General features: G+C 39.7%; 1 protein-coding gene across 11 annotated transcripts; it reads right to left on the bottom strand.

The window, feature by feature from the left end:
- Positions 1–7,950: 7,950 nt before the first annotated feature.
- On the bottom strand, positions 7,951–102,570 carry GAB1 (GRB2 associated binding protein 1). 11 transcript variants are annotated; one of them, XM_082281698.1, is made up of 13 exons: positions 102,162–102,570; positions 89,742–90,053; positions 46,133–46,427; positions 35,396–35,609; positions 32,221–32,301; positions 29,557–30,158; positions 27,641–27,726; positions 27,131–27,434; positions 15,445–15,534; positions 13,583–13,676; positions 13,105–13,228; positions 10,031–10,153; positions 7,951–9,836 (listed from the first exon to the last, which is right to left on the bottom strand). In XM_082281698.1, the coding sequence occupies exons 3-13, from the start codon at positions 46,188–46,190 to the stop codon at positions 9,678–9,680; spliced, it is 1,935 nt and encodes a 644-aa protein (XP_082137824.1). In that variant the 5' UTR covers positions 46,191–46,427; positions 89,742–90,053; positions 102,162–102,570; the 3' UTR covers positions 7,951–9,677. The 11 variants fall into 11 exon arrangements, with proteins under 11 accessions (XP_082137824.1, XP_082137815.1, XP_082137816.1 ...); XM_082281689.1 differs by lacking the exon at positions 102,162–102,570 and adding an exon at positions 100,465–100,506; XM_082281690.1 differs by lacking the exon at positions 102,162–102,570 and adding an exon at positions 93,094–93,185.
- Positions 102,571–105,996: the final 3,426 nt, after the last annotated feature.

Here is a 105,996-nt window from a genome sequence, read left to right as displayed (position 1 = left end):
GGTTACTGAAGCACTGAACATCAACATATGGTCAAACACACAATACAGCTAGAAAACCCCCCTCAGCCAGTACAAACTGGTAGAGACAACTAATTATTAACATGCTTATGAAGTTAGTAAATAACAGTTTAATTACAGATTTTTGTCAAATCTCTCATGCGACACGTCTTTCAATTTTGTTGCTTAGTCGTGCAACCATAACTTTAATTAATATTCTTTAGATGGTTAAACAAGAAATTGAAACACCACAAGTAATAGCAACTCTAAATGTTACTATTAGCTGTACAGCAATTATGCTAATAAGCATTGCTGCACATGTATCAACACTGTAATCCTTCCCAAAATTTGGGAAACAAAAGGAATGAAATAGAGTTGTTTGTGGTTACTCATCAGACATATGACAGTCATTTGGGTTCAAGAAGGTAAGAGAGGGGTGAGAGCTTGGTTTATGTTCAGATCCTAGGGGGCTTTTGCCTTTTTTTTTTAGTCTGCAATGCCAAAGCAAGATACTACCCCTGTGAGATGAAATACTGCCAGTTTTTCTAGTTCCTCACAAGGCTGATGTTGAGCTGGACTATCCCATCAAGAGTAAACACAATTAGACTTACTTCAAAGCCATCACTTCTGTCACTGTAACTTTTCTTCCAGCCTCAGATTAACAGTGCTGCAGGCAAGAGGTGGTGTGTACGCACACACGGAGGATCGAGAGTCAAAGAAACCATCAAAATCATGCTACATCTGTTAAAAAACAAAACAAAACAAAACAAAAAAACCCAAAACCCTCTGCCCCATCAGCAAAGGTCACTGTCATCATCTTCATCATAAATCGCAATGCATTGATTTTCATTATTAACAAAACTCATCCCCTACAAAAAAAACCAACACATGCAAATGATACCACACATTAATTTCAGTAGATTCCTTAATGCAATGGGAACGTTCTAGAGTTTACCACATGTAGGTGTATAAATTTCATCCATGTGCTCTTTACATTTTTGAGTACTGTGAAGTTGATATTGAGATGATGTTCAAATTACAGTGTAACCATCCTGGTAAAATTAACCTTTCATAGAAAATACATCTGCTGTGCTTAAACAAACTGTAATGAACATTTGTAAGCCTGCTGCATGTCTACCTTCAAAAAGTAGACTACAGTCTTTCAAAGACCAACAGTCTTTCAAATTGTGCCCAACCATAACCTAGTGAACATTTGGTAACAGCAACATGGCATGCACATAGCATATCAGACTCTGCTTGTGTCCATTTTAAAACAAGCCCTTTCATCAATAAAATTTACCCATGAAAAAAAAAAAAAAAAGACCCCATGTGGAGTCAGCTGCTGATACTCATTACAGACATCCGCGAAGAACGGAGATTCTGTAACAATCAGCACTCTCACAGAAAAATCCCAGAATGAATAAAATGCTTTTAGATTTTATTTTTTTGCTGCTATGACTGAAAAGGCTCAACCAAAAGGCAAAAGTATGTATTTTTTCAATATGTAAAATACATTTTTATATAAAAAATAACACACAAACACTTTATTACACACACACAGATCCTTCCCTTTTCAAAATTCCAGATTCTTCTCCCTCTGAGGAACCAGGTTCCCTGTTTCATTTCATGAAGTTCACTCCTCACTTTACAGCATTGCAACCAGAGGGAGACAGGGCAAGGCTCTTTTGGAAAACTCACTTCCTCCATCTATTGGCACAGCAGTTAAGCCACCTGACTTAGAGAGTCACAGAATTAACTAGGTTGGAAAAGACCTTTGAGATCATCAAGACTTCCTCCTGCTGCTGTTATTCTTAGAGCAAAAAGGGATTTTAAGAAGTTGTATATAAACTTCCAGTGAAAGATAGGGATAAATCTGAAAAAGAGTTTTTTTAAGCAAGACGTAGCACTTTAACTTTTTTACTTTTCTGCTTTTCACTACATGGGCAGTTTTATCCTTTAAAAAATGTTTCTAGTTGGATTCCACATATCTATCTATCTGCCTCTACACCCAAATTTCATACATCGATGCCGCTGCCATAGCATCTTAATCTGATTTTTATGGTTTTCTTGCCTCCTATGCTGCTTTGTTTCTCCTCAGTTGTGATCTAGGCCAATTTTCCCCCTAGTGTTTAGATACTCATGAAAGACTTTGAAAAACACTTTGACACTTAGCATTGACAAATATCTACTTTCCTGTAACTATAGTATCAAAACAGATACGACATACAGGGGCTTCCAAACAGTTTTTGTTGCAAAAATGATGGGCTCTCATGTGCTGCAGACTGTGGTTGTTTTGTGCCACATGTATTTCCTAAGCCCTTGGTTTTAGACATGAATATGCCTTTTGTATTTGCCTATACTCACTGCTTTGGAGTTACTGCTTTGTATACATCATCTAAATTCCTTTCTGCAGTTGTGATTATTCTGAATAACAACAGAGACTTGCTACATTAAAAAAAAACCCTCCTGCTCACTCACAAAAACCAGAGCGGCTATTATAAAAGTAATTGGTTTTCAACCCTCCTTTAATTAAAGAGAATAGTTGGGGCAAAAATCATGTCAGAAAGACACAGGAAATCAAAATAAGACTTCACCAAAGAACTAAGTGTCCTGGAGAAAATGTAACAGCATTTATTCAAATCATTATGATGAGGGGAGATAAAAACTACTAAGAGAAAAGTCTGACATTGTGTGCGCAGAGCAGATAATTTTAAATAATTTTAATTTTTTTGGTTTTGTTTTGGGTTTTTTTAAAGCAGAATAACATCCCTTTTACAGAACAATAACTGCTTGCTTAATTTCACGTTTCCATCCTTATACACAATGCACCTACTAAAGGAAAATCTTAAGATCCTGGAACTATGCATTGGAAATTTATCCCTAAACTTAAAATGTTGGTGGGAACCAACATTTTCTGATCCTTGATCCCACACTTTAAAGACGGCCCTTCTGGTACACCAAATGCTCTACACAAAATACAGACCACAGATACCATTACAAAAAACTGGGAGTGAACAATAGAATTCACAGTGAGATGCAGCACAGCTCATAAGGGTAGTACTGGGTATACTTGCATCACAATCCTAAATTTTGTCCTATCTCTTTTGCACAGAGGAAATAAACCCACCAACCCTCTCCAAAACGAAACTTTTACTTCAACTCTTGATATTGTTTTTAAGTAAACCACTTTCTCAGAGCTTGTTGGTGCTTCCCTGGTACTGGCCACAGGATTTGTGTCCCAACTTCTAAGCTGAGCACTGGAATTGTGGGCAGCTGCACCCCATGGTGTATGAGGGGATCAGAGGCTAAATCCTGGTCCTGGGTGGCTCCTTTACTTTTTTCTTATTTTTAAAAACTTCAAGGGCCGAGTCTGTTTTGTGCTTCCTCATATTGGGCTGTCAGTGAGTAGAGCTAAAGGTAAAAATCTCTTGAGGATCATCACTTCTTTAATTTATGAAGGAAAAAATATAGCTAAGACATAAGAAGTATTTTTTAGAATTTGGTTCCTAAACTTCTATTTACGTAATTGAGTAGAAATTAAATTTCGAAAAAGTTCTTGAAACTTTCACTTACTTAAAGAGGACAGTGGTGCCTTGAATATTAAATTCTGCTGCTCAGAAGATCCTAAATGGACTTGTGTGCCTGGGGAATTTGAACCCTGTTACACATAATGCCATTTCAAATGCTGCTCTACGCCTAACTGGAGATTAGGGAGCTTAACTCTAAACACCATTTGTTTCCAACATTTGTGTTTCAAATATGATTAATTTAAAAAAATAATTAAATATGCACACCATGATTTATAGTTATTACTATGAAGATTACCTCAGCAAAGGGTTGAATCACTACTTTGATGCAATTAACTCCAGACTCCAATTGAGGTACACCAGTAGGCCAGTCTGAGGCATCTCCAAAACTCCCAGGCCTGCATCCTTCACCCCTAACACATAACGGAAAGAAAAAAACCCTAAACATTTCAGCTAGTCTGCATAGTTTACAGGTGTGCAAAAACCAGCACAAGTGCACAGAAGCAAGTAGTGATTCTTCCCTCTAAAGTATGTTCCCTGATAAGTGCATAAAAATATGAAAATTTACATGTTTTGAAGTCTGGTAGGAATTCAGGGAAAATAAGGCATATTTCTATTTTCCTCCTCTTCTGGCCTTCTGATTAAAACAATCACGCTACCTTGTGCAAGCCCCACATACACACATTAAACCTAGGACCTCAAACAGCATTTATTAAAATCTTACTAGGATTGGTCTTTCTGAAAGTAAATGCGATGCATATTTTCTTTTTATTTTACTGCAGATACAACTTACCAGGAAAAGGCTTGGCAATGAGAGATCCTGGGAGAATTTTCAAGAGCGAATCATGATGATTACTACAAGTGGTAGCTTTATAACTGCAGGAAAACTTTGAGAGTCCCCATTGTTATAAACATATATTATAGTATTGGCTTCTCGCAAAGTATTAAAGTAGATATTATATAATGTTAGAAATGCTTTTTGCTGTGTGGATGTAGTTTTCTCTCGTTTTAGCAAGAATGTTAGCAAGTGTGAGCAAGTAAGATAACCTCCAAGCGAACAGAGGATGAGGCCCAAGGAGCTGCTAATCAACACTTTGTCCGGAGAACAAAAGGGCCCAAAGGCTGCTCCGCCCGGAGAACGGGCGGCCAGGAGGGTCCGAGAGCCGCTGTCACCGCTCTGCCCGGGGGACAAAGAGGCCCAAAGCTGCAATCAGCCCTGACTGTCTGGAGAATTAAGAGATCCACCCTACCACCGACTCTTACCTAGCGGGCCCAACCCCAAGAATCAAAAGAAATAAAACCACAAGGCCGAAGACTACGCATGCTCTAAAAAGGCGGACCCAAGGAGTGGCCATGCAGATCAATTCCTGGAAAAGTTTTAATATGAATAGAGAACAGACAGTAAAAATGGTATAAAAAGGACTCACCTCGAGCATCAGGTGTGCTCTTGGCAGAGCGCCAAGGCACCCGGCTGTTATCCCTTTGCTTTATTTTATGTGTCTCTTATTGTTTTTATATTAAACTCTTTAAATTCTAACAAGAGAGTGAACCTCGTTTTTCACACCATTTTACCAACTTGGTGTTTTATGTTCTCCACTGTACAGGTTTTTTTCTATTCCGTTTTAGCATATTAAAGTTAAATATTTTGTGTGTGTGCACAGCAGATTACAGAGCTGTACACTTCAGCTAACCTGCTTCTTAAAAAAAAGCAGAAGCACAGATCATCCCTTTCAAATAAAACATGGAAATTTTCTTTTAAAGACCATCTAGAAAGAACACCACTGGCATCAGAACAGTCTAGCTCTGTTTACCTAACGACGAGAAGTCAAAAACCTTTCAACTGGTCATGCATCCAATACCTGCTCTCCTCCCACTTTTGGTACTGAAAATTAACATCAGGGCTGCTGAACCATAAACATATACTGGAAAACTTAAAATGTCAAAGATGCTGTTCATAACCCTCTCAACACCTTTTATTTTTATCCCACTCTCCACCTTGTCAGGTTGAGAGCTGAACTCAAAATATTTGTTCAGTTAAGGCAAAAAGCCAGAAATCTCATTGCTTGGGATTTGGTTCATCTACACCCAATCAACACAATGTTTTTGTGGAACACTTATTACACTACTTGCTAGACAAGTACCTTTTTTTTGTGGTCCCAGGCCATATTAGTACCCCAAGTAATAAAACAACAAGAAATGAACCTTTGAGAACCAGTTTGGCGCAATACACAGAGACCCAGAGCAGATGTAGGAAATATGAAGGATAATCTCCAAATTTAAGTTCACCTGTGGACAGTGCTGAGCTTCTTAAGAACTACAGGTGTGAAATATTTCAACAGATGAAGTGACACTATTGCTGTCCAAATTGCATGCTGATATTGTATGGCAATACCTTCTCCTTGAGCAAATAAACATCCATTCACTTTTCACGACACAGACCTCTAAAGCTAAGGAGGGAATGGAAGTTCGATCCAGGGCTGCTAAGTTTCCAAAGTACTTTTGCAAGACTGTTGGGATCTCCTCTCCCCGCTGTGTAGCCCTGGCAGAGGGGGCCTGAGGGCACAGACACGGGGTTTCCCTGCCCCTGCTCAGCCTCGTTCCCATGGGTTGGTTTGTGTTCCCTGCGCGGGCAGAAGGACCCTCGGTCCCGTGACTGGAACAGTTCCTGGGCAGAGCCCCGGCCATGCGGCTGGAGAAATAAACATCTCTGAAACAGCTATCAAGAATCTGCCTGTCCATATATATTTCCTTTCCACGGGACTCCTGGTTTGATATATGCATGTTGCAGTATCCCCACTGCAACACAAGACTACTACATATACACGTGTATATATATACATATATATATATATATATATATACACACACACACACACATAAAAATTTACTGCTGCAGTAATAGCTAAACTTAAATTTCACTGTGATAAAAATCTTGCTTGGCTCTTGGTGCACTGTGAAAGCTACAGAGGTGCCCATCACTCCCTAATTAGCTACAAGGAGCGATGAATTCTAAATTACTTAATCAAAACAGCCATAATGTAATTTGTCTGTACTCCCTAAGTGTGGCACTAAGTTACAACTGTCATACATGAATGGATTGTTACTATTTTTTGCATAAATACAAATCTCAGTAAAGAAAAAAGACTAATGATCACATTTTCACCTTTTTCAATGTCTCATTACAAAGTTTTAGTGGAACAGAGCAGCCGTGTTTGCACCTGTACTTCATGAGGTAATAGTGATTGTGTCACAGTGTGTAAAAGTGTGGCCATTGGAACTTATCAGATAATGAAATGTTCAGATCACACCATGGAGTGATACCAAATCACTTCTCAAGTCAATCTTAGTGCACAAGGCACCAAGTTTTCTTTTGATTTTTAAGAGCAAGATGTTGTGTATTTGTAAGACATATTGCACATATATATTTGCAATTTATAATGACACATACAGCAATGAAAACTGTCTCTGCGACTGGTAACATATAGTTACCATACATATAGTTCGAGTGAAACCAGAAAAAACTCACCTATTTGAAAAAAGAACCCTTGACAAGCAACACTGACAAACGATTTCTGCACCAGTATCTATTAGAATTTCCACCAGCTTCCCTCCAAGTAGAGTGCTATCACAAAGCTAGTAACTGGAAGTGACACAGGGCTAATATCAATTTTGCTTGCTTTCTACCACCTCCAACTTTAGTAGTCACATTTTCAATTTTATATTCACATCCTCGGACCATCCAAGAGCTCAGACAGATCTGCACAGTGAAGCCCCTGTAGCTTCACTGGTGAAAATGAGATGTATCATCAAAAGTTAATATCATGCCTCTGATTCTGAACGTAAAGTGGACAGCATGTAAGTACAGAAAATGTATTACTGGAGTATGGGGGAGAAAACTGCTTAGAAATCTAATTAAAGAGGAATTGTAGACTGCTGCTTAGAAAATGTTTCACTGTCTATACAGTGTGGAAACTCTTGTTTTCCTTAACAAAAGAAAGGGAAGAAGCCTAGAAATTAAGAGTGGATTCTCAATCATAATAACAATTAATGTTGTGAATCCTGCCAAATTTTAAATGAAGAAACAGTAAGTGTAATCTGTAAACCAAGGACTAATATCAGCAAACTTAGAGTAAACTCACCTTCTATCACTAGCTCAGCAAGAGAGGCCAGACTAGGAGACTGATTCTTTCAGGCACATCACTGCTCCTGGCTCCCAGAAGACTGGGAATTCACATGATTTGGCTTTTTGGTGCAGGGTTTTAAATGAGAGATTCATGTTGAAAATTATTCTAGCCATACCATTTGCTTTTTGAGAGGTACTAGGAGGTAATCCACAATTCTGACAAAGTGTGGTTGGTATCCAGGCGCCTTCCCAGACACACTGGCATCCGTTTGCTGCTTGACAGGACAGAGTTTACACATCAAAACTGAACAACTTGATTTATTTAAAATTCACCTCAAAATGCATTGTGTTTAGTTTCTTTTTTAAAATGAACATCCAAAGCATCAAAATATTACTAATTTAAAAAGAACCTTTGTTAAGAATAAGATAATTTACATACTGTAGATTGTGGCTGTGAGGGGAGAGAAACAACCGATGGTAGATTAGGCACAGTACGAAGGCCAACATGCCAGAAAACAATACAGCTTTATGCTCAACTTTTAAATGATCTGGACAAAATAAGACAATGGGGCAGGAAAATGAAACCAACCACTTACTTGAGGGCGTTCGTATAAAATAAAAGTGTTAGTAAGTTTTCTATCTTGACCTAGCTCATTCATGTATTTAAAGAACTCTATCTTCTTCCAAATAACAAAAAATGTTTCTAAACCAAGGCAGATTATTATTTAGAACTGGCATAGTAAAATAAAGGATCACAGTATACAGAGCTTAAAATCCTGTACCAGGAAAGAGCAACAAGTGGTTTACAAGGGGATCACTTAGGTATATTATCTAATTTTTAAAAACAGAGATATAAAATATCAGTTGCATAGGGATTTAAATATAAGGCCAAGCAGGAGATTAAAGTAAAATAGAGCTTATAAGAAGGGCACTATGGTGTCAAAACATAGTATTTTCATTTGAATTAATGTCTAATTCAAAATCACAGTATTTTGCTAGTACTACAAAAAGTGAATGTCAAACTGTCCCATTAATGTTGAACTGAAAACTGACATTAGAACTTCTAAACAGTACAAAACTAAAGCTCATTGTCTAAACCTGATCAGTGTATTAGCACAACAGTGCTTGGTACGTACCTGATTTATATACTCAACCTTCTGTAAATAATATAAAGGTTATTTTTTGTTAATAAGTGTGAGATCACAATATTACTGCATGCCATCAGTGGTTTGCAGGCTTACTTGACATTTAATTATTCAGTCTTTGAAAGTGTAAGATCCCACCCTGCAGAATCTTCACCCATTGAACACAGAACACTGTCATTAATAAAATACAATAGAAGTTCCATCACTAACAACTAACATATAAGCCAGGATTTTAGGTCTAAACCCAGTACAGTTCATTATTATTAACTCACAGCAATTTTTTGTTAGGAAGGTAACCTGTAGACTTCCAAATAATCTTGTGTCTATTAAATATAAACAAGTATGTAACTAACGGTCGTCTCTTGGCATTTCAAGTAGATTATTCAATTGTGAAAGTATTTCTGCAAAATCAATTTTGAGTTGGTAAAATTAAGTTCAAATATTAATTTCCATATCTACATGTAGCTTAATTAACCTAACATTGTAAGGAATAGTAGTGTAAGGAAAAAAGAATTCTCCAGATGAATTAGGCATTAAGGTACATTAACTGGGAATACCTGAACCAACATTGTAACTGAAAAAGTGCATAAACATAGTAATACTACAAATGTGTTAACTACAGAACAAAAGGTTTTCTGAAAGCTAAGTGATATTATTTTACATGTTATTTACAGGCGGTGATTTTTCCAGACACCACAGAGCCAATTCATGATCTTAAAGTTCCTTTGATATATTCAAAGTGTCCTTTGGCTTCCATCCTATTCGTGAAGAACTGATTCCCACCCTGGGGAATCAGGTACTGTACAGCCAAACAACACTGCCATTGTGGTTCTGTGATTCTTCAAAATTCGCTTCTTTCCGTTTTTTGAAGACAAGGCAGTGTTTTCACTTCACACTTTTCGTGGACGTCTCGGACTCCGTAGACTGTCTGCCATCAGTCCACGCCTCCCGCGTGCTCTTCAGGGCCAGCGTTTTCTGCTGGTCCACCACAACGTAATCAACCCTCTCGTCTGCCACGCTGCTGCCCGATCCACTGCTCTTTTTCTGGGAACAGTGAGAAACAAGTTCAAATAAACTAACAACAAAAGAGCAAGTAGGTGTCCCCAACAGGTACAGAACAAGCACAGGTTTCTCTGAAAGGTCCAACACCCATTTGAGAAATGACCATTAAGATGATCTTGCTGAAGACAATTTTGACCTCCTGATGGCAGCACTGCAAGAGCTGAACACCTGCTTACCTTACGAGGTGGGGTAGACTTTCCTGAATCTAGGTCCAGATCTAAATATTCCACTTGTTTATCTCCTTTAGGTTTTACCATAGGGCTGCTTCCTCCATCAAGGCTGTTGCTTCCAAACAAATTCTGCAATCATAATATAAACAACCTCAGCTACAAATGTGCAACTAGTGGTCCTCATTATCAAATATCCTTACTATAAACTGCCAAAATGTAAAACGTTAAGGAAATGACTGAGACTCTTGCAATCACTTAAATCATGCAAATTTCATTGACCCTGTATGGCAATAGGATACATTCTATGTCAAAACTGGGACAGAGTCAAAAGCCAGTGGGAAGAAAAAACCCAAAGACCACCCCCCAGATTTAAGGTTGCCACCAAACCCATCTGTGCCTTCCACTTAATGTCCCCTTCGTATCAAGAAATAAGAACAGAGCATGTTTCGTTCTTTCTAAATGTAGTTGTCATATCTCAAATTTAGCATTACTTAAGCACAAACATTTTTATTTTGTTAAATTGTTGTTAAATACCTAAAATAATTTCAGCTTTACAGTAGCGGCAAAGCTTCAAATGAAACTTTCACATTTCATTCAAAAGTCATTATAAGCTGAAAATCAGAGTATTGTTCAATTGACAAGACCAAAATATTTAAACTTTGGAAAATATGTGTGGTGCTGCCTGAACTGAAGTTGCATTGTATGTACCTAAATTTCAATTAGCCCAGACTTTTACAACCTCACCTCCTCTGTCCTCTCCCAGCCTGATCCCTCCCTCTTAACAGGTGTTATAGGAACAGTACAATAGAAGGACTCTTCTCTAAAAGATAAAGAAAAAACAGGAAGACAGAGGGCAGCAGTCAGCAAAAAATGAAGAGGAAGGCAGAAGGAAAGACAGAAGCGTAAGGCTGAGAGCAACTTGAAAGAAAAAGCAGAATATTGCTGATTTTATTAAATAAAACAGAAGTATGACACGTCCAAACAAGATGCTTCATAGCTGATGACAGAAAAAGATGAAGAAATACGGACTCCTTACTAAGATTAGAGTTTGAACAAATACAAGTTCTCAGAAAGTCTATTTAATTGTCAGATTTTAAAACAAAGGCTGTGAGATATCTGGAAATGTTCTGGTTCTTTAGGAAATAAAATATTTAATGGGTTAAAGCTCAGTGAGCTGGGCTTTTTAAATTGAAGTTATCCATTATATCTGTATTGTCCAACTCATTTAATATGAAGTGGTAACAAGGACAAACACAAACAACTGATATGAAGTTCATTTTTGTTGCTCAAATTCACTGAACAAATTTCTGCATATTAAACACACAAAAATCAGATTCCATATCAATGTTTCCAACATAAATTTAAAACGCTGTTACTCTTTAAACAAAAAATAATCTGTTATTTCAAACAAACTAGGCAGGCAGAACATATGCATTAGGAAACAGAAACTTTAAATAAAAGCAAATGAAACCAAAAGGAAATCTGTAGAACGACCTTAAAGAAGGAGCAGTGTAAGCAAACAGAAGATATTTATGAGCTGGGGTATTAATTGTACCACCTTGGCATGGAAGTTAAGCCCCTGGAACAGCCGTAAGAATCAACAGAAACCTGTGGGTTGAACTGTGCAGGGAGAACCGTGGGCACGGGTGGGGCTAATCCCTGGTGTAAAATGGGATGTTTCTTGCACCTGTGGAACAGGACACCACCCATTACTTACCAATGGCCCTTGCAAGATAAGATTTAGCATCAGCAGCTCCCCCATGCCTGGTGCCTTTCCCCTGGGAAGCACAACTGCACTGTCAGGGACGGCACAAGGCACAGCTCGGGGCGCTCTGCAGGCTCCGGAGCCTGCACCCCACCAGAGCTCCCGCAGGGAACGGCACAAGAGGGACCTGGGATGCGGCATCCAGAGGCAGCAGTGGTGAGCTGGGGGGCAGGGACACTGAAAGAGACTGGGAGGGGATCCAGAGCAGCAGGGGACAGGGAAGCGAACAGCAGTGTGAGAGGGGAGCTCAGGGGCAGTGAGATGGGCCAGCACATGCCATATAAGAAGGCAGACACACAAACAGAACAAAAAAGGTGCTAGACAGGCCCTCCCCAAAGAAGGTCTTACATAAACGATTTAAAGATGAAAAATGCTGCTGTATTCCCTACAAAGAACCCAAACATGTGAATGCACTGAACAGGCTGGATGGGGCTTTGAACAACCCAGTCTAGTAGAAGGTGACCCTGCCCATGGCATGGGAGGCTGGAACAAGATGATTTTTAAGGTCCCTTCCAATCCAAACCATTCTATGATTCTATACTGGACAAAAAGCTGAGCTCAAGACACAGGTTTTCCTCCAGTGTTTTATGCATATTCTAAACCACATTTTAGTTTAGGCCTAGGTCTACTGCTGTTGTCTTCCTTAAAACTACTGCTATGGGGTCTTCTTTTTCTCTCTCTCCTTCCCCTCACCAGAGAAAAACCACAGTGTGCATCATTAACTTTTCTTAACTAGCTGCACTCCATGCTGAGTATCTGAAGCTCCATTATCTGAGAAAATTCTTCCCCAAAGGGGAAAAAATACAGTCAATACACAAAGACTCCTTCTATCCTCTTCTTTGAAAGAAGCCTAATAAAATACACATGGTTCAGTTTTTGTAGAATGTATACAACAAGCATCAGTCCTTTTTTCCCCCTGTTCCTTCTACATTTCTTGGAAGATGTCCTTTTAATATAGCCTTTTTAAGCATGTCTCAGAGGTCCTAGGACAGTTTATTTCCCTTTATGTCATAATACTGAACTGGTGCACGGCCCAAGGACAAGGAATTACAAAGAAGGGACAAATTCTAGGAAAGAGGTGGAAAAAAAGTCATGTCCTGAACTGTTTTATACAATAGATATGTATATCAACCATTCTCTTTATGCTCTTCAGTGAAATCCTACCAAAATTACAGCTTTGCTATGGAGATTTTTTTACCATTCTGTTGATCTAGAAGTATAAAGGGAGTGATGTTGAGTGAAGGATCTGTGTTTGCATGATTTTAAAGTAAGGACTGCACAGGAAGAGAATAGTTAAGACGTAGATTTTACATACTGGGTCTTCAGTGGACTGATTTGGGTTCATGGATACATAATTCTCTTCACTGTCGTGCGAGTCACTGCTGGAAGTTGTGCTATGAACTGAATCCGGTCTGGGAGACACGGGAAACCTGGAGGAGCTAATTACCAGGAATTATTTTACAAACAATACATCTCGAATATCTTAAACCTCCTGGTAAACAACAAAAATAAGCATATTAGAGCTGAAATTCTCATTCAAGTTTACTAAAGTGTCACAGTTTTTGGTTATAAACAGTCCCTTATATTTAATATCACAAAATAAAAATTCACATGGACACACTTTATTTCAATATACAGATACACACACACACACACACACACACACACACACATATGCACACATTTCCAAAGGAAACTTCAAGCTAAAAATATGATACAGATGTACACACATTTAGTAACACTCTAGTCAACAAAAATGATTAATCTGAATGAGGAAAAGCCAAGAAACTTACTCTCGTGCAAAGCTTCTGGTGATAGGAGATCTAACTGGGGCTTGTAATTCTTCCCATTCAGGCAGAGGTTTTATTTCTAGTGGAGCTGGTTTTGCTATGTAAGAAACAGACAATCTTAAAGCACAGAACATTCCTAAACAAACTTAAATTTAATAGCTTTTCACAGCCTAAGTACAGAAAAACCTCTATCTTTCAAATAGTAAATAGTAGTAAGGAAAAGGAGTAAGGAAAAGGAGACACTGTTCCATTTTCAGAAAGACATGATATATTAACTTATGCTTTTAATCTTTCAAGGTAATGAAAAGACACATCAATTAAAAAAATTAAGATATAATATTAAAAAAACCCACTGCAGTTTCTGAATTTGCTGCGTATACTGGTACATAGTAATTCTGTTTTGAAAAGAGATTCTGAAAGTGGCAGCGTCGTGTTCTGTCCTCGTTCTGCTGGGATGACTTGTTGAGTGGCAAGGCCAGGGCAGAGCTGATGGGCTGTTTCAGCAGAGCCAGCTCTGAGGACTTTTCTTGGCTCAGCGCCAGTTGTTATAATGCTAACTCTGTCCTCGCTGTGTACATGTGCCCTCACTGGTGAGGTTTCACAGCTCCAAGTGTGGGCAGAACCTGCAGCTAAGCCTAAGTCTGCAAAAGTGAGAAATAAGCCAACAGCAGGAAGAGCCTGGCTCACTTCAGTGCTCATCCACAGCCGAGCAGAGCAATGTGCCACTCATGACAGCTAACACTGCTCTCAAAAAAAGGGCCATTTTTAAATTCCATTTTCAGAACAGAACCACAAATAGACTATTAGCAAGAAACACATTATCCCTCCCTCCAGCTTATATGTCTCACCCCTATTAAACATTAGGAAAAAAAAAAAAGAAAGACTTGTGGAAAAAAATATCACGGAGTCAAACTTCTGTCAACTTTATCCTCCCTAAAACCGTTTTTAGAAAGCAAAATGTAATGTCATCATAAAAACAGCCCTTTCTCTCCTTCTGCCCCTTGCCACCATGAGTTTTCTGCCTCTTGGCAGGTTCACTAAGATCAAGAGTCAGGCATGTAGTGACAGAACTGAATGTGACATAGGCAAGATGATAAAGCATGACTGACACAAAAATTGATCAGCTTGGCTCAAGTCCTCTGTAAAGGTCTGAGACTACCTGGCAGGGATAAACAGTGGGCAAGGTACTGCTGCAGCAGAGACAGAGCCAGGACTTTGTCCAAAGCTCACCAAAATCAGCAGAAATATTTCATCCAGTTGCAGTGGGCTTTAAAACCAAAGGTAAGGATCAGTGATATTTCTGAGAGATTTTTAACATTGTTCATAATCTTCTCTACTTCTTGTAACTATATAAGGCACCAAATCAGCACCTTCAATAAAGCCCATCAAATTAATTGCAATCCTTGTTAACATACATAAATAGATGTCTGTACTAGTATATGATCAGAGGATCAATATTTTGCTTCATTTCAGGAGACCTAAGTGAACTCTGATTTCAGATTATTGCCGAACAAAAGTTATTTCAAGTAACTTAAGAGTTATTATGTACAATTTACAAGTTATTATATACTTGCTTCTAAATCAACAGACAAAAGTCAATCCAAAATGTGAACAACTACAACTTAAGAGATCAGAACACCCATGTTAATATCAAAGAAAAGTTTCCATGCACTGTTCAAGCCAGAAGGTTTTTAATTCCTTATATAGGAAGCTGGTTGCTTGGCACGGAAAATGCATCCATGACCTTAGACTATAACAGAAAAGAATATGCCAGAATTAAAGTTACTCTAAAATAACAGTTCTCTTAATTTTTGCATCACTTATTTTTATAAAGCTCCATATACATACAGTGCTAAAGTACATACCCTTTCTTCTTGTAGTAAAGTCACCTATGGTTTGTGAATCAGTTCGCTCTAAACCATGTGGTTTAGGTCTTAAAATTTTAGGACTTTGACCTAATTGGCAAAAAGAAGACTCTCTTAATAATATTCTATTTATAAGTGGAAAACTGGAATTTTGTAAATAAACATCACAACCCCCTGCAGAAAGGTTAATGCCACAAGCATAAGCAAGCTGCTGAAGGAGATTTTACAGTCTAGCTGGGGCTCACACTAAGGGCTTAAGCACCAAACCAGAAACAAAGAAAACACTGCATGCAAGTAATAAATATATTGGAGGCAAGTGTAAAAGGTGTACAAAAAGGCTAAAAAGTGCATCAACAAATATTGTAACTGATTGTTACTACTAACTGGTTTCATTTAAAAAAATTAAAAATGCATATTTGAGGAATACCTAGCATGAAAGGAGAACAGTCATGTTTCAGATACAAGCTGAAGTACCCTCAGAGAAATTAAACCCTCCTTAGCACAAAATTACTTTGGAAATAATGACTCTTGGGAGTCTCTACTCCCATGGTACTCTTGGTAGGTCTTTTATCCACTGTGCATCTCCCACTTGAGATGCCCCAGGAATCTTTTTCCACAGTGCATTTGTTAAACTTGTTCCCCAGAGGTCTCCATCTGTTTGTACCAAACCCCACCACTCTGATCCTGCAGATACAGTGGGATTTTCTTCCTGAGTTTCCAGCCTGCCCCCCTACCAAGGCACAACCCAACCTCCACCAGAAATGACCCTGGCATAAAAATACCAATCACCCCCCTACAGACAGCAATGCAAATCCCCTCTCAACAAGGATGTTCTTTAGCCAGCTTGACCAAACACTGCAAGGTCACACCATCTATTTCAAATAAACGTGATCAATAATGTCTAATAGCCCTAAGCTTTCATTAAAGGCTACCTGATGAAGTGTTAGCATTAAAAAAGGCAAGTGCCTTCAAGTGGTACACCAAGAAGCTATATGAATAAACCAAATGAAAAGTTTAAGTCTGATTATGTTAGAAAGCTGCCCTACAGCACAAAATGGAAAAGGACTGGTACAGACTCAGGTGTGGGCTGGTACTCCCAGCAATGGGTGAGAATACTTTGTAAAAAATAAACTTGGCAACAAACACCAGAAGTTTGCAAATCTCTACCCCAAGGGCTTTGCATATGAAATGCTCTATTACTGTTATCACTGAAGTATTGGAAATAATCAAGTAACAACAAGAAAGGTAAATACAGAGGTTTTGTTCTGTATCTTAACTTCTACATAGTGCTTCTGAGAGACCATGCAGGTAAGATAAAATTTATTTATTCATTAGTAGTGCTGCATAGCAACTTCCTTAAAAAGAAAAGGACATGAAATTATTTTTACATAGACAGTTCTTTTCCAATTTCAAAATCAGATGCTCCTTTAAATGGCTCAATGTGCTGATGAAGAGTGAGCAGTTGGGCAATGCTGACCAAAGACACAGATTGTGAAGTGGAACACAAAGTATTTCTCACTGGAGCCAAGTCAAAAGCACGAGCCAGCATGTTGGTGTACTCAGTTCTGAGCTGATCCAATATTCTTAAGTCCCTTGCCTATAACTCTCTGATAAAAGCCTGCCTATTTAAAAAGACCAGGATCTTAAAATGGATTGAACAAATGTAGAAGTTCAAATTCAAACACTTTTTATTAAGGACAATTTGATTTGAATATCATTACCTGATCATAGTAATTTTGTATTTCACAGTTTTATAATCTAATTTAAAAGAAATCTGGCCCAATACAACTCAAATTAATATGCACTGATGTAAAAGCACAGATCGTAAGCACAGTGAGAAAACTAGCAGAGGTAACAGTTAATGAAATTATTTATTTATTAATAACCTCTGCTCTTATAACCAAACAGACTGAAGTGCCTGAAACCCATAATACAGAGATAAACTCAAGGAACTCAGGGCTGTGACTCATTATTTCTCCTTCTGTTAATGATGCTACATGGTCTAGTGCAGCCAACCTTCCCGAACTGGGATTAGCCCCATTTGTAAAACGTGGATATTATGTAACTGCCTGCTTCACACTTAATTTAGTACTTACCAGCTACTTTGAGATTTTCAGAAGAGCGATATAAATAAATACAAGTCCCTTTAAAACTTCTGCATCAGACAAGAACATACAAAACTCACTGAGCTTTCATCTCTTGCTGCTGGAAGACTGTTCAACCTCAATAAATTCGGTGGCAAAACAGCTTGCTGTTACCAACCAGCCCGGATAATGTAATATCTCGAGTTTAATGCGTCACAGAGAATTAAAATATTTGTGCAGGGTGTTTTCTTTTTTCTCCCTACAAAACAAAAAACCAAAAGGCCTAATCTCTGTTGAGGAGCTTATACTGTGCAACAGGAAAGACCTGGCACCAGTCAAAGGAAAAGAGGAGGGGGGGATCAAAATCACAAATCTGAGGTTATGTATTTGTGTAAGTGCAGAATTCTTTCACCCTGTTTTTTCCCATTTAAGAAGATAAAGTGACATGAGCCAGGGCACTGGAAGTCCTTAATAATATCCCTTGCTGACTTCAAAAGACAATTTTCCCCAAGGGCACAGCCCTGTGTCTCTGAAAAGCAACAAACTAAATAAAATACGGAGGGGAAAGTGCTTCCCACCTGCACAGCACACTGGTCTCCCACATCTGTTCTATCCACAAATACTCACTAAAGGTAACGTGTCACAGGGCTGTTCTTCAAATCAGTGTAGTGACAGTAGGGCTCTATGGAGAGCTGGCTCCATACAGCATTCCAACGCCAGCAATACTGAGGAACACATTTCCTGTGGTTCCCACAGGCCCAGATTTACCTCATCTCACAAAATATAATACTTTTAACTTACACACCTATTCTGGGAAGGATAAATCTGGGTAAAGGAAAAAAAAAAAAAAGGTGTCATTTATGCAATTTTTTTTTTTCTAACTGAAAAGGAAATAAATGTTGTGGCACCACTGGATGCAAACCTACACAGGAAAAAAAACCGAAATAAATTATGTCAAGTGAAACCAACCAAACAAGAAGTGAAAATTAGATGTTTTCACTGTTCAGTCCAGTCACCACCTGTGAAATGCAAAATGCTACAGCCATGAGAGAGAAGCTCAGCTTCTGCACATTCTATCAGATTGTACAAGGGCACTCTGAGCTGAAAAATCACTAATGAAGTCTATTTTTCTAACAAATGGCTGTTTGTACAAACTGCCAGGCACTGCAGGCGATCATGGCTGTGGCACTGGAGTGCACTCAGATGCATGAATTCTGCTCCTGACATTTGGGGCATGTAAATGCTGCCTTTGTCTGCGAAGTCACCGGGAGAAGGGTCCATTTCACGTGTTGGAGTTTGTTTCAAACAACACTTTAAACTGTAAAACCTTTTTGGTTTCTGCATCGGCTCTTGTTGTTTTCCATAAAACACTTGGAATATAATATTGGGGGGGGGGAGAAAAGTTGTCCCACTGCAGTAAATTCCTGCATCAGTGTAGGTGGGTCCTAATGTTTTTGGTTTTGAGGACATAATGCTGAAGAGATTCATTTGTTCTCGGGCTACTGCTTTGAAACACCAGAACTAAACATGATTTCTGTTAAGGACACTTCTTTCCTGACTGGATGCTTGCTCCATGGCTTGCTGGCACAGGATTTCACGTCAGGAAATTGCAAACATCCTCACAAAAGAGGCCAACTCTTCTGTTTAAATACCAGCTATTTAGGGCTTACAGTTTTAAGGTAAATATACTAACGTGTCATAAAATTTGAGAAATGCATGATCTGCTAATGCTGCTTCCTGGCCAACAGGACTAATCCTCATGAGACAAGGAAATCAGATGTAGGAATGCTAAAGCAGTGCTGTGCTTGGGATAGGAGGAGGAGAGCAAAAGGAAAAACAAGCCACATAAATGCCCTGCATCCACACAAAAGTGCTTTCGGTGAGAAATAACTAACAGCAGTTTCTTGTTTCCATTAACAAAATACACATCTTGCTCCCTTTTCTTCGTAATTAGACGGAACTGAATTTTGCACTGAGGTCCAAGAATTCCCATACTCAGAATCACTGTAGATTTTTCCTTGAAAAACAAGGCTGAAACTCACTGGTTTACTCCCACAGGGTTTACTATTTGCTTTTCAATTCTGCAGAATAAACTCCTGCTTTCCTTCTCTTCCTCACCCCAGTGAACCCTGATTCCCAAGTACATGGTCTTCAACACAGAGCTCTACAAATATCCTGAATTTGCTTTTTCATCTCTGTTTTTGTAAGACTGTTTCCTGCCAAGGTACTTCTAATTAGAAACATATATTTAGTTATACAACATTCAATTGGATTTCCATACTAATATCCACCAACAAATAGGAATATCAATAATGTGCTTTGTTCTGGTTGGTGATAAGACATGGATGCTGATAACTATAGTCTCTTCAGAACAATAAAAACAAACTGAAATCAACTTATTCTTCAATGTTATGAAATATAAAAAGCAGTCACATAAAGAGAGGCTCTCCAGTCTTCTTAGACATCTTTATCGCCTCAAAATAACTTTTTACAGAGAACTGGTACTTTGAATGCTCCAGAAATTAAGAATGAATTTGGAAAAAATACCTGATTATGAAGAAGCCCAACTGGATCTGACAGCTAAGGTTCACTGGTATTCCTAAAATATTTGGCAAATGCCATAAAACTACTCAGAGAATACCAAAGCTATTAATCATCAAAATACTATTGACTGCTCTAATTTGTGAGTAACTCTAGATGTCTGTATTTTAAAAGTAACTCTAGATGTCTGTATTTTAAATATTTAAAAATATTTAAAAGTTCATCAAAGCATGATGAACTGAAAGCATTCAATAACAAAGACTGTTTTAAAACCAAAGTACAGTGTTCTGGAGTGTTTATTGATTAGCAGTTTAATGCTGCACTAAGATTCGTGAAGTCCAACAGACTTCAAAAACAAAACACAGAAAAAATAACTGAATTTAAATTATTCACCAGAAAAGTAAAACTTAACATTAAGCCTGTTAAAAACCAATGGATAAGGATGATAATACGGGCATCAAAAACTATGTCTTCTTGAAAAAACTGATGACACAGCAAAGAAAAGAAAAAATTTATGAAGAGAAATAAAAATAGAGCATTATTACCCATGTTCTCTTGTTCCTGCTCTACCTCATATCTTTGGAGTTTAAAGTTACTTAAAAAAAAAATCCCTAGCCCTAATCCCTAACCCTAATCATCCCTAGTACTAGTATAGAAGTATTGCAGTTTGTCTTCAGAAAACTGGTATGTTTAATTTTGTTACAATCATTGTGTCCAGCAAAGCGCAGCTTCCTCTGCAGCTGTGATACAGCCATCCAAATGAAATCTTTATTGAAATTATTTGTTGTTTCAAAGTTTTGGAAGACAAATCACAGCTGCAAGTTTAGGACTGGTGCATCACAGCAAGGAGTTATGTAAACTTCATTTAAAGCCATTAAGTAAAAACTAGACTTGTACAAGTAATTTAGTACAGGCATGGAGGAAGCATAATTTTCAGCTAAATGGGAGCTTGTGGAGGATCAAAGAAGAAAAAAAAAATCAATAATTTTGTACTCAACTTGCATTAGGAACTCTGAGGAAGCACCTAAACAGTCCCCAAAAGCTTAATTTTTTAAAATTCGTAAATGGAATGAACAAGGGGTGCAGCTTCCAAGACAGAATAGAAGATTAAATGCATGGATTTCTTAAAAGCAAAATGAACAATACTTCTATTCAGAAAAGTCATCACAAAAATTACAATTTCTTTTTCAACAGATCTTTAGTTCAGTTCTTGCTGCAGATTGAAATCACCATTCTCATATTTTCAATGTCTACTTGTCCTAAAGCCTCAGGACATAAGTGAACCTTTATTAAAGAATATGCAAGACAATGATGATAGTGTAGAACACTGCAGTGTTGCCAGCTTCTAATTATTATTGTTTTAAAAGAACTGGCAGCTCCCGCTGTCACAAATGCTCCAAGTGTTTCTCTGAAGTTTTATTTAAGGATGGCGTGCTGCTCCTGCTGTATCAGGACATGCAATATATTCACGGTGTCCAACTTAAATATTTACATGTTTGAGTGCCTAACAAGGAAACTGTTCATCAGGCTATTTATAGCTACCTTCATGATTAATGAGGGTTCTTAATTTCCTTAACAACTACCTACTTTGCCTGGGATTTGTAGAGCACCATGCTACACTGCAACAATGGGAGATTATTCCAGTCATCCAGAAGCATCACAGTGGGTCCTATGGGGACCAGAATGTGGCAGGTGCTTCCTGCCATGGGAAGGCTCTGTACACAATTACCTTTTCAAAGTGGGCCTGGGCTCTTTTATAAAGAAAGCTGGAATTCTCTGTGAAGTTAATCCATTTGGGAGATGCTCATGAGGAGTGGTGGCAAAGATACAGCCACATTTTTAGAAGCAGTCCACGTATTTGTTGTTTATCCACACAAATTACGTCTTTTAACATATTAAATGAGAAAAAAAACTATGAGAGAAACAACCAGATAAGATTTTTAACATTTTTAAAAACAATCACGATTTCCAACTCCATGAGAATTTTCTTCCTCTCCCTTGGTTTCTTTTGTTTGTTTGCTTTCTTGTTTTCAAGCTGCAACTGGGTATTTTCTTGGCATGAAAAGAAATGTGTGCATCACTCACTGCCTCTAAATCCAAGTTTACCACATGCTGGGCTGAAAATTACCAAGGGCCAAGCAGCAGCGGTCTCTTTTAAAGGCGATCATGTGGACTTAAGTTTTAGGAAGCCTCTCAGATTAGATGCTGATATACTTTTGTTGAAACATAAGCCTTAAAAAAAAAAAAAAAGTTCAAATGCACTACACTAACTATTGGTTATTTTTTCTATCAGCAAAATAATCTGTGCTGCCCCACCCAAAACTAGGACTGAAAATATTGTTCAAAATAATCTTGAATGCAATTAAACCCTAACAATATTTGGACAAATAGAGTTGCTATTCAAGACAAACAGAGCAAAGTACAGTACCATGCTGTCAGCTGGGAATCCTAAATTCTGTACTGCCTCTGTCAGCAACCTGCTGAGTGATCCTGAGGGCATCGTTCTATCTCAGCTCCCCATGACCCGTAACTAGGACCTGTGCTAAACAGAACTCTCCCAGAAAGTGCTTTTAAGTATTATTGATCAAAAAATTTACAAAAATGACATTTATATTCATTCATTCATTCATTCCATTCATATATTCAAATGAATGAGATTTAACTTTTGATTTTTATTCCATCATGGCCATGAATTGTTAATTCAGCCATATGCCCACTGTTCATGTATTTCTTTTCAGAACCTTAAAAAACCCACTTTGGTAGAAACGTGCTATGACATGGAAGAAAGAAGTTACTGATTAAATGTAAGTTGGGCATCAAACTGAGATTCTGAGGAAGTAAACTCCCCCATCACCAATTCCATTGTTGACTTTACACTTTGGTTCAGATATTGAAAAACTGTATTTTATCAGTCAAGATGACAAGCACATGTTTCTTAAGAGATTTCAACCTTACAGATGGGATGGTGTTATATAGCTATAAGGACTTGTTCTGGATGGCTCCTAAACAGTTATTTAAAAAACCCCAACAAACTGGTTTTGTAGTTGTTTGGTCTTAAAGTCTTGTTTTAAGATGAGATACCCCTCTGCCCTAGCCATGAAAACAAATCCTGGGGCAGGAGGGGGTCACTGTCACACCCAGAGGTTCACAGACACACCCATCTCTCAAATGCTGCATCATTGAAATGCTTCCTCCTGGCCGGTAAAAAACAATTCACACCTTTTTAGTTTTATTTTTGACCACGAACTTTTCCCTTGAAAAGAGAACCTGGTTGTTCTTTGCTGCCTTGTCTGTCTAGGGAGTCTCCCTTCACCTGGCTGCATTTGGGCACCTTTAATTGTACTGCTCCTTCTTGGACAAACAGTATTTTGAGGAAGGCGTGTCACCATCACAACAAAAGTCACTTTTGTTCTGTGTCAGAACCAGTCACTGTCTTTGAACAATTCAGGGAGTAAGACCCAGCTGCATGGGTGGATGCAATATTTTTTTCTGCTTGAAGCCTTTTACCAGCAAACACACTTCCAATTTAGCATCCATGCAACTGTGGCAAGCTAAAGCAGCCCAAAAGCAGAAATACAAAAATTAATATAGCCAATGGTCCTATGTAACTAAAGAAACAGCACCCTGAAAAAAACCAAACTAAAAAAGAGATTTTTTTTTTCATTCAATTACAGGTGAATGCAGAAAAGCATCTGCCAAACACTCTCTGTTTTGTCCCAAGCAATACATCACTTACCTTTTGGTATGCTTCTCTAAAGAAAAAAGAAAGTGCTTTGATTCAAGTTATTGGGGCAGGAGGCCAACACTATGTTTTGAAATTACTTTCAAGACTTCCAGAAAGTACTGGAAGCTCCCCATATTTACAGAAGCAGCTGTGAGCTAGAGAAATGAAACTACACAAATCTGTATTGTAATCTCAAGGCTGTAGATATTTTTACTCATTATTACTTTTTAACCCATTTTCTGAAACCAAGCTCTCCTAGAGACCAGTGGAAAAAGAAACAGACTAGGGAGCCTAAGGCTCTCACAGCTGGGCTGCACAAGTCCTCAGAAGAATGTCCACATACTTCAGGGAATTTTAGACCTATAACCTACATTTAGTTTACCTATGTCACAATCACGACTTCTCTATACTTCTGCATAGTTGTAACTATTCTGAACAATTTGGAGAGTATTTATGATTTGATAAACTATCCTGAGTGTCAGTTGCTTATATCAGAACTGTGAAGAGCTTACATGGTACAGTCACTACTGCTGATGGACAGACTGCCAGATCCTTGCTGCCTGACACGTTATTCTTCAAAGACAGCACAACCAGAAGGGAGTGAGTCTCAGTTTCATCTCAGGTTGGCAAACTGAACAGTAAAGGGAGAACAGAGACGCTGCCATCACTGAGCCTTCCATTTTCTACCCTTGTCGAACTATACTGCCTGTAAGCAGCAAGCCCTTAAACAAAAGGAAAATAGAGGAGGTGCTAAACACATATATTTGACAACAAAAAGCAGTGTATCCTTTCTTTATGTGCTGCCTTCACTGCATTATTTCTTTGTCAAATGCATTTTTAGCACTGGATGGGACAAACCTCCCTGGCCCACAAGAACATGACTGAGCTAAAGCTAATGCTCATGTGAAAGGTGGTGGTGGTATTTCTAATAGCTTCCAAAAAGCTTGGAGGCAGTGCAAACACTGTTTTTTCAGCAATCTGTAACCAATAAAAAATAGATAGAGGAGCTTCTTCTGGTAGAACATGAGATGTGCCCTCGTAACACCTTACTCCCAACACATCTGATCTCTGCAGTACTTTAGAGAAATCTTCGGGAGAAGCACTGGTGGTCTTCAACAGAAGTTCTTGAACCAATGGCATATTAAACGCCCTCAACATTTAAAGGAGCAATAGCCAGAAGGTAAATATTTTATGTTCCATTTCCTCCCCTTCTGTGTCTGCCAAAGGTTTATTGAACACACAGGCCTTTCTGACGCTTTCTGTGCACTAATTTGTAGCAGAAGAGCATTGCAGTACATTTACATAAGCAGAAACAAACTGGTAATAGAAGCTGCTACAAGAACTTGAAAGCTGAAAAAGCAATGCAGAAGAATATAAAGCACACACTTATTTTAGTTAAGTAAAGGTCCACTTAAACAAAGGCTTTATCTAATTGAATCCAAAGGAACCTGCAGTTTTATTTTCCCAAAGGTATATCTGGAAGGAGTTATTTGTGTGGAGATCTCAACTACTGAAATGGGAATATATCACCATTCTGATGTGTCATCAGCTCTGCTCTTCACAACAATGGAAAACTCACAGTGGTGCATTTGATAAAATTAGAGTGAGGCGGGGGGGTGTGTGTGTGTTACTAAGACCAAACCCTCAGTGATAAATCAGAATCATTATCATTCTTGGCAGCTCAAGATATTCACAAAACTTTTTTTTTCAGCCCCTAAGCATCTACTGTACAGTATTTACTTTTAGGGACAGTTTTATTTTAAAATCACTTTCTCTTGTAAATTATATTAAACAATTCTATTATTTTACAGTGATAACATCTTCCAAAATTCTACAGGCAAAGATTTCACCCAGTAACTCTACACTCATTAGAAGGTATGTTAGCACATCTAAAAGTCCTTCCCCTGGTATTAGATACGTCTTTCTAGCTGTAAAGCATTTGAGGATGGGAGCAAAACAGGAGCCTTACATGCCACTTTCTGAATGTGAAACACTAATTCAGTTCCAAAAAGAAAGATGCAAGAGCAACGATGCTGCCCCAGCAGACATCTGTGCGGTGGCTTTGCGCTGCCAACAGCAAAAGTGAGATGCTTTTCAACACATACATTTATTACTTTTGAAGGTCAAACATTTTATCAGTAAAATACACAGACTAGCCAGTCTGGGAAAATATTTTAAATCAGTTCAGTTCAGTTTATTCTGAGAATGTTTTCCAGTATCAACTTCCATCAATCTGTTCCTGTCCAGTATTTCTTAAGAACTAAGCAAAACTGCTGTCTGGTAACACAGAAACAATTAAACACAAGCAGAGAGCCAAAAGTCTTAAAAAAAGGCCATGCCTCACTTTTTGAAGATGGACAGGCAGAATGAGACTTGGTACTTTCCATTTCACACTGCTCGTCTATCACAGTGATACTCTATTTTCCTTAATTACAGGCTGTTTTCACTTAGTGGTAAAAATACTAATTTAAAGGTTTAGTTAGCAAATATTTTGGATCATCTGGATATTTGCCATCACACTTTGCCACAATGAAGTCAGTCATTCTCAATGTAAATACTAATTTTTTCAAGTACATAAGATTAAACATAGGACTTACTCAAATGCAAAACAGGGCAGACATTTGACCTAATGTTCTTTAGTTCCCTCTTCTACAAGAAATTAAGTTATCTTGTCTCAATAACTTAGTAGGGAAACAAGTTCTTTAAGCATTTGCCTGTATTTCTAGTAAGATGGCTGATAAAACATTTTATAGAAACTGGAAAATCCAATCTATTTATTAGAGATTCTCTATACAAGTACCTCTCATAGATACATTACAACCCAATTGTCTTGGTTCCTTAAGAAGTCTGGTGACCCAAATAACCCTTATTTTAAGGAAAAATAAACACATTATGCACCGGATCCAAGAGATTACTTTTTTAGAATAGATTTGAAGGGGCCCTCTAAAATGAGTGTGTGTACCTGATCCTGTACCAAGCATTGTTATGGCCATAAATTTGTGTTCTACCCAATGCTTTGTATTCTCTCTCTGCATCATGAGTGTCTTCTATATACAAGGAGACACTTCTGAATCTTAGGAATTCAGTGACATTTTTTCATTAGTAACTACATCAATAAAATCTAACCTTATGCCTTTATTTGGCATTGTTATTGTGATGTTTTAATAATGTTAAAAATACTCCTAGGGCTCCCCTGTGATTTGGTTATCTCATGGGATAAAAATCATTTGCCAAATAATTTCTAAAAACATGATCATTTACCACTAATCAGAAGTTGAGAGAGCTATGTTATTTTCTTAGATGATAAAAATTAGCTTCTCTTGGACATTTTCCTCACCTTTTCTGTCTGGTTTGAGGTTCCGATCCACGGGCGGTGGCTCACATTCTGCAGCAGGTACCGACCGTCTGGGAGGGGTTTTTGGGCTGGACCTGAAACCCATGTGAGCAGGAGGAGGGACTTGCTTTCCAAATAATGGAAAATCAAACGTGCCTGGTATCATTGGTACATAGTTTGTTTCCTGGATGGGTTCAGTGAAGCTGCTGGAATGCTGTCGTGGAGGAGAGTTGGGATTCATTGGGACATAATTTTCATCTAGTTCTTCACTTGAAACACTTCCCACTGTCAACATGCTTCTGTTTTTCTAGAATTAACATATATTTCCTTTAACAAAATAAGTTATGCAATCAGCTGTGAATCATATGAATCTTTTAACCTAATCTACTCAGATTAATATATTCTATTGAAACGGAAAAATCACAAACACTGCACAGCTTGCTTTGTTACTCAGGAACAAAGAGCATTCAAGCACTGTCACTGCTGCCTCTCATCAGATCAAGTCATACTTACAAAGTGGTTATGGAAGCCCTCCAATGAATTAGATCTGTCATTCGGAAACGTTCGTGGAATATCATAACAGTCTTGAGAACTAATTTCTAAAGAAACAAGAAGAGAAAGTGGCTATTTATCACCCCTGTTCCTGTCACTTGGCACAGGTATCCAGAGACTGTTGTTATTTACTGTCTCCTTCTGAGAGCACACAAACACACCTCCTGAAACTGTGGCCCTATCTATATTTGAGAGGACTGTGTTCACAAACAACCTTAGCGCTCATCAGTCACAACTTGAAGCTCTTACAGTGGTGTTTTTCCATGGCAAGAAAAAAGAAATGAATTTTTGCTTTTAAAGAAGCAGCAGAGTCTATCTTTCAATTGAGCAGGTGTACTAACTTAGTGTAAGAGTGAGAATCTGGGCCCTCATGAAAAACCTATTCTAAAATAAACAAACAGCAGATGCAGTTTAAGGTCTGGAGAAAGGTTTTCTGACTGATGCCCTTTGCTTGGAAAGTGCTGATTCAACAGGATCCCATCTGTTGCAGGAACAGGTGAATCCCTTCTCAGCTCCCCAGTGTGGTCTCCAGGGGCTTTCAGTTGGAGTGAACTGCTGCAGAACCGAAGATCTCTCCCTTTTCGGAGTCCTGGATCTTGGCAGTCCCCATTAAGCAGGTCCTCAGCTCCATGGCTGGTTCTTTGTTGGACAGGGGTCTTTGTGAGACTCCTGGCTCCCAGGTGCTGCTCATCCGTGCAGGCAGCAGGCTGCCTTACCCTGTGGCAGGGACGCCCCTCTTCATGATGCCAGCATAGAAACTGGGCAAACTCTGGGGTTTATCCCCACCTTGCCTTGAAAAATACCTCTGAAGTTTTTTTGGGATTTTCACCACAGAGGAAAGATAAACAACTCTGTCCTTAAGTACCAAATTTAAACAGTGTTTTCAGAAAGACTACTTTCCTGAGGCAGATAATCTCAGCTTTGAGAAAATAAGCAAAATAAATAAGCAAAAGAATAAGCAAAATAAGGATCTTTCATAGTGTTACTTTGTAATTTTAAAACACTAACAACCACCAATATTTTACACTCAGTCTACAAAATGAATGACAAATAGAACAATACTATCTGAGCATCTCTATGATCACACCTATTCTGTATACTCCCTCCTCTAAAATCCTTGAATTCATCCCTCATTTCAAACAATTCTCCTTTAAAATCACCTCTAACATTAGTATCAACTTTAACCAGCATAAAATTTCACTTTAAAAACAACACTGTAATACCCACCTGCTTCAGAAATCTGAAAGAAAATGAAACCCTTAGCCCAAGAGTGGTTAACAAGACAATACACAACGCAGCATATCTGGAGTACCAACGTTTAGGTGGCCACAAGGAACAACCTTAATTTTACTTAAAAACTGCAGTAAGCAAATCTATCACAAGGACAGAAAGAAAGGCTGGTGGCAATGATCATCAAATCAGGGTTGATCTCAAAGCTCTGGGTATACACCATATCCCACTGAGCTTCATGAAACACTTTCAGCTCCTGCAGACTGGACCACCCTTCACTAACCTCACTTTGGTCTTTCTGAAAGACTGATAATGGTAGTATTGAATTCAGTTATATGAGCTCATTACCAAATAAATATGTCTAGATCTTCAAATATTTTTAGCCAAGGCTGAATGCCACAGTGCAATGTGCATCCCTTACCGATGTTCTGTGCTTTGCTGTTCTGATGGTTTCCTTTAAAAATATCCTTTCCTCTTTCTTACGTATTTTAAACACTGTGAACACAGATCACTTTGTGAGGGGTTACACACTTGTTCCTACAGGCTAGAAATGCCCCTCACATCATTCAGCCCATTTGTATCCGTCATATCACATAATTCAACACAAAAATTCTGTAGGACCACACATGGAATAATGGAATACTGACCTTTCCGGAAGACATTCAAATCTCCCGTTGAAATGGTGTTGCTGCGCGAGGGTGGCGCTCCTGCGGCGGGGATGCAGTAGCTGCTGTCAGTGTCGGAAGCAGTGCGACTGATGCTGCAGGTTTCCACAGGAGAGCGATCCGCCGCCTGGTGAGGTTTGGGTGGCCGAGGTGGAGGGATGTCTGGAATAGTGTCCAGTTTTGAAGTCTGAGACAATGTTCCCTCTGGGAAAGTTCGCGGGATCTGATAAGTACCTCCAGGTGTGGGGGGAATGTCATAGCTAATGGAGATGTGCCTCATCTGTGCATCTAATGACATTGCTGACGGGGTATTGAAAACATGCTGCTCTCCTTCTGCATCGGTCCCAGATGGAGATGCTGCCTTGGGCAAAACATCCTGGGAGTAACTCCTAGGCAGGTTGTAAAGGCTGGAGTCTGCCAGCGTCAGCACGGGGCGGGAAGGCGGGGAGTCGTAGACGCCCTGCTGCGGGAAGAAGCCATTCACAACGTGCTTGCTCCCTGATGGAGCAGGGTTTTTGTGGGAGGGCAGGTTATCATTGCAGTCTGTTTCTGAAGAGCTGGATTTTGCAGAGTCACCATGAGATCTACATGTGAGATTGCGAGATTAGAATGTTGATGAACAAATAGAGAAAAATAAACATTGCAAATCATAAACACAACATTTATCATGTAACCAACTAAAAAGTCAACCAGTGTCTTCCAATTTTTTATTTTTATTTTTTTAAAATGAGGTGCAGAACTTAATTATTAAACAAACAGTAGTACCTAAGGATCCTAAGTAGCTATATCCATACAAATCCATGCATGTGAAATACATAGCACAGTTGTGGAGCTTTACCAACAGCTCCACAACAGGTTGATGTTTCATAAAGCAAGTGATTTTCATGATGCCAGTTTGAAGCTGAGTTTGTTTGGGGGCCGGAGGTTTTTTTAATTCTTATTTTTTTAACCCATGCTGCAAACTAGCAGCACTTTATTGGCTTTGTTAAAGGTAAAAATAAGATGTTCAATACTTGGATTTGCAGTACTTGCTAGTTCTAATCCTTATGAACAAAATGTTAAGAGGAAAAAATATGACTGCTTGTAACCCCCCTAAATGCATGCCTGAAGTTATACTGACCATATAAGACTCATTTGAAATACATAAGGAAAAGAGAAATAAGAGATAAGATCATAAATAGGAGGCAAATAGTATGTTCTTTGAGGGGAAAAAATCCATAGGTTGCATGTGCAACAGAGAGCTTTTGTCTTGAATGCAAATGAAGGCAGTGTTGTTAGATAAAGTTGCAGAGAAATTTATTTTTGATTTCTCAGGAAATTCTTTTATGAGAACAGCACTCATTAGTACAGGTACTAACCACTACCAGTAAACTTACATGGAAAGTAACCATCTTATAATAATTTTATTTCCTTTGTAAACCCCCCCATTTACCGTGCTCTAGGCAGACAAATTCTGTTATCAGTCTGGCTCCTTGCTTAAATGAAAGTCAAGACAGTGGCAAAATACTAACACTGGAGATGTTAGTGGTGTAGTTAAGGAAGTCCATACACTTTTTGATCAAACATACCATGATATTTCCTATTTTCATTACCTCAATACCATACCATTGTGTTAAGTTATACATGCATATGAAGACAGGAAATTCAGCCTCTGAATTTTAACTATTTTCAAAAGTCAGCATTAACCACTAATCACGATAAGAACACCATGTATAATTCTGAAAACACACAGTGCATAGTTGACAGGAACAGACTACTCCCGGTTTGGGGTTTTTTTCAATGACTTCTGTACTTCAGGAATTTTAATTTTTCCCTTTAGTACAGCTCAATAAAAAAATCAATTGGCTTAAACATTCCATTAACCATTGGTTATTACGATAAGTATTAAAGCATTTTTACACCTCAGTTTAAAATAATGGCAAAGCTGGATGTAGCACAATGATAACTCCTCACTTTATAAGCAGAGGATGACTATGACATGAATTCAGTGTTATCACACATGGGCATCACATATGTGCAAATTATGGTAAGTGGCCAAACTATCCCTTATCCAGTGCTAGGACTGGACATCTCTTTCCGCATACCAGAAAAAGAAAACTGTCCAGCCTGTTGATCCACAAGGACTGCGCATTAAGGTGCACAGAGAGGAGGTGGGGCAGTGAGGCAAGGGGAGCCCAGTAAAAAGCCAGCCTCCACATACTAAAAACCACTTGTTAACAGAGACCCAGGAAAAAGGTTTATAAAGTGTTTTAGTCTGAGGGGTAATCATCTCATTTTTGCAAATAACGTGTTCAGGCTGGCTTGACCACTCATCCTTTTCAGCTGATTCTTTTCCCATCTGCAGGAATCAATATAACTGATTAAACAGAATATTATGAACAAAATGGCAGCAAAACTGCTTTTGTGTGCCAGCAATCTGGGACAGCAACAGAGAAGAAAGCATAGAAAAAACAGGATAGACATAAAAATAAATAACAACCAGCTCTCTCTTTTCAGAAAATGGAAGCCAAAGTTACATAGTTTTTCTGTTAAAACTCACAGAACACCATGCAAGACGAGTCTCAAACAAACAATAATTTCAGGCAAGTTAATGGCTCTGTGATTAATTTCTCACACGTGTTCCAAGAATGGCTACTGTTGACTCACTGCAGTGGAATCTTTTTACTTTCAAAGTCTTCTAATAGCAGGTATTCCTGCCCTTCTTCTGAGAGAAAGGGTGACCCTTGGCTGGTTCATACACATAGGAAAGATGAGGAAGACAGCATTTAGTATTTCAATACACCTCTCGAATGAGCCAGAACAATAAGGGATTTGGAAGTAGTGTTTGGCTGCATTTTCTTATCTAGGATTCAAATACAAACCTTAAAAATCTCACTAAATGCTACAGTGAAACAATGTTCTTTCTCAAGTCAGCAGCGATTAGAGCATAAAACTATTTTAGATGAAATACTGCATGATTGTTACAGCTGCAATTGCTGCATCCAAGGCATTCTCACAACAGCATGTGGTGCACTCTGTGACACTGTAATGAATGCTGTCTGAAACACTACAATCCTCAGAAATCCCGAAGAGGCAACTCAGATACTTCTATGTTTCACAGTTACTCCTCTCACCCAGAAAAAAACCTCAAAGCCTTGAAATAAAATTCAGTGGTTCCCAGATTACCTGTAAAGTAACATGCAGAATCAGAATAGAAAATGTTCCCTCTGCATATTGGACACTTTTAAGTCTAAAGGGAAAACATCATAGAAATCACCATTTAAGTAACAGTAGCTGCCTGTTTAAATACAGCTATTAAGCCTTGCACTTTACACCAAGTCTGTATGAAATACACAGATAAATTGTTACAAGCCTGGAAATTTATAGGAAAATGATGCAGCCATTTGGTTTTCTTTCTTTGCCTGTCAGGATGTGGACTGGGGTAGTGTCCACTCTTACAAATCACCTTAGTAATGTGCTACACAGATACCCGAAGCTCTCATTCTATAGGAAAATGTCTATATGCTCTATGCTGTGGTCCAAATCCAGCAGCTTACCCACTTTATCAGACATAAAACATAGGCAGTCCTTATAGGTGGAAACAAAAGTCCAGTAAGGCTGTTATTCTGAATGTTCATTGCTACAGCCTTTTTAATGAAAGGACACAGCTATTTAGTTACATAAAATAAACTAAGCCCATATAATATCCAAGTGATCGCAATGCCAATGTCTTCAAATATTCCTACAAAACCATCACTTATTTAAACAATCTCTAAACTCCCAAAGATTTTGTTCAGTTCTTTCAGTTCACTAGGCATTGTATCTCCATTGGACTTTTTGCCTTGCCCTGTACCTTCTTCCTTGTGTCACCAGTGACTTCCTTGAGAAATTGTGCAGGCTAATCAGGGACTCTGTACTTTGCCATATTTTGTGCCCCCTTCTATGGTCTCCTCAGTCTCTACTTAACCCACACATCACATAACTGTGGAAGTCAGGTCAGAAAGTCAATTACACATCCCAACCTTCATAATTCCTAAAAACACCTTCATGCTGTGGTGGTAAAACTCTGCTGAGCCTGTCCCTCTCAGAAGGAAACGGGCACTCAGACACATTTCTGATGGGGCAGGGCACTGAAATCCAAGTCAATTCCTCTGCCAAGCTGCTCTGGAAGTGAAACCAAACTTAAAAGCTTTTGGCAGGAACACTGACGTACCTCCTGGGCCCTATCAGCCTCTCAACATCACTAAACACTGAAACCTTTAACACTGGGTTTCCCCTTCTCCTGCAGGAGGTCCTGGGGCACACCATGCTGCCTGTAACCTGCACATTCCATACTCTGGGGGAACTGTAGGCGCATTCCCTTGTTTTAGAAGGAAGACTGTAAAGGGTGGATACTTTTCTACCACATAATCATCAGTAAATGGAGCCGGAAACTCCTCAGGCACAACAGAGCAAGATAAAAATGCCAAGGGAGCGCAGAACACATGGCACAGGAAAACTGGCAGAGCATCAAGGTGTTGATGCAGGAGGCACTGCCACTAAAAGGCATGGCCTAAGGAAGCATGCGAAATACTCATGAAAACACTCTCAAAGGAAGCTTTCCTCAGCCTTCCACGTACTTTCCGTAATCACAAAAAGAGTATGTTTTGTTTATTTTTCTGGAAGTACCCCAGCAGATTTTATTTGAAATTACTGCAGAAAAGAAGCTTGCCAGAGGGATTTATAAGGTTCTCCTACAGAATGCTCAAGGCTGGAAGGGACCTCTGGACACTATCTGCTGAGCTTTTCCAATACCTCTAAGCAAACCCTTCAAAATCAGGTAAGGCTCCTCAGGAGCTTGTCCAGTCAAGTTAATTTGTGGTTCTTTTAAACCATTTTTTTTAAAGAGGACAGATTCCAGTATGTCCCTAGGCAGCCTGCTCTAGCAATGGCCACCAAGTTCCATTCTGGCAAACCACAGTGATATTTCCCAGGCAGCTTCTATGAATATCATATCCTCCTATGCAGGAGGTGCTGTACATTTATTTAAGTTAGAAGTAGCAGTTGGAGAAATAAATAGAGATTCAATTCGGTAGAAGTTCTAAATTTTTCCTTCAAATTTCCTATTGCACACTTCTTTAAAGAACTGACTGTGTAGGTACTCTTTATTCAGTAAAAAATAAAGCTTATTTGAGCTTCCTTTTATATATCTGTTATTTGTAAAAAGCTGAAATGGATATGGAAGCTGAGTGGTTTCAGCCTCTGCATTCTTAGTTATCATAAAATAATTGGCTTTTTTCTTGTTTAAGAGTCTGACCCATGCTAGTAATAGTAAACAAATACCACTTGAAGATGACGGTACTCAGTGATGTGGTAACCTTGCAGGTGATAATAAAATCAGCATGTTTTTAAAACCCCTTCCATGAAAGCCTTAACCGGCAAAACTGGGGCACCAAATGCCAGGAGGGAGAAAGGCTAAATTCATCCAGCTTTTTCTAGTCCTAGACTAGACTAAGCACACCAGATTGTGGCTAAAGAAAGGGTACTTCTCTGCTCTGTGCCATGCACCACTCCAAGCTACAATGAAATGCTTGGATTGCTGCATTACTGTGATACTTCTGGTGGCAATTGCTGTCCACACTTTTGGAGAATGCAATATGGATCTAGCACTGATCAAAAACTTACTATTGCAGGAAAAGGTTTAATGCATGGAAAGAAAAGAAGGAAAAGTTACAGGCAGCTTCCCCAAGTAGATCATGTGCATCCAAATGCTCAATGGCTCGGCAATAAAAAAATGCTTTTAGCACAAACATTCTTGGTCTGTACTACAAACAAGTGTTATTAAGAAACAAAAGTCACCGACCTCATAGGTTCAGGTTTTTTACTTTGACAGTTTATTAGCAGTAAGTAGTCTTGAGGATCTTCTTGACCAGAGGAAGACTCCAGAGGGGGGACGTTAATAAGCCGATACGGAGAAGGAAGGGAAGATTCTGCTTGCATGGAAGGCGGTGAAGTGTTGATGGGCAAGGGTAACTCAGCAGATGGTTGTAAAGAACTAACTGGTGGCTTCACAGCATCTGCAAACACATAAGCAAAGAATTCTTTATACTATGAAGAAGTAGTTTTTCAACATTAAGAGAATTATTAAGAGAGGATGTGAAAAATCTCGGGTTTTAGTTCAAATTTGTGAAATTGATGGATGTGAGAACATCTGGATGCTAACATTTGTTTCAGGGTATTTATATTCATATTTTAATCTTTGTATTTTCAAACTGCAATCAATTTCTTAAGTAAGCCTTGGAAACGGAGGTTCTGCCTTATTTAATGACTTATTTAACCCGCTTTCTGGCCACAGAAAGAACAAAGATGCTGACAGCTGCAGTAATACAGCTAAAACCACAAATCTATTGTCTTAATCAAGAGCAGACAAAGGCCCATAAGTTATTACTTGAATATGGCAACCTGAGTCAGCAGTTACAAGTATTCTTTCCTTTTTGACCAAGGTCACTTCAGCGTTTGAGATCAGTCACCAGGTAAGACCTGGCCACTCTCAATATCTGAAAATCAACAGGAAAAGTGCTGCTTTTGCAATGGAACAGGAACATCCCTTACAACTACAAAAATATTGCAAAGGTACAACAGGTAACAAGTTCCACTAAGCCCCCTGATTACAACCCTAAGTATTTATTGTTGTGCAATAATTGAAGCAGTTGTGGCTGGGTTTGGTTTTGGTTTTCTCTTCTTGTTTTGTTTTGGCTTAGTTTGGCTTTCTTTTGGACTGGGGGAGAAGAGGTGTACTGTGAGTTTTTTTTAAAATAACCATATCTTTCTAATTCTTATCTACTTCCAATCCATGTATATTCTAAAGTAACTTTTTTCCTTCCAAATACATGTATCCAGACTATTAAATTATCTGGGAGACTAGAAAATATCAACACCACACAACATTAAATAATCATTTGACTTTTTCATTGTTTTAATGACACATTGACGAAGAACAACATAATTAAGCAAACCATTTCCCAATTATCAAGGCTCCCTTGTACTTGCAACTCATTGTACATTCCAATTTGCTCATCCCAAGAATGGATGCTGATTATTAGCATTGTTTAAATGAACATATTATTATCCAATGCTCCTGCTCCTCCCAGGCTTACAGGCCAGCTATGCACTACAAAGTAGCTTCATTCAGCTTCTGCTTCCCAGCACTACCCTGGGAAAAACCAGATGAGCAGCCCAGAACACAGCCCTCCTGCTTCCAGTTCTGTGTATGCCAGGTTCAAGTGATTTAGACGTGGAAATAGAAATAGCAGCAGTTGCTTTGAACTCCCATGGTACCTAAACAGGCTCAGAAATTAAATCCCACCACGCCCATGTGGGTGGAAGAGTCTAGGTGTATGAAAATTCCTCAACTCAACCTACCTGAAAAGGTAGGATAGCCTAAAAAAAGTTATTATGAAGGGTTGTGACTGACCTATTCATCAAACTAGTTAGCAGAAGAAAGGAAAAACCAGACTGTATCCAGGGATCACACACATAAAAATAAATGGATGCACCCAGGTCAGATAAATAATAGTATAGAGATGTTTATACTTCATAAAATCTTTACACATTACATTTCTTGAAACATATATTCCTGAAAATTCCTGACCATGTCCTATGGTTTAGAAAAATGGAGGAAAAATATAAAATTCATTACATTAATTGTTCCCTGAGAAGTGTTACTTAAAATAGTCAATGTTTACTTAAATACCCTTGTCTTTATAATTCCTATGCTCTTCCTATTTATGTATATTCTAGAGTCACTTCTTTCTTCCTTTCAAATACAACAGTATTTGGATGCAAAAGCTACTAAAAAAGCAGTTTATTTTCTACAGTCTGAAATACAAAACATGAACAGCTTTCTATCATTTAGGAAATTCAGAGCTTGAAGGAGCCTTTTTGAGGCACCTACTAATGTTTCTTGATTTCCCTGTTGCTGGGGCTCAACAGCAGGAAAAGGGAAGTGCCTGAGTAGATCTACCAGGAATGTACTTCTTGTTCCTGGAAAAGTGGTAGTGGGAGAAAAGACAAGCAGCTCTCTGCCCTGTCCCCTGCCTAACTGAGGAACACAAGTAAGTTTATGCACCAGTAAGAGTGTGGAAGAAAGGGTTCCTGCCAAATATGTCATTCTTTGACCACACTTAGAGATGAGATCCTCAAGAGCTTCCCTGTGACACAGTCCCCACCCCATTCCTGGTCCCTGGCTACACCAACCTTCATGTCATTGGAACTGCTCGGTGCCAAGTTCACACGAGGGGAAAAAAGAAATCAAACAGGATATCCCTGGGGCTTCCAGGGAAGATGGGTGTGTCAGTCAGCCCTCATGCAGTCAGGAGAGCCCAACAGGTACACAGTAAGATGCCTACGTGACCTGATGCAATTAAACAGACCATGCACTAGCATTCCCAGGAAGAGCAGCAAGACTCAAGGGTAACTTTCCAGGGAAAAATCAAATCAAGAACTTTGAAAGAGGACCAATGTATCCACCAAGTCTGATGTACTGCTCCAGCTTCTGGGGCACCCCAAGGCAGAGGCTGCTTCCACAGCCTCTGCTGACCAGCCTCTGACACACTGTTCTCTGAATTTCTCCTATTTCTTTGAGTGTCTTTATAATTTTTACCTTTACTACCATCCTGTGGCAGTGAGGTTCACACCTTATTACACACAACATGAAAACCCACTTCCTTTTAGACCTGCTGCCCCATAGCTTCACTTGATATATTTCAGCTCCCATCTTCAGAGAAACAGTGAACAATTGCCTCCGACTCATAATTCCCATTCCCAACTTTACACAACTTTGTGGTAGTTTTTACTGAGTTGGTGCTGCTTAAATTTTTCCTGGTGCAGAAGCCATTTCATTGCACCTCAGGTTTCCCTTTACCCTCACCTTTCCTAGCTCTGCTACTTTTTTTTTTCCTGAGAAGGGAAACTAACTACTGCACACAAAGCACAAAAAAAAAATGTCTGGGGCACACTTTCTGATTTACAAAGACATAACAATGATTCATTCTGTTCCTATCCTAACCTTTCCCTTTCAATTGTTACTGAATATTAAAGGTGATCCTGTCCAGCTGTCTGGAAGGTTTATGATCTGTTCTCTGAGCAAGGATTTGGAGCCCATTAATGTTAATGGATCATTAGGGACACTTTCCTTCTGATGAGTTGCCTCATTTATTTTGACACAGATTATGCTTGATAAAATCCCTGATCCTCCTACAGATCTGTGTGGGGTTTGTTTGAGTCTGGGGTTTGTGTGGTTTGGTTGAGTATTGGGGCTTTTTCAGTGTATAGACCATTAACTATTAAAATACCAACTTTCTGATGTGAAACTAATCTTCATACAGGCATTTTCTATGTGTTAAATAGTGTGGGCTAATGCCTGATTTAAAGAGAAACTGAACTTGGTCTAAAGCACTTCAGATTATCTTTATGCATTGATGCATTTTCAAATTTGCCTACAAGGGAAGCAGTAATGTTAAAGCTTTCATCACCGAGCAAATGAAGGCTGTTTGCCTATCTGCACCCTCTCAAATAATCTCTTCAGCCACGTACTCTGAAGCTGATATGAAGGAAAATTTCTCTCCCAGCAGCCTATTATGATTTCAAAGAGTACAATCGTCAACTTGCTCCACTTTGGACTAGCACATTTTTAGGGAAGGGGTCATCTGCACACCAAAGAGCATTGTAAGTAATTTGGTTTGTTCCCAGAACTCAGACACTCGGACTGCTTTGAAATAACTGGGAGCTGGAAAAACAGCCAGAATATTTAACATGCAAATGAGTCTAACAAGAATCCTATTTTGTTTTTATAATTCCTGCATTCAGTACAGCTAGAACAAGCAGCTTTCTCAAAACAGGGCAAGAGTTTTATCTTTTCTCAGTTGGCTTCTTAAGAGCAGTTATAGGCTTCATGTTCACTAGAATTTATACTTTTTTCCTCATAACTATTTTCGTATCATATAAAATTAATGAGATAAAAGGAGCATTTTCTGAACAAGAATAATAAAAGGCTTCTCTTTCTTCCTTCTTAACTATATAAAGTTTCTTTATTCCACCAGTTCCTATATATCTGTGCTTTGCGTGCAACCTAGAAAAATATCTGAGTGTGGGAGTTTCCATTTAGGATTGGGTTTGTATTTTGGTTTGGATTTTTTTGGTATTTTTTTTAATGAAAGCAAAAATTAAATTGTTTTCTACACTATGATATACAGTCACTTAATATCTAATTATGCAAAAACTGGCAATGTTCTCATACTGAACAAACACAGAGGCCTCATTACAGCAAGCATTTCTTTAAATGTCAAAATTGCAATCAAAGTAAGAAAATGCATTCTTTGCACATTGTAGGTAGAAATATGAGAACAGAAATGGGATTTTCCCATTGCAACAGTGAATCAGCAACAGATGTGCAATGGCATGATTCTTCTATTCTTCTGAGATGTTTCATTCAATCCACTTACTATAATGCAGGTATTATAAGCAGTGGCCAACAAAATACCAGAGCAATAACTTTGTGCAAAAATTTACAGATACAATAGTAAGAGCCATAATTTTAAAAAACCAAACTTCATAACTTCAGCTGAAACCTTAAAAGAACTTCTTTGTTTGAGAGATCCTGGAATCAAAGGGCCACGTGTGCATGCACAGAGCACAAGGACATGTATGCTGGTGGGTTCTTTCTCTTTTCACACATTACCTCAACAGATGAGAGCCAGATCCAGCCCAGAAGGGGCACAGACACACGAGCCTGGGTTTGGGTTTTGGCATTAAGTGATCAGCTTGGCATCAATATGAAATCTATGCAGTAAAGCTCAATACTGAACCTTTCTGCTACACCCAGAGAAAGTCCTTTATAATGCTCTGATAAAAAGTTCCTGTGCATTTCATAGGTTTGTTTTCTTAGTTTAATATAATCTCACAGTATCTCTCTCTTTCTGAAGATGAACATGATACCCTATTTAAGGAATGAGGAACTCAGCACTGTACATTATGCCCAGGACAACCCTGCCTCCTCCACCTGAACCAGAAACACAACCAACTGTTCCAGGTTCCATCACACACTGAAGTTTCCAGCTTTCAGAGTTAACATCTGAAATTTAGTACTTACTATCTGCAGTTCATATGTAATTTTAAGCTGCACTTTTGGTTACCCATTTAAAATTTGAAAATACCAAAAGCGTTTGCACTCAGAATTGACTCCCCCTCTCCACCTGTAATTTTCTTTTGAAGACTATTCATTTAAAAGGAGAAATAAGAGAAACATCTGTAGCCTGTTCTCCCCATCTTCAGATGGTACACAGGCTGGGTGACACAGGAAAAATAATCAAGGAGTCCTGTTATAGACTAACTTCTGTAAGTACTCGTGAAGAGAAACAGTGCAGCCCACCACATTAAAAAGCTTGGGAATTCTTTTTCTTCACTGAAAAGGCCCAGAGCTTTCCTAGGCAGAGCCTGGTGCTCTGACCACATGGTGACTTTTCCCAGCTGGGGCTCCAGCTTGGTGCCTGGGCTGTAGGAATCTCTGTGTTCCAGAGGCTTCCATCAATCCATGTGCTGCCTCCCAGCACCTCACGGCTTGAGCGACAGCAACCTGCAAAACACCTTTCCAACCCTTCTCCCAGTGACTCAAGTAATGTTAACAGTACAAGAGGTGTCCAGCAGGAACCAGAGAAAATTAATTACCTAGGCATAATAGATTCAGTCTATTTTTCAAGGAAGAGCAGAATCACCTTCCATGTGAACTTCTGTAACATGCAGCTGTCAGCTTAAGAGAATGACCTCAAAAGCTCAAGATTAAGATTCTGATCATACCCCGATAGTAAATTATTTTTAAATTATATGTATTTTTTCCTCACATCTCACAAGGGAAGACCTACTCTTGCAGATTTTGTGCTCTATTCATCATCATCATCTCACTTAACCATCTGTACTTTTAGCACATCATCTGAAGCAGAACACATCCTAGTCCTGTCTGCTGTCTTCTTTTTCTCCTTTGGATAACAGGCAATGATCATCTCAGCTTTGCCTCCTTTTACTCAGCTCAAGCCACCAGCTACCAGCTCTATCAAACCCTTGATTACTCCTATTAAATTTTGCCAGAAATCTCTAACATGTATTCATTCTTCACAGTCTATCATCACCTTCCTCTCAGTAATTTCACCCTTAAAGAAAATCATATTTGTATGTCTCAGTAGCCATTATCCCCCAAATGTCACTTACTCAAAGTAAGCAATCAAAAAAGCCCTCACAAAAGAGATGCCTTTATGCCCTTGTTCCTTCTAAACCTACTGCCTCACTTCTGTGACAACAGACCCACAACCCATCTCTGGAGCATTTCTCTTATATGCTTAACTCAGTTTTTTTGTGTTCTTTTTTACTGCACTCCAGGTCATCAGTCACACATACTTCTGGCATGTCACCTTTGAGCCAACAATTCTTTCTAGTTAATCGTATCAGAGAGATACAAAACCACCTCAACTCTTCATTAAGTACATCATCTCCATAGTGCAAACTTGTTGCAAATATTTTTTAAGCTTATTACTCAGTCATTGCACTTCTCTTTATAGTACTCCAGAGCCTCCCTGCCTTCATCTAAAAGGTCAGCTATTTCTCCTCACTTTTGAACCTTTTAATGACCAAGGTCTTGAATATTCAACATATGCTATTGGGATGGCAATTTTGATTTGCCAAGTGTGCCAGCCCCTGTCAGCCACTTGTTAAAGCTGTCAAAGAAGAACATTTTTTATTTCTTACAGGCAGACCCTTCATGCAGGAAGGGCACCCTAAACACCTACAACAACCTCTATTTATTTATCAAAGACAAGGAATCAGGATGGGAAGGTGAAATTATGTTCATCCTGTCAGTCTCTGGTACCGCATCCAAGCTGTGATCAACCTGCAGTGCACAGATTATCAGAACATCATTTTAAAAAAGCATGGTTACCCAAAAATACTCGTATTGTTTCAAAGGCAGAAAGGTATGAGGGCATACACCAGATAGCAGCAGCCTGAACAGAAACTTTGAAAGCATCGCGTGTGAAGCAAGCTGCAGCGCCTTCAAAGTATGGTCCTTAGGATGACAGAAACTTTTTTCACCACATTTAATTATTTGTGTAAATGTAATTGTAGATTTCAACGTCTTGTTCTTCCCTTTTTCCCTCTTCTGCTCTACCTTGTTATTTCTTCTGGTTTATTTTGCTATTTCTATATTTATTCAAATGAATTCATGCAAGTAACATGCTTGCATATAGGAAGATCATTTCCTCTTTCCCCTGCTCTGCCAAGCACACAATTCACTAAATTACAGAAACATGGAGTTGGATCACATATAAAATATTCATCCACTAAATTCTGGGGAAGGGCTTTCACAGCCTAGATATCCTTAGAAAGATTTTCTTTATCATTACATCACTCACTGAGAGAAAAACAAGTTACTTCTCTCTTCAGATAACAACTAATCATGTCTTGCTTATCACTGCTTTTTTTGAAAGTCAGTTCTTCCCTCAGTATTTTCTTCTCAGGAGAAAAAAAAAGCCTTCAACTTTTCTTCTCATCAATCACTTTTAGAAAGCCACTTCCTCTATTTCTACCTTTCTTTAAACATTTATCCTCATCCTTCTGAAAGTTCAGGCCACAGTATTTCAGAGGACGTCTCCACAGCAGCAGGCGCAGAATAGTCATTACCCAGGTCCATTCAGTCTCTCCATCCCAGATTGTCTCTCACTAGAGTTCAAAGCACACAAAACACTGGTGACACATTTTTGCCTTATAGTTCCATTTTAACCTCTAGATGATCTATTATATCATGATCTTACAGAGAAAATATGAATGATATAAGTGCAGTATGAAACTCTATGCAAACCCAAACTCAATGCTCATGTATCGCTCCCCTCAACTTTGCATATGTGTTTTAAACAGAAGATGCTACACAAAGAAATGTTTTACAGCTTCCATTTGAAAACAAGAAGCATTAGCTAAGAAAACATAAAAAGTACCCAGAAATTTATTTCTAAAAGATTCATTGACCTTATTTAAAATAAAAATTTCTTCCTGTTTCTGTCTTAAGTTTAAAATAACTAAATCACTGTGAACCCTTTCATAAAAGAAAGTCCCTATAAAAAGCCAAATATTGCATATATTGTAATTGTAATGCAATCATTACAAATTACCCTACACTATGATGCAACCAGAAATGTGAAGACTCAATGCTTGTAATTATGACTGAAGAACATAAATTTATCTACTCTACCCAAATACAAATGTAACATTGCAGATCTCCACAATGAACAGATTTCACATGTATAGATCAATTTCTAGTTGGAAGGTCAAAATAAAGCATTAGGTAAAAATGAGTACTCAAAATAATTTCCAATGAAATAAAAAAAACCCCAAACTTTACAGCACAGGAATCTCTGAATCTTCGCTATGCATGAAAGGAGCAGCTTAGAGCTACTCTGATCTTTATTTTTCTGGTCTCTCTACAGTTACGACTCTTTCTTCCTCATTTATCCCAACACCAAAACAGAAACTCCACATTTGTTTTCTAATAGCAGTAGCTACCACCATCTTGTAACATTTTTTTCTTTAAAAACCCAAGGAGGAAATGGGCCTGGGCTTCAAAATGAACCCCAGCAGAAGCAATAGTGCAGTGGTGTCCCTGGTTCTTGATTGAGCTAAGGATGCCAATGACAGGACTCTCACAACACAACCCTTAATCAGTCTGGCAAGAGACATTTTGTCCAGCTTCAAAGAAAACTATATCTTCTTCTTCCACAGGCTAAAAGGAAGATTGGTTATGTCCCATACTCTTTTTGTTTAGTTCCAGACTAAAATCATACTTTTTTTACTGTCTGAACTTCACCTGTTCTTTAACTTCCCAAAATAAACTGCAGGAGAACACAGATTTTATAAAGTACATTTATGACTTGCTCTTCCATTGGCAGGAAGATTCATCTTGGAAAAATAAGAACTTGGCAATAAAGACTCAGCAACTGATTTTCCCATTTTCCTTTTTTTAATTCTTCCTCAGTGCACTGCAAGGCATCACTAAACCCACAAAACAGACAGTACTGTCAGCTCTCAGTTGTGTGAAAGTGTTGGAACAGTTCAGCCAAAGCTAAAACGCCAAAGATGAAACATGCAATGAGAGTACAATGGGGAGAAGTTATCGATACAATTCACTGAAGCAAAAATCAGTTTGTGAGGGCACAGTTACATCTCTCCACATCCATAGCATGTTTCATCCTCAGTTCAATGACAGAAGACTAAGGGCTAACATTACACCAGCTCTCAGAGGAAAGGTCTGATGGTTTTGAGGTGACCCCACCTCTCTGTTCCATGCAATGGACCCATGCTCCTTTGTGCTCTGACGAAGAGCTGCCAGGTGAACACATTTCCTCCTTAGATACCAGATTCCTAGGTTATCCCTGGAACCAAGGACTTCTGCCCACAGCTGCACTGGTGTATTACCCCTCTGCCCACCCCTCTCTGGAACACAGGGACACCTGGCAGGCTGAGCACTGAAATCACACGGCAGTCACTCTCTGAGACGTGCTGCAGGTGCTCCGGGGTGTGCTCAGGATGCCACGAAAACACGCTGGAGCTGTCAAAACAAGCACCCTTCCCCGAATTTGCTATTAGAGTGGCAAGTCATAGATGAGGTTTTCATGACAAAGTTGTAGTTCAAAACTGCAATAAGGAGAAAGAAAAGGGCCCCTTTTTCAGAACACACAACAGTATTTTCCAGTCACTTTTGAAGATTTGGCTGGAGCAAAGTGATGCAAGCTGCCTTTTTTGCCTCACCTCCCTCAACCCACAATCCTACAAAAAGCAGGGATTTAATTCTAGCCCCTTCAGTCAGGCATGCCTTATAACCCTATTACCACTTCTATTAAATCTTTTCTTGGAACTGTGCACAGAACTACAGCAAGTCATGTAACCCACTAATCTCCACAAGGAATGCAGGAATAATAAGTAAATGAATAAGAATGGATTCAGGACAAACAATGGCCACAAGGTATTTGCAAGGAATTAAACACACCATCATGTTTCATACAAGCTGCCTTCACACAATATCTATTTTGGTAGGATTAGAGCTGGATAGTGCAAGTTATTTTTTGTTTATTTCAGATGATGGGGGGTGGATTTTTTTTCCCCCAAGTTTCAAAGCAGACAGAGAAATGGTAATATTAGAAACCTGATATTTTGCACTCATTCCTGCTTGCATAACCATATGTTTTTATACCAAATGGAATTCCTTTGATGATTATGAAGATCTATTGCTGTGCATGACTTTACTTAGAGATTTTTCCTATACTCCTAAGACCTAACATGACACAGAACAGAAAAGCGTCATCCAAGTTCTACGGCACACTTAATTTGTAACAAATTCTGAATATCTCCCTCTGTTCTGCTTGCTTTTATTCAGGGTAACAAGGAAGTTTTAATGCCAATACACACAAGTTTTAAAACATATGCCAGCTAAAGATAGTCATCTGGTCTTTGAAACGTTCTTCACATGTAGGCACTGCACTTTCTCAGAAAAAGCAACAGAACTTACCCTCATCTGTAGGGTTGAACCCACAGATATCACAGATACATCGAACCCACTTATTCATCTCCTCCTCGCTGTCTGCTACCAAATAGAAAACTCGGTCTATAGTGTTGATATCAAAAATATAGCTGTTTTCAAACTCCTTTTTGTTGAATGTTAATCCAGCATCCACTTGTTGACACAAATTTAAGTCAATAATACGGATAGGCTTCTTGGCATGGTCATTTTTGTAGTATTCCAATACATCTGGATCCCCTGTTAAGCGGCCACTCCGAAGCACAAACCATCTTCTCTTCCATGCCTGGAAATTGGGCAGAGAAAAAAGGGAGAAAAATTAGAAGGAAGAAATCAGACTTTAAGACCTGTTGTGTATGGTTTCAACCTGGGTTGAACCCTGTACTAATAAGTAGTTCAATTTTTATTCTAAGAGGTTACACACCAGATACCCACATTTGACGTTATTTAGGTATTGTTACAGCAGTGGACTTGAGGATTAGTGAATTTGTATTTTAAATTTTATATCTTGGCTTTGTTTATAACAAGTGGATATATAAATTAAATCACTGTTTACAAAATGAGAAAGCATGAATACACTAAAGAAAAAGTGGTGTGGGGACCAGGAGAGGGGGGAAAAAAGCACACACAAAGGGCTTCTGAAGAAAGCTCTCATAGGCATGGGAAAAACAAAATAGAATACATCTTTAAGTGCTCCATGGTGTTTTGTTTCCAATATCTGTTGTTTCAGGCTGATGCATTTTAACTGAATTTTTCACTGATACTCAACGATAGCGACCTGCATTTAAAGAACAGACAATGCTCACATTGTACACTCTCCTCAATGCCAGGGCACGTCTGCACTCAGAACCTCATCATATTCCTACAGTAGTACTTCTTACAGCAAAAAAGCAACATTATTATTTTTTGAAACCATTAGAGAGATGGGGGTGGAGAGAATGACCAAATGTTATAGTTTTACCATGTAGACCTGGTCTTTGGGGAAGATACAGAAGAAATGAATTCAATAGTCTGACACTGTGCTTATTATACCAGCCCTCCTGATGGTGCAGAAAGACCCTGGTCTGAGAGAAAAGCAAAAGCAAAATGTCTCATTCTCTAACTAATCCTCAGCTGCCTTTCATCCCGTGGGCCTCCATCACCTGCCATAATTCTCATCAAAGAAAGACCTTAACTCAAACCATGCAACCAAGCTCAGCATACAGCTGTCCTGCTGCTTCCAACTGCATCTTTACTGCCCCACTTGGCTGCACTTTTGTTCCTCAGCAATACTGTGCTAGCAGCTTCTTTATATAGTGCCAGGATAATGGGCACAGCGGAAGAAAACAGACGTACTGTCATGGCCCACTACGAGAGCTGCACTGCTTTCATACTGAGAAGTCTGAAAGCAGAGCCCAGACACAGTGGGGAGCCATCACTGTGTCATCCATTTGCTCTTATACTTTTCAGCAAAGTTGGAGACCAAGGTAAATCAGTGCAGTAGCCAAGCCACTGTGCATTACCCCACAGAACCACACTACGCCCCAAGGCACTCCACCTGAAATTTCTTTAGGAAAGCCAAACAAGATGTTCAGCTAGTCCTTTGGAAGATTAAAAAAAAACAGCAGAAGAAATGCATGAATAAGACAGGTGAGTGCATTTTCCTTTTGACCAGCCATGGCTGTGTCCTAATGAAGGAAAGAAATGGAATCAGCAAGGATGGTCCCAGAAGGGGTCAAGATGTGTGATGTCCTTTAAACACTGGGACAGCAGCTTTGAAAACAAGAGTTTCTTACTATGTATTAGGGAAAGATTCAGAGCCATTTTTGTGAGGTACAAGAGTGCATCCATTTAATTTTTTGTGGCTGCTACCTTCAAACAAACTTGTGGAAGGAGGACATAAGGGAGAAAGAGCAAGAACTCCACTGCCATCTCCGAGCTCTGAACGAGTGCCGTCAGCTTTGCCCCAGAGACTCACAAAACCCTCATTGTGAAGTAGGCATGCCTTTTCAGGGTATCAAGCTTAGAAAGCTATTATGAAAAGATAATACAGAGAACAAGAGAAAGGGAAAAATGACAGACAGCTTAATTAAGGCTTGTGTTCCATTCTCCAACTACCAAAGCTCTAAAAGTTTTGTTATTTTTTTAAATAATGTCTATACTTTACAAAACAATTGTATTTATTTTAGTTCTGAATAACAGCATCTGTCCTTAAATGCTGAACTGTGTGAATCAAGTCAAAGTCTCAAGCAACTATTTCCATGGTAGCAGTAAGTTTAACTGGATGAACAGTTAAAATGCAGAAGATGTAAGAGATTAAACCCCTTCAATTTAGATTTCAAAAGTGAGTATATTCTAGTAGCACAGCTGGATAAGCACCATTTAACAGTGACCCAAAAACATTGGCAGAGTTTCTTTTGTTTCCCGTTTCCAAATCAAGTGACAACTTAGATGTTGGGATAACAGGAAACTTCAGTAGCAAAGGCTCTCTCTCTGGGCAAGGCCGATCACAGATAACTGCTACAAACTGCTTCAGAAACAAGCTTTATCTTTAACTTCAGCCTTCAGTCACTCAGATGAAATTTTCAAAGCAGAAATCAGGAGGAAAGAGATTCGAGATATGAGAGGAGCAAGAGCAATTGAGAAGCATGATGCATTTTGTCTCACAATTTGTGCAACAACAAAACCCCGTGCAAAAAAACTCCATCAACTCTGTATCAACCAGGCGTGCCTCTTCTAAAAGTTTATTTCTTGTACTGTGTCAGAGAGTGAAAGGTTCTTAGCAATCCTGACAATTTCTGTTGAGTATTAATGAGTAAATAGGACTCTAAAACTGAGAAAAACCAACCAGCTAAAAAGAATTTCCTTTCAGCCCTTCAGGCTACAAAACAGCAACTATAAAGTATTTAAAACATTGAATTTAGCCTGCTAGCACCTGCTACTATTTTTGAAGAGTTTTCACATAGTGTATATGTGGACATTTATTTCAGTCCTATAGTGAGTCACACTCTCTGAAACTGGCACAGATTATATTCAAAACCAAAAGCAATTCCATAAACTACACACTAATAAGGCAGATACAAAAGTTCTCTGGATTACAGTACAAAGCACAATTTAGCAGCAGAATAAAGCTTAAAGCTAGACAAGCGAACTGACATCAGCACCCTTGCTAATCATAGTACAAAAGTGCCTCTATACTTTGTCAAAGTGCAAAATGAGCTCACATAAATCACTCTTTGTTATTTGAAAATATCTGGAATTCTTAAAGCTTGATCTATTTTTAACATTTGAGTGTTTGTCGCTGCAATGAAAGCTGTGCACTGCCCCACTGAAGTATAGAATAGTGTGTTTGTGTTATATGTGCAAGGAAGAGCTTCTTCAGCAACAGCTTTCCAAAGAGAAATCTCTAAAAGAGAGAGTGCACATGTGCAAATACGTACTTATGCAAGTTTTATAATCTTCTTTTTTTTTAACCCATTTGGTCATTTTTGTTTGAAAATTTTGTGTTTCCTCTTACAGAAGAGCATGCTACAAACTATTTCTCATAATCGCCCAAAAAGATGCAACCAATTTATGACACAGGACAATTAAAGATACCAATTATTTATCTGTCACATAACTGATGGTATTATAAGCCATACATTATCCAACACTGGTTTTCTGTGCTAGAAGTCAACTACTTTAAGTTTGAGAAGTCAAAAAACCAGCCAGTATACGATTTAAACATTTTGTACAGTTTTTTAATTTTGGGAAGAAAATTGAGCAAATTTTTTTTAAAAGAAAGATTTACTCAAATGTATAAAATGTGTTATTAATATAAAGGGGGTTTAAAAATACATTTTATAATTATACTAGCACTTAGCCACTAAACACTGCTTGCAGAGCAAATACCTAATTCAGAAGAAAAATGGCTCCTTTTGTAAGTGCTGTAAGGCAAACATCATGGCAATCAAGTTCACCAGAAGCCTGTGTAGGCTTTGTAAATTATTACAAAATACAGTTTAACAAGGTTTGCTGCTTTTCTCTGAGTCTAAGAAAGGCCTTGTGTGCCTCTCAGCTTGTTTTCTCCTCTGGGCTGCACAGCAGATCAGCTGGCCTAACACAGGACACCACCATGCCTGCCAAACATTGTCCTGCTTCTGTCATGAGACCATCGTATCATGAGACCATCATAACTATAGAAACGAGCTTGTTTGCTTGCTTTTGAGGGAGGCTGAAATGTGACAAGCTGCTCACCCACAGAGCATCAAATGATCAAAGGAACAGTGGAATTCTGTATTTTTCACACAGCATTTTGGTTTACGAAGTAAAACCAAGGTATTCCTACGATTAGGGTTTTATTTCCCTAAGGTATATGCAAACTACTGGTTTCAATGTGAATGAATGAGCTAAGAAATTGACAGAAAGCATCATGCAGCAGTGTTAGGGCTTAGTTGTGGTTTTTTTAACTACTCTAGCTAAAGTTGTATGCAGTACACAGAATTTACAATATATTCTATTTACAAGAGGCATATCTGTTGAAGAAGTTGTAGCTATACTTCCCTTAATCTTTACATTTAGCGATTATTTTCCCCTCCCCTCTCCTCATATTCACTCGAGATGTACCTCATTCAGCTGTTGGCTGTAGTTCAAAGATGTAGGAAATAGGGGATGTATGTGTAAATGGAAAGGGAAAGGAAGGAGGAAGGGGCAGGAAAGAGCAGATAATTTATATTTTTAAAAGGATTTAACCTTCCATTTAGATCCCCTTAAGCTGTTGCTCAAGAGGCCCAAATGATTACATGACACGTTTAAATAAAAGCTTAGAGATGTTAAATCAAAGACAGCTTTTTCTGGTCCATTTTTTACAGATTTTGCTCTCGCATGGCCGAGTAACTGCTTACTGATATACTGATCGGTTATCCTTCTGTAGTTTCCTACTCTTATTACCCACCATTCTAAGGTTGCTTAAAGCTGATTTTCCTCTTCTAGCACATTTGCCACCATTTTTCTTCTGGGTAGCATTAAGTAAAAAAAATCTTTCAAAACTGCTCCACACTGGCTAAGCTGAAGAGGATATCACTTATACCCCACTCCAGCAACACTGCTAATAAACCCAAGAATAAAATTACAAATCTCAGGCCTGCCTTCCTTCTCATCTCTCAAGTGAGCAGACATTTCTGCTTAGGTTTGCATCTCTGTACTCACAGAGTACTTTAAAAGGGCACTATTTGGCATCCTTGGCATCCTCTTTTCTCAGAGACGTCAACTAAGACCTGGCAGAAAGAAGTGACTTACCCAGGGGCACAAGGAAGATGCCAAAAAAATACCTGGTGTTTCATAAATGCGCAACAAGACATTTCATTGCTCCAAAATAACTTATGAAGTAAACAGAAGGCAGAACATGAACCAGAGAGAAGTAGGAACAGCAAAAGACACAGCCTGAGGTGACTTCATTATGCTCTTGCGGACATTTAAGTCCTGTAGCTACTATTGAGCATTTTTCAATTGTCTGCTGGGATCAAGATTTAATTTTCTTTATGCTTTTTGCTCCCATCTATTTCATCTATTTCTCTCTTTCTACTTATTTTTCAGTGCGAATTTTAAACAGTGGAATTGGTACACGTCTTTGACAAACAACCAGAAGAAGGACCCCAAACAGAAGTGGAGTATTTCTGCTCCTTTTTGCCTCCACATTTCCAGTGTCCAGGTGTTCCAGTCATCGCAGAAGACAAACACACCTCTGGCACAGATTCACTGACTCGTGTGTTAGACCCGTGCTCTGCATCCCAGTAGAAGCTCAAATGAAACAAAAGTGTTCCTTCACACTGTGGTTCTTTTTAAACCCTGTTTGTGGTCAGCATAGACCAGCAACAACTATCACGGAGAAGCTTCATCCCACAAGGCACGTACTTGGGAGGACTGCCGGGAAGTATCAAAAAGAGGTCACATTAGGTAACGATACTTCAAGTACAGGACTTTACTTTTTCCACTTGCTGCTCTTCTGGCTTGCAGGACTAACTCCAACATGGTGAAACTGCAAAATTTCAAATGTTTTTGCTAAGAAATTAACGCTTGTAATTTCCCTATGTATTTCTATACAGATTTCTTATTTTGGGGTGTTTTAAAGAAAGCATTTTCTGTAAATCTTTTAAAACCTTTTTGGTTGGTTGGTTTTGTGGGTTTTTTCAATTGGTTTCTTTTTTACAGGCCATATCATGAGCACCAGGAACTGAAGAACATGTAATTACTAGTTATTTCTGAAACCCTTGTCATGACACCAACTGCCAGTAGACATCCTCTTGTCCTCTTCCCTAAAAATTATGCCCTTTATTTTTTGAAACGTAAGACAGAACAACTAAACTGAGCACAAAAAAAACCAAAGAATGTTTAGGGTCTTAATTCTATACAGCAGAAACTGCAATTCCATGATTTGACAACAGTCCAAACATTCTACTTTTAGTAGTGCCTGATACTAAGAAATGCAAACACATTGCTGGAAAACAAACAAATGTGATATGAGGAAAATACTGAATGTGTTATGACTTTTTTTGAATACTTAAGACTTGTTTTCCAGGAAGCACCATCCTTTCTCACTGAGCAAAATAAGGAAAAAACAGTCTCAGTGGAAGTTTCCACTCTCCTGGCCATCATCCTGATCATCTGTTCCGAATACACACAAGGCCAAAATTTCCTGTTTTCAAACTATTGTCACCATTTTCTAGTCTTGTGCTGTCGATTCTAACTTTAGCTTGTTAAATAAACAAAACAATGAAAATACAGCAGAACAATACTTCCACACACATTTACTGTGAGCACTGTTTCATAACTGATGTTTCAGCACGTGAAGTAGTCTCCCTGCATTAATTAAAGCTCCAAAAAAGGTGCAAAATAAAATGCAGACAATGTAGCACAAACTGCTGCTTTATTTTGTGAATCTGAAACTAACTGAATATCTTCCAGTTATCCAATATCTCTCCATTTTGCATGGGAATTCTTAATTTTTTCTTGCCTTTTGCATCTTTTTTTTCCACATCCTTATCCCTACTCCCAATGTGCAGTTGTGCAGCCAGGTCTGTATCATCTAATTCACATTAAACTGATCCTTATTACAATTGGTTTCAGTAAATACTTTTCTGCAATATGCCAGAAATTTTCTAATGGCAATCACAAACTTACTCCTGCGCACCAGGGAATTATCACCATCTCTTCACCAAAGGACAACTTATTCAGACCTATACAGAGCAATAAAGCAGAAGCCCTGCAGCAGCAACAGGACCTGAGCCCTCATTTCACTGTCTCCAAACCAGGACCAGTGACCAGATCATCTCTCTATATTCCTACATCCTCTAATCCAATTAAAATGCCTAGAAAAGTTCCATTGGTTCTGACCTCTTGCAAACCCCCCTTTTCCCTTCTGGTTGTTCTCCTTCACCACCCATCCTGTATGGCCAAGACATAACTCCTAGGAACTTGCCAGGAACATGTTCCCCATCACTGATATGAGCTTTGCCATCTCCTCTCATTGCTCCTTCTCACTCCTTTGTCAGCAATGAAGACACAACACTGACATGGCATGAGGTTTGCCTCGGCACAAGAAGTATAGCTGCTGCAGGTCCCTTACTCACACATCTACATGGTCTTTGGTTTGCTGCCTTGTTTCCCAGAATAATGTTTCCCTGTTTCTAAAATTTGGTCATTTCCTCTCTAATCATGAGCATGCTCTGATCATCCCCCTCTCAAGCCTTTCCCATATTCATCCTATTTGAAATAATGCTGCCAGGAGAATCTCCCTTCTCTCATTCTGATTACATCATCTTCTATTTAAAGTTCTCCATTTACTGACTTGCTTTATTGCACTTTTCATACCAGGTTCGGCTCATTTTTCCTTCTCTCCTACATCTCTCATCTTTCTTCTGAAGGCTTCCTGAACCAATAAGCAAGGGCAAGACATCTCCTTCCTTCAGATTCCTCCTAAAAATCAGCCTCTTTGACAGTGCTTGTGATCACCCAACCAAATTACAACCTGGCTTTGCATCACATGGATTTATTTAAGAAATAATGTTTTTGCGTATTCACCAAAGGTTTGTTTGTTGTTTTTTTTTTTTTTTTTTTTAAGTTGCTTCAGTCTTTTCATCAGCTTTTAATTAGAAGTCACTTCTCCACACAAGTCTTAATCTAAGAAAGCAAACCATTCGGAGTAGGCTCTGCCCTGTTTTTAGAAGTCTCTGTACATTTCTTATCACAAGGATTACTACCATGCTGACAGGACCCCCTTAACAAGACAAGGCAGAGAAGACACCAGCCATGCAGTTTGACTTGAATTCCACTGAGCTCATGGGTGTAGGTTGCATGAAAGCAACACCCAGAAAAATAAAAAATTTAGTATTTTAAATATGTGAAAAATTCAAAGCTGAAAAGTCAAGCCGACACTCCACTGATACCAACAGCAGCTTGCCCACTAATGGCTGGGGATTAACTATTTCATCATATATTTTAATCTCGTCATTCCTCATTTCCAAGGAGTACAGTAATTTTGAAGTAGTTTGTAACAAGTTGGGGAAAAAATTCCCATTTTTCCAGATCACAAGCCCAGTGCTTCTTGTAATATTTTGTACAAACTGGGTTTTGTTTTTTTCCCTTCTTATTCACCCATGTAGATATCTATCTTCATCATCTGTGAAAGACTTATACACAAGGAAAAGCAAGACAAGACACTAGAATCTTGTAAAAACCTGCAATTCCTAACAGGAGTTTGGATCCTCTAAAGGACACTGCGGTATGACGATACAACACACGCTTGCTTCACTGCTTCATGTTTGGATCACTCAAGCATGCTCATTTTGCAAACAATATAAGAGATTTCTACAGATGACAGGAGGCCAAGCACATCATCTCTTCAACAAAATATTAATAGACTTAAGTCCTGTGCTTTGTACTCCCTATAAAAGAAAGGGGATTTGAGCTACAGAAGCATCAGTTTCTCCAGCTTCAATAGGGAATGATGAATTACAAGGGATTTAGCAATGAATTAAGGATGATGGTACAAAGATACCACAAAGATAATTTCTACAATTTGCCTCCCAAGTGACTAACCTGGTTTAACCTACCAGTTGTATTAAAGAAGCTCCTACCCATCCATTAACACACAGTCTCCAATGGAAATTCAGTCTCCAATGGAAATTCTGACTATGTTTTAAATAATCCCTACAAATTAAACTTAGGACATGTTGACACTCCATCCTTATCCATTCCTCATGAGAGCAAATCAAGTATATGCAGACCAAAGCAGGAGCCTCTCTTGCAAATGAGTCAGCCACTGCTCCAGCAATGAAAGGACTGATACTTACTCAAGCCATTTTCCTCAGGCACAGTAAAGGGAAAGCTAAAGGAAACCTATTGTTCTGCCAAAGCTTTACAGGGATAATCAGCACAGTCATTTTTATATACTGTGAGGCATTGCAAGGAATTCCTTATTCATATATAAGGAACATGGAATTCTTCCTCTTCATATAAAAAAGGGGAAGAATTAGGAATGGCAATCTGCATTTTAACACTAAAACTATTAACTTTCCCATTACAAATCACCATATCTGAAATGTGCATGTGCAGAGATGGCAGGGAGAGTTGCTAAGAAAAGTAAAAGCTAAGATAAAATAAAATCAACATTGTGTCTGATAAATACATTTTCACTTTACAGGGCTGAAAATATTTACCAATTAGGCTCCAGCAGTTTTTTCTGAGCAGAACTGACCTGAAGAACTCCAGAGAAAAATTAATTTCAAAATAAACAAGCACAAAGTCCAAATTCTTTGCAAGACACTATGATACATCAATTCCTTTCAGTATGCTCATTAACCCTGAGTTTCTATTGTAGCAAAAACATTGTTTTTCCAACAATGCAAACAATACTTTTAGATTCAAATAACTCACTGGCAGTAACAAAATGAATAAGAAATTCAGAAACCAGCAATATCACATACCAATAGCAAATTCAACTACATACCAGGATACTTGAAAATTAAGATGCTTCAATATAATTACTTGGATTAGCTTACAAAACACTCCTCCAGCTCTCATCAGCTCACATAAAAAAGTTTTCTATTCCTTACTGGACTGTAACAGTACCCTTGTGCCATATATTATTGGGATGAACAGCTTTGTAAAACATAACCACCACAACCAATTCACAGCTGTGTGAACAGCCAAGGAATTACAGACAGCTCTTCAATAACAGCACAAATACTAAGATAAACTGCATCTTTTAGAGGGCTGTATTAATATACCTAGCACATGCCCACAAAGTACTGAAGCAATACATCACAGACATCACAGAGCTTCTGCCTGCACTTCATGGCACAAAACCTTTCTTTTGTTTTTTTTCCTTTTTTCTTTCTTTTTTTTTCTTTTTGAGCTAGTGATACAAGTGAACAAACGGGTAGAGAGGTTTAGGCTCTTGCTTCAGGAACAGAATTTACTGAGTCAAGTTGTAAATCAAAATGAAAGCTCTTTTTGAACAAAAAAAAATTCTAGCACAAAGATAACATTCTTTAAGGAAGCCCCTGTTTACTCACTCCAATTCATTCTCCACATACCTAAGTTACAAAGCAGAAAAGTAAGCAACATCAAGAACACATTCTTTGACTAGTTTACCTCTTCAAGTCTTCAGAAAATTTAAGCAATGTAGCCATTTCTGTAGTTGTGTCTACCCCAAAATAAGCAAAGCTTTCTCTTTCCTGCCGGCTTCCCACCTCACTCTACACCACCCTATCCTAATAACCTTTGACCAACAGGAAGCAGACACAATGGACTGAAAATAACAGCAATTGTAAGATTTCAAATGATTTAATACATGAGGGGTGGGCTTAAGATTTGAAAAATTTCCCTTGCTTTGGTTTTTCAACAGTCGCTTAAAACATGTTATCTACATAGACCTAAAATGTTAGTTCAAAATCCTAGGTTGAATGGAGCTAAAAACTGTGAAACTTTTATTGGGCACTACTAAGAGCACAGAGGTACAAATTCTTACATGCATTGAGATTTTAAGTCCTAGTCATTAGGCTGTTATATACAACTAACTGTGTAAGCAAGAGCAGTAGAAATTTCTTAGAACATTATGTCTTTATTTAAAAATACTTTTATTTATTGGAGCTTTTAGATCAGAAATAGGTATATGTCCCATAGAATAAGAAGACATTCATGTAAGAAATGCAATTGTCCATTTTAACACTGCAGTTAAACCATGGTGATGGAAAGGCACAGGTCAGTTTGCTAATACAAAAAGGACTTTTGCTAACTCTGAGTAGCTGAGATGCACTTTGTGGTGTGGAAGGAAAGATCTTTACTCCACACATAAAAGCCCAAGCAATGATCCCATATATCTCTTCATTAACAGTAAAAAATTCATGTGCTTTAGATTGTACCAGCAGCTTGGCACAAACACCGGAGGGCTACAGATTCCAAAGTCCAAACAGGCAATTACAGCATTTCTTTTTATTAGTTTTAATGTTTTTTGCCTTGCACCCCAAGTACCTGCTGATTATTATATTGCAAAGCCACAATCACGTCCCAGGTTCCTCCTCTGTGGTTACACCACAACATGCAGAGGCCACAGTCAGAAGAACAGAAGGACCAACTCAGAGAGAGACCCACCTCTTGTACGAGAGCTATATTGTGTTTTCTGTATAAAGGCAGGGGCAGGGGGTGGGATAAAGAGTCAGTATCATTTTTACACAGACTCCTGGTCCTGAGCACAAGACGACCAAACCCAAGGTTCTCCCACAATCAGAGAGGTTGGTAATGTCCTCTGCCTTGCAAACACCAAGCAAAATTTCAAGCGGCAAGTATTACATGGAATTGTCACAAGCATGCTGAAATGCAAGGTCATAATAATTTCCCAGCATTATAAATGTTCCAACATAATTCTGAGTACATTTGCTACCCCACGCACACACTTTATTAAGCATTCACTGCACCTCTATTGCACATTAGGCACTGCTCCATTTCATACACATTTTAATAATGGAATTACAACAGAAACATTCTTTTCTTGGCAGGGGAAGCTCAGGCACTGCATCTCTGCAGGATAAGACTGGATCTACCTTGTCAATGCAGTATTTCATTAAGGTCTGCTAGAGCTCAAAATAACTACAGAGAAGCCCCTCATACCCCTCAGTATCCAACAACAACTTCCAAATACAAAACATCCAAGCAGGGCACGAGCAAGCTTCTGGGCACAGTAGCACAAGCCACCACTGACATGTTACAAGAGTAGCTTGAAGCACAAATAGTTCAACAAGGAAAGCAAATATGAGGTCCTCAGCCAGCCTGCAGTTTAAGAGTCCCTTGAAACCACTCTGTCTGCTAATAGGACCCTCCTCTTCCCTTCCCCCATTTTAAGACACAACCTGATGCCATTACACCAAGGAATAACACAGAAAGGATATCCTGCCTAGATTTTCCATTATACAGATCAAATCATCAATCCAGAGAGGTCTTTGCTTACACATGGGATAAAAAGAAGATGCTTCCAACTGATAAACCCTGAGAGGAAGCAAGGTTGGCTCCATGACTATTTTTAAGTAGTCAGCATTCACACAATGGCCTAAAGTTAATGGCCAACCCCCAGGGTCCATGAAATCTTCATTAAAAATAAAATGAAAATTAAAAATAGGGAGTTAGGATGTTTGAGAGGAGAAAAGCAAAAACAAAAGAACTAGAAGGTGACAGATATAATTATGCTTCTTCCCAGACTCACCTTCAATTCAGTTTGGATGCTAAGTTTAAGTAAATTAAAAAATAGGAAGCTTTATGTCATTTTCTCTAAAAACTAAGCATTTCCTTCAACAACTGCTGGGAGAAATCTTACTTCAACAGCTCTTGTCATTTTGACTAATACTCTTTTGCTGAAAGTATCATTTGACAAAAAGTAAGTCAACAGAGAAAAATAAAAATATCTTTATGTAGCTGTATTATCAAAGGAGGAACTTGTTTCCTAGCCCTCATTTCCAAGGCCAGATACCACAGCTGTGCTGCAGCTCCAGCTGAACAGCTCCCTACGTCTCACCACCTACCAGACAAAGGGCATTTAGTTTACCAAATGGGCAGTGTTACACATTTAGCTCAGTTAAAAGCATCCACATCTAAGGCTTCATCTAAGTGTAAGAAAAGTCACGCTTTGTACATCTGGACAGATGATGAATACAAACATCTTTGGTATAATCTAAGGATAAATAATTTAAGTGGTATCATTTCAACATTAAATTCACTAAAAATACATCTTATGTCAGGCATTTCTCTGGATAAAGAACAAGATGAGGCAAAAGGCCCTGTAAGATCATCCTTGTAATCTAGGAAATGCCCACAAACTGAAGACATTTTAAATATCACCATTCATCTCCACATTTTACTGCTAAGAAGGATTTCTTATTTTAAGCATTCATCCTTGTGGAGGTTGTTGTTCTTGTTCTTATTAATAACAGCATCCTTGTGATGACTAACTAAGAGACTCATGGAAAACAAAAATTTCTGATCTCACCACAAACTTTTCCCCTCCTCCTCTGTGAACTCAATAAAAAGTGAACAATTAGCCTGCTGTTTGCTCAGTACAGTGAGATTGTTCATTTCTTCATTTGTATCAGATCACATCACGGAATAGAGAAAAACATTAAAAATACTTTAAAGAAAAATATCTACCATTAAACTACCAACACTGCTCTGAGAATTTAAACCCCATCTGATTTTTATTATTTCTTTTGTAGTTTTGAGCATATTCAAGTGTTACAGCCCCTTTACCTTATCTGGTTTGCAAAGCACTTCACATTTTTACCTTTTGCTCTTTGACATGAAAAGCAAGCACTGCATTATTCTTCTGCTTTTTTCATCTTTTTTTTGTGAGAGTTTCATAACTGGTTTCATTTCACTATAAAAATGTTTAATTTTTAACTTATGGGCAGGAAAGAAACTCTAAAGCAGGACTCCTTGTTATTTTATTTGTTGTCTTTCTTATACACCTAAACAGCATCTACTTTGTTTACTAACTGGAAGCTCTTACCACTGCCAGCACTTCAGGAACAGTGTGACTGTGGAAAGGGAAAAACATGTTTTTCTACATTTTGTTTGTCATCTAACAGAATTATAAGGTACACATGCAGAAGTTTCAAAATATTTTTAATAGTGGATAACCTCAAATGGACAAAACAATTCAGCATGTATCTTATCTCAACTCCGAATTTAACCCTTCTCATTCTGGAGCCACTTATGAGTAATAATAACTCATAATGATGTAATGTAATAAGTAATAATGATTTGCTATGGCACTGGTTATTTTTCAATATCTGTATCATGACACTGAAAAAGTATATTCTATTTCTAACAATGATGTTTTTTAGTCCTTAAAATGGAAAGAGCTTTGAGACAACAGCAAGAGGCATGAAATCCGAAACAAGATTTAATTTTGTACAGTACCTTGTACAAAATTTTCCACTTCTTAAACCTGTATATCACAACATTATTTATGTGAATCCAGTAAGGCACACTTTGATGATTTAAATTTGAACAGGTTGTTTTGCCTCTGCTGCAAGCCTCTTCCTCCCAGAAACCTGCAGAGCTGAAGCTGCTTATTCACAACTTGAATCATGAGAGAAGAACTAAGACTAGTAATAACAGTGTCAAACCAGATATTTGGAAATCAGTGAAGCAGAGTGACTGTATCTTCACTGTCACTGACTGCACAGGCAAGACACTACTAATGGCACTTTATTTGTACTGCTGCCCTCAGCTCCAGCCCCCAGCCAGGCAGGTGCCACTTCACTGGAGCTAATACATGACTTGAGAGCACTTGTTATGTTTGACAGGCAGAGAGGCCAAAGGCTGAGTGACATGGAAACAAAGGCATTCTCACTTTTGGTAACAGGCTGATGTGCCAGAGTGGCCAGAACATCCATTCTTACACTCCCATTTAAAAATTTTTTATAGAAAGTAAGACATATTCCAGCAGATTGGGCAAGTCAACTCAGATTTTACTAAAGCAAAATTACACCACGGGCCAGTGAAGATCAGAAGATTCTGAGGATGGGATGATGGCATGATATAGCCAGAGTGTTTAGATTCAAAAACGAACTTTAAAACATAAATACTGCTAGAACTGCTCACATCAGCTACTGATGGACACAATCCAAATTGTTTCAATCCAGAGAAAAATTATTTTGGTGATCAAAGTCTCTGAATCCAAGTAATAATAAAAAGCACTTATATTAATGTCTTGGCACCTTAACCAAAATATGCTGATCAATCAATTTGTTAGTCATTTCATGACTAATAAATAAGCATAACCAGTATTTACTGTATGCTTTCTACCACTTACAACTCTGCTCAAACACTATAATAAAAGCATAGTTTAATGGTTCACAGTTTAATGGTTTGCCATACTCTGAATTCCTCCCCACAGTGGCAGGGATAGATGATTTTCTGCAATACCTTGTGCCTGAACTAGACATACAAATTAAACACCTTCTGCCTGACAGCATGGGATGCAGCTCGGGGGAGAAGCTATAGGTGAACTTCTCTTAGCATTTAAAAGAGGTATGACATCATACTGACAGAATTGTAAAAATTCCCACAGAATGTAAGAAAAGTTTCAGTGATTTTATCACACACAACAGAAATGAGCTGGCAGGGTAGAGGCATATACAAATGACTGCTTTCTCTTTGATTCACAATATTTAGATTGTTATTTCCAGACCAGGTAAAACAAATTGGTGTTATGATACTATTGTTAAGCTGCATGTATAAACATACTTATGCACCTTTGGAGGCAGGCCAGCCAGCTCAGCAAACACATTACAAAAGAAACAGCAAAGAGGTAGAGCACGAGCTGCTGCTCGGGTTCACCCACCAGGCTGTTATGGGAGGTGGGAAGGAAGAAAACAGCACAAAACAGTGGAGCAAAATATGTTGTGAACACACTATTTTAAGAAATGTGGCAAGTTTCTTGGAAAAAAAAAAGCTCAAGAGTTGGTTCATGCTTAGCAAAATAACTCCTGAACATTTAATACAGACAGACAATCAAGTATTTTCAATCACCTGGCTTAACCTGAGGCAAAAGAAACAAAGAAACAGTGGATACAGATTTCTTACAGTGAAAGGAAAATTGGTGGGCAAAGCACAAATTACCATCAGCAAAAATTTTAGCCAGTAGAAAAAAACCTATTTGTTTTCTTTAAGAACAAAGAATAAGGACAAAAAACACATTCTGGGTAACCCAGATCTTCCAATGCATTTTCTAAGGAGGAGGGCTCAGTCCTACCCCCCTCTCTTCTGCAACAGCTCAGGCACTTGACTCCAATTCTCCACTCTACCCAATATTTACCTAAAAAATGACATTAAAAATACTTTTTTTCCTCATTCCAGTCAGGAGAGGAGTTTGGAGACAGGTCATTTACAGCTGTTTTCCAGGGGACTCAGTTTACAGATACAGAGTTGAAACAAGTATATCTGAACCAAGAGAGATTATGGATTTTTCAGCCATTACACCCAGCCTATATAAGCAGAAAAAGAGTTATAACTTTTAAATAAGAAAGGCAGACTAACCAATACAGTCACAGATTAATCTCCCTAGCTTACCTTCTGTCTTGGTGATCCTGAAGTCACTTATCTGTTCCAACAGCCAACAGGGCTGAGGTATCAACCCTGGAGTTCATGTTCTAAGCACACCCAACATGCAGAAAGAAGAAAGCTGCATGAAGAAGTAAAGCCAGTAACTCATGCCCTTTGGAAAGGGTCTTGTGAGGTTTCTCATTCCTGATTTGCTCTCCTTCATTCACGGGAGACACTCTGGAAAGAGTAAGCTGGGTTGCACTCATACTAACAAAGGAGGTTTCTATTCTCATACTCAAAACACTTGCCTTGTTTCATGGAAACACTCCATAATTTTATATTCTGTTCAGAGGAACAGGTCCTTCACTGGCAAAATACAGCTGCATAACAAGGCCTGACTTCGCCCTTAAAGTAAAAAGCAACTGCAAAGTAGTGCCATTAACAGAGTAGCCCCAAACATTTCAAGAAGCATCAGGACTTGACCAAGGTCTCCAAAAAGGAGCTCTTGCAATAATTCATACTTGAGAGCAAGCTAAAGTTGAAATGGAAAATATTTTCGTAAGTATACACACCAGATATTGTAAAAATCAATTCACTTCAGTCTAAAATACAGAAAGATAACTACAGAAAAATAGCACTTTGTGAACAATTCAAAAGTTTTTTTTAAATGCAAAAAATTAGAACACTTGTCAATTCATTTATTTTCTAAAGTATTTGGTATTTGTCATGGTTTAACAAAAACTAGGCTGTGCTAAACCAACACATTTGAGGAAACTTTACTTGATTTTGCATATAAATTATTGGCCTGCCTCTAATTTGCCTATCACTGATAGCCAGCATAACCCTGGATTTTAAAACCAATCGCAAGATCATGTCTCCCATCATCAAGCTATGCCATTTTTAGTAAGCCAGTAAAATGAAACCTGAAAACTTGATGTGCATTTGCTCTGCAGTTCACAATCCACACAACACTGGTGTCTGTAAACAGTACAAGTTTGTGATTTTGTTTATTGTCAAATACACATGAAAGAACATTCTCTTCACAGGTGTATATTGCCCCACTTCTTCACACACTGGAACAGGCTGTTGTCGTGGATTTTTGGTTTTGCACTGGCTTTTTTTATTTTTTTTTTCTGACACCAGATCCAAAAAAGCTCCTAGACAAAGGTCACTTTCTTGCAGAACTGCCAAATAAATAAACCACACTTGACAACAGAATTCAGAAGATAACACATTGCTGGGGTTCCCTTGCCAAAAAATAGACTCTCTGTGCTTTTGTCTCACTGGATGTGCTTATTAGTGTCATACAGTACTTTCTCTAGGCAGAAGAAGTAGAAGAACTGCTCAGGACTCAATGGAAATTACAAATCTTTCTTCTGTTTGTTCCCAAACTCCCAACAGATTAATTGGACTGTTTTTTTAATACAGAAAAATCTGACTATACAGCAAGAGCGGTCACTACCAGTCAGAATAGCAGTCCTGACCTTTCAAACTTCTGGTCTAGCAACCCTTGCATTATAAATATTGTAACACTGTAGATCCAGATTAGAAATTTTGTAGCTTGCTAGCAAAAGCAAAGCTCAAATATAGGACTAGTCAAGCATAATACTTTTAATTTGAAATTCAGTGTTTTCAATGAGCTCCTTAAAACAAGTAGCATGTGAAGAAGTCAGGTAGGGTTTCTGTGCACCACCAGCTCTGGTACGAACACGTGCTGCCTGCCACACTGCTTGTAAACAGGACAGGCAAGAGGATAAGGAGTGACACTCACACTACACCTCATCACAAAGGCAAAGCCAACCTGCAGGAAAAACACAGACACCCTATAAAACCAGAACAGCCATATATACATTGCAATGTTCCATAGGAAGTTACACAAAGCATATCCTTCCAACATGAACAGTACAGAATTTCACAAAGAACAGCAAAGCATGATAAAACTAACACAAGGCTGACAGTGATTTTAAGAGAAAACTTAAAATCATACAGAACCTTACTTTTAAACACAGAAAGATGGAACATCCTTCATCAGCCTCCAGCTGCTGCAACTATTATCCAGGAGAAAAACCCGGCAAGATATCCATTTCAGTCTCACTCCAAGGAGAGCACTACACTTATTTAGCATCAGTTCCCAACAGCAATACAACTGAAAGCTCCGCAATCTGGTAGACTCCATGAAGTTTAATCATCTAATGAGATTACCTCATCCGTGTGTGGTTTCACAATGCAGTCTCAACGGTAGCCCATTATGCCAGTCCCCTGACACGCAGTATCAATCATGCTAATCAGCTTACTCTGCTATCACTCCTACAGAGACACACTGCCACGCACAGAAACCAAAACCCGGCACAGTTTCTACCCCACAGGTTAAAAGGGATTGTGGAGAGAAAACACTGCTAGCTCCAAGCCTAAAATAAATGTCACTTCTATCCAGCAGGTTATGAGCCATGTTCCACTATTAAATTTTACATACATATGCTATGTATTCTATACGACAGCACTCTCATGGAGAACATGAAGTTTACATGTAACAATTTACATGTTTACAGTTAATAAATATCAAGTTGGAAAAATCTTAAAGCTTCACAGAACATCAGTAGCTGCCTTTTCTGAAACACAAGCATCTTCCCCAGGTACCATCAAGTGGAGCTCTCAAAGCACAGGCCCCTGCCCGTTTTACTGTTACCAACATAAAAATGCTACAGTAATTAATGCTCTTCATTCACCAATGCCAGAAGCATCCAACCTCAAAGTAACATAAGGCATGTACAAATAAAACTTGTTCTATTTGACAGATGAGCGTAATGAGAAAACCTAAATATTACTGCTAAGTGTAGTCTGTATTTCGTGCTTTGGTTGCAAGTAGAAAAATAACCCTGAGTTTTGATGTTTTCCAAGGTAAGACAGGGATACAGCTGTTGTATATAAATACTTAAAATAACCAGTGACACTACACAGCTCAAAAGACAAAGAGAATAAGCCCCTCCAGCATCAGGTTTTATACAAGAAAGATTAAGCAGCTTGCCCAAAGAAGTCATGGGCAAAAATCTAAGACATCCCCATTAATTAGCACTACCTTATCATACTGGCTTTACCTGTTACACTTTTCCCAAAGCACTTGGAAATAGTGCCACCTGAATTTCAACACCTTCATTCAATGAAGGAAATTAACACATAGTTAACAATACCACTTTTTTTTTTAATAGCTACATGAATCTAGACTTGACTGGGAAGTATAGAACAGGTCTCCCTAACACCTTCTCTAGTGTCTCCTTTTACCATTAGGTGCTTTCAATAACGTGATGGAAAGGGAAGGGAAATTAGATAAAGGAGACCAGATGAGTCCCATAAAACTATGATCTCATCACATTGAGCTTGAAAAATATAGAACCACTTAAAACTTGATACAACCTATAAGACGTAAGGATGTCAAATTAAAAAAAAAAATCAAAAAGACAAAAAAAAAAAAGGAAAAATACACACACAACTAATACGAAGCAGCTTTACACACTTACAACCCTGATTATCAGCCCATTTTGCTGGGCCAAGCATCCCAAACTCCTCTGAAAGCAGTCCACTGCCAGAATACTTACTTAAAATGGAAATGAAAAATGGGAAAGACCAGCATGGCAATGTCAGGGCAATAAGGCTTCAGACCTTGTTATCCCAAATTAACTGCCTCGTAGGCCACTGACTCAGTTGGCCCAACAGAAGCCAGGATCAGACTTGGGACTCTTGTTTTGCTGAGCAGTCTTTTTTTTTAGAGATTAAGATACCAAAAAGTAACTTTGCGGAATTTGACATTCAAGACAAAACACATATCTTTGAAAATATCTACATTTTCTGCTATACTTTTCCACAAGCATACTCAATTCAAGCAGTTCTATTTTTTAATAGGATATAATTTTTGCACATCCCAAAGTGAATGCAAACAGCTCTAGTTCAAATAACTAAGTAAAGACTTATAAATAATTTACCCTTGCTACCCAAATATATACTAGCCCTTCAGAACAGAATATAAAATTGTTAATATAGTTTAAAAACCACACAAAATCAACACCATAGATACAAATTATCAATGCTTCTTCCACTGTTACAACAAAATAACTGAGCTGATACAAAGGAGACAAGACGGGGGGGGGGGGGGGGAGGGAAAATGCACGTGCCTTGGCTACAAAGAGAAGTGTGCAAGAAAAATATAAATCTCTAATACTGTTTTACTTCATCTAAAGTATCAAATATTGGTATTAAAAGCAGCATTATTATTCTGCCACTAGTATAACACTGAAATCTACCTAGAAAGGGCAACTGCTAGTCTCAGTGAGCATGGAACACTCACAGTGCAAAAGTGCCTGTCTTTACACTGCTGAGCTGTTAATAGACTTAAATATTTAAATCTGCCCCATCCAGGAACTTTCTATTGTTTTCAAATGCGAACAATATTCCAAAAGTCTGAGACCAAGATTTTCCTTCCCACCCCCCACAAAAAGCTCCTGGTGAAAAACACTGAAAGGCTTTCCAGGGTCTCTCAGCCTTCCTACTGAAACAATTTAACAGGGATAGAGGACAAAGAAGGACATCTTGCTTAAACAAACCAGTAATTATCTAATTTTTACTCCTTTTCTCACACACAGCTTACGACAGAGATCCAGGACCAAAAGTCATTAGCACAACCAGTTAAAACATGATTTAGCTAAGACAATACTGTAATGGGAGATGTTAGGCAACCTAAAACTTTGAAATTCATTGGATGGTCTATCTGTAACAAGATTCCTGCTGTTACAATGTTAGTTTTCATAGGATCCAAAATGCTAATTGAATGAAAAGTCAAAAAAAGTGTGAGTTGCACTCTCAGTGTGGAAAATAAACAACAAGAGATCAACTTTATGTGAAGTTTGTTTTACCATGCATCCCAAGTTTGCTTAATGCCTCTGTGATATTCTATAAAATAGTCATTTGGATTAAAATAACTCTAAGCTCAGGTAGGAGAGTCACATAAAGCCCAGGGAAGCTGCATTAGGATGAGAGAACTCATTTCTAATAGCAGAGCACAGACTTTACTGGCTTTCTTGTTGGGGTTCCTCTCCCCTGCCACAGGGTCCTGGGAAAGGGGACCCTGGGGTAGAGGCATGGCCTAGGCATGGGGTCTCCCTGCTCCCTGGTCACATGTACCCTAATCCTGTTCCCCACTGGTTATTTTGTGTTCCCCTGCCCAGGAAGGACCCTGGTTGTCCCATTATCGTGCAGTTCTTCAGCCGTCCCCCGGCCATGCGGCTGGAGAATAAAGATCTCTGAAACTTCTATCAAGAATCAGTCCCTATTTCTTTCCATGGGCCTTGCTGTCTAATGCATGTTGCAGGAGACCCCACTGCAACACTTTCTGTCACTCATTTAGCAGTGGGACCATTTTTCTCCCACAATCATTTTCGTTATTCACAGCAGAAAGGCACATCATGGCCAGAAATAAGCACATTGTACTGCTGACTAGACCCAGCATCACAGAGATACCCAGGAAATTGCTCATTATCATGAAAGACCAGTGAATCACCAAGAGTGCTCAGAGGACAAAAATGGGGGGAAAAAAGTTGCCCTGAAAAGAAAAAAATCAAGCATATCAAGTCACTATTCACCTTTCTGCTCATTTTTCTGGAGGATGTGGAATGGGGAGGAGGGATAGGAGAGAGCAGTAGGTAAGAATTCATGCATGCAGGTGACTAATCATTCAGAGTAGACTAAATTAAGAAACTGCCTTCCTTTTGATAGAAACCAAGTGATAGATTCATGCAACTCCTGGATTTGCTTATTGTTGTTGATCTCCAAGGTCCTAAAACACTTCTCCTAGTGCAAGATAGGCATCTTAAAATTGCATGAACATGAAGCAACCAGTGAATGGAAAAGTGTGAAAGACAGGAAGAAACTGATTTTCAGTGCAGGACAAGTAGGAAATAGGGATTTGTGAACTGCAATTATAAAAATAATTTAAAAAAATTTTCCAAGTAGTGGCACATATCAGGAAATTATTATCTCAAGCTTGGTATGCAAGACTATAATAATGCTTGATGCCTGATAACTCCTTTTGGGTCATAAAAACATGCTATTTCTGGCACATTTCTCGTTGGTCAGAACCTACAGATTGCTCCACGCTTCTAACCAGGGCACTGCAATGGGTGCAAATGTTGAAAGAAGGCTTTAAGAAATATCTTCCCACCTGACAGTAATTTCTTTCTGACTCCATTATGATGAAGCAGAGTGTGAAGCTGCACTGGAACTTACACCCACAGAAAACTTTAAAGATGAGAAAATGCTTCTGGAGGTGGACATTTGACCACATTACGTATGGGATTGGGGTTGTCTGGGTGTTTTTGTAATTTTGCATATTTAAAAGAGTCTGTCCTGGGAAAGTGCAGGTGCTCCTCAGGCCAGCATGCTTTCAAACCTCACCTACAGGATTTGCAATGGATGCAGTTCAGAACCACAAACCTCAACATATTCGCTCCCCGGCACCGCCAAGACCACGTCTGTAGAAAGGCATATCTCAGCCTGCCCTCGCAGCTCCTGCCCAGCACTCTGAACACGCTCCCTGAACAGCACGAGACACACACACACATTTATATACAGGCTGATAAACACACTGCATCCCAGCTGCTCAGAGCGAGGAAACTTGACTGCTTCTACTGAGCTTAGCCCCCGCCAGCCCTCTCAGACAGGTGAGCAGGGAACAACCATTACCAGGGGACAGACCAGCTGAAGAGTAAGGAGCTCCAGGGCGTTGTCTTACTAATAGTCAAAATAAAAAGCTGGCCTAGACAAGTCTTCAGAGGCAGCAGAGCTCTAGCAGAGTGAGCTCTAGACCCAAGATGTTGCTAATAACCAGCCTGAGATATCTTCTAATCTCTGTAGTGCAGATTCAGGGCTGAAAATAAAGGATAACATCTTTTTTTGGAATCTGCCTCCTGCCCCTAATTTCTGTTCTACATTATTACATACAGAGATATGGTATGCATACACCAGAAAAAACATGATTTTACAATTATAAATTACCAACATTTGGTAAGACAGTGATTTCAACCATTGTTCCAAGACTACCAAGTAGTCATTTGTTAACATATGAATTGAAACTACATGAGATTTCATGGTATAAATTTACAGTCAAAAAGAAAAACAGAACAGTCTCATTAATTTTACTTACTAAAAGCACACTTGAAATATTTCACAAAGTACAGCAAGTTTTATGGAAGAGGGGGAAGCACTGAAGTACACACATGAAACCAGAGACAAGACATATGTATAGGGTAAGCTGTTCCAGGTGCAAAATACCATGGAAGAAAGAGACCTGCAAAAAGAGGGAAAACTGATTAATCAGCTCCAAGACCTGATGAGTTAAAGCAGCATTAGCTAGCAGTAATACACAGTGTGTACTTGTGCAAAGCCCTGCCCACACAGGGCCAGCTCTGTGCCCTATCCTGCTCTGGAGGGATTTGTGGGGTGGCACACACCTTGCCATCCACTGAACCTCCTTCTAGGGCCACAGTTTTTCCGAGGCCATTTGCAGGAAGGATGTCTGTACACACTGCACGTGGCTGCATCTTTGATACTTTGGCTTCCAGATTCCAACTTAAAATGGAAAGCTGGTTGTATTTATTTATACTTGATCAGAGGTGCCTCTTAAGATCATAAAGAAAACAACTCTTGCTCATCCTCCAAGAATCTCCCCACAGCTGTGCACGGGTGCACACACACTTGCAGACATGTATCTTGAGAGGACAGGGAGAACAACAATTGATTTCCTGCAAGTGTAACATCCTGTTGTTTTTCCAAGGTGATCCAGAGAATTATCACAATCCCAGATGTTTACAGGGGGAAAGAGAAACTACAGCAACTCTGCACAGGATGAGACAGTTGACTGCCTAAGCACATTATTCTAAATGCAAATTCAAAGTTTCACTACTTTTTCTATAGAGGCTCTCTGTTCCAAACCCTGGAACGGCAAGCTGTAGGATATTAACAAGCATACATTTGAGTTTCCAGTCACTTCAAGTGTGTCTGAGGCAATGAACTTATACAAAGTATTTTTAGACTTCCTGCAATCAACTGTCCTCCCGGCATTGCTCAATATGACACAGTTGTCTGAGGGATGCAGTTGTGCTAACATACAGTTTAAAGTTTCATTTCTGTGTTTTCCATAAAATAAGTACTGGCAAATTTGCTCATCCAACAGGTTGAATCACAAGTGATTAAGGGTCATCTAAGCTACGCCATATTGTGTAAATGCTAATTAAATTATAAAAAGTAACTCATTTTGTCTACCGAAGATAATTGTGTAAACTAAACAAAACACTAGTAATGACTGGGCGTGTGTAGCAAAAATAGATGGCTAAATTCTGCACAGTAAAGTTTTGCCACTACAGAGTCTCACAAGCCTAAGGTTAGTCTTGCCTGGAGATAACCTACATCGTCTGTGACAGAAAACAAAGAAGAAAATGTTGCCTCAACTTTACACATCCTGCAGGATAGAAAAACTGATCTCTAAGAACTGTCCTGCTTCCTGGTGTAGGGCAGAAAATAATAAACAGTTGAATCATTTTGAGGAGGAGTTAGGAGAGGGTGACAGTTGGTATCATCTTGGAAACTTATGTGTCCAAGAAATAATCAAGATATATCAGTTAAACTATGGCAAGCCAGTCAGAATATTTCAATACAAGATGTTCTTGCAAGAAAATAAAATGGACAGGGTGATTACTGGAACAACCTAATTATTCAGCAGCATTGACTAACAAATCACTATTTGACGCAGCTCCAGACTATCCACTATTATAATAAATACTGTCATTAACCATGATTAAGCATTATCTCTTATGAAGACGCTTCAAATGAAGGAGCTTGCTAATTAGTTGTGTCCTACATCTCAGAGCCAACAAAGGAATCTTAGAAGTCTTCTGCTACCAATTTGTAAAAATGGGTGACTAGGACTGGCCTAACAACACGTTGATGACACTTCTTCCATTAAGAAAACAAAAGATGCCATCAAGACGTGGTGCTATGATTTTAAACTGTTACTGATGTGTTTCTTTTGGACTGTGACTGCTCTTGGTGTACTTTAGCACTGTGACTGTCACTTACAGAAGAAACTGACTGCTACTTTTGGCGACTTCCTCAATTCATTATCTCCCCATTACTGCCATTACTATTAGAATACTAAGTCACAGAAATATTAATCACACTGCCAACTATTCAGACAAAAATTACAATAAGTTTCACAGACTAAAGCTGATGTAGAGACTTAACTGAATTGCCTTCGATTAAAGGCCCAGCTGAAATTACAATGCAAAAAAAGTAGGTCATTTTAAAGAGTCAGTTTTCACAGTAGCGTCCTGTTGCAAAGAAATTTAAATTCTTTCTGAAGAATGACATCAAAATGACCTCAGTTCCATGTTAATAAGAATGACTGTTTTCCTCAGTCTAAATGATATCAGACAAAGAATTTAAATGAAGGAAATAGTCTTGGGGAGGGGGGAATCCTCTAAAAATGGTGAAGAACTGAGCAAAACAATCAGAGCTACACTGAATGAATCAAGGCTGCTGAGGCTTACAACAACATGTACATGAGACAGTAGAGCATTGTATTCCTTTTTTCCAGTTATAATCTTCATCTTGATAAAACCAAGAATAGTTCAAGGAGTTAAAAATTAAGCCACATACAAAGCTAAGGATCCCTTTTAGTAAGCATAGAAAACATTTCTTATTATGATAAAAATGGGTTGGATTAACTGTGTAAGCAAGAAGAAAAAAAAAGATCTTTTGCCTCTTTCTCCTCTCCGCTTCCATGCAGCAAAACCAGCAGCTTCACAAATGGATTATCAAAAAAAAAGCTTTATTAATTTGAACAAATTTCATACATTGGGTAAACTGTAGAGGGTCCTGCACTGGGCAACACACATGCAAAAGCATTCAAGCATCTGTTTTATGCAACTGTTCCTTCTCTTTCATGTCACATGCAAGGAATTTTTCTGAAATACTATCTGAACGCAAGACTATTCTTGCTATCACCTGCAGGTCCAAAAGTAGCACAAGAATCTCAAAGAGACCTTGCCCACAGGTGCAAATTCCAAAATTTTGGTTATAGGCTACTGTTTTCACAACAACTTCAGTCCATGTTTAGACATCCAGCAGCCCAGCACAAACAGCAGTAGTTCCAAGAGCAAACCAAGTCTCAGCTTTTCAGAAGTCAAAAAGAAGAAAAAAAAAACAAAACAAAACAAAACACCAGGCAAAACTCCAGTTGCCACACTGACTTTGGGTTTACATGTGCAAAATATCAACAGTGACAACAAAAGGCATTGCACGGAGTCCAAACTAACAACTCTTGCATTTGACACCTCTCAGCTGTCATGGTATTTAGCCAATTGACTCACATCAATCACTAGGAAATACACATTTATCTTATTTACTAGGGATGTGTTAGGAAAGACATAAGCCATGTTGTTGTTGTAATCCTGTCAATGTGAAATAAAACCAAGTTTGTAGAGTAAACAACTGAAAGGAGACAATATGAAGAGAAAGCACTGGCTCCTGAAGAGAAAGCAGCAACTCCTGTCAGACATCATGTTTCTTTTGTCTTAGATTATGAAAGGCTAAGAAATACTTCAACAGGAATTATGCAAGTATTTTAACAGGAAATTTTAATCTGAGACCTACAAATAATTAATTCAATAGTTATGGATAAGAGCAGAGCATAAACAAAACATTTTTGTTCATATTGAGGTGAAGCAAAGAGGTTGGTATTTATGCCATGAGTACACAAACTACTTGTAATAAAGCACAAGTGATACTCCTGGTACTCCTAAGAACTATTACCAAAAAATACATACACCAGGAGAAGCACACACAGAGAAAAAAATTTAAAACCACAAGACAGCTCAAAGTCACTTTTATGCCATCTAGTTTGACAGACAGGAAAGGTAGAAAACCTTGCCATCTCCCCAGTTGTCTCTGGGACATTTAATATTCTGTATTTTTTTTTTTACTAAACACACAGAAAGACTAAGTCGTACTGAAATAAGTGACTGGGAACTATTTCACTTCTCTCTACAAATATTCTCATTCTGTATTACCATCAGATCCTGACACCTAAATAAGAAATCCTAGTTGTATTTCATATGGGCTGTTATAGATTTGCCACTCAGAACACACTTTGCAAATTATTCTCCAATGCTTTTAACTGGGTAGTTAAATGCAGCCAGAGGAAAGCGTTTGATCAAGCCTTATAAGACAAAAGCCAGTTACAGTTAAAACTGCATGTATAAGACACAAGAATTCATATAAATCAAGAAATATCTCACATCCCAGTCTTATAAGCACCTATCCCAAAGTCTACAGTTAAAAAACAAAACAAACAGAAAACCAAAAAAAACCACAGAACAAAAACCTTCACATGAGTGTTTACTACTGTTGGGTGAACTTGAAAGCATAGTCAGAGCTAAGTTTCTCCTTTAAAGCAAAGTCAGTACAACAACTCCTAAAAGCAGAAATAGTGGAAGAGTTAAGTTTATTTTCAGTATGAGAACACCACTACCCAGAACATGACAGCAGCCAAGGTTAGTTTTATATTTTCTCACTTGAGGAGTGAACACCATTTATCTCTGGACAATACATTATCTCACCAAAGTTTCTTTAACACAGGTGCTGCACGAGGCAGGGAAAAAGTCTGTTCTTCACATGGAGGGAGACAAAGTGTGCAGGATGTCTGCAAAACACACTTTCCTTCCTCATTTCTCTTTGTCTTTCATAGTTTTTCTTAAAAGCATGGAGGGAGGCACTTGCCAGACCTAATGCACTAAGAAGAAATGAAATGTTTTGCAACAGCCTTGGTAAACTAGAAATCACAGTTTTGAACATAAACACAGATCATTTCAGTAGCACAGCAGTTTGAAAAAGCTACTGCAATAGCAAAGACTGTATTTCAATGTTTATTACAGTTGATCAACATTGTTTCAAGAAAAAGCATATTACCTACTGTAGTAAATCCAGTTAGTGTTCTACCACACAGTTTCTTTATATCCAAGTAAAGAGTCACTGAGAGTACAAGCAAAGAGAAATACCAGTTCTATGCCTGTGAAATGGGTTTATCAATTTAGGACATGAAATCCCAGTCAAGATGACTCCAGATTTCACATATTTTTTTTCACCCTAATTTAGTAACTTCTGTATTATTTTAGGCAAAATGCTTGATTTTTTCCAAAACAGAAAAGGCAAACAGAAACTTTCAAGATAATAATGATGATAATAATCTGAGTTGCTACTTCTATTTATTGTACCAGTAGTAATCACGTGCGAAGAACTCCTGCTACAATTTTAAAAAGTTTGATTTGTATTATATGCTTATAGGTAGGTGTACACCTGCCCTTTTGTTACACAGAGATCTACTGACCTTAAAAGCCAAGCCTGTTGAACAAGATGAAGCACGGTTGCTTAATGACTTAATGCACGCAGACCATTAGCTTACAAATCAGCACCGCTCTGCCTAACCAGAGAGAAAGTAGAATTATCCCAGTGGGAGAGAAAGGGAGTCTAGTAAGGAGAATCCAGGAAATGTAAAGTGCACAATTTGGATATGCTGAAGAGAGCAGTACAGAAAGACCAGACATACCTTTGCCCTTGGTGCTGCCCCTCTCCATGGCTCACATCCCTGCCTGTGTGTTAGAGTGGTCTTCACATCCAGCTGCACATCCAGCACAGGCTGGCCCACAGCCAACTGAGTGACTTCAACTGCTCCATATTTATATGGCCACAGAAGGAATAGGCAAGGGACAGCCAGAGGAAATGCAGGGGATTGCACTCTCTGCTCAGCAAGCTCCCTTTGGCAGCCAGTGGGCAGAGAGATGGGCAAGAGAGCTGCTTGCTCACACAGCACCAGCACTGGCACCTGCTGTGCCACCTAACACAGAACACAGCTTGGTGCAAAACAAAAAAAGAGAGCCATCCCCCTCCCTGCTGGATAGCTGTCACAGTTCACGCAGCAAGGCACTTACAAGGCAACCACCTCCTCAGCCTCACCATTGAGCACCCTGCGCGGACACTTGACAAGCAGAACCTCCCCTTGGTAAAGGGTAAGATTAAAGAGATGGAATTTCAAAAGGCCTTGGAAGTTTCAAAGAGTGATAAAATGCACCAAATTCCTGCAATAAATTATCTTGCACATTCTAAGCTATTTCCTGATACACGAGCTGTTCAGTCAAAAACTTAAAGGTCAAATTTGCATCAATAGCCTCGCCAAAAAGTTTTCTACAGAGAAAGGAAAAGAAGGAGGAAAGGCTAAAGAAGCAGACATGAAAATAAGAAACCAGTATCTGTATTTTATGCAAAATAAAGTCATTTGCAGTGGAAAATCAGCCTGAAAGGGTGAGTTATTAGCCTGGTTTTAACCAATATGCTCTTATCTCTAAGTCTTTCTAATTAGCGATAGTTTTTCTCCAGTGTTATCCTTCTTTCTTTAAAAAGAGGGGAGGGGGATTAACAACTGTCTCTTTTAATCCTTCCTCACACTCCCACACAGAGACCTTTTTCTTCCTTAAGGACACTTCACAAGTACTTCATTATGTTCCATTTTTTTTTTTTTTTTGTGCCCACTATATATAAAACAGCTACTTGCCATTTTTAACTCATTCAAGCTGCAGCCAAGCATCTTGCCACAGAAGATTAGGCACACTGCTGTTAAGAGAAAGGTCTCTGAATACTTAGAGCTATAATAGTATGCTTAAGCAAGCAAACACATGAAAATGCCAAACATAATTTCTTACCTATGTCACTTGCGGATTTCTAATGAGCCCACATGGGTTTGATTTGCTTAGGTTGTTTTTTATATTTCCTTTAAATGAAGGAGAAATGGAAGCACCTGTATTTTCTAGGACCAGCACACCCCCAATAAGAAAACTGAAAATCTTAATTAGTCAAGCCTGTCTAGTTCATAATTAATGAAGAATGCATAACATGAAAAGGTTCCACATTCAACCAGCTGGTATTTTAGTGAGATCACATTCATATTAAAGATGCTACAACACTCAGATGGGGAAGAATAAAAAAAGTACAGCCACATGTATGTCTTATTTTCACACCTCATACTGTCAATAAAGCCTTTCAAAACACTCTAAAGAAAAACCCTGTCTCTTAATGGAACCTGGCACTGTGATCTGCAAAGTAAACAGAACACATTTAAAGCTGTTACAATTTAGTACTAGTTTTGCAGTGATCAAACAATAATAAGCCATGCACAACTAATATCCAAGAAGAAGACTTCTCAGAAGCACAGTTTCCAGGCTGCCACTTCATCTTCCTCAGATTCTCCTCCTGAGAAAACCTGCAAGGTATGTACCCAGCATCACTTATGCCTGTCATACACCAGTGCAGCTGTGCCACCTGGTACTCGTGCAGAAAGGCTGAGCTCTGTTCAGCCCTTCTCCTCCCCAGAAGGAAGACCAAGAACCCAGCACATTCTTCACACCTTGCTTCAGCTTTTGTTGGGGTCCCTCCCCCCTGCCATGTAGCCCTGGGAGAGGAGCCCTGAGGGGAGGCACGGGGTTTCCCTGCCCCTGCTCAGCCTCGTTCCCATGGGTTGGTTTGTGTTCCCTGCGCGGGCAAAGGACCCTCGGTCCCGTGACTGGGACAGTTCCTGGGCAGAGCTCCGGCCATGCGGCTGGAGAAATAAACATCTCTGAAACATCTACCAAGAATCTGTCCACGTATATATTTCCTTTCCACGGGACTCCAGGTTTGATATAGGCGTGTTACAGTATCCCCGCTGTAGCAAGCTTTCCCCTGTAAAGTCACCATTTTCCCTGGGACACAGATTTAGACCTAAGGAAAAAAACCCTGTTACCACCAGGTGCTGTGATCCACCAAAAAGTAATACTGAAATTCCCCAAGAGAACAGATTCAGCCCAGCTGACAGCAACTGTAGGTCTGAATGACATATTAAAAAGCAATCAAGCTGATTACATTATGCATTAAAACATGGTTAAGTGGTACAGTTTTGCTGCAATGTTAAAAGAACATCTGATCTTCCTCAAGAAATACAGTTTCGCTGTCAAGATACTGGCAAGAAAAAAAAGATAAAAAAACTGCAGTGGAAGAAACAGGATTTTGTCAACAGTTTCTGGATTATAAGGCTAAGGCTTCCCACACCCAGAGAAAGCTTTAAGGAAACAAAGGGTGAATTTAATGACCCTACTTTAAGAAAATGGAAGAGACTGTAACATTACGAAGTTCTCCTATTCCTTTTGGCTTTTCTTGTTTGTATTCTTAGGTGCAAGTTATTCCCACCACTGCCTTCTCAGCAGGTGTAGGCTCACTTCTAAAGCTCCCAGTAAAGCACCTCTCCTCTGAAGCACAGTCTGCCTGCTGCAGGCCAGCTACTCCAGATTGCTATACTCAGAGCCCAAGATAAGAACAAAAGTTTCTGTATGAAGTAGGAGCATCCATCACATCAATAGAAGAGGAATCCAGCAAAGATAAGCAACAGCAGAGAAAGAAGTCCACCTGCACATCTTCTTCTACACCATTTTTCCTTAAAGTGTCAATGTGCTGCTTTTGGCTGGGCTAGAGTTCATTTTTTTCATAGTAGCTGGTATGGGGTTATAATTTGGATTTGTGCTGGAAGCAGCTTTGATAATGAGGATGCTTTTTGTCACCGCTGAGCAGGGCTTACATAGAGCCAAGGCCTTTTCTGCCTCTCATCCCACTCGTGAGGGGGGGTGGGGATGCACAAGGAGATAGGAGGGGACACAGCCAGGACAGCTGACCCTGACTGACCAAAGAGATGTTTCAGGCCATGTAACACCCTGCTCAGCATAGAAAGGGGAGGGAAGAAGACGGAAGGAGGGATGTTCCGTCTTCCCAAGTAACTGTTACACAGTTGCCAGCTGGGGTTAAATCAGGACAGTCATTCAAGGAGACTGCAGAGCTTCACTGTGGATGTGCTACGTTTCTGCTGCAGAAAGAAACAATATACACACACATTCCTGCCCAGCAACTACAAACTCTGGGTGCTGACCCACATGTAGAAGACCCACTTTGATGCAGAAAAGGGAGGAGTAGCTTAGGAGGAAAGGACACTGTCAGAACTTCACCTGCCTTTCCACATGCAAAGGCTGCACTACACCCAAACAACAAACTTTTGATCCCTGGTAAATTCACTCTAATAGAGAAGCATCTGCTGGACACACAAGTCAGACACCAACAAGATACCCCAAGTTCCTCAGCCAACAGTATTGTCTTAGGTTACAATGTAAGATGTAACCAAAAGTATGTACTCTATCACTGTCTGTTAAAACCAGGTGGGGCAGTGTTCTTTGTTTTTTCCATGACATATCCCTGATAACTCCCTCAGGAGAGATATTTTCTGTTACTGAGCTATCAAGCCTCACTGCCTGACCCATAAAATTACATCATCCCATTGTGAGATGCTCCGCCCAGGGGGAGGAACCAAACATTCCTACCTGGATATAATCTAAGGTTTGGAACACCACAGGCAGCTCTTATCTACTGGATTCCCAGAGGACAAGAGCTACATAACCACCACTGGACCCTCAGAGGAAGACCAGACCCTTCTACAAGATCACCACTTCAACAGAACCACATCTATCACTTCAGGAGGACTGCAGCCACCATTTAATCTGACTGCTACCACCACCCTGACCAACAGGGTGTCAGGTTGTACTCTGACTCTGTCAGGTTAAGCCAATATTTCTGTATTATTGCCCTGTTGTATATATTAGTAAAGAACTGTTATTCTTATTTCTCATATCTTTGCCTGAAAACCCCTTAATTTCAAAATTTTAATAATTTGGAGGGAAGGGGGTTACATTTTCTATCCAAGGGAGGCTCCTGCCTTCCTTAGCAGACACCTGTCTTTCAAAACCAAGACAAGGATCACAACATGCTGCGGATGACCTCAGATAGCTCTTGGTTATCCAAATTGACAGTATAGTGTTGTGATTTTAAATGGGAGCTCTCCTTCTATTTTTAATTGAAAACTTTCCAATGCAAGTTTCCTCTAAATTTTGGAAGCTTGACTAAAAGAGACAGTTTAAGTCAAAACAACTGTAAAGAGAGATACATTATGAGATTGTGCACACTTCTGGATACCTTTGCATTAGTACTTTTAACATGCTATGGCTTTTTCTTTGAAGGCCTAGAGAAACTTACAAAGCAATATTGTGAATATTAAACTTATGCTTGGATTCAATGCAGGGTAAAGATTAAATAGCAGTATAAAAGTCTGCTTTGTTGGACCACCACCAAGTCTATCCGTGAACCTTGCAAAGCTACAGAACCATACTTCTGAGGCTCTGCTGTGGTAGCCCAGGGGGCACATGCATTCATTTGCCCTCAGGTGGTTTGCATCCACAGGTTAAAAAAATACATGTCACTCACACAGCATTTGGACCAGCAAGAACTCATCATCCCACAGTCTGCTTTTAGAACTGCCTTTTTTCCTTTCATCTTTTCTGTTTTTAATGCCAAAGGGTTTTGCTGATTCCTCTTGTGAAGAGCAATGCCACAAAGTAGCTCCCAAGTCTAAGGCACTCCCTCATTGCAATTCCAAAAGGCAGACTTTTGTGGGCAGCCAAGAAGATACAAGAGTGTAACCATTAATGCAAGACTTTTCTCCCAACATACTATTATCAGTCTGTGAGTCTTGTACACAGTCTTGTGTCACATCTGTGGAATAAAATTCAAATAAGTAATTTTCCAAGGAAGAAAGATTATGTCCCACAAAGCTCTCTGCAGGTAGCAGAGGAGTGGATGTCTCCTTTTCCTACAGAGCAAGAAAGACACTACTGAAAAAGCACTTCAGTCAGCATGCCAACATGTAAAGTTTCACTTTTCAGCACTAAAAAAACCCAAGAAAAACCCCAGAAAAACAAACACACACAACAACAAAAAAAGGGAAATTCTGCTTCCGTGCATCAGGACTGAGCAGGAATATTTACTAATAATGGCTTCTGACTCCAGTAATAACTTCTACAGAAAAAGTTGCTCCAAATTACTTTTTGAGCTATTCAGTCAAAAGTCTTTGCATTTTATATCATGATCCAACAAATAAATTTCCTTCCAAAACCCCACCCTTCTCTCCATGCCAAAAGTTCACAAATCTGAAATTCTAGCCTCATCCTGGATTAACAATTCATTGCTCTGTCACCAATCATATTTCGCAACCCGCCTTCAGTGTATCTGTGGCAAGAACCATCTATAAAATCCTGAACTGCAAAACTGCTCTGATATTCCCACTCCACTTCCTCCCACTCTAATTCAGGACTCCAGTGCAGCCTGAGAGCAGAGACCAGGAAAGCACATCTCTGCCAAGAGTCCAGTTATTTTTCTGCTATGGCTACCAAGTTCTCTATCAATTCAAATTGAAAGATTCAAAACACGTCAGTAAGTCTCAAAGGGAATCAATAAAGTTATTTGTCTCATTTCATTCTTTCCTCATGAACGAAGGAAAAAGAACCAATGCTAATCAGTGATCAGTCCACCAGTTGCTGCAGATCGTGTAACTTTTGGTGTATACACTGATAATAATAAATGAGGAAATCCTCCAGAGCATAGAAGTGATTGTTATAAAAAATACATAGTTTCTCTACTCTAAGAATGCGCTAGTGTCTGTATGTTCTTAAATACTTTAAATTTTATTCCTGTAGAGGGTTCTTTCTGAGAAGGCTTGTCAATAGAAACACTGATTTCTGAACATATGGAGAGAAAGCTGTAGACAATCTAAAATTTAAAGACCGAAAAAGAGCATTTGATTTCAGGCTTTCTAATTATTTTTTACACGATAGTATGAAATTCAAAGATGAAAGATTTTAAATAGCAAAGCTATCTGGAAGCAAAGCTTTTAGGGAACAACACGACAAAGGAAATGTATTTATAGGTTTGAAAATGGGGTGGGGGGAGGGAATCACTGAAGCAGCTGCACAGTTTTTGCACAGTGGACAAGAAAAAGCAATTTTAAAAGGAGGAAAAGGCAGACAGAGAAGAAAGTAAAGTAGTTAAAACCAAGGTTGCAGTACTTAACTTATTCCTGTCTCAGGCTATCATGAAAGTGTTGCTGGTTTTTGGTTTTACTTTAAAACTAGTGTTTTTTTTCTCCCTACCTGATCCAGTTTTCGTAAGTGCCTTTCCCAGTTTTCATAATTAAACCCATTAAATAAATAATTATTCGGCTATGACGCATGTTGCTATGGCAAGGGCTGCGATAGCAAAGATTTGAGCTTTTATGACTTCACTACAAGGTCACAGAGAAGCCTGTGAGCAAGAAAAATGTGTGGCAAAAAAGGCCATTTCCATTAACATCAACTGTGAGGAAAAACCCCGAGATGAAGTAGGTGGCTGCACTCTGAAGAGTGGTCTAAGGGCGAGTGTTTCATCTTTCACTCCAGCCTCTGCACCAAGCCATAGGAGGAAGAGAAATGTGACTGCTGACTGGCTCATCCTTCTGGTTTTGTCTGAAGGGTTCGTTAGTGCAGCGCTCCAGCAGCGCGGGAGGCCCCAGGGCCACATCCATTCATCTGCCTGCTAACCCAAGAGTGCTCTTTTGCCTTTCAAAGTATCCATAAAAATACTGCAAGACTATGATCTTTAAAGAGCATGCACTCCTTGCCAGATAACTTTAAAACAGCGCTTGAGGAAGATAAACACAAGAGCCTGGCTTCTCGTAGGAACACAGGCATCTCCGTTCCCACCAGCATCCAGCCCAGGTGGGAGAGACCCCGCAAGGTGCACAAGCAAAGCAGCAGTGCCAGCCCAAGGCAGAGGGGCAGGAACTTCTGGGGATTCCCTGAGGACAGTCAGACATACTTGGTGGTCTCCTTGGAAAGCTGTGCACAGACTAAGAGCCCCAGAGCAGGAGAGGGAGGTGCAGGGAGCAGCCTCCAGCCCTACACCCAACAGGGGGTAAGGTGAGGGGGGAGAAGAAAAGCTGCCCTCACATTACTGACCAAACTTCCTCCCCAAACAGTTACAAACCACTGTTGCTGAAGGCCATGACTTACGAGAAAGAAGTGGCCACTCGGAGCATGGTGCCCTTGAGGTGACAAAGGCCACCACACGGACAGGCACAAACACCAGTCTCTAATGAGAAGCGTAACTCAGCTAAAGCAAGGTGCCTCTAATGAGTTACTATTTTTACCATTAAATCTTGTCCTAAAAATATTTGTGTGGGGAGGGAAGAAAAAAACCAGGAGGATTTAGTGGGGTGTCAACTAAAAAACTTCTCATCAAATATATGCATGTATTTGAAAGCAAATAAACTGCTTTGATGCTGCTCTGTGGTGATGTCTACAACTCAACAGAGAGGACAGCCAGGCAGACTCTCACATTAAGGGAAGAGGTGGGAAATTCAAAACTAGAGATGAAGAAAGCACACACTCGTACTGAACTTTCAAAACAAGTTATTCCAGTTTAACATTTTTCTTCCTGAACTGACATAGCATAAATAAGAACCAATGAACTAATGAAATGCAAAGCTTATCCCGAAGCATGAAAGTATTATAATTGTGCTGTGCTTTGCTAATTTTAGAAGACGAAGAATTACTATATTATTATAAGTCAAATGTAAATATACAAGGCCATCCAATCACCCACAGTGCATGCAGACCACATTACTCAGTTCTTCTCTGCAACCTCTCAGAGGTTTAAGGCAGTAAGAGCAGCAAGGAATTCCTCTACTATCTCCAGTTTGCTAGATAAACCTATTCTGCTCCAGAGTAAGTTTAAAATTTACCAGTCACAATTTCCTTTACTTCAAGGCTGATCTTCTGCCTGTAGGTTTCTTGACACACAGGAATGTCAGACAGTGCAATAAAGAACTGTGAAGTCCAGCACCTTCACAGTGCTCCATGCCCCTCGCTGGCTCTACCAGTACCTCTGGATCCCAGGGAAAGTCAGATTTTCATCCCTGTGGTACCCACACACTGGGTTAACATCACTATAGTATGAAGACAGCAGTTTCTTATATGGCACACAAAATAATTGGACTGAAAATTCAAATAATGAAAAAAAAAGCCCAAACCACCAAAAACCCAAACTACTGAGAAGTTTCAAACAAGGGAACATTTTCCCTTCTAGCTATTATTTCCAGATAAAAATCACTGTGGGTCATGGCCTCTACTGCTATAAAACCGGCATTTTGCACGAATCTTCTTCCTGTAACACAGATTATAGAGGTCAGATAACTGCTCAGAAATATTGAGACACAAGACATGTGGTAAGCTATACATAAATATATGCTCACTATCTCCACTTTAAGTTACCCTAAAAAACTCTGAATAATCCATCCCAAGCAAAATACGATAAGCACATCAGGAAGGCTATCAAAATAGGAAAAGTCAGGAAACTCAAAGATTATGAAGCTACACTTCCTTCCAACCTTTTGAGAGAGTGGGGAGAGCAAAAGAAAAAAATAATCTGAAAATGTTTTGTTTCAGTGGAGTTGTATTTTTAGTATTCTGATTAAATTTTATTATTGCTTTCATGTTAAAATTAAAATGTTTCATTTTTTTACTATGACAGAAATAACAAATATTTGTATTTTATCAAAACATTTTTCTACAAAGGTCATTAAATCAATGGATTATAATTACTTCAATTCATCTAGATAGCAACTCTGATATAACTCTTGAGGGAAACTTCAAGTCTTTTGAGAAACTTCAGATTCTTAGAGATAAGTAAATATTAGATACTAATGTTCAAAAGGGACAACAAAAAGCAATTCTAAGCATCAAACCCCCAAACTTTTACAACAGACCTGATTCGATAGCTGAAGCAGTTCTCATGAACAAAACTGGCAAAAAATATATTAGCTGCAGAACTTGGTTCAAAACCAGACTAATTTCATGTTTTTCTGTTCAGCACAACAGCGACCAACTTACAGTAGCTCTGATTAACTGGCTCATTTGAAAAATTCTTTACTAGATTTTGCTTAGTATTAACTCATGAAGCTTAGTCTAAGAGGAAAAGAAAGTTATCCTTAGCAATGGAAGTGTTATGCTGAATGACTATTAATTCTTTTTACACTAGATCTTTTCAGTGAAAGAAGCTGTTCATAGTAGCTATAGTAGATGAAATACCAAAAATACTCCTGTGATGAACTCCAAAAGGTCACCAGAAGACCAAGACGGCAGTGATCTTGGGAAAGGGGTTTAAAAAAAAGAAAAATAAGTCACCTCACTTGATACAAACTGTCCATCAACACAAACATTTTCACTACATTTCAGAACAACCCAGAAGACCATCAATAAGAAAATCTGCAACTCCCATTTGCCTCCGTCAGGAACTCAGGTCCCTTGGTTGATTTTTTAAATACAAAAGACTGGTATCGTGATATTTTTTGAGTGTGCCTGATTTCCCACAATCTGCAAAAAATTGATATCATCATTCTGAGGTGTGTCTGAAAAGCACAGAGATTTCAGGTGCCATTAGCGTGTCATAGCACAGGGCCATATTTTGCTAATGCTATGTAAGATATCACAGTACATTCACGTAGCTCTGCAGACTTTAACCACACTCACCCAACAAGACAGGCAAGTTTGGCTTATACAATACGTAAACAAGCCTTAGAGCAAACATGCAGTAGAACAAGTTGAAACATTGGTTACATTAGTTAAACCTCATTACACCTGAGTAGCCTCTTCATTTCCAGTTATTCCCATTAAGAACACTGCAGGTTAGCAAGATCAGAAAATAACAAGTCATCACCTTCTCCACCCCCCTCCCGGACTCCCCTTCCAGGAATACTTTGCACAGATTGATGCAGCAGAACAATTGGAGAGTGCACAAACTTGTCTGGACCACTTCCAACTTGCTTTTCTATCGATATGCAGACAGCTCTATCTTTTTCCCCCAATCAGGGTCATTGCAAAACTCAAAACATGCAGCCTGGTCAGTTTTAGCTCAACCAGCAGCAGCCCTTGGTGTCTTGATCTGTGTCACATCCTGGTGAGGAGGCTCATGCAACTATTTCCTCTTGGACAGCAACAGGCTTGGATTACATTATCATCAAATCACAGAATATTCTGAGTTGGAAGGGATGGCACATACAATACAGGGATTACCTCCTGTGCAGAGTAATTAATTCTGCTTTGTCATACATCATTCTTAGAGAATTTTTGACAGACTTGTCAAAATAGAAATCAGTAGGCCCAGTGGCCATATCACCACTGTAAATGTATCTTCCAGCTCCAAAACACTTCACACTTGCCTGACACAGTTTGGGAGAAAAGTACCTGATAGAGACACAGTCCAGGGAAGACAAGACTGATGCTGTAGAAAGCACCCGAAGACACCAAAGCTTTCTACCCCATTCAGATGAAGGAACACATGTTGCGAATTCCATTGCCTTCAGGTTTTGTTATATTAAAAATAAAATTAAAAAAACCTAATTATTTTATTATTAGGGTAGTGAGATCATCAAATGAAAGAAATCTTGGCTTTACAGTTAAAATTGCATTCCTTCAGGGGTCAGCTTTCATATTTGTGTTTGCTTTTATATCTCAGTGGAATTCGAACCACGCATGCTATTTGGGGCTTTACTGAAGGATGGCCACAAAGAAACTTTACAGCTGATACAGAGGACAGCAGCTTATCTTGGCAGCACTCCCAAAAGAGCGGAGATAATTTCCCGTGCTCACCAGTCTGTATTCTGACAATTGTTCCTATGCACAAATTCAAGCCATTTTGGCCTTCATGGATCTCCATATGAGCAAACTACAAAGGAATCTCTTAATCTGCCCAGATTAGACTAAAAAAAGAGCAATTACACGTAAAGCCTGCTACATGCTTTCCAAACAGAGAAAGAGATGTTTTCCACCATGAAGTCTCCTGAAAAATATGTATGTAGTTCCTTCCCTCAGTATAGACATAAGAGCATTTCACAAAAATACACAAGTGAATAGAATAACCTCACAAATCCTTTGTAACAGAAGAAATTAGTCTTGATTGAGAACAGAAAGAAAAAAACACCCTCTAGTTCTAACAGTTCAGAAAATAGTTTTATCACTTAATTCCAAACTTAGTTCAGAGTTTAAAAACAGAGATAGATCTACTAGAGCAGGCAGGAAAAATAATAAGTCTCTAGAGGTACAGTGCAGTTACAAATGGCTTTAAATACAACCTTCCAGGAGACTGGATTTTATGAATCTATGAAGAAAAAATAGTTGCAGAATTTAGAGATATTAAGGCCAGTCCTGACTAGTATCCTTATCAATTATCTGGATGAGGGTATCAAGTGCAACCTCAGTAAGTTCACAGGTGACACCAAACTGAGTGGAAATGTTGATCTGCTGGAGGATAGGAAGGCTCTGCAAAGGGATCTGCACAGGCTGGATCAATGGGCCAAGGCCAATTGTGTGAGGTTCAACAAGGCCAAGTGCCAGGTCCTGCTCTTGGGCTGCAACAACCCCAGGCAGAAACACAGGCTGGGGCAGAGTGGCTGGAAAAGTGCCCAGTGGAAAAGGACCTGGGGGTGCTGGTCAACAGCAGCTGAACATGAGCCAGCTGTGCCCAGGTGGCCAAGAAGGCCGATGGCATCCTGGCCTGGATCAGCAATAGTGTGGCCAGCAGGATCAGGGCCGTGATTGCCCCTCTGTACTCAGCACTGGTGAGGCCACACCTCGAGTGCCGTGTCCAGTTCTGCGCCCCTCATGACAAGAAAGACATTGAGGTGCTGGAGCGTGTCCAGGGAAGGGCCATGGAGCTGGGAAGGGTCTGAGGGAGTACAAGTCCTGTGGGGAGCAGCTGAAAGAGCTGGAGCTCTGCAGCCTGGAGAAAAGGAGGTTCAGGGAGCCCCAAGCAATATGTCCTTGCTATCACATACAATAATTATCCCAAACAAACTTTCTGAATTATGCCATTAAAATCTTAAAGATTTGCTTGGTTTTGTCTAATCTTCACAACACACCCTTGGGCAATTTCACCTGTGTGAAATTATCCTTGTAAATCAAAAGCCCAGTCCTGCAATCACTTCTGCATCTGGGGACCTTTTTCTACAGCTGAATGTTTGAATACTACCAGAGAAAAAATGCAGTTTAGAAGAGTTACATTTAATAGCCTCAATGAACTCTTTTCCAATCAGTCTCTTTTTAACTATGTAGCAGTTTAGGGATCTCTTAAAAAAAAAAAAAAATTAATCAGTGTTGGATGCTGCAGTTCTTCATGAAAAGCCAAGATTAACATATTGAGTCAACAAGTTCTATTTTGAAATAGTTTAATTCACTAAGGAGATGACTGCTTTCCCCAAATGATGCAGACTTGTCTGCTGTTGTCTCAGCCAATTCAGAGGCTTGTTATTCACTACTCGGTTGATTTCAAAATCAGACTACCCCTTCAGAAAGTTGCAGAGACTATGACATCACATTTATGATAATTTATTGCACAATTACAGTGGCTACATCCCTGGATTTTATTTCATGGGAAAGCATGCTTCTATTGTAGTCTCAATCATTTTCTTGGCTTACACCTGTCCACAGATTGACATGTTTTGGTATAAAGCTTCGCATGTTTTTTTTCATAATACTATAAAGGCTCTTAATAGCAACTTAAGGCTGCATAGTTCAATTGCCTAGAGAAATATTTGCACTTTACAATGAGACTTACTGAAATTTCACAAGCAATTCAGAAGCGCTGCTTAACAATTTACTAAAAATCGTACAACACTCCATCAGATTTCACCTTAATACTACTTACGTCATCTTAAAGAAATAAAAAGCCCAACATCCTTTGAGAAGGCAAGATTGTCATCGCCTCAGGTGAATGGCAATAACGCAATCACTGAAATTCAATGCAAGAGTATAATTCAATAACCTCAAATTCAAATTGAAAGATTTACACACCACTGTGATGTTTACTGACTAGAACTGATAAAATAGTACTGTGGAACATTATAAGACAAAGTAATGCAAATGACTGCAAAATTGGGTTTTATTATACTTTGGTCAGTGTTATCTTCATTCTAATCAAAACACTTTATATTACAAGCTTAAAAGACAATAGTAGACAGGTCCTGTAATACCATAATTACAGGACGCAGCCCTTACTTTTTAGCTTCTGATTCAGCAAAACTTTCACCACACGGTGTAGAAAGGACACATAAGTATTTTCTACATTACTTAACATGGCATTTATTTGAATACGTACTATTAAGTTTCAAGAATTCCAAAACACGTAGCAAAAAGATAAAAATATTTTCATGTAATTGTTTCCACATGGCACAGTATTATTATGAAAGAGGTTGCCATGATTTTAGACTGGAATATATTATTAACAGGATGCTGTCTTCTATCAGACTATTTTCTTACCAATTCCCTAGAATGTACAACAGTACATTATCCAAATTGCACCCCCAAGAAAATTATTTTCATACTCCACATACAGAAAACTCATTTCAACCCCAACCATAGGAAAAAGTAACTCCTCCCACTATTGTGAGAAAAAAAAAGGGAATTCTTTCATCACACATAGGCAACCAGTACAAGTAGGCAATGATGGCAGAAAGGATATCCAACTCAACCACGACTAAGACAAGCTCTCAGGTCCAAAATATCTCAAATTTATCTTTCTGAGGAACTTCATCCATTCATTTACTGACTGGATGAGAAAAAATGGCACAAGGGGAAGCCCCATCTCCCTGTGCATATGCAGCCTCCGCCAGAGCAAACTGGAACATGAGGCATTCCTATGACATGTAATAGCAGGGCTCTTTTGCTTCAATTGTCTTTTCTGAAACTGGTACTTAACTAGGCTAGAGTAATATTCTATGGCTTTGTCTTATTGGCACAACCTGCAAAATGGTTTCAGTAGGTTTTTTAGATCTTCTGCATGGAGAACATGCTTCCCATGCTATGCACAACACTGTCAGAAAAGTCAGGGTAAGTTGTAACTTAAGAAAAAGGTGTTCTCTGTCTCTCTCTTTTACAAGAAAGCACAATTAAGTCAGCATAATATTCAGGGTGTTCTTACCTCATCTAATCTGTCCTAAACATATTTGACTTATTCTCACCTTCTTGCCATCTTAGTAGGAAGAACCAGAGAGGGAAATGAGGAGGCACAGATGGGTAGGAAGGTACAAATGCAAAGTTGCCGAAACAAGGACTGGATCTTTCCTCTGCTGTCTCCATTTACCAAGTGAAGTCCATTTAACAGTTCCACAAGCAGCACAGGAGCTGTATTGTTCAGCACATTGTGAGGCTGGTCTATGATGTTTCAAGATGAATTTTCTTCATAAAGGACAGAAATCAGTAAAGAGAGTGCAAATGCAACAGGAGAGGTGGGGAGCCTCCATGGGTGTCAGCTGTGTCTTCTCTCCATCATTCTGGAGTCACAGTTGGTTGAAAAATAAAATAAAACAAAATAAAACAAAATAAAATAAAATAAAATAAAGGATTTTCAAAGCTAAGAAAGAGAAGTAATAACATGAAAAATGAGGATGACACACTCTTATTTTGCAGCTTTTACAAATGCGGTCTAAGATGTACAGCAGGCTGATGGAGGCTGGCATGTGCTCTAAAGTATCCTGTGTTATCTTCTTGCCTTGCAGTGAAAGAATCCAAAAAATGAGGAAAGCCCGAGTGATAGACCAGGCAGCATTTCTCCCAAGTGACTGGTTAGGTGACACACACCATGTACCTCAGCACTGCACCTACATGCCAGGTGTGAGAGAGCCAAGGGGCACCACCAAGAGCAGCAAGACTTGAGGCAATCTGCCTGCTACTGTTATTAACTGCAGAAGCTCACAGCCCACTGTTTATATGCTGCTTTTATTATCCGCTACCATTCACCTGCTCAGCCTGATCAGCCCAGCAGCTCCATCAGTTTGGAAGACTGGAAAGACAAGGAAGTCAGCTGGCCACAGAAGCATGCAGTAAGCAGCTTATCCAACCTGTACCCAAGTGAATTAGCTTCCCAAACACACTGCCAGAGGGACCCCCTCCACCTTCATAAACACAATCTCAATGTTTGGAAAGATGCCAGAAGTAAAATGTTTGTTTACTGCAGGCAGGAAGAGCTACCTATGATTCAGACATTAGGAAGTGACAGGAAGAACTAAATTATGCAATTTAAAAGTAGGAAAATAAACACAAAGTAGTTGCAATGAGAGGAATGAGGAGGAGGAGGAAAGGATGAAGAGACACAAGTTTTGCGTCTTTGCTCTCACTTCTGCAGGGCTGAAGCCATCATTGCAGCAGGAGGCCCCCATGGGATTCCTTCACCTTTTAACCCTCATTCTAGAGCCCCTAGCCAGGGACTTTCCTCCTCAGCACTGAGTAAGAAACATCTGTCCAGCTCAGTCTCCCAGTTGGAAAGGACAGATCACAGTCTTCCTTATTCCCTATTTTATGTAAGCAGACTGAGATTTCAGAGAAGAGCATTCCATCTGCCCTCCCTTTAAACAACAACTACCCAAAGCAAAGGATCAAAGAGCTCATTTTCCAGCCAGCTAAGGGAGGTGGGAACAAGCTCTGTCCGATGCTGGTTGCAGAGACTGATAGGAAAACCTCTTCCCGTAAGCAGAAGGCAAGAGAAGCACCCCAATGGGAATAGCACTGCCTTCCCAGCAGTTGTTGGAAGCAATCTCAGCAGTGCTGCTTACAACTCTGCACCTCCTATCCACAGTTTGTTAGATCCCAGCAGAATTTTAAAGTTTCTTAAACAGCAGTAACAATCTGCATTATTAACACGCCCATGCCAAGGCTAAAACAGCAAACAAACAGATTTGAATCACAGTGAGTTATGGCTGTACTGTAAGAAAACTCCACCAAAGAACACTCTCAAATTTATGTAATGATAGTGGTGCCTCCCTTATATTATCAGTAAAGATCTTCCTGTCACTCTCTTTATAAATGAGACAATAAACTCCTGCGCTTTTTTTTTTTTTTTCCTGGAGCTGCAGTGATTCATAGACAAACAGAGCCATCAGATCACGGAAAAATTCAAAGGACTGTGAATTAACTTAGCACTGAAGTACACACCATAGCAGAAAACCCTGTAGTTACTTGTCCTGGGACAAAATTACCTTGGGAAGAAACCAGGGTTAAGTTTCCCAATTTACACTAATGGGTCACTTGTATGATACTCTTCAGTTTAGATCTTCCCCCTGCCCCAGTTCTCCCTTCCCTGCTCCAAAACTCCAGAAAAGAAAAGACAGGTTTTGTTTCAGTAATGGCTGACTCCTGAGTGAATACAAGTGTGTCCTCTCTGCTGACAGATCTTTGGTAGTGAAGAGTCATTTTAGTTATTTCTCATAGTCCTGAGAAGCTTATGCAATTTAACTTCATTTGTGCACACAGACATAACTAAGAGCATGACATGACCTCAGCTTTGAGCTTCAAGGGCATTATTTCACACTGAGTAACAAGCCATTAGACTGCAAAACTTAGTCACACAGCATGATGCAAATAATTTCAGCAACAATTGCATACAAACAGTGAATGGAAATGCAAGGACATGCAAGATTCAGGAAGATACACTTATTGACATCCCTACTCTTGAACTTACTGACGTTATCTCCCTTAGCAACGGGGAAGGATTTTGTAAACAACAAGTTTATCTAATGCCACCATGAGAACATCACCCAGTGTAACATGTAATTGAAAGAAAAAACATGTCTGTCATGGAGAGCACCAAAAGAAGTCATAGAATTATGTAACAAGTAATAGATTCAAAAGGGATAAGTTTTTGTCAGTTTGCGGCTTAAATCTCAAATTAAGTTCATATAGATCACTACTTTCTAGGAAAGCAGAATTGCCAGATGGCATCACACTCATAGCCTACCTCTGACACTTCCTGCACATCAGCAGAACTAGGAAAAGACTGGATGGCACAAGTGAACCAAAGGAACCAGTTACAACATGACATTTTAGAAGTCTCCTCTTATCACACCCCAGACCTCCAAGCATTCATGTTTACAGCTGGGGGATTCTCTCCAAGCCTCCCCAGAATCTTCTGCATTCCCAGTGTGGATACCACATGGCTCATTTGTCCTGGAAAACACCAGTCTCTTCTGTTTCAAACTACACTCCAATCACTCTCCTCATTCCCCCTGCCCTCTCTTTTTGTTTAATTAAGCAATGCAAAGACAAATTGTCAATTCACATCAAGTTCATACATTACTCTGACATCCCCTTTCTTGGTTGTTTATTGATGAAACAAACATACCAATCCTTATAATAACCATTAGGAGGATCAAATAAATTACACTCACCATCTCTCTCCTAATAAGCTCCTTACTTTTCAGTCTTTGCTGAAAGGGACACACTTGCTGTCAGTACCTTACCCTATTTTTAAGGATCACAGATATGCATGCACATTTTTAAAAATCATAAATGTTTGTTAGGTTCTGTATATGGACTTACAACTGGTTTCAAAATGGATTCCTTACAAAACAGCAATTCTCCCTGCACTATCCCAAAACCAGGTGCAGCTTCTCCACTACATCTGATCCTGCTTAAGAATCTACATGGAAACACAAACGTCAGAAAACTGTAACAGAAACATGCATTAAGTGTGATTGGGAACATTTGTCTAACACATTACGTGACTCAGTGCAGTTATTCTTCATACAAAGGGAAAATGACAAACTGACACATAATTTTCAGAATTGCCTTTTTTTTTATAAATGGGTATCATTCCATTTTGAAACTCAAAATCCATTTTTCATCTGATATCATTTGTGTATTTACCCTTTTAATAACCCTCCCAAATGGACTGTAATTAGTATGTGTTGATTGCATCAAAGGTCTGTTTGAAGGCAGGGGTATTAACTGTCTTTGAAGAGCTTCCTGTATCCTTATTCTGTACTCCAAATCTAATCCTGGGAACTCCTACTGTCAGCAATGAACACCTACAGAGGATTTATTTTGCTTTTAAATCCCAAGCCCCAGACAACATAGCAAAATAAACCAAAGTCTAATTTTGTGTTGTTTTTCTTTTTCCCCCTTTTCCTTTGAGGCAGAAATACTGAAGAGCCTGGCGGTGGCTGTAGCCCCAGAGAGAAGAGCCTCCTGGCCTGCTCCACTGAAACCCATGGCATTCCTCCTGGGGTGGAGACAGGCTTACCCAGGAGGAAGGAGGGAGCACATCTGCCATCACCCTGCCCCAAGGCTGGCTGTGCTGGGAAGTGGGTGGGGAAGCAGATTTACTTTGTGACAGCCACTATCTCCACTGCCATGAAGCGCTTATCTGGTGTTGTTTTCACTTCTAAAGCAGCAGAACAACCCATATGTCACCAGCGAGCTGGCTGGAAAACTCTTGTGTGGGGAACAGGCAAAGGGACAAGGTTGCTTTTCTCCTGCTAGGCAAGGTTATCCCAATGCCTGGCCACCACCCCCAGTCACCAGGTACAGCCACAGGCCTGCACAGCACCCCACAGCAAGGTTTTTCATCTGAGCTAGCCAGCCTGTGGCAGAAGGCAAAAATTGCCTCATTTTTAAAAACACAAGAGAGGGAAAAGCTTTCCTAGAAATCCTCAGACAAAAGAACAAGCACAGCTCCTGAAAAAACGTAGTTATTCTTAAAACACTCTGCCAAGAAATTGCTGTACAAAATAAAAAGAAGCAAAAGCTTTTCATTTATTTCACTTCTTGATGTGGAGCCTAAACTCGGCTGTCCTGAAGTGAGAAGCTGGATCTTGGCAGTTTCCTAGCTGCAGTATCACCTCTTTCTCCAGGTATGTTTTTAAACAGAATTATTTGTATTATGCACAGATATTATATATAGTAATACACAAGCCACAGGGACATAACTGCCTGACCTTTTTAATTACATGTTGCTGTGCCACCAGTTCCAAGAGAGACAACACTCATGCTGCCATTTACCCCAAATAACTGCCATTTACCAGGGAAAAAAAAGGGAAGAAAAATGCGTCACCATAACCTCAGGGAGTTTAATCATAAAGTTGTAATTTTGGGGCATAAAAAGCAATTAGATACATTCCTTCTCCTCAGTTAAAAAACAAAAACACACCAAGAAAAAGATGGTTAGAGAGTTCAACAGTTAAGACGGTCTCTTTCCTCTCACAGAAAGTTACCTTGTAAACATTTCACGCTGGATACTGCTTAGGGAGACAGTCAGATACTACGTAACATAAGAGTACTTTTAAAACTAAAAGCACTGTGGCACGTTTTGAAGAGCTTCAAAAGTTCATCATGAGAAACAAAACCTTTGTCAACAGCTGGAAGCAAACACAAGTACAAAAAACATGCTACGTAACCTTTTATTGGAAGCCAGGGTACTTTTCTTTTTTTTAAAAAAAGCTCAAAAATACAACTAGCATATTGCACTGAACAATACTTACAAAGCTAACAATATTTGTGCAACTATGAACGCTTTTCCTAAAGCAAACAAGCCAGAGAATTCATAAAAGAACCAATGTAGAAACCTAATCAAGAAATGATAAAGGGGGAATTGAAAATAAACAATACTTTATTGCAGCTGGGAGATGGCAGAATCCTCCCTCCACCCTTCCAAAAAAAAAAAAAAAAAAAAAAAAAAAAAAAAAAAAAAGAAAAGAAAAAAAAGGAAAAGAAAAGGGGAAAAAAAAGGAAAAGGGAAAGAAAAACATAGAAAACATAGTACTCCTTTGGAATTAGTTGTTTGCACATATAAGGAGATGAATTCACATTAGAATCTCTAAAACAGCAGCAAATTACACTGTACTACAATATTCACCTGCACACAACACTTACCCGCCTTGACAAGATTATCCCTTTCTGTGTGATCTTTCTGCCTGCCTTGCTCAAGTAATTTGCAAGACATAAGGTTTGTCCCTCCTAATGAAATACTGCAATAAAATTGCAACAGTTGAAGTTGCTTCTATCGCCAATAAAATGATTACTCACTGAAGCACAGAAAACATTAAGGTAATTTTGAAAAGGTCTCAAGAAGTCTGTCACTGCAACACTGCAAAAGTGGGGATGAAAAAATAAGGAGGTGAATCTTAGCTCTACATCAAAACAAAATTTGCACCTCATCAGCTGCAATCCCCTTCTTGATTTAGGAAAGTATTTCACCCAATATAGTTCAGTGGCATCTACTTTTAGACTAGAAAAAAGTGAGAGCAGGACTAAAGAAGTATAAGACACTCAACCCAGAGTAATCTACAATCCACAAGTTTATCCTCTTCCTTAAAATAATTAAATTTTGAATCACTGATGTTCCTTTCACTTTTTTGCAAAGACTTCTATCAAAGCCATATCAAATTTAATGGGGAGTAAATGTTTTCTAAATGTCTGTAGAAGACTGCATTTGATTTGATTAATGTGATCAAAAAGTTAGGTCAAAAACGACAAAAATAAGACATGCCTCAGAAGTGACCAAATCATCATTCCAAGATTTTTAAGACTTAAAGAGGGAGAGAAAAGGACACTAGAAAGAGTTCTGTTTGTCACTTTCTTCTCTCTCCAAATAAGGGACTGTTACCTCTCAGCTGAAAGAGTTACCAGCTCTACCAAAGGTTTCCAGAATTGATGCTCATTTTGGCAGTCAAGCTAAACTGTCCAATAAAACATAATTTTAAAGCTAAATTGTCCAATAAAACATTCTTTTCTCAATTTATCCAACTGACATTTCACACAGCTGCTTTGGGCTGATGACTGACTAAAAGGCATGCAAAACAAGCTCATCTGAGTATAACTGGAAATAAAATTCATGGTAATTCATTATTTTCTCTTCTTTAGTACATATGTTACTTATACTTCATATTCAATGCTGCAAGACTCTGCACACATGGAGGAGTGGCCACTATTCAGCATTAAGAAAGTGGGAGACACTGATTTCTATTCCTACTTCCTCTCCCTGCTCCCTGTTAGTTTCTCATTGAACTGTAATCCCCTGTGATTAGCTGCACTCAATCTCATTAACAGACTTATCAAAACACAGAAGCAGAGCGAAAGGGTATCTATAAGCTGCTATACATCCAATTGAGAACTATCCACAAAAAGTCAGAATGTGATTGTTCCTTCATTTCTCAGCTACTGTGTTCTCAAATTATTATTTAACAGCTGTTAGGAAATATTTTTCACACCATTTAACATATTTAGAATATCTTTCTTATTTCATATCTCCAGTACTTCACCTGCGTTTCAAGAGGAACAGGACAATTTCTGTTAATCAGGTCTCCAATTTTCCTATTTACACCAAGGAAAAAAAGCATTCAAGTGGTTCAGGTACCATCTGGCCACCCAAGCTCAGAAATGTTTAAATTAATAGTATGGTAAACTACATAAAAACTAAAACAACTGGTGGAAGATAATCTTACTATGCATATATTAGACTTCTTAATCTGTTTTATATGCTGGTGCCTGCTCTTACCCTCTGCAACCATCCTCTGGTAGTTAATTCAGAGCATGCACCGCAGGTCAAGCACTAAGAGTGCTGCAGCTTTGGCAGCAAAGTCAACACCAGCTGCTGACGTCCTGTCAAAGATGACAAACACTTGTATGATGAGTTCCATGCTCTTCAAGTGAGCCTTACACCCCAACAGCAAGCTCAGGACGTAGCTACAGCCCTACAGTCATACCCAAGATCATATCAGCATCTTCAGCTGGCACACAAAACAACACAACTTCCTTCTGTAATCAACAAAAACACTGTGTTTACTAACCCATCTTTGAAAGGATCAAAAGTCAGACTGTTGTTTTCTGACCAGCGCACAGCAGAATGGGAAGGTCAGAACTCCTTCCAGAAGGAAAGTTTTCTGCCTGAACACTAATTCCTGTAAGGTCTTCAGCAACTTCTTGAGTAGCACAAGCACAATCAAGTTCAGAATACAAAAGATGTCACATAATGTTACTTGATTATATTCATCTGTCTTTAGTTAACTTAACTTGACCCAGCTCCATGTGGACAGCACTGAATGTGTCAGACAAGATCATCTTGGTTTTTGGTTTGTTTTTTTTTTTCCTGTAAACCAACCAGCTCCTTAAATTTCCTCACTATGCTGATGAAAGGTCACAAAAAAAGCTTTAATGCAAACAGGTGTCTTCCAGAAAAAGCGCCTTGGTCAGGCACTGCAGCTTTTACAAAATTACAACTATTCTGCTGAATATAACATTTCTTAACACCATTACATATCTTAGCACATTTAGGTATTACTCAAGACAGAAGATGCACCTATGTGACTAGTGCCAAAGGGCAACTGCCAAACAAAACCACAGCAAAATATTCCACTTCTTACCTATGCTATCTGAGCCTTTAGTTTAAACATCAATAACTAGCTTAATAATCTGGCACCTTTTTAGTCACTCTCTACAACTGAAAAGATTAGAAAGTAAGAGAATGGTATGTGTAGCCTTGTCTGAATCCTATCAGTGTCCCTTACATCCTAGGGAGATCAAGTCCATTTCTCATTTTTAAACTCCTTGCTTTTAAATAACAAAATGCACTATGAATAGGAATAGTCAAATAACCACAGGATTTTTAGTCATACTTGCATCAAAATTAAGGTTTCCTAATTTACTTTCAAAAAATCATCTTACGAACTCTAAGAAGAAGAACAGGGAAGTCTATTAGATACAGAAAAATCTGAACCAATTTATCCCAAAAAGTGTTACGTCTACACAAGGTATTTTTGATATTTTATATTGATATATTTTTGATATTTTATCCTATAAAATGTATTCCCCTATAAGTAGGACATATTAGAATCACAGAACAGTTAGGGTTGGAAGAGACCTCTGGAGATCATCCAGTCCAGCCCCCTGCCAAGGCAGGGTCACCTGGAGCAGGTCACACAGGAACATGTCCAGGTGGGGTTGGAATGTCTCCAGAGAGGGAGACTCCATGACCTCCCTGGGCAGCTGTTCCAGGGCTCTGCCACCCTCAGTGTGAAGTTCTTCCTCACGTTGAGGTGAAACTTCTTGCGGTTTTAGCTTATGGCCATTGCTCCTCATCCTGTCACTGAGCACCACTGAAAAGAGTCTGGCACCATCCTCTTGGCACCAACCTTTGAGATATTTATATGCATTGATGAGATTCCCTCAGAATACTGGGAATTATTACACTACATCAGTAGACTTTCTACAAACTGGTTCCATAAACCAACCATCAACGCTAAGATTGTGATTTAAAGCACATCCAGTTGCCCTATTGAGCCCTAGCCTACCCCAGACAAAAGTGTAGTCATTCTAGGAAAGAATTTAAGACTTATTCCCATTCCCTCAATCTTTTCTTTCTTGCTTTACCAAGGACAGCTGTGATTAAATATCTGGTGGTTTCATAGCAAAACAGCAGTAAAAAACCCTCTGTGCTGCCACCACAATACATCAGCTATTTTAACTGGCACGTGCACAGCAGAGCTGCAACACAGCAGAAAACCACGAAGCCAAGGTTTACTATCATGTTTTAAAGGACAGATGCAGAGAAAGGGGCTTTCCAATTACATTTTTTAAAAATAAGGGGACAGAAAAATCACAGCAAGTTAAAGTGAGCACGTAAATATTTGCAAAGTTGAAGGCAACAGAACAAGGGAAAAAAGAAAAACACACAAGAAGATAGCAGAAGCTGTGAAATTCAGCAGTCCTCTATCTCTCTGCACAAACAAGTTCTTTCATGTACTCGTGAAACCACAGCATAGGCTGTGGAGAGCTGTGCAGGATTTAGCCCCAGCTCCCTTTTCCTTCTCCTCTGCTAAATCCACAACTTGGACCCCCAACCAGCACCAAAAGTTACCTGTGCTTTCCTCAGACATCTGCTGCTGGAAATGTCCAGTCTATTCCCTCAAACAAACTGTTCTGAACACCAGCTCCAGGGAACTGACAGCAGGTGCCAATGGCTGTCAGAATATTAACCAAAACCACATGAACAGGGCTTGAGAACAGAACTCCTAAGAGGGGAAACAGGCATTCATGGCATTAAGGCATACACAAGGAAATCTGATTATTCCACCTGCAGGACAGGGTTGGTTGGAGGGTTTTTACTTTTTTTAGCCTCAAAATGAGTATAAGCTAGCTGCAATACCATGTCCAACTGTTTCAAACTAAAAATTGAAGTCCCTGTGAAACATATGTCTATCTACTAGCTTCAAAGTGCTCCTTTGCACCCTTCCTAGGAACTGAAACCATATTTGACTGCAATTTCAGACTTTTAATCTCCATTCCGAGGTGGTAACCTGGGTTTGCCCCAACACTTGCATGCAAGACCTAATAGAGCGCGAAGTTACAATTTTCCATATATACATGTGAAAAGTATGCATTGCAGAAAAGCAGTTTCCTATTGAAATCACTTTCCCATCTTTTCATCTGGTGCAGCCCCTTGAAATACCACCACCATAAAATATGGCTTTGGAAAAGGCAGCTCTCTGCTGTGCCTTTGCTTAAGCATAGAATTACAGGGAGCACCAGCCAACTCTCCAGCCACTGTACTCAGCTAAAGTTCATCGTCTTAAGTACGTCAACTTTTTGTTTGCTTGAAGACCGCAACTGTAATGTCAAGGTCACTTTTAGGTCTTTGAAGGGAGCGTCAGCCTTCAGCCTACAACTGATCAAGCACTACAGACAACCAGGCGGAATTTTACTTTAAGTCCTTCTCTAAGCTGTACCTGTCTTTTACACATGCAAAAAAAGAGTCAAAAATTACATGCAAGATTTAAACTCATGACCTTATGGCCTACAACGCATGGAGATGTTAAACCAAATCATGCTAACATAAGCTTGTCTTACCTTATGTTAGCTGTATTATCACCCTGATACTCTGCCTACTCAAAAAGCAAGTGAAAATTAAGGAATTACCTCTTTAGGACAGAGAACCACTTGGCCAGTGCTGTAGTCATGGTTTTCCCCTGAAAGGTTCTGGTGTAATTCCAGTATGGAAGTGGAGTTATAAATACACTGAAGGGGCAGTTACAAGGAAAAAAGCTGGCATATTTAGAGACTGAATTTTGAGATCAATTTAGGAGGGCAAACTCTGTCTGCTTACAGACACCAACCTTCATGGGATTTAGAGTTTGAGCAGAAAATTTATTCAAAGTTTTAAAAAACATCAATAGTGCTCTTAATTTCTACACATTGGTAAAGAGGCATCCTGTGAATATACACATAGACATGGAGAATCAGCCAAAAATACAGTCCATGTCCAATTCAGCAGGGAAGCAGAACCCTGCTATGGCCCATCAGGATGCTCTCTTTGCAAGTCTGATCCTGTGTCCTTCGCACGTCTGATCCTGTGTCCTTTGCACAAACAGGATTTTTGCCACTGGGAACCAGAGAATGGACTACCCCCAATACTGGGTTTTTTATTTAAATAGAGTCTCATTTCACAAATTTCCTGGCATTTAAGAAACCACCCAGAACAGTTCTTTGAGAAGTGGCTGCTAATCGCTAATAGACAAAAATAACATGGTCACGTTAGGATCTGTATTCACAGATTCTCAAATAAATCTGAAGGCTTAGCTTCTTAAAAAAACAAACCCAAAAAACCCCACCAAATCAAAAACACTGGGGGGAAAAAAAAGAAAAAAAAAAGAAGAAGAAGAAGAAAGAAAGGAGAAAAAAAAAAAAAAGTCCAACATTTTGTCCCAATTACACAGATGCCGCGGAACAAGCCGGGTGCCAATGAGAAAGGGCTCAGCCAGCAGCGATGACTCCTGGCATCACCCATCCCTCCTACGTGACCTGACAGCCTCCCCGGCGGCCCCGCAGCTCCGCTGTGCCCTGTCACGGAATCTGCCCGCTCAGCAAACACGCTCCATTTTCCTGCCAGCAGCGCGGTGTCCGCTCCGCAGCAGCCCCTGCGAGCGCAGCCACTGCCGAGTAACAGAGGGAACAACTTCGGGAAAGACACAGGCACTTCTCTCACAACTCCCTCCTCCTTTTTCCCGGTGCGGAGAGCAAGGGCAGAGCTCCCCCCGCCCCAGTGGGAGCGCTCCCGGGGCATCCCCCGCTCCCGCGGTCTCCGGGCCACCAACCCCAGGTGCGATCCCCCCGGGAGCGGCGCGGAACCGGGGCACCCCTCGCCCTCCCAGGGATCGGGCACCAGCGCCAGGACGGCAAGTGTTTACGTTTAAAAACACATATATACCGAGTCCGGACTCAGAGGGAAGAGGGGAAAACTCCGCCCCCTCCCTCACCCGACTCCCTTGGAAAGGCGATAAAAGCTAGGCTTGAAACATCTGACCGCTCGGCGCCCCTTTTTTAAGGAGAAAAAAAAATTAAAAAGAAAAAGAGAAAATAAAGGAAGTAGGAATAAAAGAAAAGGCAAAATAAAGGCTGGGGAAGCGGCACGGGACGTGCCGTGCAGCAGTCCCAGCTGGAACGGGGAGGCGGCCGGGAGGGCGGCTCGTCCGGGCCCGGCCGGGAGGGACCGCGCGGGGAGGCCGGGCCGGGCCGGCGAGAGCGGGAGGCGAGCGCGGAGCTCCCGCGGGAGAGAAGCGGGGAGGAAGGAAGGGAGTAAGGGGGAGAGCGGCTCGCGAGTGGGAGAGGGCACTCACGTAGCGTTTCAACTTCTTCTCCGGCGGGGACTTTCGGAGCCAGCCCGAGCAGACCACCTCCCCGCCGCTCATGGCTGCGCCGCTGTCCGCCGGGGCGCTCCCTCCGCCTCCTGCTCCTTCTTTTCCTCAGGCAGCGGCTACGGCAGCGGTGCCCGGGCCGGCCCGGCCGAGGGAGCCGCGATCGGCGGCGGCAGCACCGCGCCCGGCCCGGCCTCCCGGGGCTGCGAGGCGAGGGGCGGGACGCGGAGCGGGGTGTGTGTGTCTGTCTGTCTGTCTGTCTCGCACAACAGCCCGCCGGAGCGGAGCGGCGAGCGGGGCTGAGCCGGGAGGGTCCCCCCTGCCGCCTCCTCCTCCCCAAGTCACACAGACATCGGGAGAGACGACAGGGGCAGCCGCCGCCCCACCGCAACTTCGGCGTCCCGGGGCAGGATCCAGGATCCAGCCACCGCCCCGCGCCGGTGGCGCCGCCCCCGCACCTCCGGGACCCTCCCGCCGGGCAGGGCCGCGGGGGGCTTCGCTCCCTCCCGCCCACCCGCCAAGCTCAGCGCCGGCCGCCGCGGCTCCCCGGGTCGCTCCTTCCCCTTCTTCCTCCTTTCCCTGCGCTGGGAGGAGGGGATCGGCAGCACTCCTGCCTTCCCTTCCTCGCCTTCCCCTTCGCGGGGAGTGGCAGGGCGGGGGTCTGGCCCCGGGGCTGGGGCCGTGGCCGGGGGCTGGGTCCGCTCCCTGCCGGCCAGCGAGGGAGGGGTTTGCCCTGGAATTCACGGCGCCGTGTCCCCCCCGAGCCCCCTTCCCCCCGGCGCCGAGCGGCGGTGCCGCCCCGGCCGACCCCGCCTGCCCCCGCCTAGCGCCGCCCCGAGCGCCGCGGCTCCCCCCGAAATTCCGCCGGAGCCTTTTCAAACAACAAGGGCTTGGAGGCAGGGAGGCGGGTAGGGAGCGACGGCCGGCGCTTCCAGAGGGATCCTGGGAGCTGTAGTCGGCGGTCGGCGGGGACTGCGGCGGCGCGGCCGGGAGCGGAGAGGACGGGGGCGAGGGACGGGCTCGGTCCCGACGGGGAGAGCAAATAAACAAAAGCCCAAGCAAGCAAGCAAACAAACAAACAAACGCCAACCTAAAGATCCCTATTAAAACTGCATTAAAAACAGCGCGGCCAAAGTAAACTCCTCTTAGCAAGTCTGAAACTGTTTTAGCAAAAAAAGGGGGAAAAAAAGTAAAAAAAAATTCGTGGAAAGATCCAAGTCGTTCACCATCTCCACTGTGAGTGCTGTCTGTCTCTTCCACCCCGTCAGAAAAGATCTCTAAATAAGTAATAGTAACAAATAAATTAATATAATCAACAAACAATACACTATTAAATAAATAATAATAATAGTACCCTTTTAACAAACATAATCATAATAATTTTTTTAAACATTTTTTTTTAAGATTAATAAACTGCAGGCTTCTGGAATGGGACCGCTGCTGTGTTATTTAGCCCCAGTGCTCTTCCACTGAAGAGAAATAGTCCCCCTAGTGTGCCTTGGCTGAAGAGAGCCTGACGATGCTGCCATTTGTCCAGGTGTAAGTGCATTAAAAAGTTACAAAGCAGTGCTTGTAGCATATAGGGACATTTGAAGAAATAACCGGAAAAAATAAAGGAGGAAGCCCAGAGGTGTTAAAATCTATGCATCAATTTAAACATAAATCTTTTCACGGTAATTATGGCAGGTGAAGCATTATTAAGCATTAAAAGAAAGATCATCAAAGAAGATACTTTGCCAAAACCATATGAAATAAGAAAAGTGGTGAATGTCGGCCTTTAGCAATATTCAAAGCATGCAAATCCAAGCATCCAAACCATCCTCGCGTGAATTTCTGCACACCATCATTTCAGCTGCCTCAGTGGAGCTGGTGGAGAGAGTAAAAAAGTGATTTGGTTGGTAAACATGAACTCAAATTGTACTCTTAGGTTTAGATTTCAAGCTGGGTTTCAGGACAACTCTTTTGTTTAAAGTACTAATGCCATTATTTAAGAATCTCAACATTTGAGATTATCCAAGTGCCAGATAAGACCACAAAATTTTCCAGTTTCCTTTAGAACACTGGAGATGATTTAGTATTTAGAACATGTAGAATCAGTGTGAACTAACTAAAAATGCCATTGGCACTAGGTCTTGTGACGTGATCCAGTGGTTCATTTGAATCCCATTAATTAACCCGTGCCTTGAGGGCCAATCAAATAAAGCCTGTTTTGGCTTAAGCAGTCTCCATGGAGGCAGCAACCAAACAAGTTATCTGGTCCAGAGACACAAGATTGTCCCTGAGGTCAAATTTCAAAACATTACATTTGTGTTCTAAAACACGCTGAAACCAGTGTCAGCCTGGACTCCAGGATGAGTTTTCACACATTTGTTTGTCAATTTTGGGTGGGGGTTTCATCCCTGCCATGTAATGATAAAACATACAGTAGGGAAAATGAGTTAATGTCATAGTGATGAATAATAGACAATAAAACTTGCCTTTTAGACCATACTTAGTTGTTGAGCCTAGTCACAAGCCCCAAGACTGGACATAAAATGTTTTTATTGCATTGTGGAATTGAAGAAAACATAACACAGCAAAGCAAAATTTCCAAATGTTAAGATGTTGTCTCATGGACTGCTCCTCTCCTAGCCATGGCAGTGGATTTCCTTTTCTGCTCTCAGCCATTTGAGTTACCCATCCAAGGTTCCACTGGTGCCTTCACTTACCATCTCAGGAGAGGGCTGCACAGAGCTGTACCTTTCTTTCCAAGTTAGCGAACAGCTACCAAATCCAAGAATATTAATCCTGTGGATTTCTGTGCATATCCAGCAGTGCTCCGCAGTTCATAGTTTAGATACTCTATTAGGGTAAACTGAAGGCTAATGAAATGCATAAAAAGCACAATATTTAGGGCTGACTCTTAACATCTGCATATTTACAACTGTAAAACTGTATATGAAGAGAGTAGTGAAATAATTACACTAGTCAGTTCCTTCACGTGGAAAAATTTTTACACTTAGCCAGCCTAGGCTAGGGCATAATTTCCTGAAATTAAGGATAAAAGTCACAAAGACCTCTGTCAAGAATAACTATTTAATCTATACTTTTGTCCTGAAAGTTTAAACAACATTAAGCATGCCCAAAATTGAAATTCTCCTGCAATATGGCTGGTACTTGGAAGAACCAAACACCCTTCAGGGCTTGAAGGACTGTAACCTTGTGTCAGAACATGACCACCCTCTCCCCTTGCTTTGTTCCTTCAGGTTATTTCTGTGCTGTTCCTTGGGCAGCCTGGAAGATAAAGGTGTTTTGAGCTCAATCATTTGCACTACAGAGGTCTTTGGTATTTGTGTAAAACGGGCTTTGAGGAAGAAGAGAGAACGAAAAAGGATCTTTTTTCTTGGAGGAAAGGTTATTTTGTCTGTTTTTAACAAGGACGTTGCAGCTGACAGCTGTTGGTGTTGAAGAAGAAGATGTGGCCAGCAGAACAGCTCGAGAAGGGAGCTCAGAAGGCATTCATCCTCTCTGCCTACAGTGCCGAATCCTGCTACCGCACCGTTGCGAATGTTGCCATTCCTGGATCCCACATAGCCCTTTCCATCCAAAACAGTCCCTGTGCTGTGACTGGATACTGTGAGCAACCTGCAGTATACACAATGCTGAATAAAGTGCACTTCGACCGGCGAGGTGATGCCATGGTCACATGGAATGTGGCAACTACACACATGGGCACCGTGCTTCTCCTGCCTCCCAGCTGAGGAAGCACGTGCAAGATGTCTTGATTCCTCCACTGACCTTGTGTTCTTCCACAAGTGCATTCCAAAGTATTTAAATG

The sequence above is a fragment of the Coloeus monedula genome, assembly GCF_965178545.1.
Source record: "Coloeus monedula genome assembly, chromosome: 5".
Taxonomy (NCBI): Eukaryota; Metazoa; Chordata; class Aves; order Passeriformes; family Corvidae; genus Coloeus; species Coloeus monedula.
This window is presented reverse-complemented; position numbering and strand designations above follow the sequence as displayed.

Bases quoted from the DNA above. Each gene is read 5' to 3' on its own strand.
- GAB1 (XM_082281688.1), bottom strand. From the start codon at position 102,233: ATGAGCGGCGGGGAGGTGGTCTGCTCGGGCTGGCTCCGAAAGTCCCCG. The intron at 46,428-102,161 runs GTGAGTGCCCTC...CCCAATTTCCAG, and splicing joins AGAAGAAGTTGAAACGCTAC to GCATGGAAGAGAAGATGGTT. The intron at 30,159-32,220 runs GTGAGTCAACAG...TCTCACATGTAG, and splicing joins AGTAAAAAGATTCCACTGCA to ATCTCATGGTGACTCTGCAA.